The 144,179-nt window shown below is 41.4% G+C and overlaps 3 protein-coding genes and 1 pseudogene across 7 annotated transcripts; 1 reads left to right on the forward strand and 3 right to left on the reverse strand.

The window, feature by feature from the left end:
- Positions 1–6,407: 6,407 nt before the first annotated feature.
- Positions 6,408–110,446, reverse strand: CFAP57 (cilia and flagella associated protein 57). Of its 5 annotated transcripts, XM_004484439.3 has the most exons (23): positions 110,359–110,446; positions 109,901–110,079; positions 99,889–100,205; positions 98,243–98,529; positions 96,219–96,426; positions 90,842–90,994; positions 80,861–81,000; positions 79,939–80,104; positions 78,959–79,072; positions 67,208–67,420; positions 65,182–65,355; positions 62,682–62,843; positions 57,987–58,142; positions 56,655–56,748; positions 55,051–55,241; positions 49,476–49,649; positions 48,182–48,340; positions 46,517–46,660; positions 39,919–40,035; positions 38,485–38,619; positions 38,255–38,398; positions 26,543–26,675; positions 6,408–7,529 (listed from the first exon to the last, which is right to left on the reverse strand). In XM_004484439.3, exons 2-23 carry the CDS (start codon positions 110,055–110,057, stop codon positions 7,315–7,317), a joined length of 3,753 nt encoding a protein of 1,250 aa, XP_004484496.1. In that variant the 5' UTR covers positions 110,058–110,079; positions 110,359–110,446; the 3' UTR covers positions 6,408–7,314. The 5 variants fall into 5 exon arrangements, 4 of the variants coding, with proteins under 4 accessions (XP_004484496.1, XP_023442099.1, XP_071073611.1 ...); XM_023586331.2 differs by lacking the exon at positions 110,359–110,446 and having other exon boundaries at positions 109,901–110,124; XM_071217510.1 differs by lacking the exons at positions 98,243–98,529; positions 99,889–100,205.
- LOC139439581 (hepatoma-derived growth factor-related protein 3 pseudogene) lies at positions 75,057–75,818 on the reverse strand (annotated as a pseudogene).
- Positions 110,447–110,636: 190 nt separating the features above from the next.
- Positions 110,637–119,420, forward strand: EBNA1BP2 (EBNA1 binding protein 2). Its single transcript, XM_004484438.5, has 9 exons — positions 110,637–110,755; positions 110,845–110,928; positions 111,177–111,346; positions 112,961–113,084; positions 113,826–113,915; positions 116,414–116,489; positions 116,722–116,815; positions 118,891–119,053; positions 119,196–119,420. The coding sequence occupies exons 1-9, from the start codon at positions 110,690–110,692 to the stop codon at positions 119,244–119,246; spliced, it is 918 nt and encodes a 305-aa protein (XP_004484495.1). The 5' UTR covers positions 110,637–110,689; the 3' UTR covers positions 119,247–119,420.
- A 6,758-nt stretch (positions 119,421–126,178) lies between these two features.
- On the reverse strand, positions 126,179–136,048 carry CFAP144 (cilia and flagella associated protein 144). Its single transcript, XM_004484437.4, has 4 exons — positions 135,783–136,048; positions 133,250–133,309; positions 131,215–131,318; positions 126,179–127,194 (listed from the first exon to the last, which is right to left on the reverse strand). Exons 1-4 carry the CDS (start codon positions 135,913–135,915, stop codon positions 127,084–127,086), a joined length of 408 nt encoding a protein of 135 aa, XP_004484494.2. The 5' UTR covers positions 135,916–136,048; the 3' UTR covers positions 126,179–127,083.
- Between the last annotated feature and the right edge of the window lie 8,131 nt (positions 136,049–144,179).

Genomic DNA, 144,179 nt, shown 5'->3' on the forward strand with positions numbered 1-144,179 from the left:
TCTTCCTGTACATAGATGACTTCATTAGGTAATTACATTTTTTCCCCTAAGTGTTTATGTTTCTTTACTGTGACATCTTCAGATTAGAGATTTTAAAGGTTTTTAAGTGGTATAAGGTGCCACCTGGGAGAGTTACTACATAGCACTTCCATGGTATGGAATAGTATTTGGTGTAGAAGATAGAGGCTAGTTAGCTGCAGCAGAATGAATATTTTCCTTAAGAGCGGTAGTTAAAGAATAGTCAGAGCCAGAATAAATCTTCTGTTTTAGTATGTTTGGGTGTGTGTTCTCTTCCCTACCTGTCCCCACCCCAAACTCTCATAGTCTTAGTCTTAGTAGCTTGTCTCAGTTCTAAGTCACCTGTAAGACAAAAGAATGATAATTACAATTTCCTTAGCTATAATTGGATCAGATTATCTTTTCTGATTTGGGAATGGCTATTGTTAAATAGATATATACAGAAAGAAATGGGAAGGGACTCAAATGGTACAATACAAAAAACTTAAATAAATATCAGAGTAGGCATTAAGAGCAGAATTGAGGTACAAAATAGGTATAAGACTTACAAAGAGATAATATGACACCCAGGCCCAGAGCCTCAACAGACTTCAGCTCCTACACTTTGATTTATTGGACTTACCCCACTCAGCTAACATCGAGTTGAAGAAGGTCAACCACCACACCATGGAGCCTAGAGTGTCTACAACTGAAAGCAGGAGGAGTGCATCCAGTATCCATGTGGAATCTAAGCCCCCACTTGACATAGATGTGCAATGGACACAACCAATTCAATGTCCACAGAGAAAATGTGGAATGGGTGTGGGAAGGGTAGCCATGGTGGCTGCTGGGTTTGGGGAATGGGAGGAAGAGATGAGATGTGGAGGCGTTTTCAGGACGAGGAGATGTCCTGGGTGGTGCTTCACGGACAATTACGGGACATTGTAGATCCCCCCAGGGCCCACTGGATGGAACGTGGGAGAGTGTGGGCTATGATGTGGACCATTGACTATGGGGTGCAGTGATGCTCAGAGATGTACTTACCAGGTGCAATGGATGTGTCATGATGATGGGAGAGAGCGTTGCTGTGGGGGGAGTGGGGGGTGGGGGCGGTGGGGTTGAATGGGACCTCATATTTTTTGAATGTAATTTTTAAAAATAAATAAATAATTTAAAAAAAAAAAGACTTACAAAGAGGGAATGGTTGTGGCTCAACCAATTGGGCTCCTGTCTACCATATAGGAGGTCCAGGGTTCAATGCCCAGGGCCTCCTGGTGAGGGTGAGCTGGCCCATTCAGAGTGGGGGCCCATGCGGGAATGTGGCCCTGTGCTGGAGAGCCAACCTTCATGGGAATGCTGCCCCGCGTGGGAAAGCCTCTCTGTGCAGGAGTGCTGGCTGATGCAGAGAGCTGGTGCAGCAAGATGATGCAACAAGAGACACAGAGGAGAGAAAATAAGAAGACATAGCAGAACAGAGTAGCTGAGGTGGTGCAAGAGAGTAATCACCTCTCTCCCACTGCAGAAGGTCCCAGGATTGGTTCCCGGAGCTGCCTAATGAGAATACAAGCAGATACAGAAGAACACACAATGAATAGACACAGAGAGGAGACAACGGGGGGATGAGGGTGGGTGGGGAGAAATAAATAAAATAAATCTTAAAAAAAAAAGACTTATAAAGACCAAATACTAAAATGGCAGAAGAAAGTCCTGCAGTAATTGCAGTAGTTATTTGAATGTAAATGATTAAGTTCTTCAGCCAAAAGGCAGAGATTGGCAGAATGGATAAAAAGTATGACCCAACTATGTGCTGATTAGAAGAGTCTCACCTTAAATTCAAAGTAATGATAAATCTATGGTTTTGGAAATACAAGACTTTGTGGGTTGAAAGTAAAAGAATGGAAAAAATATGCCATGAAAATAGCAAACAAAAGAGAGCTGGAGTAGCCATGCTAATATCTTATAAAAAAGACCTTAGGTCAAAAACTGTTACAAGGGACAAGGAAGGTCACTATATATAGATAATTAAACACGAAGATATAACAATTATAAATATATATGCACCCAATGGCAGAGCCCCAAAATATTTAAAGCAAATATTGACATTTTGAAGGGAGAAATAGATGGCTTTATATTAATATTAGGAGACTTCAATATGCCACTTTCAATAATGGGTAGAAAATCTAGACAGAAGATCAATAAAGAAACAGAAGACTTGAGTGATACTACAAACCAATGAGACCTAACAGACATATATAGAACATCTGACCCATCAGCACCAGAATACATATTCTTCTCTAGTGCACATGGATCATTTTCCAGGAAAGATCATATGTTAGGTCACAAAACAAGTCTCAATAAATTGAAAATGAAGTCATACACTGTATCTTCTTCAACCATAATGGTATGAAGGTAAAAATCAATAACAGAGGGAAAAGTGGAAAACTCACTGTAGCAGTTTAATATTATTGATGAATTCAAAAAATAAATGTTGGATTATGTTTGTAAACTGATCTTTTCCTCTGGGCATATTAGATTATATTTGATTCATAGGTTTACTAGATTAAGTAATTATGTAAACCTCTTGTGTCAAACCTCTTGTGCCAAATGGTGGGGACTCACAAGTAAAAGACATGGCAAAGGACAGAATTGGAGGGATTTTGATGTTGGAGTTTCGATGTTGGAGTTTGATGCTGAAGCCTTAAGCTGGAGCCCTGGGAAGAGAAGAACCCTAAGCCTGGAGAGTAGCAAGATCCTGGAAGGGAGGAACCCAGGAATCCTGAACCCTTGCAGATGTCAGCAGCCATTTTGCTCCAACATGTGGAAATAGACTTTGGTAAGGGAAGTAACTTATGCTTTATGGCCCAGGATCTGTAAGCTCCTACCCCAAATAAAGTCCCTTATAAAAACTAAGCAATTTCTGGTATTTTGCAGCAGCACCCCTTTGGCTAACTAAACACTCACAAATAAGTATTAAATAATGCACTCTTTTTAAAATTAAAAACAATGCACTCTTAAACAATCAATAAATCAAAGAAGACACAGGAAATTTAGGAAACATCTTGAGTCAAATGAAAATGAAAATACAATATACCAAAATTATGAGATGCAGGAAATTCAGTGCTGAGAGGGATATTTATATAGCTATAAATGCTTACCTTAAAAATGAAGAAAGAGCTCAAATCAGAGACCTAACCTTACAAGTGGATGATTTATAAAAAGAAGAGCAAACTAAACCCAAAGTGAGGAAAGGGAGGAAATAATGAAGATTAGAGTGGACATAAATGAAGTAGAACAAGAAACAACAGAAAGAACCAAAAAAAGCAAAAGTTGGTTCTTTGTAAAGATCAATAAAATTGACAAACCTTTAGCTAGACTGACAAAGAGAAAAAGAGAGAGGACTCAAATAACTAAACTCAGAAATGAATGGGGGATATTGCTACCAACCACTCAGAGATATAAACGATTATAAGAGGATACTATGAAGAACTATACACCAACAAATTAGATAACCTTATGAAATGGAAAAATTCCTAAAAATACACAGACTACACTGACTGAAGAAAAAATACAAGGTCTCAACAGATCAACAAGAAAAGAGAATGAATTAGTAAACAAAAACTTCCCAGCAAAGAAAAGCCCAGGAACAGATGGTTACACTGGAGAATTTTACCAAACAATCCAAGAATTAGTGTGAATGCTGCTCAAACTCTTCCAAAAAAAAATTGAAGAGGAGGGAACACTTCCTAACTCATTCTAGGAGGCCAATATCACCCTCATATGACAGCTAGATAAATATACCACAGGAAAACTACAGACCAATATTGTTTATGAATATAGATGCAAAAATCCTCAACAAAATACTAGCAAATTGATTCCAACATTTCATTAAAAGAATTATACACCATGATCAAGTGGGATTTATCTCAGGTATGCAAGGATTGCTTAACAAAAGAAACTTAGCTAATATAATACACCACTTAGAATGAAGCAAAAAAAAACACAAAGATGGGGGCATTTTTGGGACTTGGAGTTGTCCTAAATGATACTGCAGGGACAGATGCTGGACATTATACCTCCTGCCATAACCCACTGAATGGACTGGGGGAGAGTGTAAACTACAATGTAAACTTATCCATGTGGTGCCGCAGTGCTCCAAAATGTATTCACTGAATGTAATGAATGTGCCTCAATGATGAAAGAGGTTGTTGATGTGGGAGGTGTGGGATATGTATGGGTGTGGGGTATATGGGAACCTCTTACATTTTTTAATGTAACATTTTTTGTGATCTATGTATCTTCAAAAAATACAATTAAAGAAAAGGTGGGGGTGGGGAGTGGGGTATATGGGAACCTCTTACGTTTTTTAACGTAACGTTTTGTATGATCTATTAACTTTAAAAGAAGATAATTTAAAAATTAAATTAAAAAAACCCCACAAATAACAACAACAAAAAAACAAAACTACATGATCATCCCAATTGATACAGAAAAGACATTTGATAATATCCAGCATTTCTGGTTAAAAACACTTAGGAAACTAGGAATAGAAGAGAACTTCCTCAATATGATAAAGAACGTATATGAAAAATCAACAGGGAAGTGGATGTGGCTCAAGTGATTGAGCTCCTGCCTACCACATGGAAGGTCCTGGGTTTGGTTCCCAGTGCCTCCTGGAGAGGACGAGAAAGACAGTGAGCTGGAGCGATGGGCTGGTGTGGCAAGCTGATGCAACAAGGAGACACAAAGAGGAAACTCAATGAGAGACACAACAATCAGGGAGCGGAGGTGGCTCAAGTGATTGAGCGCCACTTTCCCACATGGGAGATCCCAGGTTCGGTTCCCAGTGCCTCCTAAAGAGAAGATGAGCAGACACAGAGAGTGCACAATGAATGAAAACAGAGAGCAGACAGCAAGCACAAAACAAAGGGGGGTGGGGAATAAATAAATAAATTAAAAAATCAACAGTTAACATCATACTCAATGGTGAAAGACTAAGAACTTTCCCTCTAGGTTAAGGAAGAAGAAAAACAGTTACTAAACAGTGTACTGATGTTCTAGTGAGAGTAATAAGGCAAGAAAAAAATTAAAAGGTATCTAAATTGGAAGGGAAAAAGTTTTTTTCCTATTTGCAGATCATATGGTCCTATATATAGAAAACCTGGAAAAATCCATAACAAAGCCACTAGAGCTAATAAACTAATTCAGCATGATGGAGAACACAAGATCCACACCCAAAAATCAGTAATGTTTTGATACACTAACAATGAACAATCTGAAGAAGAAATCAAGAAAAGAATTCCATTTACAATAGCAACTAAAAGAATCAAATATCTAGGAACAAATCTAACCAAGAATGTAAAGGACTTATACACAGAAATTACAAAACATTACTAAAAGAAATCAGAGAAGACCTAAATAAGTGGAAGGATATTCCATATTCAAGGATTAGAAAACTAAATACTGTTAAGATGTCAATTCTACCCAAAGCGATTTCAGATTCAAGACAAACCCAGTAAAAATTCCAATAGCATTAACAAAAAATTCCAACAGCCTTTTTTGAAGAAATGGGGAAGCCAATTATCAAATATTTTGGAAGGTTAAGTGGTTCCAAATAGCCAAAACCATTTTGAAAAAGAAGAACAAAGTTGGAGGACTCTCACTTTTCAATTTTAAACCTTATTACAAATGTACAGTAATCAAAATAGTATGGTACTGACACATGGACAGCTATGTAGACTAATGGAACTGAAATGAGATTTCAGAAATAAACTCTCACATGTATGGTCACTTGATTTTTGACAAGGGTGCCAAGTGCACTCAATTAGGAAAGAATCGTCACTTCAACAAGTGGTGCTGGGAGAACTGGATATCCATATGCAAAAAGAATGAAGAGTGACCCCAACCTCACATCATTACAAAGCTTATCTCAAGATGGATCAAAGGGGAAGTGGATGTGGCTCAAGCAGCTGGGTGCCTGCCTGCCACATGGAAGGTCCTGGCTTCAGTTCCCAGTGCCTCCTAAAGAAGATGAGCAAAACAGAGAGCTGATGCAGCAGCTGGCGTGGTGATCTGATGCAACAAGATGACACAATATGATGCAGCGATATAATGCAACAAAGAGATACAGCAAGGAAACATTTTACAATGAGAGACACAACGACAAAAAACAGGGAGCAGAGGTGGCTCAAGTGATTGGGTGCCTCCTTCCCACATGAGAGGTCCCAGGTTTGGTTCCTAGTGCCTCCTGAAAAAAAAAAGAAGACTAACAGAAAGCAGACAGTGAGTGTAAACACTGGTGTGTGTCGGGGAGGGTAAATAAAATACAATCTTTTAAAAAAAAGATGGATCAAAGTCCTGAATATAAGAACCAAGACTGAAATTTCTAGAAGAAAACAGAGAAGCATCTTCAGGACTTTATCTTAGCAATGTTTACTTAGACGTTAAAGTAGAAACATGAGCAACAAAAGAAAAAATAGATAAATGGAACTTCATCAAAATTAAAAAGTTTAGTGTATCAAAGAACTTCATCATGAATGTAAAAAGACAACCTATAAAATGGGAGAAAATATTTGGAAACTACATATCTGTTAAGAGTTTAACATTCAGAATATATAAAGAAATACTACAACTCCCAACAAAAAGACAACATAATTAAGAAATGGGCTAAAGATGTGAATAGGCATTTCTCTAGAGAAGACATACAAATGTCCCAGAAACATATGAAAAGAAGTTCAATATCATTAGCCATTAGGGAAATGCAAATCAAAACCACAATGAAATACAATTTCATGCCCACTAGAATGGCTACTATTAAAAAATGAAAAATAACAAGTGTTGGAGAGAATGTGGAGAAATAGGAACTTTTTCATTGTTAGTAATGAAATGAAATATAAATGTAAATGTAAAATGGTGCAGCTGCTGTGGAAAAAATTTGGTGGTTCCTCAGAAAGTTAAGTATAAAATTATATGACCCAGCAATCCCCTTTCCTTGAAGCCAGCCCCAAGGTCTGGTGTGAGCTCTGCAGTGACAAGCAGCCCAGACAGGGACCTGCAGCAGTGGCTCTTGTATGAGTAGGAGACCCCAGTCCTCAAGCACCTTGCTTTTCCTTCCCCAACCCCAGCTCCCTGTCTAAGCAGAGAGTTGGACACAGTTGCAGGCAAACACCTTTATTCTGATGAGTCCCCAGTTCCTCAGGGCAGGGAGAAAGAAGTCGGATGGGGTCAGTGCTGCAGGGATTGCAGGAATTCCAGCCTGGAGTCTGGCAGGGAGAAAGATGCTTCCTCTGGCTGTGGATGGAGATGGACTACCAGAGGTGGTCACTTGGTCTCTACCTCAAAACTTATCTCTGAATCCAGAAGGGAGGGAAGTCGTACTCCGGCTGGGGGATGAAACCCTGGGATCTGCTCTTGCTCTTGGATCTGGTCTCTGAGGCGCTGGATTTCTAGGCGCTGCATTTCGATAATTCTTCCAGTTTCTTCTTCCTCATTTAGTCTCACAGTGGGAGCGATGCCAGACATGTCCCTGCTGGGCCCTGTGAAGAAAAGAGCAGGACTAATGGGGACCTGTTCACCGGATTGCTGCAAAGCTTCTCTGAAGCCAACCTATCCTTCATCCCTCCCTGGCCCCCTTAAGCATTTATTCCACATCTACGATGGAACTGACAATAGGGATACAGAGATGAGATGTTTCACTGTCTAGCAGAGAGATGGAGAAATGAATACCTACTTCAGTGGGATAAGGTTAATGCTGAGCCTGGCCACAGCCCAGCGCCTCTCCTGAGCCTGTCAGTCCAACTGCTTGCTCTCAGGCCCTCTGCAGTAGAGTGTGCTAATTCTCCCATTCCCCATATCCCCAGGCAGACCGGCACTCTTGTGATAACCAGGGTTGGTTTCCAAGCCCCCAGTCCTCTTCCTCTGCATGTAAAACTCTTGGTCCTGGAGACCTCTCTATCCCTCCTTGTGTGGCTACTCTGTCGTGTTCCTTGAAGATTCCACCCAGATCCTCTGTCGTCCTCCCTGTCTCAATGTCGATGGCTCATCTGATTCCCTGGACTCACAATGCAGAACTCTCAGCATTAATGGCTGTGGTGGTTTGAAGCTATATGTAGCCCCCTCCCCCCAAACGTATTTTTATTTTTTTAAAAAGATTTATTTATTTATTTAATTCCCCCTCTCCCCCGGTTGTCTGTTCTCTGTGTCTGTTTGCTGCGTCTTGTTTCTTTGTCCGCTTCTGTTGTCATCAGCGTCAGCGGTATGGGAAGTGTGGGCGGTGCATTCCTGGGCAGGCTGCACTTTCTTTCGCGCTGGGCGGTTCTCCTTACAGGGCGCACTCCTTGCGCGTGGGGCTCCCCTACGCGGGGGACACCCCTGCGTGGCAGGGCACTCCTTGCGCGCATCAGCACTGCGCGTGGGCCAGCTCCACACGGGTCAAGGAGGCCCAGGGTTTGAACCACGGACCTCCCATGTGGTAGACGGAGTCCCTAACCACTGGGCCAAGTTTGTTTCCCCGAAACGTATTTTTAAATCTAATCTATTCCTGTGGCTGTAAATCCATTGTAAATAGGACCTTTTGATGAGGCTACTTCAGTTAAGGTATAACCTACCTCATTCAGGATGAATCTTAAACCTATTACAGAGTCCTTTATAAACGGAATGAGGTGGGGGGGGTAGGGGAGAGAGAGACAGATGGGGAGGGAGGGAGGGGGAGAGGGAGGGAGAGGGAGAGAGAGAGAGAGAGAGAGAGAGAGAGAGAGAGAGAGAGAGAGAGAGAGAGAGAGAGAGAGAGAGAGAGAGAGAGAGAGAGAGAACCGCAGTAGCGAGAAGCTGAAAGCAACCCAGAAGAGAAGGAAGAGACCAACAGATGCTTCCATGTGGTAGAGGAGCCAAGGATTGCCAGCAGCCAGTCTTTGGGAAAAGAAACCATTGCCTAGATTCACTCCTTCTCTATCCAGATAGACCCACAGTGAGTTTCTTCCACCATTTTCTTATAGCACCCACAGATTTCTAGTTCCCTTGTCTTTCTGTCCCATGTACCCTACCCAGCTCAAAGCTGAGATAATCCAACCATTCCACATCTACATTTCCACATCTGGGCTGCTGTGCACTAGTGAAAAAAGTAACTTATGGGATTCAAATTCACGGTCTTCAACCCAAGCTGAACATTATGTCCATAGTCAGCAAACTATCTCATTCCCCACAGTGGTTCTGAACTTTAACTTCTATACTACTTCCTCTCCCCCATTCTTACAGATGACTTTGCCACTGGCCTTCACACATAGCTACTCACCTAGTCACCATCTGGCTTCCCAGGGGGACCCAACCTGTATTTGTTTTTTTTAAGGTGGTACCAGGTATTGAACCCAGCACCTTTACGTGGGAAGCAGGTGCTCAACCACTTGAGCTACATTCGCTCCCCTGCACCTGTATTTTTTTTTTAATCCCCCTCCCTTTGCAGCTTGCTTACTGTCTGCTATCTGTGTCCATTTGCTGTACGTTGTGTGTCTGTACTTACTTTTTATTTACCGTCCCACCCCCCCGCGGCTTGTTTGTCTGCTCTCTGTGTCCATTCACTGTGTACTCTTCTGTGTTTTTTTACTTGTCTCCCTTTTTTGTTGAGTCACCTTACTGAGTTGGCTCTCTGCAGCGCTTGTGTGGTGCTTGTGGGCTGGGGGCTCTCTGTGGCATGTGGGCGAGCCTGCCTTTACAAGTGGGCCCTGGGATATGAACCCAGGGCCTCCCATATGGTAAGTGGGAGCCAAACTGATTGAGTCACAGCTGCTTCCCTGGACCTGTACTTTTAAGGTTACAGTCCTGGAGGTACCCAGTGGCATAAGCCTGGCAATTTTCCAGCACTTGGAATTCTTCCTCTCTATCCAGTTCAATGTGGATGGAGGACCTCTGTGCTGCCACCAGCAGGACTGGCCACACCCTTGTCTCTTAGCCCCAGTGCTTCTCCAGGTGTTATATATAGATCTTGATGTAGATTTGTAGCTTTAAGGCCCTTTAGGCTGCCCAATTACAGAGTGATCAAATGACCTCAGAGGCTGAGCAGTGGGCTGTACTGCCCAGTAAGGCTCTTTACCCACAGGCAAGAGAGGAGGAGATCAGAGATTGCAGAGCTGTAGGGCAGCACAGAGGTGGCAAAGAGCCACTGGCTGGCGAGGGGGCCTCCGGGAGCAGTTGTCTCCTGGAACATGCCTGGCCTGGGGGACACTGCCCTATCAATGTTCCCAGGGGTGCTCCTCTAACCCAATCTATCTCCTGGTAACCTATATTCTAGATTCTAACTCTATGAGCTTGCTTACTTATAATTAGTTCATAACAGTGGGCTTATACAATATTTGTCCTTTTGTGTCTGGCTGATTTCAATCAACATTAAGTCCTCAAGGTTCATCCATGTTGTTGCAGCATCGGGACTTCATTCCTTCTTACAACTGAATAATATTCCATCATATGTATATATCACATTTTGTTTATCTATTCATCAGTTGATGGACACTTGTGTTGCTTCCATCTTTTGGCAATTTCTGAATAATGCTGCTATGAATATTGGTGTACAAATGCCTGTTTGTGTCCCTACTTTCAGTTCTTTTGTGTATATAAGTGGCTGCACCATTTTACATTCCCACCAGCAGTGAATGAGTGATCCTATTTCTCCACATCCTCTCAAACACTTGTAGTTTTCTGTTTTTTAAAATAGTAGGTTGTGAAATGATATATTGTGGTTTTGATTTGCATTGCTCTGATAGCCAGTGCTGTTGAGCATCCTTTCTTGTTTTTCAGGCATTTGTATGCCATCTTTGGAGAAATGTTTATGCAAGTCTTTTCTCTATTTTTAAATTGGGTTGTTAGTCTCTTTATTGCTGAGTTATAGGATTTCTTTATATATTCTGGATTTTAAAACTCTATTGCATATGTGGTTTCCAAATATTTTCTCCCATTGAGAAGGCTGCCTTTTCATTTTCTTGACAAAGTCCTTTGATGCACAAAAGTTTATTTTTTAAAGGAAGTTTCAGGGATTGAATCCAGGACTTCATGCATGGGAAGTAGACACTCAACCACTGAGCTACATTCACTCCCCAATGAGAGTTGGGTTTTATTTTTTCTGTTTGTTTTTAGGAAGTACTGGGGATTGAACCTAGGAACTCATACATGGGAAGCAGGCTCTCAACCACTTAAGCTACATCCACTCCCCCACAAAAGTTTTTAATTTTGAGGAGGTCCCATTTATCTATTTTTCTTTCATTGCTTGTGCTTTGATGTAAAGTGTAAGAAATCACTGCCTACTACAAGACATTAAAGATACTTTCCTACATTTTCTTCTAGGAATTTTATAGTTCTGGCTCTTATATTTAGGTTTTTGACCTACTTTGAGTTAATTTTTGTACAGGGTATGAAATAGGGGTCCTCTTTCATTCTTTTGGATATGGATATCCAGTTCTCCCAGCACCATTTGTTGAAGAGAATATTCTGCTTAGTTTAGTGTATTGGCAGCCTTGTTGAATATCAATTGGCCATAGGTGTGCAGGTACATTTCTGAACTCTCAGTTTGATTTCATTGTTCGATATATCTATCTTTATGCCAGTTCCATGCTGTTTTGACCACTGTAGCATTGTAATATGCTTTAAAGTCAGGGAGTGTGAGTCCTCCAACTTTGTTCTTCATTTTCAAGATGTTTTTGGCTATTTGGGGTTCCTTACCTTTCCAAATAAATTTGATAATTGGTGTTTCCATTTCTGCAAGGAAGGCTGGGCGGCGGACTTGGCCCAGTGGTTAGGGCATCCGTCTACCACATGGGAGGTCCGCGGTTCAAACCCTGGGCCTCCTTGACCAATATGCAGCTGGCCCATGTGCAGTGCTGATGCACCCAAGGAGTGCTGTGCCACACAGGAGTGTCCCGGGGTAGGGGAGCCCCATGTGCAAGGAGTGTGCCCCGTAAGGAGAGCCGCCCAGTGCGAAAGAAAGTGCAGCCTGCCCAGGAATGGCGCCACACACAGGGAGAGCTGACGCAACAAAAAGAAACACAGATTCCTGGGCTGCTGACAACAACAGAAGCAGACAAAGAAGATGCAGCAAATAGACACAGAGAACAGACAACCAGGGTGGGGGGAAAGGGGAAAGAAATAATTAAAATAAATAAATCTTTAAAAAAAAAAAAGGAAGGCTGTCAGAATTTTCATTGGGATTGTGTTGAATTTGTAAATCAATTTGTGTAAAGATGACATCTTTAATGATATTTAGTCTTCCAATCCATGAGCACTAGAATGCCCTTCCATTCATTTAGGTCATTGTTGATTCTTTTTTTTTTTTTTTTAATATATTTTTTATTTAGTTTTAAAAGATAGATAGATCACACATCTTTGATTCTTACAGCAATGTTTTGTAGTTTTTTGTGTTTAAGTCCTTTACATCCTTGGTTAAATTTATTTCTAGATCTTTGATCCTTTTAGTTGCTATTGTAAATGGAATTCTTATCTTGATTTCTTCTGCAGATTGTTCATTATTATATATTGTATAGAAATATATTATATATATTGTATAGAAACACTACTGATTTCTGGGTATGGATCTTGTATCTTGCCACGCTGCTGAACTCATTTATTAGCTCTAGTAGCTTTGTGGTAGAATTTTTGGGATGTTCTCTATATAAAACAATGTGGCCTGTAAAGAGAAAAAATACTTTTTCCTTTCCAATTTAGATGCCTCTTATTTCCTTTTCTTGCCTTACTACTCTGGTTAGAACTTCCATCACATTCCTGAGTAGCAGTGGTGACAGTGAGCATCCTTGACTTGTTCCAGATCTTAGAGGGAAAACATTGAGTCTTTCACCGTTGAGTATGATGTTAGCTGTCGGGTTTTCATATATGCCCTTTATCATGTTGAGAAAATTTCTTTCTATTCCTATCTTTCAAAGTGTTTTTGTCAAGAAAGAATGCTGGATTTCATCAAATGCCTTTTCTGCATCAATTGAGATGATCATGTAGTTTTTCCCCTTTCATTTGTTAATGTGGTGTATTACATTAATCTTTTTCTTGTGTTGAACCACCTTTGCATATCTGGTATAAAACCCACTTGATCACGGTCTGTAATTTTTTAATGTGCTGTTGGATTCAATTGACAAGTATTTTGTTGAGGATTTTTAAATCCTTAAAGAAATTGGTCTGTAATTTTCTTTTCTTGTAGTATCTTTATCTGGCTTTGGTATTAGGGTGATGTGGCGTCATAACATGAGTTAGGTAGTGTTTCATCCTCTTCAATTGTTTTGAAGACTGAGCAGGCTTAGTATTAATTCTTCTTGGAATGACTGGTAGACTTCATCTGTGAAGCCATCTGGTCCTGGGCTTTTCTTTCTTGGGAGGTTTTTGATGAGTGATTCAATCTCTTTACTTGAAATTGGTCTGTTGAAGTCTTCTATTTCTTCTTGAGTCAGTGTAGGTTGCTCTGCTTTTCTACGAATTTGTCCATTTCATCTAAGTTACCTTATTTGCTGGTATACAGTTGTTCATAGTTACCTCTTATGATCCTTTTTACTTCTGTGGAGTCAGTAGTAATGACTGCCCTCTCATTTCTGATTTTATTTGCATTTTCTCTCTTTTTCCTTTGTCAGTCTAGCTAAAGGTTTCTCAATCTCATTGATTTTCTAAAAAAAAACCAACTTTTGGTTTTATTAATTCTCTTTTTTTTTTTTTATTCTCAATTTCAGCTCTAATCTTAGTTATTTCCTTCTTCTTGCTTTGGGATTAATTTGCTGTTCTTTTTTCTAGTTCCTCTAGGTGTGCAGTTAAGTCTTTGATTTTAGCTCTTTTACTTTTTCAAATGTAAACTTATTGGGCTATAAATTTCAGCACCGACTTTGCTGCATCGCCTAAGTTTTGATACATTGTGTTCTCATTTTCATTTTCCTCAAGATATTTACTGATTTCTCTTGCAATTTTTTTTCTTTGACTCACTGATTGTTTAAGAGTATGTTGTTTATCCTCAATGTATTTGTGAATTTTGCAGTTCTCAACCTGTTACTTATTTCCAGCCTCATTCCAATATGGTCAGAGAAAGTGATTTATATAATAACAACCTTTTAAAATTTATTGAGACTAGTTTTGTGACCCAACATGTGGTCTATGCTGGAGAAAGATCCATGTGTACTTGAGAAGAATGTATGTCCTGCTGTTTTGAGGTGCAGTATTCTGTATATGTCTGTTACATCTAGATCATTTATTGTATTATTGAAGTTCCCTATTTCCTATTGACCCTCTCTCTAGGTGTTTGTATTAGTCAGCCAAAGGGGTATTGAATTTTATGAAAGGTATTTATTTGGGGCAGAAGCTTACAGTTACCAGGTCAAAAAGCGTAAGTTATTTCCCTCATCAAAGTCTACAGCCACATGTTGGGGCAGGATGGCTGCCAATGTCTGCCAAGAGTTCAGGCTCCTTGGATTCTTTTCTTCCTGGGGCTTCATTTCTCTCTGAGCTCAGCAGCTGTGCTTGCTCCACAAGGCCAGCTGTGGACTATCAGGCAAATGGCTCAGTCTCTCTCCAGTGGGCTTCTGCTGTGTGTAAGGAGCCATCTCTATTCCTCTGTATTCTCCTGTGTGTTCACTTCCTGGGCTCCAGCCCAAAACTCCAACCTCCCTTCTCTGTGGTGCAGTTTTTCTGTGAGTCCCCACCTCCTTGGTCCTACTGACATGGCCCAATCAAAGCCTTAATCATTATTTAATCAAGTAAAAGTAAAACCTCTGAATCCAATACAGTCTAATATGCCCAGAGGAAAAGACTAGTTTACAAACATAATCCAATATTTCTTTTTGGAATTCATCAATAATATCAAACTGCTACAATGTTCTCTCTATTGATGAGAGTGGTGTATTGAAGTCTCCAATTATTACTGTAGAGTGTTTATTTCTCCTTTCAGTTTTGCCAGTGTTTGCCTCATGCATTTTGGGGCACAGATTGTTTAATGGTGTGTTGTTTAATCTCCATATATTTATGAATTTTCCCTTATTCTGCCTATTTTTTTAAAAATATTTATTTATTATTATTTTTAATTACATTAAAAAATATATATGAGGTCCCATTCAACCCCACCGCCCCCGCCCCCCACTCCCCCCACAGCAACACTCTCTCCCATCATCGTGATACATCCATTGCACCTGGTAAGTTCATCTCTGAGCATCACTGCACCCCATAGTCAATGGTCCACATCATAGCCCAGACTCTCTCACGTTCCATCCAGTGGGCCCTGGGGGGATCTACAGTGTCCCGTAATTGTCCGTGAAGCACTATCCAGGACAACTCCACGTCCCGAAAACGCCTCCACATCTCATCTCTTCCTCCCGTTCCCCACACCCAGCAGCCCCCATGGCTACCATTCCCACACCCATTCCACATTTTCTCTGTGGACATTGGATTGGTTGTGTCCATTGCACACCTATGTCAAGTGAGGGCTTAGATTCCACATGGGTACTGGATGCACTCTTCCCGCTTCTAGTTGTAGACACTCTAGGCTCCATGTTGTGGTGGTTGACCTTCTTCAACTCCATGTTAGCTGAGTGGAGTAAGTCCAATAAGTCAAAGTGTAGGAGCTGAAGTCTGTTGAGGCTCTGGGCCTGGGTGTCATATTATCAGTCCAGAGATTCAAATCCCCTACATATATCTTAAACCCAGCACCAACTACAATTCCAATAAAGTAGCATGCAAGTCTTGTGAAAAGAGATCCCCTCTGAGTCCATTTCCATCACGCAGAAACACCAGCTCCAAAGAAGGGCCATCTTTGAACCCCTTCTGCCATGACCATAGAACCCGTGGGTCTCTTTATCCCTCAAAAGAACCAATACCTGGGGTTGTATCTACCTTATCTGTCTCTTAGACTCTGTTCAGTTGTACATAGGGGTATTCCTTCTGACAACCTCCAGACTCTTTTTTAGAGACTCACAGCCTTATAATCTCATTTCTCCTTTCCTTTTCCCCCTTACATTAGGTCAAACCGCTTCCCGAAGTCATGTTATTATATGTAGACAGGTATATTCTGCTGTTCCGCATTGAATCTTTAATTCAAGGTCATTTTCTAGTTGCTTCTTCAGCTGGTATGTGGTAGTGATCCCTCGGTGCCAGGGAGGCTCATCCCCGGGTGTCGTGTCCCACGCTGGGGGGAATGCATCACATCTACACGCTGAGTTTGGCTGTGAGAGTGGCCACATTTGAGTAACATGAAGGCTGTCAGGAGGAAACCCCCAGGCACAATGCTGCTCTAGGCCTTGTTCTTATTGCAGGTGCATAGGCTCAAAAGTGTAGCCATTAGTATCAAGAGCCCACTGTTGGGCCCTCCTTCCTTCCTGGTTCTTGCTGTTGCACCTGGAGGATTGCCGCTGCTCTCCCAGGGCCCACAACAGTGACCCCCCGGCCAGGAGCCCAGTAACCCCCCAGCTGTTGTTTTTAATTGTTTCCACTATGAGTATATATAGACATTACCATATACCCTGGGCATATGCCCTGTAAAACTCCCTGTCAACCATATATATCCTGTCAATAACACCCCATATCAGTATTCCTCCGCTGTCATTGTTGAACCACTCTGTGATCCAAAACTTCCCGTAAAGTGAATCCCAACATAATGTCAGCTTCAGAAGAGTCTTAGATCACCAAAATTCATATATACAATATACAGTATTTCCCCAGATCCACCATAAAACCTTTTCCCTTCCACAGCAATAATCTTTTAACTTATTCATATCATATTTCCTGAAACTGATGTACAGATTCCGAAACTATAGTTTTCAAACAAGGTAACATTTGTGCTTACTATGTGGTCCATACTTTAGGTTGTACAGTTTTCTAAATTTTTTAGTTATCCTATGTTTTGTCTTATGGTTTTCATTATTAGTCTGTCGTCCCCTATATGTTTTTGGTGTAATATTAGCTGTTTTATATTCATCCTCGTGTACTCTCACATATATTCTGCCTATTTTTTATTTCCAGCTTTATTCCATTATGAACAGAGAAATTGCTTTGTGTAATTTTGATCTTTTAAAATTTATTGAGATCTGCTTAGTGACCCAACATATGGTCTATACTGGAGAAAGATCCATGAGCTCTTGGGAATACTGTATATCTTGTTTTTTTGGGGTGCAATGTTCTGTATAGGTCTATTAGGTTTAGTTCATTACATTATTCAATTTCTCTGTTTCTTTATTGATCTGCTGCCCAGATGATCTATTCAATGATAACAATGGTATATTGAAGTCTCCAACTATTACTATAGAGATGTCTATTTCTCCCTTCAGTTTTGCCACGTTTTGCCTCCTATAATTTGGGCATCCTGGTTAGGTGCATATACATTTATGATTGTTATTTCCTCCTGTTGAATTGCCCTTTTTATTAGTATATAATAACCTTCCTTGTCTCTAATAACAGCTTTGCTTTTAAAGTCTATTTCATCCGCTATAAATAAAGCTACTTCAGCTTTTTTTTTGGGTTAATACATGCATGGTGCATGGAATATCTTTTTCTAGCCTTTCAGTTTCAAGCTATTTGTATCCTCGGGTCTAAGGTGAGTCTCTTGTAAACAGCATGAAGATGGCTTATATTTCCTTATCCATTCTACTAGTCTGTGTCTTTTGATTGGTGAGTTTATCCATTAATGTTCAATGTTATTACAGTAAAGGCAGTTCTTACTTCACCCGTTTTGATCTTTGGGTTTTATCTGTCATACCTTCTTTTTTTTATTTTTTAATTTTTTAGAAACTTTATCTCCCCCCCCCCCCTTGTTTGCACCTGTTGTCTGTTCTCTGTGCGTCTTCTTTTTTTTAGGAAGCACTGGGAACCAAACCCAGGACCTCCCATGTGGGAGGGAGGCACCCAATCACTTGAGCCACCTCTGCTCCCTGTCATGAATTCTTTTCATCACATTTTAAAAACATTTTTGGTAACTTTTAGTGATATAATCTTCATTTCTAGACTCTCTTCCAAGCCTCTCTCTTCTGCCTTTCCTTTTTAGGCTGTATCACTCTCTTTCATATTTCCTACAAAGCCAGTTTCTTCATTACAAACTCTCCCACTTTCTGTTTATCTGTGAATATTCTAAACTCACCCTCATTTTTGAAAGACAGTCTTGCCAGATATTTGGCTGGCAGTTGCCAGTTGCCCTCTTTCAGTATCTTGAATATATCATACCACTGCCTTCTTGCCTCCATGATTTCTGATAAGAAAATGGCATGTGTACTTATTGCGGATCCCTTGTAACTGATGAATTGCTTTTCTCCTGCTGTTTTCAGAATTCTCTATCATTGGCATGATGCTCTGATTAGTATGTATCTCTGAGGAGGTTTAATAGGATTTATTGTATTTGGAGTAGGCTGCACTTCTTGGATATGTATGTCTTCCAAAAGAGTCAGGAAATTTTTGGCCATTATTTCCTAAAATTTCCTTTCTGCCCCCTTACCCTTCCCTTCTTCTTCTGGGAAACCCATGATGCATAATTGTGGGCTTCATGCTGTAATTTAAATCCCTGAGACACTGTCCAATTTTTTTTCATTCTTTTCTCTATCTGTTCTTCTGTCTGTAAGATTTCAATTGTCCTGTTTTCTAGTCCATTGATTCTTTTTTCTGCCTGCTCAAATCTGCAGTTGTATGACTTCAGTGTATTTTTAATCTCTCTTTTTAAAAAAGATTTATTTTTTATTTATTTCTCCCCCTGCCCATTGTCTGCTCTTTGTGTCCATTCACTCTGTGTTCTGTGTCTGCTTGTATTCTTGTCAGTGGCACCGGGAATCTGTGTCTCTTTTTGTTGCATCATCTTGCTGCATCAGCTCTCCATGTGTGCGATGCCACTCCTGGGCAGGCTGCACTTTTTTTGCATGGGGCGGCTCTCCTTATGCGGCACACTCCTTGCATGGGGGCACCCCTGCATGGCATGGCACTCCTTGTGCTCATCAGCACTGTGCGTGGGACAGCTCACCACACGGGTCAGGAGACCCTAGGTTTGAACCCTGGACCTCCCATGTGGTAGGCGGATGCTCTATCAGTTGAGCCAAATCTGCTTCCCTTTTAATCTCTTCTATTGTGCCTTTCATCCCCATAATTTTCATATTTTTCCTTTTTTAACTTTATTTTGTACATTTAATAATTGAAAATTAAACAAAAAATAAAAAGAAAACAGTTGAATAAAAACATACATTTCTCAGTTAAATGTCCTGGATACATATAAAAAATTTTTTTGAATCATAATAGATGTTACACAATATATTTCGTTCATAGTAATACAATCATAATCATAGTATTTGCCCTTTTGTGTCTGGCTGCTTTGCTCAACATAATGTTCTCCAGGTTCATCCATGTTGTGATTTGTTTCAAGGCTTTATTTCTTCTTTTTTTTTTAAACCTCTTTTTTTAAAAAAAAGATTGATTTATTTATTTCCCTCTCCTTCCCCCGCCTTGCCCCAGTTGTCTGTTCTCTGTGTCTGTATGCTGTGTGCTCTTCTTTGCCCTCTTCTGTTGCTGTCAGAGGCATGGGAATCTGTGTCTCTTTTTGCTGTGTCATCTTGCTGTGTCAGCTCTCTGTGTGCATGGTGCCATTTCTGGGCAGGCTGCACTTTCTTTCGGGCTGGGCGGCTCTCCTTACGGGGCGCACTCCTTGCTCGTGGGGCTCCCCTACGCGGGGGACACCCCTGTGTGGCACGGCACTCCTTGTGTGTATCAGCACTGCACGTGGGCCAGCTCACATGGGTCAAGGAGACCCAGGGTTTGAACCGTGGACCTTCCATGTGGTAGACGGATGCCCTAACCACTGGGCCAAGTCTGCTTCCCCATTTCTTCTTAAAGCTGCATAATATTCCACCAGGTGAATACACCACAATTTGTTTATCCATTCATTAGTTGATGGACACCTGAGTTGTTTCCAACTTTTGGCAATTGTGAATAATGCCACTATGAACATTGGTGTGCAGATGTCAGTTCACATCACTGTTCTCAGTTCTTCTGGGTATATACCCAGTAGTGGTATTGCAGGGTCACGTAGCAAGTCTATATTCAGCTTCTTTAGGAACTGCCAAACAGTCCTCCACAGTGGCTGTACCATTCTGTATTCCCACCAACAGTGAATAAGTGTTCCTATCTCTCTACATGCTTGTAGTTCTCTGTCTTTTTAATAGTGGCCATTCTGACAGGTATGAAATGATATCTCGTAGTTTTTTTTTAAAGATTAATTTATTTGTTTCTTCCCACCCTCTCATTGTTTGCATTTGCTGTGTCTGTTTGTTGTGTTGCTGGTCTTCTTTTTTTTAGGAGGTACAAAAAAACTGAACCTGGGACCTCCCATGTGGGAGGGAGGTGCCCAATCACTTGAGCCACCTCTGCTCCCCGCTTTGTTGCATCTCTCATTGTGGTTTTTTTTTTTGGGGGGGGGGATTGTTTCCAATTTTAAAAAACACATTTTAAAATATATTTTTTCTATATATATCTATATATATATATATATTCCCCCCCCCCCAAGTCAGTATTTCCCATCCATAACAGTGCCTGGGACCCATGAAGGAAGCACACACCAGCTCCAAAGTGCTGTGGGGAGGAAATCAGAAAGGATGCCAAAACTCTCTTTGACAGCTTCCCAAGGCTGTGCTTTCCTGGCCTGTCTAGCAAATTCAGCCCTTTAGCTAACTCTCTCCTGCAGCTTTGAGGAAGTGCTGCATCTTTAAATCTCCACCACCTCTGCCCCTGTGCAGGGCAGGGTTGAAACAATGGCTGCTGCTGCCTTTGTTCAGGGTGGGCTGAAACAACAGCTGAAGGCCGGAATCCAGCAATCCAAATTCACTAATTAAAAGCCATGATCAGTAATTGGCCATTCTCCCCCCACAAATCTTCTTAGAGAAGAAGATTTTTATGTCCCTTACTATCACCAGCAAGCTAGCCAAGGACTGGACCCCACGGTGTCCCACCATGATAGTGGGGGATGGGTGCCAGCAGCTGCCATACAGAGAGGGCAACTCATTGTTCTTTACCATAGTTTATCAGTTTCTTTCTCCCATTCTTTGCTGGATGTTGTACAATTATTCTGCCCTCAAGAGCCCCAGAACAGTTGTTTCAGGCAGTTTCTGCCTGTTTAATTGCTGTTTTGTTGGAAGGAATGAGTCCTGGATCTCCCTACTCAGTCATCTTTCCCCATTATTTCTTCTTGCATTCATGCTTTCCTTTAGAATTGTTTTTCTTCTCCCTGAAATATATTCTTTAGAAATTCCTTTAATGAGCGTTTATTGGTGACAAATTCTTTGTTTTTGTCAGAATTTTTTTCTTTGGACACATTTTTAGAAGATAGTTTCATTAATTATATAACTCAAGGGGTCAATTATTACCTCTCAGTACTTTGAAGGTATTGGTTCACTATTTCTGGGTTACACTGTTGCTGTCGAGAAGTCAGAAGTTAGTTGAATTGTTATTCCTTTGTATACAACCTATCTGTTCTCTCTGGCTGCTTTTAACATCTTCTCTTTGTCTTTGGAGTCCTGCAGTTTGGATGTGGGTTTTTAAAAAAAAATTTACACTACTTAGTATCCATTGGGTTTCTTGGATCTGTTGATTGGCATCTTTCATCAACTCTGAAAAACCCTCAACTATTCTTTATTTTTTTTTCTTTTATCTTTTTTTGTTTTTGTTTTTGTCAACTATTCTAAACTGCGATGTTGCCTCTACTCATTTTCTTTCTTTCTGTAACTTCAATTAGATGTGAGTTGAATTATCCCATTATATTCTCTTTGTATTTTCCTATATATTTGACCCTTAAGGCTGCAATCTGGGTAATTTCTCCAATCTTTTATTTTATAAATTCTCCCTTCAGATATGTCTATTTATTGTTCAGACTGTTCATTTAGTTTATTCTTTCTATTATTAATGTTTTCCATTTCTAGAAGTTTTAATTGGTTCTTTTAAAAATCTGCCCGTTTAATTTTAGATGACTTATTGTATTGTCTTATTTTCAAGTCCTCCTTTTATTTCTTTATTCATATTAAATATTCTTATTTTAATAATTCTATCCATTGTCATTGTGGTTTTACTCTGTAGCTTGTTATTTTTGTTGTGCTTCACTCACAGTGTTTTATTTCCTCATGTATTTTAGTGATTTTTGATTTGTGAGGTCATTTCTTTGGAACATTATCTATAGGAATTCTTTAAAACTCAGGTTTAAAATATACTTTCCAGAGAGGATATGCATTTGCTTGTACTAGGGACCTGGGACACTACTGGCTTGGGGAAATTTTAAACTAAAGGTTCAGCTAGGATTGTTTTGAGCCACAAATTTAGTGTGAATTATCGACTTAAACCTGTCTGAATATGGGTTTTGGGTAGGAATTCTCAGGGAGAAATCTTATCTCTTGTGTTTCCTTTCCTTCATCTAGAGCCAAGGCTAACACATACTTATCCCAAACACCTTTCTCTGCAACACACATCTCCCCCACTTAGTTCACCTATAATTTCCTAGTTCATTCTGGATTGCTTTGACTTATTCATTTATTTATTTTAGATATGCTTGCAATAGCAAGCTGGAAGGCAAGCATGCTTTTCCTAATGATGTATTTTCTTAATTTAATTACTATTATTTATCAAAGTTATACATGCCCATCGTTTAAAGAGTCAGATAGCCATATCGGGCTTATAAATAACAATCATTTCCCATTCCACTCTCCCTCAATTTCCCACTCCTCTAAGGCAATAATTTCAGGTACGTGGCTGTGGCTCAATTGATTGAGCTACTGTCCACCATATGGGAGGCTCTGGGTTCGCGTCCTGGGGCCTCCTTGTGGAGGTAAGCTGGCCCACCTCCATGCCCGTGGAGAGCTGGCACAGCAAAGGACACAACAAAAGGGAGACAAGCAGACACAGAAGAACACACAGTGAATGGACGTAGAGAGCAGACAGCAAGCAAGCCATGGGGGTGGTGGGGAGGGATAAAGAAATAAATAATAAAATAAATAAATCTTTTAAAAAAAGTCAATAATTTCAATTATTTTAGCTAATTCTGTTGCATAGTCTGATTAACATATTTATATTGGTTCTTTGGTTTAAAAGTTTTAGGCATTATCTATTCAGTTTCCACTGTGAAACATGAAGATTTAGCTTTCCTTCAGCCTCCCATCCCCCATTGATGAGTACTTCCCATCCTTCCATCTCTCCATTCTTGATTGGCTCAATAGGTGGAATACATTATTATCATTTATAAAACTGCTGGTCACAGCTGAGCCATGTAGTATATAATGATTATTTTTCCTTTTCTGTACAATACTTTGTTTTCCCTGGAATTAACAGTTATTTTGTTTTTCCATTTGCCTAATTTTATATGCATTTATCATTAATCCAGTCCCAACTGTGGTAGGTGTATACATGTTCTCTCAATAGCTATTAGATATTCTATCAGTTTCATCTTCTCCAAGTGCCTTCTGACTGGTTGCTTCCTAGTCCTGTGGTAAAGCTCTTATCTGGGGGTCTCCTTTCTCAATCATCTCAGGGATTCCTTTGATTCTCTGTTGTTTGAGTGTCCTGTGTCTTCAATCCCATGCCTTCTTTCTTGGTTACTCCCTTGCTTTGGTGAAGAACATCCATTAGTAGCTTCCTGAGAAAAGGTGAATGAGAGGTACATTTGCTGAGACCCCTGCACACCTCAAAATGTCTTAATTCTTTTTTTTTAAAGATTTTTTTATTTATTTCTCTCCCCTCTGCTGTGCCCCCGCCCCATTGTCTGCTCTCTGTGTGCATTCGTTGTGTGTTCTTCTGTGTCCGCTTGCATTTTTGTCAGTGGCACAGGGAATCTGTGTCTCTTCTAGTTGCATCATCTTGCTGCATCAGCTCTCTGTGTGTGTAGTGCCACTCCTGGGCAGGCTGCACTTTTTTCACATGGGGCGACTCTCTTTGCAGGGTGCACTCCTTGTGCGTCGGGCTCCCCTACACAGGGGACACCCCTGAGTGGCATGGTTCTCCTTGAACACATCAGCACTGTGCGTGGGCCAGCTCACCACATGGGTCAGGAGGCCCTGGGTTTGAACCCTGGACCTCCTATATGGTAGGCAGATGCTCTATCAGTTGAGTCAAATCCACTTCCTAAAATGTCTTAATTCTACGCTCACACTTGATTGACTGGGTTTAGAATTCTGGTTGGAAATCTCTTTCCCTTGGAAGAATAAAGGGATTTCTCTGTTCTCTTTTAGGTTCCAACTACTGTTGAGAAATCCAATGCAATTTGGATTGTTGATCCTTCATGTGAAACCTTCGTCTACCCCAACTTTGGAAATTTAGAGGATTTTTTCTTTGTACTCTGGTATTCTGAAATTTCATTATGTTGGAACTCTGGTGTGGGTCTATTTTCAGCCATTGCACTGTATAACAGATGGATCTAACAGCTTAAACAGATTGTCCTTCCTGTTTTTAGCTCTATCATACTTCCAGAGACCTGTTAATTCCTAAGCCTTTTGAGGGTTTTATGGTATACATTAAGTTTCTTCTTGGTTCCCTACTTCTGGCTTAGGATTCAGGTTTCTTTGGTCTATGAAGTGATTTAGCACTCATTCATTCAATTTCCAGTTTCTAAAATCTTGTGGCTATGATTTCCTTTTGTGTTCTCTTTGTTCTTATGGTTTATTTATACCATTTTAGTAGGTTTTCAATTAGCCATCTTTAATCAAAAGTTCTTTGGATATGGTTTTAATAATTGAAAAAGAAGTAGATATATCTATTAGCTCTGTTAGTTAATTGCTGTCTGAATAAAAACTTAATATAAATGCTGCTAAAACTAAAATAGTGGCTTAGGGGTGACAGCCTCTCAGGTTCAGATAAAGAATTTTTAAAAACCAACTGAATCAGTCAATTTCTTAGATAACTTGGGGATGTATATTTTGAGTTAACTTGTTTTGGTGGGCCCATGCTCAAAAGCAGAGGTCAGATTTAGGTTCTACCATGACCAAGGCAGCTAATTGGTAATATCTGTCTTCAACTGTTTCAAATGAAATCTTCCTTGAGTAAAACTAGCTCACACAAATGATATGATGTTTGGTTTTCCTTAAAATAATTAGAGTAGGGGTAGGGATAAGTAGGTGGGGTGGGTACTGATGAAGCAATAATGACAGAAGTTGATAACTGTTGGAACTGAGGAATGGATTCATGGACACTCATACTTTTCTATTTTTACATATGTTTGGAAATTTCTGTAAGAGTAACAGGAAGAACCTGGCTAAACCAAACAGCATCCTGAGAAGGTCTTGACTGAATATTTGCTAGGGAGTTTAAGCAGATTTGAAAGTTATTTTTTAGAGATGTTTTGCAATTGTTCACAGATACATCTGTGTTGCACCTCCAAGAGAAGATGGCTTCATCTCCAAGACAGGTATTTCAATCTTCATAACATGTCATACTCTCACATTAGTTTTTAAAACCTACTATTGTCACTTCAGGTACTACTCCAAGGGTTTACTCTTGTCTCAACTTCTTCTCAACTCTAACCAAAAAGACATATGAGACAACAAATATATACATACATATACACATACCTAAAACTGATAATATCTTCTATAACCATAGTATAAGAGAAAATTTATAATTGAAAGACCCAATCCACAGCCATGGATTGTTTCAGTTCATCAAGTTCTCTATAAACTTTATTCTTGAATGTAAACCACCAGAAAACAATATATTTGAATTTTCCATAGAAGTGCTATATACTCATGATTTTTATTGACTGCGCAGATAAGAAATGGACACCTGAAGAGTAATTTGCTATTGTCTGAAAGCTAGCAACTAAAGACTGTCCATTATGTTATTCAATATTCCTTTTGTAAAAATTCATGTGATAAGTTTCTCATAGAATTTAGTGCCAGGAAAAGGTTTGTTTCTCCAGAATAAACTTCCTTTTATCATACAACGAGAACTGTGTAACCTATCATATTTCTTTATTTCCCTCTTTGTCTTGGTTGTCAGAAATTATTAGAGGAATTTTAGGATATAATTGTAGTAACTAACTTATTTAATATTTCTTACGTAGTTTCCTCTTCCCCTTTAAGTAGTTTCTTATTTTTCTTTTTATCTTTCTTTTAATTTTACAGGCCTATAATCCCTTATACACAACTCTAAAATGCAAAAAAGTTCTAAAAATGGAAAGCTTTTTAAACTACAAAGCTTAGTGTGAACAGTCATATGTTCCACTACAGAAACACGTGTTTGACTTCATGGCATTGCCTAAGGGGATGTTATGTAATATACTGTGTGTGTGTGTGTGTGTGTGTGTAGTATACCTTTTCTAAAATCTGAGAAATTCTACATTCTGAATTATTGCTAACCTCAAGGGTTTTGGATAAGGAATTGTGGACCTGTGAGAGTTTGACTACAGTAATGTTCTTCCAGATCTTTGGAGTGAAGGCATGTGGCATGGAGAGGTTTTCAGAAGGCCATGGGGTAGATGTGACCTGAGGAGGAAGCCTTAGAAAAGGCAGCCTTGGAAGCCAGAGGGAAACATTGCTCCTGACTGCCATATAACTCCTAATCCCAATGCCCAATCGCCCCTGGAGTCTTGTGACATTACCCATCTCTGGAATATCTTGTGGACGAGTTTTCTTGGACAGCTTCAGGGCTGCATCAAGGTCATAAACTTGGGAGCGGGTAAATTTAAGCTCCCTACGGAGCTCATTAATCTCCTTGATCAGGGAGACATTTTCCTGCAGAAAAGAAGGAAGACATAGTGAGTTTGGACTAGTGAACTATGGGTATAGGTCCTGCCTTGGGGCTATGGGTGTGGGGAATGGGTGGAGTTGGGCTTGGACCCATATTATCTCCCTTGTTCCTCTGTTCTGGCATGAGTCTTTTTAAAATTCTTTTTTTGGGGCATGAGTCTTTATCTCAGCTCAGGACTCAGCCTCTTAAGGGATAAGCTAACTCACCTTCAGGTGGACTCTGGTAAATTAAGATATAGACAGCATGCATGCACCAGTCCCATTCATCCATGCTCTTTCTATCATAAATGGCCATAATAGCAACAATATCAATTTTCCAAGTGCCTTATATGAATTGAATGCATTTATGTATCATACTAATCCTATGGATAGGCGAATATTACAATCCCGATTTTACAGAGGAAACTGAGGCACAGAGAGGTTATGCAATTTGCACAAGGTCTCACAGATAGCAAGTGCTAGAGCTGGGACTCCATGGCTAAAAGTCTGAATGCAGAGCTCTGAGGTCTTAAGAACTGTGCTATACTGTTTTAAAATTAATTGGTTGAACCTACAGTTATAGCATACCTACTAAGTCCTTGGGATGCAGGCGTAAGTAAGACATGGTTCCTAGTCTCAGTGGCATGCAGTTTGGTGAGGAACAGAAAAGCTGATGAAATTTATATCTGAGAAGCTCACTTATCTTTTTGTGTTTGACAAATATTCATTCATCTATCCAATATATATTTCTTGAGTACCTCTTATGTGCCAGGTACTGTGCTGACCCTGGGGTACTGAGCAAGTAAGACCTGGCCCCTGAATTTGAGGAGCTTATGTTTTTGGGGACTTTCTGGGCATAGTTAGCATGATGGCCATCTCGTTATGATGGAGGAGTAAGGTGCAGAGGAAAGGTGCTTAGTCCTGCCTGAATGGCCAGGATGGATTTCTAGGAACTCACCCTTGGGCTGAGGCTTGAAGGAGTTATCAAACAGAAATTAAAGGGCATTCTAGTCAACACAAACAGTAGAAGCAAAGGCACAGAAGTATGACACAACTAACGGGGCGTGGTGGGAATGAGGACTTGAGCAGTTCTCTATCACTGGAACACAAACAGAAGAGGAGATAGAGGGGATGAGGATGAAGAGCTTGCTGGAGGTCAGTGGTGGGCACTTTGTACTCTGGGACCAAGCAGTCTCTTCTCTCTTCTTTCCCCGCATCTCAAGCCACTGCCTTCCATTTCATACTTAACACAAGGGCACCAGGGTGGTAAATGGAGAGGTTCCTGTCACCATGGGCCCAGAGAGACTGGCCGCTTTGCTTGCAGAACCCACAACCTTAGTAGGGCCTCTCATATGACCATCCATCCATCTGTGCAAACAAATCCCTGAGGATCTTGTTAAGTGCAGCTTCTGATTCAGTAGGTTGGGGGCTGAGATTCTGCATTTCTAACAAGCGGTAAAGCAGCTGCTCGTTCTCCAGCCAGACCATACTTAGAGTAGCAAGGCCCTTGAAGGAGCAAACACAGGCCAAATCTATATAAAACTAGCCTGTGACAGCAACAGACCACAAGACTTCCAGGTGAGAGGCTACCTTAGGAGTGGTGAATGTGGAGTCAGAGCTCAGGGAATAGGACCCCAGGCACTCTTCTCACTAAGACTTGGAGGCAGTTCTCTGCTATGGGGATATGCCTATGCTCCGGCTGGGGCTGGAGCTGAGACAACAGACAGCTTCTTTCCCTCCAGACCCTCTATTTAAGCATTGATCTACACCTTCGGATTTTAAGTATGTCACTTAATTTTAGTATTCTTCATTAAAAAAAAATTCTCCCAGGAAACGGATGTAGCTCAAGCAATTGGGCTTCCGCCTACCACATGGAAGGTCCTGGGTTTGGTTTCTGGTGTCTCCTAAAGAGAAGACGAGCAGACAGAGACAGCACACAGTGAATGGACAGTGACAAGACAGTGACCAGACAGTGACCACAAACAAGGGGGGGCGGGGTATAAAGAAATAAAATTAATCTTAAAAAAAATTTCTCTCTATTTTGGACAAAATGCCCAGGCTAGGGTTTATGCTTGTTTTTCTAGAAGTCAGTAGGTTTTCTCCATCTGGTTTTACTCTTTTAACCAATGTGGGGTTGGATGGGATCAATTTCCCACATTTCCTTTCCAAATGCTATGCATATTTGTCCTTTCTCCAGTAAAACTCCCAAGTTTCCTCCTCTGGCATTTCTCCATGCTGACTTTATATCATGGCATGACCAATTCAATACATAGTTTTAGGCTCTAAGACCTTGGCCACTACCCTACATGTAAGAGGTGCTCAGTAAATATTTGTGAAACAGAAAGGCAAATGAATAACTAATACAGTCAATACCAAGTTGAATAGGGCAAGATTCTTATCAATAAGGAAGTTACAAACAAGCGCTGGGTAAAGATGGGATAAGGGAAGACAGAACAGAAGGGAAGGTTGTAGGAGAGCCACAAGGAACCCCTGGTGCAAACTGGTTCCCGTGGGGTCTCTCTCCTCTCCTCCTCTTCATCAATTTCACTTCTCTTGACTCATTCAATGAAGCAATAAGAATCACAATAAAGACTAGAAACTGAAAGCACCATTTTCCCAGGCCTCTCAGTTTATATCTTTAATTACTTCCTCTTCTTGGTCATGTCCATCAGTCATGTTTACCAGTGACTTTGCCACTGAATCCTATTGATTTTGTGTCTGAACTGAATTGCGTGTTCACCTTCCTGCTGTGATTTGTAGCCAGTACTTATGTAATAACCTGAGGCTCTCAACATCTCTTCCCTCTACTATTGCAATTGCCCCAAGTGGAGCCCCTGCCCTGGTTTCTCCCCAGCCCCTCCACCCTCTACCTCTACAGCTCTGTTGACCATAACTGGGATTTCTAGCGCTGGCACCTTTTAATGTGCATACCTGTTTCTTACCCCCACTGTCTGCCTTTAACACCTCTGTGTTGCCTCATGACCTAACTGACCTCCACGGTATAATGTACTCCTTCTGACAGTGCACTTGAGACTCAAGATTTAACCCAATCTGTATTTCTTCCGTTTATTCATTAAAAAAAAAATCACTTAAGAACCAGTTCCCGAAAGCCTACATACACTGGGACATTGCACTGGACACGGAGGTCCAGCTTGGATCCAAGGTGGAGGGATGCCATGAGATGCGTGAGATACGGTGAGAGGAAGTATTGTGCCTGCAGAGTCCGGAGCAGCAGCACCCAGCCTAGTATGAGGAAGACCCTGGAGGGAGGTGGAGGAGCCAGAAGACGGCTCCAGGCACTAAAAGCTTGATGATAATCATAATAGTACTCATAACTCTAAGGATTGACTGGATCCCTGCAATGTACCAAACATTTTGCATGTTACCTCATTTAATCTTTTCAACCTTCTAGGGGAGGTATTATTAGACTTTTTTAGAGGCTGGGGATTGAGCCTAGCACCTCGGATGTGGGATGCTGGTGGTCAGTCATTGAGCCATATTGCCTCCCTGAGCTGGTTTTTTCGTTTTTTTGTTTTGTATTTTTAGGAGGCACAGGGAACCGAACCTCGGAGCCCCCCATGTGGGAAGCAGGCACTCAACCGCTTGAGCTACATCCACTCCTGACTTATTTTCATATGAGGAAACCAAGGCAGTGCATCAGTGGTAGACCTTGGATTTGAATCCAGTTTTATCTGTCCCCAGAGTGCCTTGTTTCTGTATGACTACTGCCTCCCAGACTCCATTCTCACCTTCTGTTTGCATCACCTCCATTCCAACACCTTACTTAGTGTGGCAGCCAAGGAAGGCCCAATAAATACAAACTAGGCTTCCCAAAGAGTGTTTTCCAGTACGGCCTGTGTTCTGAGGAGGTGACAGGAGATACCCAGGTCATTTGAATGTGCTTCTGGTAGCTTTGCGGATTAAAAATGTGAATGAAACCAGCTTGCTGAGCTGTCTATCCTCTGGTCAGAATGGCCTATAAAAGCTCCTCTAATCCTTCTAACTCCCACCGAGCTACTTTGCTGCAAGGAAAATCTGACCTGGGGTATATCAAATGCCAAGTCTTGGCGCATGTAAGAGACACTGGCTGGGGGATGCTAAGCTCTGTTCACATAAAAAAGCTTTCTAAACACAGCTATCTACTCCAAGCTGTCCAGGACAGACTGTGGCGGAACGCGATGCTGGCGGACCCAGACAGAAGCTGACCAAGGCCCTGGCACATCATTCAAAGACGTTCACATAGGACAGAAAAAGGCTAGGAATGCCCAGAGCACCCTCTACTGGCCCGCCCCGAGTTGACGCCTTTAAGAATACGGCAGCGCCAGACAGTGCAGGAAAATGAGGCAACAGCTTCATTCCATGCACTTGGAAGCCTTGTATCAGTGGCGTCTTTCTGGAACCCACAGTTAATGGTATCACCATCTGCCTAACTGTACAAACAAGCGATCCCGGGAGCACTTCTTTGCTCCTTATTCACCTTCCTTTCATGTCTAACCTGACAGTTCTATTCACTTTTTCTACCCTAAATGTCTTTTGACAGCATAACTACCCCCGCCCCCAGCCTTTCTCATCTCCCCTTAACCTGGCAGTTATCTCCTAATAGTTTTCCTGCCATCTGCTTTTCCAGCCCCACCCCAACAGCCTCTCCACCCTGCCACCTAAGTTCACCTTTTCAAAACAAAGACAGCGGGCCTGCCTACTTTAAAATGCCTGAGGTGGAGACTGTGCAGGAAACACTTAAGTCTCTAGAAAGCCCTTTTTGACATCCTCCTAAGCTACCGGTGTTTCAGCGGGTTCTTCCTTCCTGCCCCGCATGCTCTGCCAGCTGACACCACCCTCAGGTCTCCAGATACCCCACAGGCCTCTATGCCTTTGTTGTTCCCTCTGCCTGGAAGGCTCTTTCCCCAGCTGCTCCCTGAGCACCTCTCCTCACCCGTCAAGGGCCAGCTCAAGTGCTAAGGCATACCAGAGCCTGGCTTCCACGATAAGGCCACGACACTGGATAATTGAGCAGGGATTATCTGCACCGGCATGCTTTGCTTTATTGCATTTTTTACCACCTGAAGGTTTGTGGCAACCCTGTGTCAAGCAAGTCCATCGGCACCAACAGCACGCGTTTGCTGTGTATCTTTGGGTCACGCTTTGGTAATTCTTGCAATATTCCAAACTTTTTCATTATTATTATATCTGTTATGGTGGTCTGTGATCAGTGATCTTTGATGCTACTATTGTAATTGTTTTGGGGTGCCATGAACCATGCTCATGAAAGACAGAAAATTTATTAATAATCTATAAATGTTGTGTGTGTTCTGACGACGCCATTCCCATCTCTTTCCCTCTTTGGGTCTCCCTATGCCCTAAGACACAACAATACTAAGCCAGTTAATAACCCTTCAATGGCCTCTAAGTGTTCAAGTGAAAGGAAGAGCTGCACATTCTTGCTTTAAATAAAAACCTAGAAATGATAAAGCTGAGTAACGAAGGCAGGTTGAAAGCCATAACAGGCCAGAAGCCAGGCCTCTTGTGCCAAACAGCTAGCCAAGCTGTGAATGCAAAGGAAAAGTTCTTGAAGGAAATGTGAAGTGCTACTCCAGTGAACACACAAATGACAAGAAAATGAAGCAGGCTTCTTGCTGATATAGAGGAAGTTTTAGTGGTCTGGACAGAAGATCAAACCAGCCACAACATTCCATTAAACCAAAGCTTAATCCAGAGCAAGGCCCTAACTCTCTTCAATTCCATGAAGGCTGAGAGAGGCGAGCAAGCCATAGAAGAAAAATTTGAAGCAAGCAGAGATTGGTTCATGAGCTTGAAGGAAGGAAGCTCTTTCCATAACATAAAAGTGCAAGGTGAAGCGGCAAGTACTGACGTAGAAACTGCAGCAAGTTATTCAGAAGATCTAGCTAAGATCATTGATGAAGGTGGCTGCATTAAATAACACATTTGCAGTGTAGATGAAACAGCCTTCTCTTGGAAGAATATGCTACCTAGGACTTTTCTGTCCAGAGAGGAAAGTCAGTGCCTGGCTTCAAAGCTTCAAGTATTAGGTTGACTCTTCCGTTAGATACTAATGTAGCTAGTGACTTTAAGTTGAAGCCAATGCTTATTTACTATTCTGAAAATCACAGGGCCCTTAAGAATGATGCTAATCCTAGTCAGCCTGTGCTCTATAAATGGAACAACAAAGCATGGATGACAGCACATCTGTTTACAGCATGGTTGATTGAAAATTTTTAGCCCAACTGCTGAGGCTTACTGCTCAAAAGATTCCTTTCAAAATATTATTGCTCATTGACAATGCACCCAAGAGCTCTGATGGAGATGCACAATGAGATAATGTATTTTTTTTTATCCCCCTCCTTGTGGCTTTTTGTGTGCTGTCTGCTCTTTGTGTCCATTTGTTGTATGTTCTTCTGTGTCTGTATTTATTCATTATTTTATTTCCCCTCTCCCCCTTGAGGCTTGCTTGCTGTCTGCTCTCTGTGTCCATTTGCTCATCTGTGTTTTTGCTTGTCTCTCTTTGTTGTTGCATCACCTTGCTGAGTCGGCTCTCCACGGCACTTGCGGGCTGAGCGGCACTCTGTGGCGTCTGTGGGCCAGGCAGCACTCTGTGGTGTCTGTGGGCTGGGTGGTGCACCGCAGCATGCGGGCGAGCCTGCCTTCACAAGGAGGCCCCGGGACGCAAACCCAGGACCTCCCATATGGTAGACGGGAGCTCAACTGATTGAGCCACAGCTGCTTCCCTTAATGTACTTTTCATGTCTGCTAACATAGCATCCATTCTGCAGCTGATGGATCAAGGAGTTATTTCAACTTTCAAATTTTATTATTTAAGAAATATATTTTGTGAGGCAATAGCTGCCATAAATAGTGATTCTTTTGATAGATCTGGGAAAAGTAAATTGAAAACCTGGAAAGGATTCATCATTCATAGTGCCATTAAGAACATTCGTGATTCATGGGAGGAGTTTGGAAGAAACTGATTCCAATCTTGCTATTTCCACTGCATCTGCAGTTATTTCCGCCACTGAAGAATTGAACCCCTCAATGTCATTCATGAGGGAAATGGATGTGGCTCAAGCAGTTGGGCTCCTATTTACCATATAGGAGGTCCAGGGTTTGATGCCCAGGGCCTCCTGGTGAAGGTGAGCTGGCCCAAGTGGAGTACCGGCTGACATGGAGAGCTGGTGCAGCAAGATAATGCAACAAGAGACACAGAGGAGAGACAATAAGAGATATAATAGAAAAGGGAGCTGAAGTGGCACAAGAGAATGATCACCTCTCTCCCACTCTGGAAGGTCCCAGACCAGTTCTGGGAGCCGCCTAATGAGAAAACAAGCAGACATTGAAGAATACACAGCGAATGGATACAGAGCAAACAACAGGGGGGTGGGAGGGGAAGAGAAATAAATAAATAAATCTTAAAAAAAAAAAGTGGACTCTGAAGATATGACTGAATTGCTGCAATCTCATGATAAAACTTGAATGTATAAGGAGTTAGTTCTTATGGATGAGTAAAGAAAGTGTTTCTTGAGATGGTGAAGGTACTGTAAACATTGTTGAATGACAACAGAGGATTTAGAATATCACATATACTCAGTTGATAAAGCAGTGGCAGCATCTGAAAGGATTGATTCCACTTTTGAAAGAAGTTCTGTTGTGGGTAAAATGCTATCAAACAGCACTACATGCTACAGAGGAATCTTTTGTGAAAAGAAGAGTCAATCAACAAAGCAAATATCAATGTTGTCTTATTTTTAAGAAATTGCCACAGCCTCCCCAACCTTCAGCAACTACTGAATCAATGTTGAGGCAAAACCCTCCATCAGCAGAAAGGTTATGACTTGCTGAAGGCTCAGATGATGGTTAGCATTTTTAGGAATAAAGTATTTAAAAATTGAGGTATGTACATTTTTTTTTCTTTATCCAAATTTAAACTTTTGCCACAATGATGAATGAGGTTGTTGATGTGGGGGGATGGGAGGTCGGGTATATGGGAACTGTCTATATTTTTTAATGTAACAATTTTTGTGATCTATGTATCTAAAAAAAAGACAATTAAGTAAAAATTGAAGGAAAAAAAGAAACTAACGTCATCTTTTGGTATGAAAGTATATATTGTATGGTTTCAAATACATCTTTGTGATAAGAATTGATTAAGGCAAGTGGAATCTTTGCATTTTTTAGGTTATTGCTGTGTATGTGTTTTATCTTAAACTTAATAAAATTTGGGTCAGCAGGCAAAATGGCTGGAGTTCTTGGGTTGTTCCCTTGAGAGTTAAGATTACCAATACTCCTATGAAGCAGAGGATTTCAGCCATACAACAAAGATTTATAACTATGGCCACCAGAAAGATTTACAAGTATTTATTGTGTATTCGGTATGTTGATTAAAGGTGAAAATCTGTACATTGTTTTTTGAGACATAATGCTATTGCATGCTTAATAGAATACAGTATAGTATAAACATAACTTCTGTATTGCACTGGGAAACCAAAAAATCACTGTGACTCACTCTATTGCTGTATTGCAGTGGTCTGGAATCTGAACCTGCAATATCTCCAAAGTACGTTTCAAGTTCACTATTGTGAGCTCCCTGAGGGTAGGAATACAAACCATATTCACCCTGGAATCTTCCATGGCTGATACAGTGCTTGGCTTGTGAGAGGGCCTCAAAAAATGTGTATCCTGCATGTCTATATTCCATACCAACTCTATTTTCATATCTCCAAGTGTGCTGGACAATGAACAAGTCTGAACATGCAAACGACAGTGACCCCATTTTGCCAGTTACTTTCTAATAAGTTTCTCTTGGATGTCATTGCCTGCCCTGACCTTTGTCAGCCTTTTTGAAGCTCCTGGGGCCTGCCAGCTCCTGGCAAATGCCAATGGAGGCATCAGCAGCCCTGGGCAACTTGTGGGGGTGAGGGGCTGGAATCAGTTGCGCTGTCTCCTTCCCACACCCACATCTGACAGGAACCCCTGGTCCTCACTGCGAACGGAAACAGCACTTTTGAGCATCTACCCTGTACCAGGCCAGTGCTTACTGCTTTACAACATTAGTTTTATCTCATTCATTAGGTTAGGTTGGCCCTCATCTGCTGAGGTTGGTGTTTGTGTCACCATTTTACAGATAGGGTGGTGCCTGGGGAAGTTAAGGAATTTACTCAAGGTCTCCTGGCAAGGAGCAGCCACAGCAGGTAAACCCCGTCTGCAGGCCTGTGCTTTTCCCATGGCCTGGATGAGAACAGGGTGGGTTTGCCCTGATACTTTGCCTGGCCCTGGACCCTCTCCTTACTTTAAGATAAAAGAAAGAAACAATTTTTATCATCCAGAATAGTGATTTTGAAAGTTTTGAAAAATCTTCTATACTTTCCACAAACAGAATCTTACACAGAGCCCCACTGTAATAAGCAAGGAGGCTCTCTGTTTGAAGGGGTGGGGAAGCAGGGCCCTGCCTCCAGGGTCCCCGCTCTTGCTCCCTGCATTTGTCTGGGGGAACATCTATGGACCCACAGGGCACATGGGTTTAAAATGCTGCTGGAGAAAACCCTCTTCTGGGTATCTCCCTTGTTGATAGCTCCTGCTGCCAGCCAGCAATAAGAGGCAGGCCTGACAGGCACCCCACTTGGGTCTCCTCTGCTCTGTCCCCACTCTGCCCCAGCAGGAGTGGGTATGCGGTCTCTAGGGTGGAGGGTGGGGGCATAAAAGAGGACATTATGCCTGCCCTGAAAAGCCTTGCACTAACATTTGCACCCTCTGGCCAGCCTGTGGCCATCCACTGTCTTTTCTTCTCCTAGGAATGATATTTGCTCTGGATGTCTGCTTGTCAAGGAGAGAGGGATCCAGCACCGCTGAGGACCCTTCAGGCCTGTGCTCTGGTGTTGCGTCACTGGCTGACAACTAACTGCTCCTATAGTTGGCCCTGGTCCTGGCTTGCTGTGTGCCAAGTCCCAGGTGGGCCAATCCATGCTCAGGGGTGGGAATGGGTGGGCACTTGAGGCCCTCAGCTACGGCTCTGTGTGCCAAGGGCTGCTGCCTAAGGGTCCCACCAATTGGATCCACTCCTACCTCTGGACTTGTCTGCGTTCAGCGACAGAAGTAGGGCAATGGCTTGATGGCTTGGGCTGCTTTTAGGCAGGGGCAGGACTGAGGATGGCATGAGACCAGCCGTGCCGGTACCTGGCCTGAATTGCAGTGTGCTCTGCCCAGCTATGTATAGACTGGCCAAGTTAAGAGCTTGTTTGTTTCAATCCAACTGCCACCCATCCCCATTCCAGTATTTTTTTTTCTTTTTAGGAGGTACAGGGGATTGAACCCGGGACCTCATACATGTGAGGCAGGCACTCAACCACTGAGCTACATCCACGCCACCATTCCAGTACTTTGATTGTAGTATTAAAGACATGCAGGGAAACGGACTTGGCCCAGTGGTTAGGGCGTCCGTCTACCACATGGGAGGTCCGCGGTTCAAACCCGGGGCCTCCTTGACCCATGTGGAGCTGGCCCATGTGCAGCGCTGACGCGCGCAAGGAGTGCCCTGCCATGCAGGGGTGTCCCCCGCGTAGGGGAGCCCCACGCGCAAGGAGTGCGCCACGTAAGGAGAGCCGCCCAGCGCCAAAGTGCAGCCTGCCCAGGAATGGTGCTGCTCACACTTCCTGTGCCGCTGACGACAACAGAAGCGGACAAAGAAACAAGATGCAGCAAATAGACACAGAGAACAGACAACCGGGGGAAGGGGGGAATTAAATAAATAAATAAATCTTTAAAAAAAAAAAATAAAGACATGCAAACATAAAAAGTACATGCCTTATAAATGCGATCTGAGGTTCTCTTTTGATATTAATTCACGTTAATTGCCTCAGATGACACCGATACCCAGACTGCAATCTGGGAAAAGAATCCAGACTGGCAGGCCTGACAGTGCATTTAAGAAGAGGGGTCAGTAGTGGGGTCAGGCTCTCTGAACAGCCCTTTGAAGGCTCCTGGGAGGTGGGTGTGGAGAGCTCGTTAAAACAAGAGTGACTCCCACTCTTGGGGTGGGTGTGGTTACCACTGGACCCGAGAGATAAGAGTAGGGACCTGAGGTACGAGAAAAGTCAGAGGAGGCACAGAGAAGGGTGTGGTCAGAGCCCACAAGGTGGCCAGCCAGGAGGGATCACCCTACGTGAATAGCGGGAAAAAAAAGCAGCAAAACAAAGTAAGATAAAATGAGTCAGAAAAAGAGGACAAGAAAAGGGAGAGAGTGACTCAGGAAAGCTAAAATGAGGTGCACCAAGGTCCAGAGAGATCAGGGGCCAGCGAGAGGAGTGAGGCAGGACCCAGGAGGGCTTTGGAGAAAGATGGAGCGGAAACAAGAAACAGTGGTGGCTGTGAAGCTAGAGGAAAGACAGATGGACAGGCACTGGTGGGACAGGGAGAGGGCATGGAAAGACATAGAAAACTTCACTGATGGGCAGGCTCTGAGGGGTGAGAGGAGGAAAGGAGCCAAAGAGAACATTTTAGAAAGCTAGTGGGTCCCTTGGGCATTTGGGGGCTCTGAGGATGAGGGTCTGGGAGATGGCTGAGGGCAGTCGTACAGGTACCTGCATGATGCGGACGTAGTCGGTGCGGTGCAGCTCACTTTCTTTGACCACCTTCTTCTTAAGGGTGGCCAGGTTCCTCTCCAGATGCTCCCGCTGACGGGAATACTCTTGCTGCAGGTCTGTGTTCATCCCTGCAATCTCCACCTGGGGTGTGGGGAGGGGCAGAGGGGATGCTCAGCTCAGGAGGGAGACAGAGGGGAGGGAAGAGAGGAAGGGGAGGCTGAGCTTACCATGTCTGCCCGCTGCACATACTTCTCAAAGAGACCACGGACCTTCTCCTTCAGCAACCGGGGTTCCTGGATATATGTGACGCAGTTGTGAAGGTCTGTCTTAAACCGTTTGACCAGCGATTCTAAATCCCGCTCCTGCAATCAGAGGCATTTACTTCTCAGTACTGTAGGGCTCTAGGTTTCAGAGCAGGGACTGCAGGCAGAGGCCTATGGCAGTAGAATGGGACGAGACAGCTCCTCTGGGACTTACAGCTGACCGCGAGGGGTCACACTGGGCATAGAGGCAGAGAGGGGCACATGGCTGAGAGGTGGAGGCACCGAATCTCTTGTGCACCTGCCCGTGGTGGGCACCTGGCCTGGACAACTCACATGGTGCTTCGTAAGTGAGAGGTCACATGGGCTGACTCCTTTATTGGCTCCTGATTCCTTACAGGACCAGAGGCCCTAAAAGCTGAAAGGAAGCTCGAGTGGTGACCCACATTCCTCTTAGTGCCAAGAAAGATGGTATCAGTTCTCCTGCAGGGAGATGAACTCTTACTAGTTCATCCAGTGTTCATCCTTCCTAACAGTCAAGGGGGCTGCTGTGAGTGGGAGGAAAGAATCACAAAACTGGGCAGATAGGCTCATCTGTAAACCTGGCTAGCTCTGCCCCCTGCCATCACTCTTTCTTGGTACCCATCTTCTCCCACTTCTGACCTAGAGGAAATCTCCCCTTTCCCTTGCTCCCCGAGGTCTTTAGAATACTCCATACTTTTCTATGTTGCATTATAATTATTATGCACATGCCACTCAAGTTTATGGAGGGCAGAATCTGTGTCTATTCATGTTTGCAGCCCTCGGCTTCTACCAATACCTAGCACAGAGTTGATGCTTAACGTGGAGGGTGGAAATATTTCATGTGACCCAACAAACATCATGGAGTATGCTGTGCTAGGAGGGGAGGGTGCTGATTGAGTCCGGGCCCAGGACTGGAGACCGAGTTTCCAGTCCTATATAAGCATGTACTAACCGGCATGGGTGCTGGGTGGAGTTTCTTAACCTCCTAATCTCTCTGGCCTTACCTTTCTCATTTACAACATAAAAAGACTGGAACAGGTGATCTCTGAGGTCCTTCTAGCTTCAGTAGTTCTTTGGTAGTCAAAGTCTTTACAGACTACAAATTATCACTATAAGTGTGTCTTTTCCTTAGGACAAACAATCTGAGGCTATGAACGGCTTCCCACCACTTGCTACCCAAAGGCATTATATAGTCTCAGGTGGATTCAGCCAGGTAAATTTGCATGGGCCTGAAATGAGGCAGGACTGTGAATGGGTAAAGAATGAGACTAAAATGGGAACAGTATCTCAGCCAGGGGCTGGCTCTGCCAGCTGTCCACGACACATAGGCACCTGGTCCTGAATTCAGGAGCTGCCAGACTCTGAAAAGCTGCAAACCTTCTGCCTCTCTCTGCGCATCTCCTTATCAGTGGCTTTCAATTTCTGCCACAGTTCTGTGATGTTCAGCTCCAATTGTGTGTTCCGTTTATGGAAACGCTCCAGTTCAGCTTCCATCTATAGAGAACAAGGGAAAAGAGCCAAGAAGAGAAAATAAAAGAATGAAAACTGTACCTGAGAAATGAAGTCTTTTGGTTGGAATGGTTCCTTATGTCCTCTGAAATTAAACCTTCCTTCTTACTCCTTGTGATCTTAAAAGCATAATCCTCTCCCCTTCCCAACCCCTGCAAACTGCCAATATGTTAACCCATGATCATATGTTTCTATGGCCAGGCTATAAGCAGCTTAGATCTTTCCCTCTTAGTCATTTCCCCTGTTCCTTCAACCATGCTTAACTACTTTGCTTTCTTGAATTCGTTGTAAATTGGTAATTCTCACGTACTGCTACCTTGACTTTAACACGAGGTAGGGTTCTGCAGAGAAGCACTTCCCTCACCTGTATCATGAAGTTAGGTGAGTAAATCTTGACTCTGTTGGGCCACAACCCATCAGAGTCAATTCTAAAGCAGAAAGTTTTGAGTAAGTGGCATGTAACATCTCTAATGTAAGATAAACTAGGGAAGAGGAAGCCAAGAAGACATTTCAATCTCATCATTATGCTGAAAAGGTCTTGAATACTGCAACTGAGGAGAGTGTCATCAAAGGAAAAATAAGAAACCACCAGTAAGCTTCTGAAAGATTTTCTCTTCATCACTGCATTTGTATTAACCAAAGACACGTGAATGACAACGAAGACAACTGGAGCTTTCCGATTACAATGAAACTAGTTGTATGTGAGCTCTCAGTTGATCTAAATCCTTCCAGAAGCAGAGAGGTGACATTTGATTTACACACTAAATCTACACACTAGGATTCCTGATAATAGAGAGCTTCACTATTTGGGGTGTGTATGTATGGGGGTGGGACAGCTTACTGGGTCTTTTCAAGGCTTGAAGGAACAGTCCCTCTGGTCTATCCTAGGCCCTTTGGTCAGATTTCAAGGCTCCTGGTAGAAGGTCCCAAATGAGCCACATCCATGTTCTGGACACTGGAATGGGTGGCTTTTGGAAGAACATTGCCTTCATTACTGGAAGCATTTCGTATAGACAGAATAGCCTTTTGACACAATGCCTGACATAAAGGAGGTACTCAATAAATATCTGTTAAATAAATGAATGGCAAGTATAGTGGGCAAAGGAAAGCAACAGTGAGGGAAATGAGGACAGCCTGAGAAAACCTGCCTTCTGGAAGAGGAATGATAAAATGAACATGCAGTGCTGGCAGAGATATGGAGAGCCACCAGGTAGAGAACACATAGCAAGTAAGAATAAGACTATTTGCATAACTAAAGAAAGAAATGTATCTATTAGGAAGGGTTGGCCAGCTGTCATAAGCATAGGGATACAAAACTGATTAAGAGGTAGTTTCTGTTTTCAAGTAGCCTCAGGTCTAGGAGGATAAAAAGAAAAGTAAATGGAAGTTAAGATGGAATGGGATAAAGGGATAAACTCTGTGTGTGCACAGAGTTGGTGAGAAGGCAGTACCCAAATCAGGCTTGGGGGCCATGGGAATATGCCTCAGAGGAGGGATGCTTCTGTTGGGTTTTGTAGGAGAAATAGTTATTAGTGGACAAAGTAGAGAAAGGGAATTCTAGACAGCGAGAACAACTACCGCTCAGAGAGGAGCTGAGGCATGGGCAGCTGGTGCATCTCTGTAGGCTACAGAGTATCTGCAAGAGAGGTGAGCATAAGGAGTGAGGAAGTTAGGGGGCTGGAGAGGTCTCCTGAGCAGAGTCATGATGGACCCAAGGACAGAGACCCTGATGTCAGAAGTTTGTCCTTTATCCTGAAAGCTTGGGGGAAAGACACTGAAGGGTTTTCCCAGGGAGTGGCAGGATCTGATTTGCACCTTAGAAGGCTGACACAGAGGTTCTCCTGGAGACTGAAAGACAGGAGCCAGGGAGACCAGTCAGGAGGTTACTGCTGTGGCCCAGCCAAGAGATGATGGTGTCATATACCAAGGATATGGCAGCAGGAAGAAGAAAAGGCGATTTTTAAAATTTGCAGGGATCTGCATGTGGGCAGTTGACTGTACCTCTTTCTCTACAATCTGAAAGTCAGCAATGACAGATTAGGTTACTTTTATAAAGAAAGTGATACAGGAGTATATTCTTTACCTCTTTTTCAGGCAAAGCCTCAAACCACTCTAACAATAAAAATAATCTACTCCATAGAAAAATTGTCAAATATGTCAAATTTGAGTAGCTGGCTGAACATCCAGGAGACTAGCCTAATATATAGGAGCAAGCATCCTTTTCTCTGTGTGGAAATTTCACCTACTTTTCTTTTTTCTTTTTTTTTTTCTGGGTTCCTACCAAATCTTTTTTTTTTTTTTTGGTCTTTATTTATTTTTAATGTTACATTCAAAAATACTCATATACCCCCACCCCCCTCACCCTACTCCTCCCACACCAACCTCCTACATCACCATGGAACATTCACTGCACTTGGTGAATACATCTCTGAGCACTGCTGAACCACATGGTCAATGGTCCACATTATAGTTTACACTCTTCCCCAGTCCACCCAGTGGGCCATGGGAGGACGTACAATGTCCAGTAACTGTCCCTGCACTACCACCCAGGACAACTCCAAGTTCTGAAAATGCCCCCACATCACATCTCTTCTTCCCATTCCCTACCCTCAGCAGCTACGGTGGCCACTTTCTCCACATCAATGCTACAATTACTTCCATTACTAATCACAATAGTTCCAGAATAGAATATCAGTAAATCCACTCTAATCTATACTCTATTCCTCTATTCTGTGGACCCTGGGATGGTTATGTCCACTCCACCTCTATATCAAGAGTGGGCTTAGATTCTACATGGATGATGGATGCAATTCTCCTGCTTGCAGTTGTAGGCACTCTTGGCTCCCTGGTGTGGTGGTTGACCATTTTCACCTCGTTGTTAGCTGGCAGAGTAAGTCCAATAAACCACAGGGTAGGAGTTGCAAATCTGCTGGGGCTCAGGGCCTGACTGTCACGTGGACAGTCCAGAGATTCAGGTCTTTTGAGTAGACACCAACCCCAGTGCCAACCACAGTGTAACCTACTTTCCTAGCTTCTCCCTAGGGTCAATGATGCTGCAGCTTGCTGACTGTGTGAAGAATATACCAAGTGGAGCAATGATCACCAGAGTACTGTGAGTAGAACTTAACCACAATTGGCATTATGGCCTGCTCCCATGGAGAGATAACACGCAAGGTATTGCAAACCTGGAACTTGAATCTATTAATTGCAGCTCAAAGAAAAACTTATGCATTGGGTAGTACATTAATTAGTAGTAAGTACTGTACCTATATCCTACTCTAGATATATATCTGATGATTATGGTGATATCTTTTCTATTCTAAACCATAAGCAGAGAAATAATGAACATGTTAGAAGTCCTGGTAAATTTCATTTTCTAAGTAGTTAATGAATGTGCTTAGCCCAGGTCTCCCTCATAGCCCGTATTCCAAAATCTGTGCCACTCATATCCTGGGGAGGACTGATAAACCCACATGCCATCCTACCAGGGCTAAGTGTTTTCCCACCAGAAGGGAAACAGCAGACAAGGTGGCTAGGACCCACTTCAGTTAGCCCCTTTGAGATGGTTGATAAACAATATTTCCTCACCCAGGACCTGCAAACCAGGTTCTGATCAAAAGTTGGCAAGAAAACAAGCCTCATTCTCAATTAGAGCCAAAATGTAAGGAACTTTAATCTGTAGTTCTGATCACTCCCATAGCTATTAAAGTGAAAGGAATTTCCAGCTTGGTGCATGAATCCCGAGTAAAGCCAGCTGCCCAAGAAAGTGTGAGCTCACCAGAAGCACCTGACGGGATGGATGAATGCCAGTCATTGGATGACCTGAAATATCTCTTCAGGAGAAAAAGCTTTGACATCCGTCTATGTCAAAGTCAGCTGTTCCCTCTAACTCTAGCCCAAATGCCTATTTCTAGGGAGAGGGCAAACTAGACATCCCTTAAAATACCTTGCTGTTTTCATCTCCTTTAACTTAACTAAAAAGACAATGCTTCTTCCCATTCAACTGGAAGAATACTGATTCCCATCAACTTTGGGAAAATGCAGCCTTTTCAGGTACCTGGCCTTTTCTACTTTTGTGGTTCAGTATCCTCTTAGTGGGACCATATATTCTCAAGATTCTAATCAAATTTATTTCTTCCAGAAATCAACATCTTGTTATTGATATGGGGACTTCATCCAGCTTCACCCAAGATGCCAGATCCATCTTCCTCCAACTGAGATAGAATAGCAGGGGGGTTTTACACCTTGTCAGGTAGGGCCTACTGCCCCTAACCAGCAGGAAGACGCTACAGAAGAAAGACCATCTCCCTTCAGCACCCCTTTAAGAAAAAGGTGTAAATTCTCTGAAGGGGGAATGAAGCTGGCTAGTAAGATAGGGAATCAATGTATAGATCTGGAACCTGGCAAGGAGTCCACGTAGACATCAGAAACCCCCACAAGATTCTGCCATTCAGGACAGGATTTCCTCCAGAAGCCAGGAGAAGCCCTGGATATTCCCCAAGGACTTTATCATTGGACCCTCATGGGAGATTGATGGGGGGAGGGTAATCAATCAAAACAGCAAATAGCTAGAACTCCTCCCCTGCCATTAGCAAAGGGGTGGAATGATTAATGGTTCAAAAAGCAGGTGCCAGGCCTGAACTTGCTTTCTCTTGCCTTTGGACTCCTGTTCCTGCCCTCTGCACCCCACTCTCACTGTTTTTCCTCTGCCATGATGGCCATGCGAGTAAAATCTAGGACTTTATAATCTGTAATGGGAATTGTAGTCTGTAAATCAGCCCTCTTTATCACTTTTCAGCCCCTTCCTCTCTACCTGGGACCCATTATCTGTTATTTTCTTCCATTTCTTGTCCTTCCCTACCTGAATAAATTACTGGCCTGACTCGCCTGACATGCTCTTGAAATTCATTTCTGCAGCATAGTCAAGAACCTAGACAAAATCCAGTAACGCAAGGACATACCCTCCCTGGACTGATTCCACCACCTGGCTTTACTGGGCTTCCTAGAGAAAAGGGTTCACTGCACAGACCAGCACCACCTTAGCTCTTGGGGGTCCAATTTTTATGGGGCTATCAAATCTCTTTGGCACCCTTTTCCTTGATATCTGTGCTCAGCACACAATTAGAGAAAATGGAGGGGGGGTGGAGTGGGAGAAGGCAGCAGCCCAGTTTGGATAGAGTGATCAGGGAAGGCCTCTTGAAAAGGCAATATTTGAGCTGAGACCTGAAAGATGCCAAGAAGCCATCATTTGAAGATGTGCAGGAAGAGCATTCCCGGCAAAGGGGAGGGTCCTGCATGAGTCCTGAGATTGGACAAGGGTAGATTGTTCTAGGAAACCTGTGAGAGCTGGAGGGTGGGTCTGGAGCAGAGAAAGGAACCTCAAGATGATTCTGGAGAGGTGGGGAGAGGCTGGGTCATGCAGGGCCTCATGGGCCTCAGAAGAAAGTCTGTATTTCATTCTAGGTGGAATGGGGCACCCCTGGAGGTTTCCCTGTGGAGACCAGACTGGAAGCTGGAGCAAAGACCACAAGAGAGAAGACAGAGGCTCAGAGTAGGGTGATGGCAATAGAGTGGGGAGGAGTGTTCAGAGTGAGCTATCTTTTGGAAATCGAGTAGCTAGGGCATGGTGATAATTTGCATAATAGGGGACTGAGGGGAAGAAGAATTGAGATGGACTTCTACATTTCTACCATGAGCAACTGGGTGGATCATGGTATCATTTACTGAGAAATAGAAGACTAGAGCAAAGGGAAAGGATATATGTTTTGGGGGAAAACCAACAATTCTGTTCAGATCAACCATGGACACTACCCTCAGGGGCTTTCTGCCCAGTGAAGGGAGTGACAGATAAAGATGCTATAAGGAAATACAATGTGTATTAGGCACAAGAGGTGGGAGGAGGTGGGCAGGTGGCCCTATGCCTCATTTGCTTCTCAGGAGCCCTTGCCCAACAGTTCTTGCTTCTAATCTCTCTCCTCTCTACCTCCATCCTGTTTGCTTCACATAATTATGCTACTTTCCTGCTCAAGAGTCTCTGATGACTTCCGGCTCCTTATCAGAGGAAGTCTAAATACTTTGGCCTTGCAGAGGGCCCCAACCAACATTTCCAGTTACAGAAATAATGCTGAACCAGGAGTGGGATTGCTGGTGAGAGAGCTCACTGACTGAGTACACATCACCCTCTAGTGGTAGAAGGCCCAAGAGCTGTGTTTCCCCTTTTAAGGGCTCAGAGCACAGCACCCCGCAGTAGGATAAATCCCAAAGCACTTTGTTCTGCACCACCGAACCCCTGGTTGGGCCATGACCTTGCCTGCACCAGCTCCTGTCAAGTGGGAACTGAGCACACCTTGAGAGTGTAGTAGGGCTGAAAGGAGGACTTTCTTTTACTCCCCACAGGTGAGTCAGGAATAGGTGGGGAGGAGACAGAAGGGTCGAAGAGGGCAGGGCGTTTCAGATGGCTTCTTACCTCCTGGATCTGTTCCTTCATCACCTTGATCTCATTCTCCCGAGGTTCTATTTGCTTCTTCAGTTCCTTTATTTTGTAGTCAAGCACAAACTTGAATTTTTCGAGTTCCTGATTTTTCTTTTTCAAATCATAAATTCGCTTCTCCTGGGAGTGTGATGAAAGATAAGTGAGAGACAGCCCCCAAACCCTGATGTCTGGAATTCCTTTAGGGCAAAGGACATAAATCCAGAGACCATCCTGACTGAGGAGATTTCTCTCCAGGTTGGGAACTCAAAGGCTGACTCTCTCCCCACTTGGCTCCCTGTGCTTCTTGGGGGAAGTGAGAAATGAGACTGGGAAGGCAAAGGTCTTGCCTGTTGGGTTAGAGTTCAGCATGTATCCCGTAGGCCAGGGGTTGGTAAATTATAGCCCACAGGCCCGATCTGGACTGCTGGGCCTATTTTTGTAAAGTCTAACCGGAAAACAGCCATGTATATTCATTTATGCACTGTGGATGGCTGATATCAAGCTGTAACAGCTGAGTTGGTTAGTTCCACAGAGATTACATGGCTGCAAAGACTAAAATATTTACTATCTAGCCCTTTACAGAAAAAGTTTGCTTACCCCCTGCTGCGGGCAATGGGGAGCCAATAAAGTACTTTTACTTTTTCATGCTCTGCTGAGTGTGGAGGATGGGTTGGTGAACTAGTGGGGTGCAGAGGTGGGGGTGGGGGTGGGTGGGAGGCAGGAAGAACCATTAGGAGGCTGTAGCAATTTACTAGGTTAGGAGTCCTTAACCTTTTTCTGGTCACTGCCCCTCTGCCTCCCGCACTCCCTTGAGAATCTGAAGAGAGCTTGGAATCTTCTTAGAAAAATGCACACATATGCATATGCAGAAATTGCAGTGAGGCACTATCCCATTTAATCCTTGTAAGACTCCCTTGAGTTAGAAACAAAGGCTTAGAGAACTTGCCCAAGGTCTGATAAGGTCTGATGGCCAGTAAATGGAAGAGCCTGCACTAGAACCTAGTTACCTGACAGTGAAGCCCATGTTCCCAACCACTGGAGAATTCTGCCTAACTAAGGCAGTAGGGGTAGAGTCTGGATTTGTTCAGGGATGATACTAGATACTGTTTATGTGGATGGTATTCCCCCTAAATGTGATGCATTCAGTGTATTTTGTGAGAAAAGCATCCTAAAAAGCGAGTCTGCTGATACTAGCTCACTGAGGTACCTAGCAGTTACAGGGCCAACCACAGGGAGCCACTCTGACCAGGGGGACCAGGCGGGCAAGGGGGCAGGTGCGCTGCCCCAGTCCATGGGACATGTCACTTTAGGAAGACTCAGAAGACTCAGGTTCTCATCTCAAGTCTGTGAGCTATGAACTGTGTGACCTTGGACAAGACACTGAACCTCTGGGAACTCAGTTCCCGAAGCTATAAAACCAGGATATTTATGTTCCATTTAGGCTGTTGAGAGAATTATATGTGATGTGTTTACAGCAATTAGCCCAATGCCTAACACCTTAGTAAATGTGAGCTCCCTTTCCCTCACTGACCACACACGCCTCTATCAAATTAAATATATGTTCAGAGAAGCCAGAGACCCTCCCTGTCCTGAGGTTAGTCCTCATAGCTGGGTCCACTCCAAGCTGTCGGTGAGGTAGGACAGAGGCTGAGCCTTCACCTTATCCTGAATTGTCTCGTCTCTTTCCTGGATCTCCCGCTTGAGGCCCTGGATATCCTTCTCCATGGACTTGATGACTCCTTGCAGCTTCAACTGCTCTCCCTTGAGGGTCTCGATGTCATTGATTCGCTCTTCAATCTCTTTCTGTAGGCTACTGAACTAAGCAGACAATGGCAACAACAAAGATCACTAGTGACTGTCTTTGAATTCATCCCCATTCCTCCCAACTGTCCGTGAATTTGAAGAGCTCCTAACATTGATCTCCTATGAACTGAAAATGCCTCTAGCACTCAACATTTCTGGGCTTTAAGAGTAGATTTTTAGAGAATGTAGGATACTGCAGGAATTTCCAAGGCCAAGTGGATGATGTAATATTGTCTAATATCTAGCCCCATTCTACTCGCATGAAAATGGACTGTCTGCATCAAGAGGCTTCAGAGACAAGCTCCTTGAGTGGACCCAGAGGTGCAGCAATGCCTTCCATGACCACAGCAGATGTTAAAAGGCCGGGGATCAGTGCCCATCAAGGTCAAAGAGACTGGGCCCTGACTGATGAGCCATCTTAGCCACATCTAAGAGGAGAAGACATGGTTATCCCTGGATTTACCCAGTAGATGTTTCTAAAAAGAAGGTATGTGGGCTTGCTATATGAAAGTGGCCTCTCTAAGGCTAAATGCTTTGGGGAAACTGTGGCAATTCTACAAGGATCTGTGGACTGAATCCTCCCTCACCCCAACTGTCAATGAGTTAAATCATCTGCCCCAATTTGTAACCTAAGCATCCTATATCCCCACTCCTTCTCCCACCCACAGAGTCTGAAAAAGAGCCATCCATGAGGCCCTGTACCAAGAGGCTGAAGTTGTCTCCAGGCTAAGACTTAGAATCTTATTTCCAGAAGACTTTATTTCTATCTCTATCAGAGGTTTACCTCTGAAAACTGTCAAAATCCTTCTTGCCAATAAGTGAGAGCTTAGAGAGCTTCTAACAAAGTCACAGTGAACCTGAATGTCCCTGAGAAAAGGAAAGAAGGTGGCATTGGGGAAGAGCCCAGACGCTTGCCCTTTCAGAGGATGCCTTAAGTGTCTGTGTGACTAAAGGTGCAGGGAGAACCCTCACCCCAGCCGGCGCTCCTTTCCTAACCCACTTGCTGGAGATGAGAACTTCCAGGTGGGCAGGCCAGCCAGGGCAAAGCTCCTCTCAGCAGGCCCTGCTGTCTCTGTCCACCCCACCCCACCCCACCTTTCTCTGCAATACTGCCCTTGTCTACCCCAGGTCTCAGAGAACATTCCAGTACCTTTTTCCTCATAATTCCTGTTTCTCCTTTGAGCCGCAGGTTTGATTCCTTTTCATCCCGAAGCTTTTTTTCATACTTAGTTTTGATATCTTGGATTTCTCGGTCTTCATCTTCTTCGATCTGTTTCTTGGTCTCCTCAAACTCCCGCAGCTGCTGTCTGACATCTTCCTGTGCCTGGCTCAGTGAGAGAGAGAGTCAGGGAAGGGACTTGTGGCACCCTTTGTGCTAAGGAGGCCGGGAATGAGACGAGCATGTGGAGGCCTATCATGAGGAACGGGAGAGCAAGTGTTACTACAGAAATGGAAACCGGAAACCATGAGTCCCTCGATCCTTCCAGTTTCTTCTAGTCTGTCCTTCTGTCTTCCTGTCTTCCCTTCTTTCCTTACCCAGATTAGGCCCCAGGCTCCATCCTTTCAATTACTCTGTTACCAACACCTCCACACCCTGTTCTGTCTCTGGTCTTCACGCTGACACCCAACTTCCACTGTCTTTCCTTCATAGAACTTATGGCAGTTATAATTTTATGTTCATTTGTGAAATTGTTTGATTGTCTCTCCCACTAGATACAAGTTCCTCAAGGTTAGAAATCCTGTGTATCAAGCTCACCACTGAACTCCCAGCACACAATACGCATTGGTATACAGTAGGTATTCAATAAATATTTGAACGAATGAGTGACTCTTCAATTCTGCCCTCCCTCTCCCTAACCTAATCAACCTTGCCCTTTCCATCTCCCAAATAGTCCTCAAATCCACCCACTTCTCTTTATGCTCTGTCACTGCCCAGGCCACCATTACCTCTTGGCTGGCTGTCTCAGTCTCCTAATGGGTCTCCCTGACTTAGGTCATGATTCCCTCCAATCTGTTCCTACTTTCCAGCCAGAGTGAGCTTCCTAAGTCACTCATCCCCTGACTTGCTAGTCTTCTGTGGTTAACCCTTGCCCTCAGGATAAAGCTCAGAATCCTGACAAGGTCTATGAGGCTCTGTATGAGTACCACTCTGGTTCTTGCCTCAGCCATCATTCCCATCCCAAGCTCTTGCCAGAGAAACCTAATTCAGTTCCCCAAATGTGCATGTCCTGCTGGGCCTGGGCACATGCTGTCCTCTCTGTTTTCAGCCCTCTTCACGTCTTGTGGGAAACCAGCATGTTCCCCATTACTACATGCTATATTGTAATTGCTTGTTTGAGCGATTCCTCCACTAGAATGTATGTTCTCTGATGGCAAGGATCACATCTCCCTGTTCACCACTGTGAATGCTCAGCAGAGTGTCTGATATATAATTAGTGTTGAAGGAGTAAAAGTCTAGAGCTCAGAGTCTGGAAAGACAAACTGTACCTGTGGAGATGGAAAGTGACTAGGGCATAACTCCCTTTTGTTTATTAGACCAAGGGGCTAATATTTAAGATTATGTCAGATGGACAATGCCCATCCCAAGGAACAGAAAGTGTATGCAACTGCAAGCAAGATAGTTCCATCTATCTGCCCCATAGGGTCTAAGCTCCCCCTCACCTGGAAGCAGAGCAGGCATCACCATCCCCAAATCCTCAAGAATGGGGAATGAACAATGGACTAAAGTAGACTTATTATCATTCTACTATAGACTTATTATTACCATGGAAGAACTCTTATCATTGATATAAAGGCAGTGGTCACCAGAGGTTCTGAGGGATGGGAGAGGGAAGAATAGGTATAAAATATGGGGGAATTTTTGGGACATTGGAGTTGTCCTGCATGACACTGCAGTGAGGATACAGGCCATTGTATATTTTGTCATAACCTACAAAATTGTGTGGGACAGAGTGTAAACTATAATATAACTTGTACTCCTTGGTTAGTAGCAATGCTTCAATCCGGGTTCATCAATTGTAACAAATGTACCACACTAATGAAGGATGTTGTTAATGTGTGAGAGTGTGGGAGGGAGAGGGAGTGGGGCATATGGGAATCCCTTATAATTTTTATGTAACTTTTATGTAATCTAAAGCTCTTATTAAAAAATTAATTAAAAAAAGATGATGTCAGATTTAATCCCTTTCCTCACATATTTACCCTGGGATTCTCCCAGGCTGCATATGTCACCCATGCCCTGAGTGTTTCGGGGGTTAAAAGAAACAAAATGGTCTTAGAACTGGGCTCAACAGCCCTCTGAGAAAGGAAAGGCTCCCCTCTTTTCCTATCACATGTCACCAGATCCTTGCCAGACAGGAGCCTGGCATGGTCAGCTCTAGCTGCAGCTCAGAGGGGCCAGTAAACCCATGCTTTTGGTTTTGTAGATATTGCTAAGAAGTTAAAAAAGCCCAGCCAGGTTAGCAAGATGGCAAGTCACATGGAATCTCCCTAGGAGAATTTAAACCTTATTACAAATTACTTATTGACTCAAAAAAAAGGAAGGAATTATAATCACTGTGGGATTACACGGAGACCTAGGAAGATCCTATGAAGACCAGTCTCTGTCCTTTCTAGATAGATTCATTATCCCAGAAAGCAGACAGCCCTGTTGGGGAAGATTAGAAATAAACACATGACATCAATGTATAAGCAATGTGGGAGAGGGGGATGTGGAGGCCCTGAGAGCACAAGGGAAGGATGCTTTGCCCTGTGGGGAGGGGAGATGGATTATGGATGGATTCCTCCAGGAGCTAGCCTTTGCCCTGAGTTCTTAAGGATGAGTACAAGTGGCCTGGTGAAGAAGGAGAAGGAGTCCTGCGAAGAGAGATTACCATGAACAGAGGCACAGAGTTATGTGGGAAACTACTGCCAGCTCCAAATCGCTGAATATATGGGTGCGGGATTTGGATTACAGAAAATGGGGCCAAGTCAGGGAGGCTTGGATATGCTGTGCTAAGAAAGAATATTCCTCATGCCATGAAACTGGGAGGACTTCATGCGGGATTGGAATTCTCTTAGCTTTCCACTGCCACTGTGTCAGAATGCAACCTTCTCTGAGGCTTGTGTCATCTGCAAGACCTCCACCCACTGCTTCACACTATGCTTAATCGCCCTGACTGCCTGGTCACCTTCCCAGCTTATCTCAAGATTTAGGGGTCCTGACTCACAGTCTTCCTTACCATAATCTGCGTGATTACAGAGGATCCTAATATGTCTCCTAGTGCTTTGACCTTTATTTTTTTTTCTTTTTAAAAAATATTTCATGTATTTTCATCTTCACGTTATTTATCTTTTCTGAGGTACTGGGACAGGGGATTGAACCCCAGGCTTTGTATGTAGGAAGCTGGAGCAAAACCGCTGAGCTACAATGACTCCCCTGAGTTGTTTTTGTGTGTGTGTGCTTGCTATATGTTTTTGTTTGTTTGTTTTTAGGAGGCACTGGGGATCGAGCCTAGAACCTCCCAGGTGGAAAGAAGATACTCAACTGCTTGAACCACATCTGCTCCCTGACCTTTATCTTGACTTTACTTCAGCCATCCACTCTCAGGGCCATGCCCAGGAATAGCAACACCTCTGAAATCTTAAAATTCAGACACCTGTTCTCTGAGCACAGGCTATCTCTGTTGGACCCATCTGCTATGCACTGGATTGTATCCTATCCCCCAAAAAGATATGTTCAAGTCCTACACTCCAGACCTGTGAATGTGAGACTATTTGGAAATAGGACCTTTGAAAATATTATCAGTTAGGATGAGGTCAAACTGGATTAGGGTCCTTATTAGAAGGGAAAAATTGGACACAGAGCAGGAGAGGAGAATACCATGAGACAGCTGATGTTGAGAATGCCATGGATTGCCAGCAAGCCTCTGCCAGAAGCCTGGAGGGAAACATGAAACAGTTTCTTCCCTAGAGACGTCAGAGGAAGTCTGGTCCTGCTGATATCTTGACTTCAGACTTTTAGCCTCCAGAACAGAGATAATACATATCTGTTGTCTTATGCCACCCAGTTTACGTTACTTTGTCATGGCAGCCCTGGGAAACCAAGACGCCATCCCAGCTTTCAACTTTACTGCATGCCTGGCCCCTTGATTTCCACAGTGTCTTCCATGTTCTTGGCTCATTACTGACCTCTCTCTGCCTGAACTCCTGGCTGGTCACCAGCCCACCATTATCCATGTGTGGCACCTGCTCTGCAAAACCCCAGCTATGCAATGGAAGAAATTATATCAGTGATGTGGAAGCAGGGCCACTGGAGGTTCTGAGGGCAGGGAGAGGGAAAAACAGGTGTAATACAGGGGCATTTTCAGGAGTTGGGAGTTGTCCTGAATGACACTGCAATGCCATAACCTACAGAATTGAGTGGGAGAGAGTGGAAACTACAACGTAAACTTTAATCCATGTTTAGTGGCAATGCTCTAAAATGTGTTCATCAATTACAATGAATATACCTTACTAATGAAGGGTGTTGTTAATGTGGTAAAATGTGGGAGGTGTGGGGAGTGGGGCATATGGGAATCCCCTATAGTTTTTATGCGACATTTGTATAATCTAAGTATCTTTAAAAAAATAAAAATAAAATAAATAAAATTTTTTAAAAATCATAAAATGGAAAACAAAAAAACAAAAAAAAGACCCAGCTATGATTGAAGTCTGCATTTTCCTTCCCCACTCACAGATCTAGTGCTCAACACTGCTATAGAAAAGCACATGGCCTGCAGCCTACAGCTCACACCTCAGGCGGGCAGCCACATCTGCCAGTCCCCTTCCGCTTTAGGTCACTCTTCTTCCTCAGTCACTTCGAAATGACTCCACACCTTCATAACTCTCCTGCCCTCTTGTTCTCAGTACTCTATCCTGCCACAATTTCATGCAGAAAAAGAGGCCACAAGGCCTCTCTCAGTATTACCCTCACCATGGGAGACTGGATGTTCTGGCAACCCCTAACCGTGTGAACATGCTAGGTTATGCCCTTGTGACTTTTCTCTGCCTGGAATCACCATTCCTCCCTCCCTTCTTTGTCTCTTGGTTAATTCCAACTCATACGCGTCTTTGATCTCATTGCTTCCTGCAAAGCCTTCCCTGACCTCCCAGGCCTGTCTAGACCCTTTGTCTGCATCCTCCTACTATCTTGTGCCCTCTTTTATGATTACTGATCTATGTGACCACCTCCCTCACCTGACTGAGAGCAGGTTCTGTGCTTTATCTCTCTTTTACCACCCAGCTCTCAGACTGGTAAACCAATGGGACACTCTGTGTTTGTTAAATCAGTGAATGAATGATTTCATCTTGTAAGAAATAGGAAGCTACTAAAGGGTTTCAGGCAACTGCCTTCCTCATTGCTCATGGCCCTTGTTCCTCAAACTTCTCCTTCTAGAAAAGTCTTCCTAGTTCTTAAGGCCTGAAGGTACATTAGGATAGAAAAATAGGTATGAACTGGGTTTATCCAAAGAATTTTATTCTAAAAAAAGGAGCAAATCACAGCTCAGTGAGTCCTCTGGTCTATAGGAAAAAAACAAAACAAAACTGAGTATAAAATAAGGCTGAAAGAAACACATGCTGAAAGGAGGGCGTGGGTGGACAGGGATAGCAAGGGATGCTTCCCACAAACTCTTTGGGAGGCTTGCAGACTGGGCCTGGCAGGATGGGGCCATGAAAGGGAGACCAGCGTGGCTTCCTGAGAGTACCTCTTCTAGAAGAGTGGTTTTCTCCTGAAGTTTAGCCTCATAAAATTCAGTTAGCTCCTCCAGGGCTTGACTCTTGGTTTCATCATTATCCCTTAGCTGTTTTTCATATTCCTCCTGCATCCTCTGGGACTTGAGCTGCAACTCCTGGTACTTCTCATATTCCAGAAGCAGCTTTTGGTTGTTGCAATATTCTAGGAAGAAGCAGGGAAGGTACTGAAGGTGGGAGAGTAGCACCAACTCCAGGGACATCCAGAGGCCTCAGGTGATTTTCCATCTCCTTCCAGCACTAGCTGGAGCAGCAGCCTCCAACGCCAAGATTCAAATGCCCGTCCATCTTTCTCACCTATCCTCTACTCCAGCATCGCATCGGGCAACCAAATTCCCTCCCTTCCCCCTCTGGCAAAAAGGTTTCTAGGAAAATGTAGTGGGGAGTTTGGGAGGTCAGGGCCAAAAGGAATGTATTAAGTGTGTAATACTTTTTTACAGAGGAGTAAACTGAGTCTCGGTGAGATTAGGTGACTGCCTAGAGCACCCAGCAAGTAAGTGGTGAGCTGGGACCCAAGGCAGCCTACTGGCTTCCAAACCTGTACTGTTCTGTATCTCTTTTCCCCCTGAATTGTGTTCTTGGGAACAAGTCTCTAAACTGTAATCAGGATACTCTTGCCTTCTGTCTCCTACACATTGAGCTCACAGTCTTTTCCTCTACTTCATTTCCTGTGATTATCTTCCACAAATCTTAGTAACACTGAGGCTCTGAACAGGTGCCCTGTCTCACTCCACTGAGCTCCACACCCCCAGGTGAGCCCTGTCCTCCATCTTGTCACAACAAAGCTCTCACTGGGATGACCTGCTGCTTCTCAGACCATAATCAGTCACTCTTACCTGTTGCTTCTTTCCTTCTCTGACTCGCTCAGAATCGGTCCCCCTTTTTTTCCCCAGAAGTACCAAGGGTAGAACCTGGAACCTCATACATGGGAAGGAGGCGCTCAACCACTTGAGCTACAACCACTCCCTAGAATTGACTTCTTTTTTTGCTGAGACTTTTTACTCTCTGAAGTCCCCCTGCGGATGACCCTTCTGATTCTGCTGGATGCCCCCCTCCTAAGGTCCACAGCCACTCACTTTAGCATCTTCTCTCTGGCACACTGGTTTCTTCTCACCCTACATAAGTTTCATATTTCTGACAAGCTATATCTCTACTCCCTGTGTCTCTGTTTATCCTGGTATATACTGCAGTACCTACCGTTTACTGTGCTATTAGTCAGACTGTATAATAATTATTCATTATTTCTCCACCCATTCAAGTGTGAGCATCTAGGACAGGGACACTGTCTCTTCATTTTTGTACCAGTAGCACCTGGTAAGGAGCCATGCCTGGTAAGCAGTAGGTACTTAATAAGTGTTTAACAAATGAGTAAATGCATAGGAGTAAAAACCATTGTAGGTTTCAGGTGGTTTAACCAACATAGCCTGTTCATAGGCAAAGCCACATCACCTGGGATTTCTGCTGTGTCTGTGGAACTCACAGACTTTGGCTTCTAAACCACCTCTTCCAGCACTAACCAGTCACCATCTGCCCCCATGGGTCCTCCTTGCAGACTTACCCAGGTCTTGCAGTTCTCGGCTTTGCTTGTCAAGGAGGTCATCTAGGTGTTCCTGATGCATTATATCCTGCTTTTCTTTTTCTGTTCTTAAAACCTAAAACAGAGTCAGATGTTCTCATTTCTACACATCTATTGAAAGCACTCCTAGGGCAAAACTGCATTTTACAAATAACACCCTTCTTTACTCACAAACGTTTCTCATTTTGCACCAAGCACTGTTCTATGAAGAAACAGTGCAACCTATTGCTTTTTATTTACATTGGATTCTGCTCTGAAAGTTCTGCATTCTTCCTATTTTATATCCTTTCTACTAAATGGATTTTGTCAATGATGAGTTCAATGTTTTGGACATGTAGCAAAAGGATTTTTTTGGGGAAAAAAAGGATTTTTGGATGAAAGAGTAGAGATTTGTTTGAGTCCTCTGTTGCCTGCACATAGCTGTGAATCAAATCCTTGGGTATGCTGATATGTAAGCTTCTAAGAAAGTGTTTTTTCCTTTTTTAAAAGGAACAAGACAGCTCCTTGAAAGTAGGGATGGTACCATCTACATTAAATTAAAAACCAGGTGTTTTCAACCAAACTCTCTGATTCATGTAGATAATATGAAGAAACAAATATCCTTTGAACAAAAAATTGAGGTTTTAGATGAGATGCCAAACAGATCTGTGTAGAACAAAGAAAAAGACTCTGGGAGGTCCCGGACAAAATCTAACTATATGGAGAATGTTTAGACTAATTTTATTTAGTCTCCTGAGAGTCCAGAAATCAATTTTCTGGTAGCTTTTCACTTTAAATATTTTGTTTTTTTCCTCATCTTTTTCATTTTGTTTCTAAATAAGTTTTTCCTGATCATAAAAGTAATATATTCTCATTGTAGAGAAGTTACAGAAAAGCATAAAGAATAAAATTTAAATTACCCCATAATCCCAACTCTCAAAGACAATTTCACTGTTAGCTATTTTCTTAAAAATTGTTGCATGTATATTTGTTTTACCTAATTAATACTATACACTATACAGAGTTTTATGTTCTTCTTTTTTTCTTAGTACTTTGTTGTAACCTTTTTTTTTTCAGGAGGTACTGGGGAATGAACCTGGGACCTTGTTCATGCAAAGCAGGTGGTCAACCACTGAGCTACACCCACTGTGCAAGGATTTCTGATGCCACTGACTATGCTTTAAAATCATATCATATTTTAAACCATCGTAAATCATACATTATCACATATCTTATTGTTGAATTATAGCTTAGGTAGTGTGTGGTACTCCTATCTTGATCTAAAGTGGGAATTTCTTGTTATTGGTGGTTATTGGTTCAGTCTCTCAAACGGACCTGGTTTTTTGTTTTCAAGGACTCCATTTCCTGAATAAACTTGTCGGTTAGCTCCTTAATCTTCTCAGAATAGTTCATATCCTTCAGTCGAAGCTGATACTCGTTCTCCATTTTTAATTCTTCCACCCGAGTCCTCAGCTCCAACATAACCTGAGCCTTTGGGGGAAGGACACAGAATCAAGAACATTCACAGTGGTGGTGAATGGATCTACTTAAGCCTATGGCCTTGATCTGGGACCTGCAGCTCTGCAGAGCTGCGAACTCAACGTGTCTCAACTAGAACTTTTCATGTTTTCCCCCTCTAAGTCACACAGGCTAAAAACTAGAAGCATTCGAGCTTCTTCCTCTCCTCTCACAATGAACATTCAGTGAGCTCTCTTGTGTGCCAGGCATTGTGCTAACAGCAACCTCATCTCCTTCAAATCTGCTCAAGTCACCTTTTGAATGAGGTCTCCTCTAATTTTGCTGCCTTCCCTGCCCATCCCCAGCACCCCTTACTTACTCTGCTCTACTTTTTATTATTTCCTTAGATCTTAGATCCTCACATACTATATAATTTACTTATTATCTTGTTGATTGCCTTTTGTCTTCTTTCCCCATTAGAACCTAAGCTCCAAGAAGGGCTCTTTGTTGGCTTTGTACAGTGCCCAGTACATAATGAGCACTCTAAAATATTTGTTGAATCATTATTCCTGCCCCATCGAACTTACAATCTACTGGAGCAGACGAATAAACATAAAATTACAAATTGTGCCCAGCTGCCAAAGCTGGGCAGTCCTCAGTTCTGTCAGTTTGTCCCACTTGATGATGTTCATGTCTGTCCTGTCCCCACCCTTTTTCACTAAATTTAGGTCCTAACTCTTCCTGACTTGCTGATTTTTATTTTCATCATCTTTTCCCCTCCTCCAGACCATTCTACTCCCTGATGCCAGTGTTTTCTAAAAATACTGTAATAAACACACTCTTCATTTCCTAAAAAAGTAATGTTGGTGACAGTGGGTGAAAACACAAGGTATTTTCTTCTGGCTCACCTATGATTACACCCTATGCAGCCTGATCACATCTTTTCTGCTCTCTCCCCCCTACTGCACTGTAAATAAGGGAACAAGGGACGAATTATGATAGTTTCTGTATTGCTGGCAGTCAGCAGAGACCCTGCACATTGGAAGTACTGAGATGAGGGATGAATGCAAATTGCATGTGCAAAGTCAGAGGCTGAGGGCATGGCCTACCACAGGCACCGGATGTGATCTGGTACTTGTGGGAGGCTGAGGGGGAGGAAACTGAGGCAGGGTCAGACCATCAAAGTCCTAGTAGGTCATGACAGGAAATCTGGATTGATTCTAGATGGCCTCTGAAGGTCCTCATCTAACGTGATTAAGTGGACCTTGGCAATGGCAGTGTGCAGCACAAACTGGCCTGCAGGCAGGGTGATTAGTTTGGGGGCTATTGTGTAGTCTAGATGAAGCGATGGTCAGGGCTTGAACGGGGACGGAGGTAGGGAGCAGAGAAGAATGGCAAATTTGAGAGAGAGATTTTAGAGGTGGGATCAACAGAACATGGTATCCTATTGGGTATGGGCTGAAGGTTTGAGAATCATGGATGAGGACAGTCTCCCTGACTAGAACATCCTTTCCCTGGAGTTTGGACTTTGCCTGTCTTGCTTACTGCTTTATCCTCAGAGCCTAGCCTAGCCCAGAACAGGAAGATGGTCAGCACTAAATAAATATTTATGATGTCTGCCTTAGACTAGTGAAATACATTTTTTTTGAGGGAATGATCCAGTTTTTAACATGCTGCATTTTGAGGCCCTTGCTCCTTAGACCCTCCGCAATCCATTTTCCATGTTACTGCAGAGTAATCTCTCCAAGACGCAAATCAGATCAAGTCATTCCCTCACTTAAAGCTATTAATAGGTCTTTATGAATAGTGTCCAAAGTCTAAAACATGGCATAAAAGGCCCTCATGATCTCTTCTTGTCTCTCTCTCCAGCTCCTAACACTTCTCTCCTGCACCTCTTCTCCTTTCCAGCCACACCTAACGAGAAGCCTCTTCCCGCAGTGCTGCCGTCTCATCCCTCTGCACACATTGGTTGGAAGGCCCTTTTGTACTCATTCCAGAAGGCTCCATTCAATGCTCACTTCCTCTGGCCTGGATCAGGGCCCTTTCCCAGTATCGTTCTTTCATAACACCCATAACACACTTAATTCCTATTTTTATATTACCTATTCCCCCTCCCAGGCTACAAGTTAAAAGAATCCTCTGTGAGGTTTTCTTGTTGTTGTTGTTATTGTTGTCAACAGACTTTATATTTTTTTGGAACAGTTTTAGGTTTACAGAAATACCTTGCAGAAAATACAGAGTTCCTAAATAGCTCCCCTTCCTGTTCTACCCCACAGTTTCGCCTATAACTAGCATTTTGCATTAGTGTGGTACTGTCTTTGTTTTCTGTCTCTCTAATTCCAGACCTTCGTATAATGCCTGGCGCATAGCTGACCCTCTGTAAATACTAGTTGGATGAATGAATGAACAGGTAAATCATCAGCTGAGAGACAGTTACATAGAATATGACAGATTATAAAGAACAAAAGAGAGCTTGGCATTCTGGGGAACATGACACTTAAGGGACAGGTGGAGGAAGACAAGCCAGGAAGAGAACTGGAGAAGGAAAGTTGGAAAAGTTTCTAGGGAAAAAGAAGACTGTGGTCTCGTGGTCACAGAGAGGAGAGAGTTTCAAGAAGTATTCCACACACTGGTCCTTTCCAGCATGGCAGCACTACTGTCAGGTCCAGCTGGGGCATAGGGTCGGGAGTCAGCCCAGGCACCTCGGGTCTTTAGTTCAGGCTGTGTCTCCTATTTGGTCCCTTCCCTTAACATCTAGGAAGAGAGAAGAAAAAAGAGTGGTGGAGGGATAGGGGACATGTTTGCCTGCCTGGAGTAGGTCAGACCCCTCCTCCCTCATCCTTTCCTACCCCTTTGCCTTTCTGCAGATACTTCCAGGGATTTCTAGAAGGGGTATCCAGGAAATGCCAGGGACCTATCAGCCTGCTTGGTGGCAGTTTTTGCACTGTGGTTCTCATGGTTTTATTTGTCTCTATCTCCCAGCCATGAACTTCTTGATTACAGTGCCTGTCTGTTCACACATGTAACCCCAATGCCTAGCAGGTGTTCAGTGAGTGCTGGTAAGATTCTGGAGGAACAACAACAAGCCTCTTGAGTTTACCATCCATTCAGCTTCACCCTTATGGAGCATAGCACAGAGCTCTGCATTCAGATCTCCACAAAATACATTCTTATTGAATGTTTACTGCATTAATAGGAGGGAAGACTCTTAGGTATAGCAATTAAGACAGCGGCTCTAAATTAAATCTGGATTAGTCTCTGGCCCTACTATTTAATAGAAATTTTGGTCAAATCATTCAACTTCTCTGAATCCCAGCTTCTTGAAACTTGGGGAGAATAATAGTATAGTCTTTGTAGGGATGTTATGAGATTTAAATGTGAAAACACTTATAATTACGACAGCATCTGATTCATGGCAAACCTAAAAGAGTTATGACTTTTAGTACTCTTTTATTATTATTATAATTATTAAGGGGAGTGGGTAGGGGCTTTCAGGAGTGTTTTTTTGTTGTTGCTGTTTGTTTTTTCTTTTTAAGGTACTGGGGCCAGGGATTGAACTTGGGACCTCCTATGTGGGAAGCCAGCACTCACCCACTGAACTACATCAGCTCCAGGAATGTTTTTTATTTTATTTATTTTTAATTAAAAATTTTTTTTAATTTTCTTATTTATTTTCTTTTAAATGTTACATTCAAAAAATACAAGGTCCCCATATACCCCCCACATCAACAAACTCTTCCATCATTGTGGCACATCCACTGCACCCGGCTAATACATTCTGGAGAACTGCTGCAGCGAATGGACAATGGTCCACATTGTAGTCCACACTCTCCCCCAGTCCACCCAGTGGGCCACGACAGGACACACAACATCCAGTATCCATCCCTGCAGCACCACCTAGGACAACTCCAATCCTGAAAATGCCCCCACACCATATCTCTTCTTCCCTCTCCCGACCATCAGCAGCCACCGTGGCCACCCTCTCCACATCTCTACTACAATTTCTTCCCTTACTAATCACAATAGTTCCCCAGCAGAACACAGTAAGTCCACTCTAATCCATACTCTATCCTCCATCTTGTGGACCTGGGATGGCTGTGTCGGGGTTTAGAACCAGGAATGTTTTTTAAATACCTCTTTTTTTTCTTTAAAGAAGCCTCCATATATGTCACAGTTGTTAAATTTCACAGATACGATGGGGATATTCAGTTTGTCAGTTCAGTTTTGTAACTAATTATCAAGTGTCTTCCATGTGCCTAGCATGCACTAGAAACTGTTGGTCATACAAGAAAATTGAAGATCATGGCTCTTGTCCTTGAAGAGTAGGAAGTGGAAAGCTGGGCATACAATACAACTAGAGTACCGTATGTAAATCTGATCATGTGGTAGAGTGAGAGGCAAGAAGCGAGGGGGGTGGCATCGTGGTGTGGATAGAGAATGAGCAGGGGTGCTGTGGGAGTTTACTCTGAGCACTGGGTGCCACCAGGCTGTAGAAAGCCTCAAATGCTGGTCTGAGCAGTCTGGGTGCCATCCGGTAAGGGATTTACATATTCCTCTCAGTAGATCTCTTACCTTCTCTTCCATGTCTGTTTTAGTAACAAGCACCTCTTCGGCAAAGCCCACTTCCCTCTCTCGCTTGATCCCCCGACCATCCTTATCAAAGACCTTCCAGGTGAAGAGACAGCCATCGTCAGCAGCAGTCAGCAGGTATTGGTCATCAAAGGTGAGCAACATCTGAGGAGAAACAGATCAGGGAGAAGCAGCTTTCTAGGGCCACAGATGACCAGGGCTGAACGGGTTATTGTGCAAACTTCCCTCCCCAGTACCTAGGGCACAGCCTCACTGGGAGGAAGTGTTCCTGATCCTGGTTAAGAGACAGGAGCCCAAGTAGGCTTCTGATGATGAATAAAGGAAATAAGGCTATGTCTACATTCTCGTGAAATTGGAATATATAAGGAACTCTCAAAATGCAACAGTATAAAAACCCTCAACAATCCTATCAGAAAGTGGGCAAAAGATAAAAAAGTCATTTCACCAAAGAGGATGCAAATAAGCACATGAAAAGATGTTCAGTGACACTCGCCATTAGGGAAATGCAAATTAAGCCAGGATGAGATATCGTTACACACCTATTAGAACAGCTAAAATGAAAAATAATGACAATACCAGATGCTGGCCAAGATTCAGAGAAACTGGAGCTCTCATACCTTGCTGGTGGGAATGGTACAACCACTCTGGAAAATCGCTTGGTGGTTTCATAAAAAACTAAACATACACTTACCATATGATCTAGCAATCACACTCTTGGACATTTATCCCAAAGAAATAAAAACTATGTCTATCCCAAATCCTGTACTTGATCATAGCAGCTTTAATTGCAGCTATTGTAATAGCCAAAGACTGTAAACAAAATATCCTACAACAGGTGAATGACTAAACAAACTGTGGTATAGCCATAACACACTACTCAGCAAAAAGAATGAACTACTGATACACAAAACAACTTGGATAGATCTTCAATGGTAAGTGAAAAAAGCCAATCTCAAAAGATCACATACTGTATGATTCCAATTATATAAAATTCTCAAAATGACAGAATTATTGAGATGGCGAATAAATGAGTGGTTGCCAAGGGTTATAGATGATGTGGGTGAGGGGAGGTGGTTGGGACTATACAGGGATAGCCCAAGGGAGATCTATCTAGTAATGGAGTAGTTCTGTATCTTGACTGCTGTGGTGGTTACATGAATCTACACGTATGATAAAATGACACAGAATTATACACACATGGTGCCTAGGTCAATTTCCTGGTTTTGATATTGTACTACAGTTAGACCACAGTTTGTTTAACGATTCACCTATAGTAGGACATTTTGTTTTCAGTCTTTGGCTATTACAAATAAAAGTTCTATGAACAATCAAGTACAGATTTTAGAGTAGACCTAAGATAAAATCACTGGGGGAAACTGGGTGGAGGGTACACAGGTCCTCTGTGCTATCTTTGCAATTTCCTGTGCGTCTATAATTATTTCAAAATAAAAAGTTAAAACAAAATAATCAACTATGAAAACTGTCTTCTCTAATCAGGAATATGCTTCAAGGACCTTAAAAATGGCAATACTCTTTCACTCAGAAATTCTCTCTCTGGGATTTTAGCTTTAGGAAATAATAGATATATACATTACATTTGTAGTCTAGGATACTCACTATCATTCACAAGATAATCTAAAGGTCTAGCTTAAACAGAGGAGTAAAATAAATTATCATCTATCATAAGAGAGGATATTTATGCAACTACTAAAATCATGCTTTTGAGGAATACGGAAAAATGCTCGAAATAGTGTTAAGTTAAAAAAACAGGTCACAACAGACATCTACCATATGATCTCAATTTTATTTAAAACACACATAATATATAAGAGAGTAGAAGATAATGCACTAAAATATTATTAGTTATGCCACTGAGTGCTTTTCCATTTCTAAAATTGCTTTTATAATGAATAGAGTTTGGGACACAATTAAAATCCTGAGGTGTTGGTGTCATTCAGAGGGGAGGAGGAGAGAGGAGATATACATTTTCCAGTGTCTGTTATTTAGGAATCCCATGTAAACAGAGAAACTACTTTTTTAGAAGGACTGGAAGGACAATTTACAAATGTGTGCTCATGTTATTATACCCAGGAGTGGCCTTTTGTACCGGCAAGGAGGGCAGGGGCTAATTTCCTGGACTGTAACTCCCTTTAGCCCAGGGCCATTTGCAGCCCTCACAGCAGCTGGCGTGATCTGGGTGGGGCACCTACAACATCTAATTAGATGGCCTGTCATTATGCACGGTGTTATGATGAACCATCTTGTACATAAATATTTAAGTGCATCTCTGATTATTTCCTTGAATAGATTCCTAGAGGTGGCTTAAACAAAGGGTATTAATAACCAATAAATATTTATAAGGAGACAGAAGGAATAGGGAGAGAGAAGAGATGTTGGAAGGTTGAAGGAATGAAGAATGTATGTGGAGGGCAAGATCAGATGGGTCTATCTAAGCTAGTTCTGGGAAAAGTTCCCCTCTCACCTTAGTGATAGGACCACCATGGGCCTGGTACTCATTGAATTCTTTCTGTACAGGCAGAGGGTACTTCATCGCACGAATGGTTCCCACTGAGGTGCCTGCAAACATCATCCGTCCTGAGTGCGAGATGGCAATGGCTGTGTAGATAACGTCGAATGCCGACATCTCTCGAAGGACCTGGAACACAGACAGCTCTCGTCAATGTCTGCATCTGGATCAAGTCCCAGTGTCCCCTTGTCATTCTCTTCCTCTAATAGTAACCTATGGCAAGGTCTGTATTTTTAAAATATTTGTTTTTACCCCAGTCTCTTTTTTTTTTTAAAAAAGATTTATTTATTTCTCTCCCATTCCTGCCCTCCCCCCCCGTTGTGTGCTCTCTGTGTCCATTCGCTGTGTGTTTTTCTGTGTCTGCTTGCATTCTTGTTAGCAGCACCAGGAATGTGTCTCTTTTTTGTTGTGTCATCTTGATGCTGTCAGCTCTCCATGTGTGCAGCGCCACTCCTGGGCAGGCTGTGCTTTTTTGCGTGGGGTGGCTCACCTTATGGGGCGCACTCCTTGTGTGTGGGGCTTCCCTACATGGGATACCCCTGCATGGCACGGCACTCCTTGCGCACATCAGCACTGCGCATGGGCCAGCTCACCACACGGGTCAGGAGGCCCTGGGTTTGAACCCTGGACCTCTCATATGGTAGGCAGATGCTCTATCTGTAGAGCCAAATCCGCTTCCCTTCCCCCAGTTTCTTATAACATCTGGCATAGTGCCTAGAAGGCACATAAAAGGCACAAACTCAATATTTCTTGGTTTCCTGATTGATGAACAACCAGTTCTAGAATTAGGACTAATACTACTACTAATAACAAATCTTTATATAGTGTTAATATGTGCCTGTTGTATGCATTTTACATGTTACATAGTGTTAATAAAGCACTGCTGCTTGCCTTTTACATTTGTAACTCATTCAATCTTCATAAAAAACTCTTTGTGGTAGTAACTGTTATCACCATTTTAAAGTGACAAAATACAATCACAGAGATGTTAGGTGCCTGAACTCACAGTTAGTAAAGGGTAGCGTGGGTCCAGAGTCTGTGCTCTTGACTGCTATGCTAAAGTACATCTTGAATTAAGAATGTAGTGTTGATCATAAATTTATTCAGTATTTACTAATGTCCTATTATATAAACAAGATATACTAGTAGGGAACATCCATCCATCCACTCATCTACCCCTGTACTAAACATTTATTGAATGTTTACTCTGGGCCATGCAGTGTAGTAGCTACTAAGGATACCAAGAGGTATAAAACACTGCCCTGTCCTAAAGGAGCTTTATTCTGGTGCGGTGTTTTAAAAGCTACCACAGCATGAGGACCAGGGGCCTTGGCAGCAGAGAGGAGAGACACCTTCCTCTATGCAGTGTTCCACTCACAGTGGAACTGCCTCGGGTCAGTTCACTGCCATGGTAGCTCTGTACTTTCCCAGGCACTAGTATCATGTAAGTGACAAACACTCAGGAAAAGCCAGAAAAGCCAATGAAGGTCAGCTATATTGGACTCCTGGAGAAGGACACAAGCCACATTTGTATGAAGTGCTCTTGCTGAACTTTTCTCTTCTCCTTCACCTACCTGGAGCCACATGTGGTAATTCCAGAGTTTCAGAGTGTGGGGATTTCAAAAGAATGCAGTGCCTAGGTGATAGCAGCTGACTATAATTCTGCTGCTATCAGGGGTGAAGAATACAGTTTAGAGATGCTGTTAACCTCCCTGCCTGGAGAGTGGAAGAGAAGCTGCAGGTACCAAGCAACACAGAAATGAAAAAGGCCTCGAAATTTAACCCAGGCAGGTAGGGCACTGGTCAGGAAATTCAGGAACTGACAATAACCGAGCTGAACCAAAAGGAAAGAGGACCAGGTGTTATCCCATGAAGAAGGGGCCCTGTTCTCCCTGGCCGCCTTCCATGCACATCTGTTGTAAGCATGGGAGGCTGTGTTCTGCAGATCAGTGCAACTGCATGGAGGCAGGGGCAGACTTACTGAAGAATCTGCAATCTCCTTGAGGGTCTGGTCTGATCCAACAGCAAAGATAACTTTTCCATCAGGGGAGATGGTAACGCAGTTGTAGCTGCAGGACTTGAGCACACATTCTGTCTCTCTCTTTCCTGAGGACAGATTCCATTCATATACAGCACCATCTGTGCCACAAGAAATCAACTTGCTGTCATCTGCATTCCACACAATTGAACGAATCTGCAGGGGATGAAGACATTCAGTTATAGAATACACACACACACACCAAGATGGAAAGGGGGGTCAACTCCTTAGGTGCTCAACTAGAGTGATACAGTGTCCTTTCCTGATATATGCTCTTCTGTAAGCACAAAACATAGCCTCCTGAGAATGTTTACATCCTGTTTTCAAAGAGGCTTGTAAAATACCAAAGATGAAACTCCCACTTCTTGTTCACATTATGTTCACAAATATGCAGAAATTAACCAATACATTTATAAACAATCAATAGATCAAAGAAGAAATCACAAGGGAAGTTTAAAAATACTTGGAGATTGATAGAAAAAAACCCCACACAAGATACCAAGACTTTGGGGTATGCAGCTGAAGCCATGCACAGACGGAAATTTATAGCTGCAAATGTCTGTGTATTTTAAAAGAAGAAAGATCTGAATTCAACAACTGAAACTTCCACCTTAATAAATTAGAAAAAGCAAACTAAACTCAAAGCAAGCAGAAGAAAGCAAATAATAAAGATTAGAGTGGAAAGAAAATAGAGAATAGAAAAACAAAAGTTGATTCTCCACCAGCAAAATTTGTACTCTGTAGCTAAAGTGACAGAAAAAAAGAGAAGAGTCAAATTACCAAAATCAAGAATGAAAGGAAGAACATTATTTCAGACCTTACAGAAAGAAAAGGGATTATAAGGGAAAATTATTAACAACTGTATGCTAGAAAATTAGATAACTGAGATGAAATGGACAAATTCCTAGAAAGACACATATTACCAAAACTGACTCAAAAAGAAAAAGAAAGCTGAATAGAACTATAATATGTAAAGAGACTGACTAGTAATGTAGAACCTTCCCACAAAGAAAAGCCCAGGCTCAGATGACTTCACCGGTGAATTCTACCAGATTAAAATAAGAATTAATACCAATTGTTTACCAACCCTTCCCAAAAATTAATTGAGGAAGGAACACTTCCCAACTAATTCTATGAGTCCAGTACTACCCTCATAACAAAAGCAGATGAAGACATCGAAAGAAAAATATAGACCACTGTTCTTCTTTGAATTAGAAATAAAAATCTTCAATGAAATACTAGCAAATAGAATTGAGCAAAATATAAAAATATGAAATATGGAATAATTAGAATGAAAAAACTCAAAGTTAGACTCTAGAATGTAGGTATAGGGATAGGGAGATAAAGCTTAAAATGTATAGCATTCCTACTTGGAGCAATGGAAATGTTTTGGTAACGGATGGTGGTGATGGTAGCACAATATTGTGAATTAATTAACAGCACTGAAATATATATCTGAAAGTGGATAAAAGAGGAAATGTTAGGTTATATATGGTAATAGAATAAAATTTTTAAAAAATCCATGAAACTGCACTACATAGTGAACCCTAAGTTAAACCATGGACTATAGTAATAGGACAACTATAAAAATGTGCTTTCATAAATTGTAACAAATGTACCACATGAATGCAAGGTGTTAATAATAGGGAGGTATATGGGAATCCTATATTTTATGCATGTTTGTTTGGTAAAAACACAACTTCTCTATTAAAAAAAAAAAAAACGAAGTATTACATACCATGGCCAAGTGAGAATTATATCATGAACACAAGGTTGATTTAACTTCTAAAAAATCAATTAATGTAATATACTATGTTAATAGATAAAGGTCAAAAACCATATGATCATATTGATAGATGCAGAAAAAGCATTAGAGAAATTCCGATACACTTTCATGTAAAAACATTCAATGAATTAGGAATAGAAGAGAACTTCTTCAACCTGATAAAGGGCATCAATGAAAAACTCAAAGCTAACAAACATCACACTTAATGGTGAAAGACTGTTTTCCCCCCAAGATTGGGAAAAACAAGGATGCCTGTTCTTTCCACTTCTATATTAAATTGTACTGGAGATTCTAGACAGGAAAATTAGGCAAAGAAAAGAAATCAGTGGAATTCATGACACGATCATGTATTTAGCAAATCCTAAGAAATAAACTAAAAATGATTAGAACTAATATATGAGTTCACCAAGGTTGCAAGCTACAAGATCCACATATAAAAAGAAAGTGCATTTCTAAACACTAGCAATGAACAATACAAAATGAAATAAAGATGTGTGAGGTCAACAAGATGGTAGAAGGAGAAACTCCAGAGTTCTGTCCTCCCACAACAACTTTGGAAAACCAGCAGAAACTTGCAGAAATCAGCTTTCTCAGAGCTCTGGAATACAGTTAAATGGTTGTAGTAACTGGATGAGCACTGAATCAAGAAAAAGGCAACCTGAAAAAATTAGGAAAACCTCATAATACCTTTACAGGTCCTATTTCCATCTCCTCCCATGAGTCACCAACCCATGCTCCTGGGTTCCAGAGGCAGGAGAGAAACCCTTCTGCGCATGGGGGGGTTGGGGGGGGGGGGTGGGGAGCACAGATATGACTGTATCAGTCAGCTGGGTGGCAGCCTGAGGGACTGATACAGGATGCTGGTCTCTGCCTTGCTGGTCCTGGAACTGGTTCTGTATGTCGAAGCAACTGGCAGGACTACTAAAACACCCTAAGAAAACAAACCACAGGTGCCTGGGGCAAAGGATTACCAGGTGAAACATAAAATGAAGCCTGCATTGGGAGGAAAGGCTGCAAAGAGTGGAGTTGGGCATTCTGCATTCAGAGTATCCCTGTAGAGAGGTGCTTGATGAGGTCATGTGTGCATGTCTAGGATAAGACACATGATCAGAAGAGACCTGAGATGACTCTATGCTTTCGCTTCAGGCTGTTCTTTAGGCTCACTGGAGGGCTGGCTAGTGATGAAAGAGAACACCAGCACAGGGCCAATCTGCAAAGGCTGAGAAACATGTTTTGTTCCTCCCTCCCTTCCTTCCTCTCATTCCTTCCTTTCTGTTATCTCTGGTATTTAAGGAAATCTGTCAATAACACCAGCTGACTACAAACTTAAGTAACAGAGACCTCAGGTAATTATAGTTAAGAAATACAGACTTTGCATAAATTAGTTTAGAAAAATCACTAACTGAATAGACGGCTAGGGCCTTCAACAATAAGAAAAACAAACAAAAACAAAACAAAACAAAACAAAAAACTAGCAAACCTACAGGAAGGAGATGTTTGGGATTGAGCCAGGGACTCCACAAAAGACATGTTCAAATCTTATCTGGCATTCCTATGAGTGTGAACCCTTTTGTAAATAGGAACTTCCTTTGAAGGTGTTGATGTTAGTTAAGGTGGAGACTCATTTAAAAATACAATCTTCAACAAAGATTCTATTTGGATGAGACCAAATTGAATCAGGGTGGGTCTTAATCCATATGACTGAAGTTCTTATAAAGAGAGGAAATCTAGACAGAGACATAGATGATGGAGCAGGAGAAACAGAGGCCAGAAACAGAAGCCATGTGGTAGAGGCAGAGATGCCAACCACAGAACCCCAAGGACTGCCGTATGCCAGCACCAGAATGGTACAGACTATGGGAGAAAGTACAGCTTGCCAAGACCTTGAGTTTGGACTTCTAAGAAGCCTCCAAATCTGTGAGGCTATAAATTCCCATTGTTTAAGCCAAATCATGTCATGATATTTGCTTAAGTAGCCTCGGAAACTAAAACATGCATCTAACAACAGAATGCCAAAATACGTGAAGCAAAAATTGACAGAACTGAAGAGAGAGGTAGATCTATCTACAATAACAGAGATGTCAATATACTACTTTTAATAATGGATAGAACATCTAGTCAGAAGTTCAATAAAGAAATAGAGAACTTGAACAACACATTAAAAAAAAAAATTATCCCTAACAGACATTTATATGACACTCTACTAACAGCTGCAGAATACTCATTCTTCTCAAATGCACATGGATCATTCTCCCGGATAGACCATATGTAAGACCAAAAATCAAATCTTACTAAATTTAAATAGATTGAAATCATGCAAGTTTCTTCTCAAATCACAATGGGATGAAATTAATACAGAAGGAAAACTGGAAAACTCACAGATATGTAAGATTAAACAATGGTTTTTTTTTTTTAGAATTTAGATTTTTGCAAATTCAGATTTATGCTGACAGGCTGTACTTCTAAATAAATTATAATTTGTTTGAAAAGGCTGTCTGCATGCACATGGACCATTTTATAAAGAGCAACCATAACCATACTCCCTTTCCCATTTGGCAAGAACCTTATCTTACAAATTTTAAAGTATTTAATTTTCAAAAAAGCCAAATATATGGATAAATACACAAACAACAACAAAAAAACACAGTGAGAGGGCTTTGAGCTATTGCTCCAAGGATTACGTGAAAGACTGATAAATGAAACTGCAGTCCTCAGTGCTTCTTTGTAAATAGTTTGTTATGCTAAACATAGTTTAGCTTTTCAAACTCTTTATTTTCATTTTTATTGAAACACAATTTGGGAGCCTAAGCTGAGACCTATATAGGATCACCAAAATGCAAATAGGAAACTAAGATTTTATTTAGGTTATTCTGTTAAATTGAACCGCTAATGTTTGGTATTGAGCACTGGATGGGTTAAAAAACACAGTTGGCATGATAAAGCCACACTAAAGAAGGTATACTTTATTTGAACGGTTATATTAAGAATGGCCCTAAATTCAATAAAAGATTGAAGATTATGGATTGTTTGAAACCATTCTGGCTACAGGTGAGACTAGTTCTGTGGTCACATGAACCCGTGTTCATGTGAATGAACCTTTCAGAACTGAATGAACCTTTCAGAACTCCCTTTGTGCATCCATTTGAGCACAAATCTCATGCTTACCCATTTTTGTTTTATGCAACAGGCTCAGTTTTCCCACATAGGTGCCTCTCTTCATGCTAGAACTGCTTATGTCTACAAAGGCCCTGAAGAAGCGAAAATCCTTTTTTTTTTTTTTTGCATTAAACATAGGATATGGAATTCTATCTCAGTTTTTTGCCTATCATTGTACCTACAAACCAGACTTCATCATAAAAATAAAGGCAGATGAAAAAGATGAATAAAATTCTTACTTCATGTTCTTTCTCTCCAGATTACTGACTTCTCTTATCCTGGTACTGATAATCTGAGCCATTGCACTCCCTTCCTGTAACTATATATTTTAAGTTAGACTACATGAATTGGAGCAGGTGTAGCTTACTGGTTGAGTGGTGGCATCGCACATCTGAGGGTCCTTGGTTTAATCCCTGGTATCTCCGTTTAAAAAAAACCACAAAATATAAATTACTCTACACTCTCTGTGTGAGTTATAATATGGCATTGTGTAGGGAGATTTCTTTTTCTTTTTTTGAAGAAAAATTGAAGTTGTTGAGAAAAGTTTGCTTAAAGAAATATATTCTGAATTATTTGTGAATAAACCTAAACATCTGTCTCAATTTTGTTGTACATATTAAATAATTGTAAGTGCAAAAATTTACAGTTTAGTTCCTACAATAGTGAGCACAGAAATGAAACCATTCAAAAGTGAATATGGTCTATGCATGTTAAAAATTCAAAATAGCAAATGCAGATAGGAGAAATAATTTTTGCATGATTACGATGCTTATGATTCAGTACCAATTTCAACATAAAAGGCAGATCCCGAGAATATTTTTAAGTGCAGTTTAAAAAAAGTTTTCCCAAGTAAAGTATATTATTTTCAGCTGTTTTAAAACTGTTCTTGCTAAAAAAATTTTGTGATTCTAAACAGCTGAAGGACTAATAATTTTATCATCACCCTAATGAACACTTGTTTTATTGGTGACAGGAAATATTTCTATTGTATTTCTGTGTATATTTTTAATAAAATTGCTTTGACCTTTCATGAAGACAAAATCTTGTTAAATTTGAAACATATTGTATATTTTCTTCATGACAAGTTTTGTAGTCTCTAGATTTTTATTCTAAAAATCTGCCAGTTTTTTAGAATATTCAAAATGTCATCTACATTCTATTTTAGTACGAGCAATGAAGAGGTCTTTTGGTGAATTTTAATAAATATTCAAAATTGAGAAGTGCTTTGTAAGGAAAAAAGAATGGGATTGGCATCTCTACTATCTTTTTAAAAAATATATTTTTATTACAGAAGTTGTGAACTTAGAAAACAATCATGCACTTGTATCTACCATCTTTTTATGAACCTTTCATATTCAGAATTGTATGTGAGCATAATAGAGAAAATCCAATATTTGCTGAACAATGGAAACAAACTAAAAATACAGCTACTTCCTCAGTGTACCCTCCAGTGCTAAGGGACTGGTGCTTTCATACTCTTGGCTGCCTTCATCACCATCATCACCATTACCGCCACTATCATTAATGGTCCTAGACTAACTTCTCTTCATGTTATTTATTAGCTCTTGGCAAAGGTAAAAAAAACAAAAGAAAATGGGGTACAGTCAATGTGTGGATAATGTCAAGTGCGTAAATTTAGTGTCCATGGAGCTGGTAAATGTTAGTATCTTAAACGTGCAAGCAAATCACACAGCTATTTGCCCCCGTGTTTTCAAATAACCTAAAACCAAGAGCCTTTAAAAAAGAAAAAGAAAACTCTCACCTGCACTTGATTTTATTGTCAACTTGTTAGCAATTTTTGCTTTAATATATGAATTACATTAACACCTCACATATATGAAGCCAAATTACACTTAGTTGCTTACAACCTTAAATCTTACTCCCAGAGCACATTTCAATAAATATATTCTGTAAAAACAATATTTTTTTTTAAACTTTTCAACTACAAATGTCGAATATGTGAAAGATATTCCAAGGACAAGCACAACAGGACTGATAAAATCCAAACTGACTAAAGGTGTTCTCATAATAGTAGCTGGCATAAAAATAAATAAAATCTCTGTTATCACAAAAGCAACAATAATGTATACATAATGTTTTGTGGGATGAATATTAACTATTATAATTTTAGTTCTAAAAGAAAGGCTGTTTGTTTTTAAAGTCTATATTTAAATGTCAATGCTTTGGCTGGTTTCCCATAGGGCTGCTGCTGTTCCCAGCTTTAAAATGTAAAACATCCACCTTGAGAGGTTAGCTCAAATTGTATTGGCGTTGGGAAAAAAATAAATCATTGCCCTTATTTTGGAGTAACATAGAAACACTTCACATATAGAAACTGAGTTTGGGTACATATGATGAGAAGTATAAACTCTCAACTAGCTATCTGTAATACATAAGTGACATTTTATAACATAGTTAAACTTTACTCATGGCTTCAGAATGGAAGGACAATTTTAATTTCATCTTCAATAAACCAACATTACGTATCTAGGAATTAATTTCTGGGTTCTTTCACAGAGATGACATCCCATCCTTAAGCATTATGTTGAGTGATCATTCAAAAATGTTAATTTATATTTAACTGAGTGTTTGGAGATGGTCGGATAAAGGCAGGGGAATAATGAGCATATGTGCCTTGATAAAAGGATCCTAGACATACATAAAACTGCAAAAATCTTCATAATCCTTAGTGGTTAAGGGTAACTTCATGCAACCAAATAACATGAAATTAAATCTATAACCTTAAAAAAGGCTAAATGTGTTGTTGTTATTGTTTTTTTTCAAACACAACAGAAGAATATGAATAATGTATGACGCAAACTGGGGTTCTGTCAATGACAACAATAACTGTGTTGTTTGTATCAAATCCAAGAATATTAGACAATTAAATGTTTAACCTTCCCGTGGTTTTTCTTAATAAGCAGATTCATTATGATAGTTAGGTCCCTTCATTAGTTTTCTGCAAGTCTGAAGTTTCGTTTCTTGAATCACTGCCAGCATCTCCACCCTCAGAGCTGCTTTTGTTTACTTCTTTTCATCTTTGTCATCTTCATCTCCTGGAGATTTCTGGAACTATTTAGAGTATTTATTGGAAGTGTACTATTTTTTCCATTTTGAGCCTGCTTTGTCATTCTTTTGTCTTTTCCATCTTCTTCTACTCTATCACCTTCTTCCTCATGGCTTGCATCTACAGTATTTCCACCTTCTCCTGTAGTTTCTGAAAAGTTCTGCTGCTGAATTGCCTGTTATCCAGTAAACTTTATTCCCTGGTCATTTTCTATTTCCCACAATCCGTCATTAAATCCTTTACGTTTGACTTTCCAAATTTGTCTTCGTATTCCTGATATGGGAAACGGTCTTTGGGACCTAGAAATGCAGTTTCATGGGAGCCTAAAAAGAAGATAGGATACTTATTTGCTGGAGGCTTCATGACTCCTGAGAGTTCATCAATCCAGTGGGCCAGTGATGGTAACCTTTCATCTTGGCGAAGAGCGGGGCACCAGCCCTTGTATTCGTGGCCCACACATGTGGCCCATCCCCTTCCTGGTTATCCTCAGTCACCACCCAAGATGCCCAGAGGCTGCCGAGCCTGGGGCAGAGGGACTGCGCCATGCTGAGGTGAGGGGGTGGGTGGGGGGCCAGCAGGCCCGGCAAATCACAGCGGGCAGTGGGCAGCAGGGAATGGGAGCCCTGGCAGCTTAGCCAACAACATACTTTTTTTCCTTTGCTCTTTAATTCTAAATTTTAAAAAATCAAATAGATTTTATTGACATATATTAATAAAGCATACAATCTATTCAAAGTGTACAATCAATGATATTTCATATAATCACATAGTTGTGCATTCATCATTTCAACCATTATTAGAGCCCAGCCAACAATATACTTTTTAAATTTCATTTTATTTAGTTTTGCACCTCACAGGAATTACATTCCTTGAATAAAATATTGGAAGATGTAGATGAAAGAAGAGATCAAGAATTACAAATTCCATCATAATTGTTTTCTTTGACAATAATTTTCTATATACACAAGATATCTATGGACTAGTTTTACTGTTTTACTTTTAATATTTCTTTTTAACTTGGAAGTCAATTTTTATTCAATTGAAGAAGATTGCCCTGAAACAGTAATCATATGATGTTTTTCATTTCTGAATCTGAAGTTCATGTGAAATGACACTGAAATAAAAATGATTCATTCATATCCTCTTGTTATAGCAGTGGTAATTGGTAGTTTGGTGGGTAGAAAAATTTTTTTATTAGAGAAGTTGTAAGTTTACAGAAAAAATCATGCATAACATACAAAGCTCCATGCACGACCCTATTATTAACATCTTGCATTAATGTGATACATTTGTTAACAATTCATTAAAAGGACATTATTATAATTGTACTATTAACTAGTCTATGGTTCAAACTAAGGTTTATTGTGTTATAAAGTCCTTTGGTTTTTAAAAAACCCTATTCTAATGACATATACACAACCTAAAACTGCCCCTTTCAACCACATTCAAATATATAATTCAGTGCTGTTAATTACATTCACAATGTTGTGAATGTAACACACCAAAACTCTTCTAGCAACCCAAAGAGAATCTCTGTACAATTTAAGCTTTAACTCACCATTCCTTACACTCACCCTGGACCCTGGTAACCTATATTCCAGTTTCTGACTCTATGAATTTGCTTATTCCAATTATTCCACATCAGTGAGATCATACTACATTTGTCCTTTTGTGTCTAGCTTATTTTACTCAACATGATGTCTTCAAGGTTCATCCATGTTGTTGCATGAATCATAACTTCATTCTTTTTTTTATGGGTGAATAATATTCTACTATATGTATATACCACTTTTTGTTTATCCATTCATGGTTGATGGACACATTTATGGCCAGTTGATTTTCAACAAAGGCATCAAGTCTCTTCAAGTGGCAAAAATAGTCTCTTCAACAAATTGTGCTGTGAAAAGTGGATATTCACATGCAATAGATTGAAATTGGACCCCTAGTTCTCACCACATACAAAAATTAACTCAAAATGGATCAACAACCTAAATATAAGAGCTAATAGCTTAAGGACCTGGTAAAGAACTAAAGAAAATATAGATAAATTGGACTTTATCAAAATTAAAAACTTTTGTGCAAAGGATATTTGTGCAAAGGATATGAAAAGACATCTGTATTAGTCAGCCAAAGGGGTGTTGATGTAAAATACCAGAAATCTGTTGACTTTTATAAGGGCATTTATTTGAGGTAGAAGCTTACAGTTACCAGCCCATAAAGCATAAGTTGCCTCCCTTACCACATGTTGGGGCAAGATGGCTGCCGACGTCTGTCAACAGTTCAGGCTTCTTGGGTTCCTCTCTTGCAGGGGCTCTGTTTCTCTCTGGGCTCAGCTGCTGTGCTCCCTTCTCAAGGTCAGCTATAGACTAACAGGCAAATGGCTCTCTTTCCTTAGGGCTTCTGCCATGTCTAAGGAGCTCTCTCTATTCCTCTGTGCTCTTCTCCTATGTGCTCATTTCCTGGGCTTCAGCTCAAAACTCCAAACCCCCTGCTCTGCTGTGTGGTTTTCTCTGGGAGTCCCTGCCCCCTTGTCCTACTGATGTGGCCCAATCAAAGCCCTTGTTATAATTTAATCATGCCCAGAGGAACAGACCAGAGTACAAAAATAAACTAATATCTATTTTTGGTATTCATAAACAATATCAAGCTGTTACAATATCCTACAGAAAGGGAGAAAATATTTTGAAATCATATAAAGGTTTAATATCCAGAATATATAAAGAAATCCTACAATTCAACAAGAAGACAAACAACCGAATTTTTTAAATGGGCAAAGAATTTGAAGAGACATTTCTCCAGAGAAGATATACAAATGGCCATTAAGCATAGAAAAGATGTTCAACATCACTGGTCATTTGAGAAATGCAAATCAAAACTATAATGAAGGAAGGAGACATGGCTCAACTGATAGAGCATCTGCCTACCATATGGGTTCGATCCCCAGGGCCTCCTCACCCGTGTGGTGAGCTGGCCCACGCACAGTGCTGCAGTGTGCAAGGAGTGTCGTGCCACACAGGGGCGCCCCTGCATAGGGGTGCCCCACGTGCAAGGAGTGCACCCCGCTAGGAGAGTCGCCCCATGTGAAAAAAGTGCAGCCCACCCAGGACTGGTACCACACACATGGAAGGCTGAGCTGATGCAGCAAGATGATGCAACAAAAAAGAGATGCAGTTTCCTGGTGCCACCTGATAATGCAAGCGGACGCAAAACAACACACAGCAAATGGACACAGAGAGTAGACAATGCAGGGCAAGAGGAGAGAAAGAAATAAAATCTTAAAAAGAAACACCAAACTATAATGAGATACCTCTTCATACTCTCTTACATGAAATCAATAGAAAATGCAAAGTTAGAGACAGAAAATAAAGGTTACCAGGGGTGGGGGTGGGGTAGGGTGAGGGAATGGATAGTTGGAAAAGTTCTGGTAATGGATTTCCAGTTGTCTTGGCACCATTTGTTGAAGAGACTTGGCACCCTTGTAGAAAATCGACTGGCCACAGGTGTGTGGGTTTATTTCTCAATTCTATTCCTTTGGTGTATGTGCTTTGGTGTATAAACTAGTACCACACTGTTTTAACTATTAAATTAGGAAGGATAAGGACTCCCTTGTTCCCCCATATCTCTCTGCCTAGCACAGTGCTGGGCACAGTGTCCTGGTTTCCCTGGATGCTGTTCACACACTTACCTTCCCTGTGTGTCCTTTCAGGTTTGAGATGTTCTCTAGGCTTGTGGTAGTAAAAATGTGAATCACATTTCCATTGACTGCTGCAAACAGGTGACCTCCATTGCTAAAGCAACACTACAGAGAAATATAGCAGGAGAACAGGAATGAAAAAAAGAAATGAGCAATTGAATGGGAGGTACAGGTATGAGCAGCCTTTCCTGAAGAGTTCATGCTGAAACTATGTGCAGGAGTGGGAGTAGGGAGAAGGTATAAGTAGGACTAACATTTTCATTATTCCTGCAGCTCATTCTGGACAAAATGCTGACAATGCCATGTGTACTAATCATTGAGCTGCTTGGATCACCACAGAATACAGCATTAATTTTATCTGTAAAAGCACCATTTCCGGCCTAACTTGGGGCCCCAAGTGCATGCCTCATCCTGTGGCACACCTGCAATCCATGTTTTGGGATGTGTACTTATCTCTTTTCTTGTTTCTTTATAACATCTTTACTCTGTTGTCTACCTCCCTTCCATATCCCCCCACCAGAAAAAAGTGCACCGCTTCAGAGTGTGGGAAATAATTCCTGAAATCATTATTTTTTTTGGTAAGTCATCTCCAGATGAAATCTGAAGGGCTGCTCACTGCCTCATTGTTGATGCTTGTTTTTCCAACCTTGCCTTCCCAGCTGTGACTCTGATTGTGGCATTACTTCTTTTTCAATACTTCTCCTTCTTAATACTACACAGCCATAGAGGGGACACATCACAGGTGGGATCTCACAAGGCTTAGGGCTAAATAAATTATTTTGGCAGGCGTAAGAAAAAGGAGATAGAACCATATACTCAATGAGTTTGGTGGGAGAAGAACTGGATTTTTTTCTAAAGACAGTGAAGTTCTATAAGACACTTTGGCCCCAACCTCCCCAGGGCTTGTTAGTTCTTGATATTTCGGTCCTGGGTTTCCAAGGAACTGAACCTTCATCTCCACCTGCTTTTACCTCTTTGCATCCTCTGACAGAGTATTCTTTGAAAGAACGTATATCATCAATGAGTAGATTCATAAGGCGTAGTTTGTCAGCAAACCCTACCACAACAAAGTGTCCAGATGGGTGAAGGCTGATTGTATATGCTTCTTCTTGGTACTCCTTATATAGTTCTAGGGTACTGCAAAAAGATCAATTATTGAATTATAAGACTAGCATGCTAAATCCCTTAAGTCCTCTATTGTATCTGGTGTATATTATTTGAGGCATTTTACTGCTTGCAATTTTTGGTTTACCATTTCTCCTTTCTAGATTTTGGTTACTTAAGGATAGTGTATCGCAAATAGGGGAACCGGTCAAGAGGTTGTCTGGTGATGCTAAAGACAATAGCTCTGTTTAGATTCCCAAAATCACAAGGATCATAGAATTTTTTTCAGGAGGCCCCAGTGGCTGAGTATAAGAAAACTGTGTGGGGCCAATCTACGATGGGAAATTTGCAGGGAGGCTGAAAGCACCAGGGGGATAAAAACACTAGGGAATTGAGGATGGTTGGGGTCACAATGAGGAGAAAGTAGAGGGATTGAAGATCTAGAGAGTTCCATGAGGCAAAAAACAGATCCAGTGGGAGAAAGGGAATAGGAGAGCTGGAAGGGCATAGGAAGTTATGTAAGAGTATAAGAAGGTGAGCTATCAAGGTGTCTCTTGTATGTCCCTAGTGTCTAGCCTAGTATCTGGCATTTAGTAAGCATGTGATAAACAACAAAGTATTTTTGAGCAACCAAATGAGTGAGAAACTGGTAGGTGGAATGAATTAGTTTTCTCCAACTGAAGACTTCTGATTAAAAATGAAAAACCTTCTAATTAAAATAATTCATATTAACAAAATTTAACAACCAAAACCCTTCATACCACAGTTGCAAAGCCTTTCATTCCTTACTTTGATTCATAATTCCAGATGCGAATGGATCGATCTAGAGAACAGGTGGCAATGAGAGGTTTGCGGATACAGGTAGCTAGACCAGTGATGGCTGCTGAATGTAATGGATACATCAAATACTCAAAGTGAGCAGGTTCCCCCTGGAGAAATCAAACAGAATGAGATCCAGCAGAGTAAGCAAAAGGCAGGCTATGCACTTCAGGTCTAATTAATACCTATGAACATTAATTATTCTAGGTGCACAGAAATCCAACTGTGGGAAAATTGTCTTAATATTATGTATATTTCCCTATGCCACTATTATTTTAAGAAGTTATTTTAATGGCAACAAAAATATTTTAGACTATGGATATCCAAAGATTTAATTTAACCATTCCTCTACTGTAGGAATATTTAAGTGGTCTCTGATTTTTGTTATTTAGGAATAACACTAACCTGAATATTCTTGCATACAAATCTTTGTGTATCTCCCTGATAACTTCCTTACATTTCTACAATGGGAATACTAGGTAAAATAGTATGAACAATTTTAATAAGTACTTCCAATTTTCTCTCCAGAGATAATGTACTAATTACCTTATCACCAGCAGCAAGTGGGAATGGGGTGAATGGTTTTAAATTGAAATGCAACCTATTGCACTGGTCGTGTAGATTCCAGATGTCCACTGTCATCAGCGGCATCATCAGTGGGTCACTTGAATGAGGAGCCGTGGCTCGGAAATGCAGTGAGATGGTCTGTTCACAGCCAAGACAAAGGCTGAGATGGGAATTCCTTCAAACTCCTGTCCTCCCACCTGTAGACTCTGTCCTTTCCTTCTGTTTCAGAGGAAGAAGTGACTATTGTGCTTAGGTGGGGCATGGGCAGGCACATATCACCCCCAGTCTTCTCTAACTCTAGCTCCTTCTTTCTCCAATATCTTCAACCTCTCTGTCTCTACTAGCACATTCCTACTAGCTTTTAAATACACCCAAACTTCTCTTATCTTAAAAGCAATTCTTTCTTTCCCATCCCATTTCTACACCTCTGAGTAGTCATGTAATGATAATAACCAGACAGGCGGGCCTACTAGTTTCATTTAAAATTCATGACAACAAGCCTGCAATGGACATTTAACACTGCCTAGTAATTCTATCATATTTTTCAGTAAGTTCACTTTCATACTCCAAGACAACTATTTCTTATCTTTTATTCTCTTTTTTCAAACTTCCAAACACTATTCTTCCTTCTCTCATTTACAACTCTCACCAAAGGGCCCTGCTCCATATTTCTTTGACTTTGCATCTTTGTTTTCTTGATTTTCATATTTCAGGAGCAGAGAGTTACAGACTATCAATTAGGTCGTGCAAGGCCAATTTTATTTTACATTTATTTCTTTCCTTTATTTCTCAGTTCTCACTCCTGTTCCTACCTTATTATAGGCACCAACTAGTGGATTTCACTTATGCCCTTGAATATATACACATGTATTTCTATAAATGGCATTGTGCTTCAGATCTCATTCTGTATTTTTTCTCTCACAACACTATATTTTTCAGGAACCATTTATGTTGCAATATGTATAACTTGTTTCTGACTTCTGACTGGTTTTCTGTAATATGCATACAACTATTTTACTTTTAACTCCCCATTGCTACAAAAGCTAAGGTGAACATATCTGTACATAATCTCTAATGGAATTGTGTGATGGAATTCCTGGTTTGTATCCAGTGGTGACTAACTGGATAATAAGGAACATGCATTCCCTATTTGACCAAGAACTAACTGATGGCTATCTAGAATGGCTGCACCAGTTTACATCCCCACATTACCACATTAGGATTTCTATTACCCCAAGTCCCCAGCAATCTTTGGTGCTATTTGACTTTCTAATTTTTGCTAATCCAATGCATATAAAGAAGCATCTCAGAGTGGTTTTAATTTGCATTTTCTGCTCACTAGTGAAGTTCAGCATCTCCACATATACTTGGGTAGCCATTTGGATCTCCACGTCTGTGGCACCCCAATTTACAGATTTTTTCTCAAATTTCTCTTGGAATTTTTGTGTTTTACTAGATGTTTTGTTTATTTTCACTTTCAATCCTTTGCAAATTTTAAACACTGAAAAATCTTTTGGTGCTACCTACGGGTTAATAGTATCTATGATATCTTTCACTGAACAGAAATCCTTAATTTTAATGTAGTAAACTCCAGCAATTTCTCTCTGATGATTGCGTTTTTGGGATCTAGTTTAAGAAATCTTTTTCCATTTCTAAGTCACAAAGATAGACTCTCACAATTTTTTCTATTAGCAAAAATTATTTAGATTTTATTGTTCACTCTCAGATTTTTAATTTGTCTGAAGGTCAACTTGTATATGATGTGAGACAGGGACCCAGATTTGTTTTTCTCTCTCTTGTCAGTGTGTATTGCTAGCATTATTGACCACCCAATTCATCTTTTCTTTAATTATTTGTAATATCAACTATGTCATATATGTCTCACAAATGTACAAAATGTCTGTTTGGGAGCTCTCTATTCTGTCTTATTTCTGTCCCTGATTTTATCATCATAGTTTTGCAGCATGTTTTAATATTTGGGAGGTTAAGTCCCCTGTCTATGCCCTTCTTTGTCAGAATTGTCTTAGTTATTTATGGTCCTTTAGTCTTCCACACAAATTTTAGAATAAGTTGGAGGAATTCTTTTAAAAAACTCAGCTTAAATGTCTCAGACTCTGTACATCACTTTAAGTAAATATGATATGAATAGGGCGTAAGAGTATCACTATGGAAGAGAAAAGGTTTTCTGGTGGATGTGTGGGAGTGCTGTATATTATATATATACATTGCTGTGGTCTAGGACTCCTGTGAAGAAAAGCTGAATAATTAGGGGGGGGGGGGGGGAAAAAAAATAGGATGTGGAATTTTTTCAAGTCAACATTCTTTATCTAAGTTCTTTATCTAACTTTATCCAAGTTCTTTATCTATCCTTTAAACTCATCGCTATATGCCATTCCCTAGTAAGGGACCATGACATTATATTGGGCTTCAAATTTCGGGGAGTTCTGGATCACAGAGTGTTTCAACAATGGCAATGGAGGGATACTGGTATGGGATACCAATGACAGGTGATATATGACTGACAGGGAGCTGTACAGAACATATGTCCAGGGTGCATGGTAATGTTTGGATATACTCATAGTGGCAACAATTAAAAACCACAGTAGGGGGGGTACTGGGTTCCTGGCCAGTGGTGCTCTGTCGTGGTCCCTAGGGGAGCAGCGACAGTCTCCCAGATACAGTGGTGGGGACCGGGAGGGAGTGAGGGTTCAACAGTGAGCCCCTGATACTAATGACTATGCTTGTGAGCTGATAAACCCAAAATAATAACAAGGCCTGGAGCAACTTTGTGCCTGGGAATTTCCTTCTGTCAGCCTTCATGTTACTCAAATGTGGCCAGTCTCGAAGCCAAACTCAGCATGTAAATGCAATGCCTTCCCCCCAGCGTGGGACATGACACCCGGGGATGAGCCTCCCTGGCAACGAGGGACCACTATCAACTACCAACTGATGATGCAACTGGAAAATGACCTTATACGGAAGGTTCAATGCGGATCAGCAGAATATCCATGTCTACATAAAATACCATGACTTTAAAATGCTGTTTGACCTAAAGTAAGGGGGAAATGGAAAGGAGAAATGAGTTTATATGGCTACGAGTTTCTAAAAAAGAGTCTGGAGGCTGGCAGAAGGTTTGCCCTCATGCACAACTGAGCAGAGTCAGAGAGACAGATAAAGCAGATACAACCCCCAGATATTGGTTCCTTTGAGGGCTAAAGAGACCCATGGGAGTTATGGTCATGGCCGATGGGGTTAACTACCAGGGCAGATGGCCCCTCTTTGGAAATGGTGTTTATGTGTGATGAATCTGGACTCAGATGGGATCTCCCTTCATAAGACTTTCATGCTAATGTGCTGGAGGTGCAGTTAATGTTGGGGTTTAAGATATATTTAGGGGATTTGAATCTCTGGACTGACAATGTGATAGCCAGGTCCTGAGCCTCAACAGACTCCAGCACCTACAATCTGATTTATTGGACTTACCACACTCAGCTAAGATGGAGGTGAAGAAGGACAACCACCACACCATGGAGCCTAGAGTGATTACAACTGAAAATGGGAGGATTGCATCCAGCATCCAGGTGGAATCTGAGCCTCCTCTTGACATAAAGGTGCAATGGACACAACCAATCCAGTGTCCACATAGAAGAGGTGGCATTGGATTGGGAAAAGTGGACATAATGGACAAAGGGTATGGGGAAAGGCAGGAAGAGATGAGAGGTGGAGGCGTCTTCGGGACATGGAGCTGCCCTGGATGGTGCTTCAGAGGTAATCACCGGACATTGTAAATCCTCACAGGGCCTACATGATGGAATAGAGGAGAGTATGGGCCATGATGTGAACCAATGTATATGAGGTGCAGAGGTGCCCAAAGATGTACTTACCAAATCCAATGGATGTGTCATGATGATGGGAACGAGTGTTGTTGGGGGGGGGGGAGAGGGGGGGTGGGGGGGTGGGGTTGAATGGGACCTCACATATATATTTTTAATGTAATATTATTACAAAGTCAATAAAAAATAAAAAAATTAAAAAAAAAAAAAAAGAATAAAAAAACAAGAGAGTATCAACAACAAAAAAAAAACTCAGCTTAAATTTTATTAGAATTGAATTTATAGATTAATTTACACAGAAGTGACATCTTTATAATATAAACTTATTCCATTCATCAATGTGTACATCCTCCCATTTATTCAGTTCCTCTTTAATGTTAATAGTTTATTAATTTAAAAAAATTTTTTAGGAGTAAAAGGATTTAACTCAGGACCTTGTACATGGGAAACAGGCATGGGAAGCAGGCACTCAAACCAGTGAAGTACACCCACTCCTCCTTTAATAGAGTTTTACATTTTCTCCATAAAAATCTGTGTATTCTCTGTTAGAGTCCTTAAATACTTGAACATTTTGATGCTACTTTTAGTGGTATATTCTTATTGTATTTTCTATTTGGTTATTGCTGATGTAGGTGAACTTAAAAATTTTCAGTTGATGTTGCATCTGACAACCTTGCTAAACTCTCTTAAAAGTATTAATCATTTACTGATTCGCTTGATTTTTCTATGTAAATTATATCATTTTCATGGTATGATGACTAGTTTGTCTCTCTCCTTTTGATCCTTAATAACTCTTATTCTTAATATTATTTCTTTTTCTTATATTACTGCATTGGTCAGGGCCTCCAGTATTAAGCTGAATTGACAGTGAGCATATCTGTCTTGATCCCAAACTTAAGGAAATGAGTCTTGAGTTTCTCGGTTAAATAATATTTTTATTGTAGGTTTGGGGCATACGACTTACGTCAAATTAAGAATGTTTCATTCTATTCCTGCATTTCTAACAGCTGAACTTCATAAAATGCTCTTTCTGCATCTATAAAATATATGTAAATGGCTTCCTTGAAGCTGTGCAACCAGGTGGTCCTGACTATAACAATCATGCTTTATTCCTCCTTAGTAGCTTTGATGGTGAATTGAATTATATTAATACATTTTCTTTTACAACCTAAGTATCTTTTTGAAAAGAGTGGAGGTTGTGGTAAAAGGCAATGGGGACGAGACTGATAGAGTCCATGGAGATATAGGCTAAATTGTAGACCTGATAGTTTGCTGGAGAGAAATAGGGAAACAGTTGTCATGGGATAAGGACAAATTCAAACACTGACCTTGGGAACTATCCCTTCAAAGAAGCCTAGATTTGATTGGATCAAACTGTGAATAGGGCTTTGTTGAAAACAACAGAAAAATTGGTTAGCAATTAGAAGCTGGATGTAGTAGAGAAAGACAGTGAAAGAGAGCCCTGACAAAACTAATGTTATACCAGGGTAACTTGGGTATACCCAAGGCTGTGTACTCTGAGGAGCAATATCAGCAACTTCACACTGCATGGGGTGGGGGTGGGGGACTGATTTCATTAAAATAATTCTATCTAGTCAGTAAACAAGGAAACAAGCAAATAATAATAGAGGGCCAGTACCCAAAGTTGTTAAATACATTATTTAAAATGCCCAATTTTCAACAAAAAAATTACAAAACATGCAAAAGTCAGGAAAGTTGACCCATACACCAGAAAAAATCAGGCAACAAAAATTGCCTGTAAGAGACCAGATGTTGGATTTAACATAAAAAGGCTTCAAGTAGTCATTATAAATATGATCAAGGAACTAAAAGAAATCATGATTAAAGCAGTAATGGGAGGTATGCTGACAATGTGGCATTAATATAGAGAGTAACAATAAGGAGTCAGAAATCAAAAAACAGAGCCAGATGGAAATTCTGAAGTTGAAAATACAATAAAAAATAAAAAATTCAGTAGATTTGAACTGGTAGAGAAAAATTAGTAAGCTTGAAGGTAAACTGATAAAGATTATTTTCTGAAGGACAGAAAAAAGGCTGAAAAAAATGAACATAGCCTCAGAGAAAACGGGACACTATTAAGTATACCAACATATGCATAATGGGATTGCCAGAAAAAGAGTGAGACAAAGGAGCAGAAAAATATTTGAATAAATTATGGCTGAAAATGTCCTAAATTTATTGAAAAATATTCATATACATATACAGAAACTTAATGAACTCCAATAGGATAAATGCAGACACATCACAGTGAAAATGCTGAAAGCCAAAGACAAGGAAAAAAATCTTGAAAGTAGCAAGAGAAAATGACTACTGAGAAAATGATTCATCACACAGATGCGCCAATAAGCTTATCAGGTGATTTCTCAGCAGAAACAATGAAGGCCAGGAAGCAGTAGGATAATATAGGCAAAGTGCTCCAAAAAAACTAACAACCAAGGATCATATCTTTAAAAAATGAAGACAATATAAAAACATTCCAAAATAAATAAATATTGAAAGATTTTCTTGTTAGTAGACCACCTTACAAGAAATACTAAAGAAAGTTTGTAGGGCTAAAAGCAAGTGAGCCCACACAGTAATTCAAATCTACACTAAAAGCCAAAGAGCACTGGTAAAGGTAATTGTGTAATTATAAAAGACAGTATAAATTGCACAAAACTATATATATATATAATGTACTGTCAGGCCTATGACATATAGAAATGTAATATAATTGTCAGTAGCAGCACAAAGGTGGAAATTAAAAACACTTTTTTTAAAAGAAAAACATATTATTTGCAATATAAACAAAATCCCATGGCTGGTTCAGGAAATATATATATATTCATATGTGTGTGTGTATATATACATATATATGTAGGGTCACAAATTTTCCTTCATAATATCATAAAGCAAAACTGGCTACCCTCTTTGCACACCCTCATTTACACAAATTTGATGCAGCATTCTGGATTTTTATTTTTATTTTTAAAAATAAAAAAGAGAGAGAAAGAGAGTCATGAATGGTATGGAAGTTTTAATCTGCTGCCCGACAGAATCCCTGAAGACAGCCCCTGGAGAAAAGATGCAGTAGGAGCAGTTTCCGTGGCCTTGCTCACATGCTGAGTCCTGGGTCCCTCCTAACATCTGGTAGAACTGAAGTTGGAGAAGGAACAAAACTGGAGGAGGAAAATAGAATTTGTGGCTTTGTTTGGTTCCGTGGCTACCAAGGGTGGGGTTGGGTAGGTTGAACCTCACACCCATCCACTTGTCCAAGATACCTCCCTGCACTAGCCTCTCCCACTCCAGCACTGGGGCTGAAGTGGGTCTTCTGGTAGAGGAGGCACGGGCGAGATGAGAGCAGTGTGGGCTTCCAAAGCGGAAAAGGTCAGGAGTGGTTGTTGGAGCAAAGCAGCAGCCAGGGGGAGGAAAAGAAACTTGGGAGGCAAGGCTGCAACCCCATCCACTAAGCTTTCCCCCAGCCCTGGGCCTCCATTCCCAGCTGCAGAGAGAGAGAGAGGAAGGGAGAGAGGAAGGGAAGGAGGGGCGGAGGGAGGGAGGGAGAGAGAATATAAAAGGGCCCAGGACCCAGGCCCTCCTAGGGGCTGAGCCCAGAGGGCTAATGCTATGCTTGGCAGCCTCCTGTGCTCCACCTCCAGCAGGACAACAGCAGGGGCCCCCACTGTGTGCCTCTGGAGGTTTGCAGGACTACCTGGGGCAGTGCGGAGGGCAGAGAATGCAAAAGCCACCTGGTCAGCCCAACCATCACAACTTGCAGCAGTCACTGCAGGCAAGCAGTGTCAAGGAGGGCTGGGCCAAGTGAGGGAGATGTGGGCATCCCAGCTCCAAGGGAGCAGCGAGCTGCCCCTTCAAGAAGGGCCTGCTCCAGAAACAAAGGCTTCACACATGTACAAAATGCATTTGATCAAGATCAACACAGGGTTTGTCTTTTCCATGAGAAAAACAAACAAACAAAAATGCCAGTAATTGCTTTTTGAAATAGAAAGAAAAATAAAACTGAAAACTCATCTCTCTCTCTTGCAGGATCAAGGCAGGGATAGAATACTGGTTTATACAATCCACTGTTGCATGGAGCCTGAAAATAACACTTTTCATTAAAAAAAAAAAAAAAAAAGAAAATTGAGAAGAGCTTGAACATTCTTTGGACTCCATGGAGCTTGGATTTACCTACTGAAAATAAAAAGTAAACTCAAGTCCATGGATATGTCTTTAAAAAATAGCCAAATTGGCCAGGCCATCAGCAGATAATGATGAGGCCCCCCTGAATGCCTAAAACCATGTGTCTGTGAGTTGAGGCCCTCCCCAGCAAGTCCTGCAGAGGGAGATCATGCCTGGGGGCTGGAAAAGAAGGTCACGGACCAGCCCGGGGCTGGGCCCTGGCAACATCTGTGGCTTCCTCAGGCCCCAGGCAGAAGGCGTGGGTCCTCCCACCTGGTACCTGCGCATCTGGCCTCACATGGACTTGAGAGTGTTGAGTTGGAACAACACACTTCTAAATAATAAAGGGTCAAAGAGAAATCAAGATAGAAATATCCATACACTGGAATGTTATTCAGCCATAAAAAGGAATGATCCATGCTGCAACATGGATGAACCTTGAACACATTATGCTAAGTGAAAGAAGCTAGTCACAAAAGACCACATATCATGTGATTCCATTTACATGAAATGTCCAGAATAAGAAAAACTATAGAGACAAATAGATGAGTGGTTGCCTCAGGCTGGGGGTGAGGGGTGGGAGGATGGACCTGATACTTAAAGAGTATGGAGTTTCTTTTTGAGGTGATGAAAATGTCCTAAAGTTTGAGGTAATTCTTGTACATATTTGCGAACATACTAAAAACCAATGAATTAGACACTTTAAACAGGTAAATTGTATGATACGTGAATATAATGCAATAAAGCTGTTATTAAATAAAAACAATTACCAAAAGAGATGTGTTTAAAATCTCCCACTATGATTGTAGATAGTCTATTTCTCCTTGTTGTTCTGCCAAATTTTGCTTTCAATATTTTGAACTTATATTATTAGGTATATACAAATTTAAAATGGAAATATCTTATTGATGAAATGATTTTTATCAGTACAAAGTGATATTCTTTATCTTTAATAGTGCTTTTTGTTTTAATATCTGCAACATCTTTACACTGGCTTTCTTTGTTATCCAAAACCAAACAAAAAAACAGCAATGATTATTTTTATATATACATCATTGAGTACATGAGCAAGTACAACGGGAGATACATTCCTTGAAGTGCAACTGTGGAGTAAAAGGATAAATCTAGTTAAACTTGATAGACAATGTCATTGTATCTTCCAAAGAGGCTGCAACAATCACAGCCCTATCAAGAGTGTATCCAAGTGCTTCTACATGAACATCTTAAAATTAGTATCTTTTGGTCTGTTATGAGGTGGTTTACTGAGCCCATTCTCAGTTTATCTGGATTAAAATTTGCTCACATGGTGACCTGTCCCTCCACCAGGCACACAGTCCCTGAACTGGAAGGAAGTGTTGCTGGGAAGACTCACCTTGCTGATCTCTGTCAGGGACATGGTGATGCTGTAGAGTTGGTGCTTACTAGTGCTGGCAATCAGAGTTTCCTCTGAGGGGCTGAAGCACATGCACAGGATGTCCTGTTTGTCAGACTGACTTGGGTCACTGCTCTGCAGGTCCATGGGAATCTGTCCAAGATGCAAAGCAGAGCTCAGTAAATTCCACACGCTGTCAATATGTCCTTGGGCTTCCAGAGTTCTTTCAGATACTCCTAGCTTACAAACTCCCAGACCAGGATGCTACTTGGGGTCCACCTTAGATAGGAAGAAGAGTTTGAGTCACTTCTTTTGGTATTTACTTTTAAGTGATTTACTTTTAAGTGATTGGTGGCTGAATAATAAACCCTTAAGATAATTGATACTCCTCATGGATACATTTACTTTTAAGTGATTAGTGGCTGAATAATAAATCCTTAAGGTAATTGATACTCTGTATGGATGGAGCTGGTCTAGTTGTTTTAAGCAAAGCAGGATGAAAAGCTTTTCCATGCCATATCCCCTTTGGAAACTTTTTTTTCTAAGGATTTCCATTGGAATAAAAACTCAAGAGGTGACTTCATGGAATCAGTGGCTTATGTAAAAATTATCAATCAATGCATCTCATGTTGAGATACCCCCTAAAGCAACTTGGTGTAAATCCCATTCTTGCCCATCTGTGAGAAGTCCAGTGTGTGTGCTTACCTGACACCAATTACACTGGTGTGCATCTTAGGGCTGTAGGGAGTAAGGTAGCAGCCCTTCTACCACAAGGGGTAGATGTCAGGGCAGAGAAGAGAGGGGCACTGTGGCGGTTTGAAGCTGTATGTATTCCTCCGAACGAGTTCGTAAATCTAATCTATTCCTGTGGGTGTAAACTCATTGTAAGTAGGAATTTTTGATGAGGCTACATCAGTTAAGGTGAGATCCACCTCATTCAGAATGAGACTTAGTCCTCTTACTGCCCTTTATAAACAGAGTGAATAGAGAGAGAGAGAGAGAGGGAGAAAGCTACAAAAACAAGAAGCTGAAATCAAGGAAAGCTGGAAGAGAAGGAAGAGACCAGCAGATGCCACCATTTGCCTTGCCATGTGGCAGAGGAGCCAAGGGTCCCTGGCAGCTAGTCTTTAGGTAGAAAGCATCACCCTGATGATGCCTTAATTTGGACATTTTCATGGCCTCAAACTGTTAGCTAATAAATTCTCATTGTTTAAGCCAATCCGTTTCATGGTATATGCTTTAAGCAGCCCAGGAAATTAAAACAGGATGTATAGCTCCTGCCAGTAGTCTCTAAGAGGCTCTACAGTCCCCAAGTAGACATTTGAAAATTAGATTTCCTTCTCCCTGCTATTATCTTCTTCCATTAAAAAAACCAAATTTAGGGACGCAGACTTGGCCCAGTGGTTAGGGGATCCATCTACCACATGGGAGGTCCGCAGTTCAAACCCCGGGCCTCCTTGACCCCTGTGGAGCTGGCCCATGCGCAGTGCTGATGCATGCAAGGAGTGCCGTACCACGCAGGGGTGTCCCCCGTGTAGGGGATCCCCACGTGCAAGGAGTGCGCCCTGTAAGGAGAGCCGCCCAGCATGAAAGAAAGTGCAGCCTGCCTGGGAATGGCGCTGCACACACGGAGAGCTGACACAACAAGATGACGCAACAAAAGGAAACACAGATTCCTGTGCTGCTGACAACAACCAACAGAAGCAGACAAAGAAGATGATGCAGCAAATAGACACAGAGAACAGACAACTGGGGCAGGGGGGCGGGGAGGGGAGAGAAGTAAATAAATAAATAAATAAATAAATAAATAAATAAAAAACCAAATTTATTGTAAGGCTGGTGCGGCAGTTTGAAATTATTTTATGAATTCCAAAAAGAGAAAGATTTTGTTTTTAAAATAATCTATTTCTGTGGGTATGATTAAATGCAGTTGAGGGTCCTTTGATTAGGTTACTTGAAAAGATCGATTTGGGATTTTTCATTGGACTACATCAGTGAGGCATGACTCAGGTTGAGAACCCATCCCATTGCTGGGTCTGATGTAAACCCAGAGACACAGAGAGAGACTCAGTCAGACTGACAAGGAAAAGGAAGCCACCATATTTGATCCTGCCATCTGAGAGAAGACTGGAGGATCGCTTAAGCACAAAGCCCTCAAGAGGCTGGGCCCATGGAGCAGCTCAAGAGGAAATGGTGAGCCCACAGGGGAAGGCTGAGACCGCGAAAGAGACTGATGGCCATCTTGCTTTGCCACATGCCTGGATAGGATCAACAATAGCTGACTTTGTTGAGAAAGTGTTAAGAGTATGGTACCTCAATTTGGACTTTTCCCAGTCTTAGAACTGAAAGCTTTTACCCCAAATAAATCTCCTATACAAAGGTCAACCCATTTCTGGTGCTTTGCATCAGCAGCCCTTTGGCAAACTAAAACAGCTGGTCTGCACACACCATTTCTGCTTCCTTTCTTAATTTCTTTTTTTTTTCCCCAAAGATTTATTTATTTATTTATTTTTCTCCCCTCCCCTCCCCACTCCAGTTGTCTGTTCTCTGTGTCTATTTGCTGCATCTTCGTTGTCCGCTTCTGTTGTGGTCAGCGCCATGGGAATCTGTGTTTCTCTTGGTTGCGTCATCTTGCTGTGTCAGCTCTCCGTGTGGGCGGTGCCATTCCTGGGCAGGTTGCACTTTCTTTCACGCTGGGCGGCTCTCCTTACGGGGCGCACTCCTTGCGCGTGGGGCTCCCCTACGCGGGGACACCCCTGAGTGGCAGGGCACTCCTTGCGCGCATCAGCACTGCACATGGCCAGCTCCACATGGGTCAAGGAGTCCCAGGGTTTGAACCGCAGACCTCCCATGTGGTAGACGGATGCCCTAACCACTGGGCCAAATCCGCTTCCTCTTAATTTCTTAAATTCAGCTTCCACTGTATCATTTACTGAGATTGTCCTCATAAAGATCAGAAAGTTCCTTATCATCAAAGCCAGAAGCCCCTGCTCAGTCCTTATCTTCCTTATTTTTCTAGAGCTCGTAGCAGTGATGGCAGCACCCACTTTCCTGAGCCCAGGGCACTGTGCTCTTCTGCACCCCTTCCTCTGCCTGGAGTAATTTCTTCCTAGCTAGCCCCTAATCCGTCTGAACACAGCCAACTCCCATGCTCCAGCAGGACAGCACAGCCTCTGGGAAGCCTTCCCTGATTCCCCTGGGCTGATATTCTCTAAATGCACCTATTGCACCCAGGAGTTCTTTCTGTTGTCACATTTATCACACTGTGTAAAGTAGAATGGGAGCCCTCAGGCAGAGGACCTTGTCTATTTTGTCCACAGCTATATTCAGGGCTTAGTACAGTGCCTGGCATGTAATAGGCACTCAATGAATGAATGAAGATTGACCTGTCCTCCTCCAGAGACACTGAATTCCTTGAGGGAAGACCTCTCGTCTGATTGATCTATCTCAGGCACCAAGCACGGAGACTGTCCCAGGGTAGATCCATAATAGACATTTAATGAATGAATGAATGAATGACCACTACCTCTAGTGTCCTCTGGGAGATGTATCGGCCTCTAAATTAGAAAATGCAGCATTTTGTCTTCAGTACTCTTCTATTCTTTCTCTATATTTTATCTCTCAGTGATTTTATCTACTGTGAAGATTTCAGTGAAAATGTAATAGTAGTAAAAATAATTATAATGATAAATACTTAAAACAGTAGAAACAAAGAAGCAATATGAGCCTGACACAATGCTAAGCACTGCATATAAAAGCTCATTAATTTTTCCTATGAGGAAAATTTCTTCTTTAAAAGATGAGAAAGAGGGGACCCAGGAAAGCTAAGGAAGGTGCTCAAGCCCACACAGCTGGAAGTGGGAGAACGTTAACTGCTCTATCATAGGGTTTCTCTATTTGCCTCCAGGCAAATGACTTCCAAACCCACCTCTGGCCTTGACCTCACTCCCAAAGTCCAACTCCACATTTCCAACTGCTTAATTTTATTCTGGTCTTTATTCAAATGTCTACGTCTTTAGGGAGGCCTCTCTAGACTGCTCTCTCCAGAACAAACCCCTCTCGCCCTCTGGCTATATTTTCTCCTCAGCACTGATCCCTATCTGACAGTCTGTCACAGATTTGTTTGCTTGTTGACTGAGTTCTAAGGTCCACAGGGGCAGGTTGAAGGCTTCATACTATATGGTTCCAAATACATGTCATTCTGGAAAACGTGACAGTGTAGAGACAGTAAAAAAAAATATCAGTGGTTGCCAGGGGCTCAGGGTGAAGGAAGAAAAAGGGGAGCACAGGGCATTTTTAGGGCAGCGAAATTCGTCAGTATGATAATGTAATGGTGGATACATGACATTACACATTTGTTAAAACCCATAAAACTATACAAAGGAGAAACCTTAATGTAAACTACTGACTTTAGTTACTAGAAATCTATCAATACTGGTTCATCAGTTGTAACAAATGTACCACACTCATGCAAGATATTAAGAATAGGGGATTTGGATGGATTGTATGTTTTATTAATCAATTTGCTTTAAAAAAAATAGGAGCAACTGTGTATGCATGTGTGTGTGTGTGTGTGTGTGTGTGTGTGTGTATGGGGGAATATGGGAATGCTGTACTTTTTGTGTAATTTTTCTGTACCTGAAACTGTCCCAAAATAAAGTTTGTTAGTTTGTTAGTTTATTTTATTTATTTAAAATTGTTACAAGTTGCCTGCTGAATTACATATATACCCTTCAGGCTGGCGTTTGGCATCTTTACCAGCTTTAGTTTTTTTTAAAGTGACATCAGTCCCTGTCCACTGGGGAACAAAGGCATTTCCCAAACACACCATCCTCTCCCCTCAGTGGTGCCTCTGCTTATGCTGTTTTCTCCATCTGGAATCCCTAATGTTTCTTTTTGTCAAATCGTCTCCAATTTCTAAGATCCTTCTCATAGATCCACTGCCAAATACCTTGAAGACTTCCTCATTCTTCTCCAACAAGATACGATCTTTCTCCACAATGGTTTGTATAATTCATTCCACAGACAATTCCTGAAAGCTTACTGTATGCAAGGTGCTATGCTTGGCATTCTATATCAATATATAGCATAATAACATAATTTATTTTATATATATTACCAATGGGAACACTAAAAGTTCAAAGAGAAAATAGAATTTGCCAAAGTTCTCTCCCAGGATTCGAACCCAAGTCGTCCTAATTCCATACCCCAATTCTTTCCACCTCATTCTAAAACCTCTCTAAGAACAGACAGTGCAAGTCAGCATTTCTGTTCTGTGCTAGAATCCCTCTCCTCCCATCAAACACCTTGTCAGAGCACTGGTGGCTGTAGAACAAATGCCAGTGGAAACCCAGCTTTGTTTCCTCCCCCTTCTTACCCAAATTTCCCTGCTCTCACGGTAGAAATCCTTGTCCTCCATCTTCTCAAACAGCAGCACTCTCCCTGGCCCAGCAGAACAGGCAAATCCCTTGGAATAGACTGCAATGGCAAACACCTGGGGCAGGGACAGATGGCCATGGCTACTGGTCTTCACAATCTGTTCAAACGAGGGGACTGGGGAACTGATCGGTGGAAATTCAATCAGGCTGGAAAAGAATAATAGCATATAAAATCTACAGAGACATGATACATTTCTGCTAGGGATGGGAAAGAAGGGCTGTCCTTGGGTGCAGGAGGAACCACCCAGTGCGGCTTTTCTCCCGTCACCAAAATATTATCTTTGTGGCCTGGGAATGCTACACAAACTCCAAAGAGAGAGTTTTGGAGGGTTATACATTTGATAGTCCTAGAACCTTGCTTGGTCATTATTATTATTATTCCCATGTTGTTGAGAAAAAAGTGGCTCAGAGGGGTTGGGTTTTCTAAGCTCACACTTAGGCAGAGCTGAGATTTGAATACTGGTTTATTTATTTTTTTCTTGTTCATGCATTTGTTTAACAAATTCATTCATTTAAAAATTAAATATTGATTGGCATAATATCCTGTTACCAGCTCTGTGGAACAATGAATGGTAAATAAGATGAACACAGTTCCTGCTTTCTGAGGCTTATAGTCCAGGGAAAGGATGATGACAGAAGCCTGTGGTAAGGACAGTTAGGGGGCAACAGCGTACGATGGGAGCAGCCAGTCACCAGGTGACAAGGATCAGAAAATCCTGAGGAAATTTACAGAGGAAGTACACCTATCCCAGGTGAGCAGAGTCTGAGAGCTCCCAGGGGAGACCTGAAGGACAAACAGGAGCGTGTGGATGGAGTGGTGGGTGGGATGGGCAGGTGTCAGGTGGAGATGGGGGCAGAGAGAGAACTGCACACAAGCAAGCCCAGACGCAAAGCACGCACGGCAGCCGGGAACAAAAACAGAGTGTGTTATTTGGAGAAGGGCTGGTACTGAAGCCTCAAGGAGCGTGAGAGCAGAAGGGCTTGTGGGCCAAGCAATGGAGGTGGGATTTCCTCGTGGAGCCCTGGACTCACTGAAGGATTCTGAGCAGAGCACGGTGGAGAAGGGAAGGGCAGAGACACGCATTACATAATCATATGAAGGTCTTACATAATCATGACCAAAAAAAAGGAGATAATAGTAGCACGGTGGATTGGGGGATGGTGATAAGAACTGGGTGTGCTGAAAATTATTGAGGAAGAAGACCACGATTTGCTGTTGTGGGTGAGGGTGAGGACTTGAGTTCTGGAGTAAGGCAGATGTCGATTAGAATCCCGATCCTGCCACTTATTTGTACTGTGATCTTGAGTGAGTCACAACCTCTTTGAACCTAAGTTTCCTCCTTTATAAATGGGCACGATAATAATATACTACATTGGGTTGTTGTAAGATCCAAATAAAAATACGTGTAAAGTGCTTAGTGCACAGTCTGCATATACAAAGTTACATTCCAATATGTGAGAGATTGGAGGTAAAATTGACCACTCCTTCCTGTGCTCCCACTTTGTCCCATATGGCTCCATTAGATTTACCTATAATATTTCCTGCAAATCTTTTTTGGTCTGTTACCTTCTCCTGAATTGTCAGATCCTTGAGGGCCTGTATCCCCAGCACCCAACAAGATGCCTGGCATACTACAGGGGTTCAATGGGCATTTATTTAATTGATTCAATAAATTGGGCAGTGACTAAGAATATATTTTTGAAAAACTGTAATTTTGAAGATTGGTTTCACTAAAATGCTTATGATATGAGGTTCAATATAAAAATAAAAAATATATCTAGGCTATGGTCATAACGATAAAATTTGGGCTGGAATATAGATGGACACTAAAGGAAGAGGGGAAAATGAAAATAGTTGACTTTACCTTATGAGCGATTTTTAAAGAATGCTATTTCCTGCATAATGCTATTAGCGCAGGGAGTATATATTTACAAGTGAGCCAAACCAGAGGGACACCATTACCTCTCTGATTCCTGGATCACCTCCAGGTTCTTCAACTCATTGGTGGGTTCCTTGACCATTATATTTGTCTCCCAGCGTTGATCTCCAGATTCAAAGAGGAAGAGTTTGCCTGTATCAGTGCCCACAATAATCTTGTCATCAGACACCCAGGCATGGGATAGATAGTTTTGCGGTTCTCCCCTCTGAAAATTGGTTTGCTTCAGGGTTCCCTCACCAAAACGGAGAAGCTTAAAAATCCCATTTCCAGTGACACAAACCTGAGTGTTATCCTGTGGATTGAAGCTCACCTGTAAAATGTGAAAGAATAAACGAAAAACATTTCTAAAACTAATCTCGATGCATTTATTTCCCATTTTACTAATTAACATTCATGTCATGTAGCTCAGGGTATCATTCAACCACCACAAAACTATGTAATTATGATTGCACATTCATGAACTATATTTGCAGGGTACTTGAGTCTTAAACTAGGAAACCTATAAAAGTCATCTTACAAAGGACAAAAAAGCAGAAAGAGCAGGTCTTGACAACAGCCAAACTCCGTACCAATAAATTGGAAGGAAGGCTCAGCTGGAAACAGAAAAATGAGGGTCTGGCAGGTTTTGGTAGCCTGCCAGAAAGGAGTCACAGTGTCAGGGGATGCTTTGTATTCCCCTAAGATAGGAGCACTTGTACAAGTGTAGAGTAATGGGCAGCCGTCCTGTCCCTCTCACCAGACAGTAAGCAACTTGGTGGCAAGGTCTGCAACTTCTTCATCTCTGTATTCCCAGTGCTAGGTGCATAGTGGCATCTAATAAATGTTTGCTGGCTCTACTTGAGAGGTGATATTCTCTGTTCGGCATAATAGGAATGCTTTATCAGGGCTCACCATGGCCCAAAAGAAATAACCTTCAGGATTTACCTGCCTTTGGTCTGATTCTGTGATCACTAAGTAATCTTCTGATTACTAATTTCATGTCCCCAAGCTCTCTGTTAGTAGAAAGGGAATACACTGGATAAATGATGTGAGTGTTCTGGCTGGGATATGCTGGTTTATACATTGGCCTCTTGTGAGTTGAATAATTCTATCTATACCTGAGAGACTGATTAGCTAGTATTTCTTAACATGAACTGAGTTCTCGAACTTGTAAAACTGAGTTATGGATCCTAGATTGGGGTGACTGCACCAAGAACCTCCTGCTTAAGCAGTCAGCCTGCCTTGTAATGAGACTTCCTCATTTTGCCATCAAATTAGAAAAGAAAATTTTGTTCTTGACGTGACTACAACTTCTTTGATAACTTCCTAAAGATTTACAACTTCATATTATATTCTTGAAATCTTCCCACTGCCCAGCAATGTAGCTGGGAAGAGGCCAGGACCAGCGAGAGAGGACATATTCTACCAATCCAGCTCTGGCCTTGCTCCACTCCTGGTTCTGCTCCTCACTACTGTTATCCTGTGTAAGTTATTAACTTCTCAAAGCCTCAGTTTCCTCACCTTTAAAGTGGGTATAATAATAGTACTTACATTATATGGTTGTTGTGAGAACAAATTTAGAAATGAATGTAAGAAATGAGCACAGTTCCTGGTACATAGAAATCATTCAGTAAAAGGCTCTGATTATTGTTTATATAAGTTGCATGATACTTGTCATGCCAGGAGATACCTGGTAGATGGCGTTGTTCTGTGTGTCAGTTCTAACAATGGCCATTACTTTCTGTTTTTCCCACAGCCAATATACAAGGTTTGACTCTGGAGGTGATGCCTGAGCCAAGAGGTATTTGGAGTCTGGAGAAAAAGCCATGCTAATAAATTTCTGAACTGGGAAGTCAAAATTACTAAGGATTTTGCGCTTCCGGCAAGGGATGGATGACAGTTCATAAATGGTGATGACAGCTTTTTCTTGCACAGTCTCGGAGATAGCAAGGTATCGCCGATTGGGACTGATGGACAAAGCCAACATGCCTTGACTCTTTTCTGAGCCTGAAAACAGAAATAAAAGGGGATAGTGAGGGTAGATTGTACTTCCAGCAAGAATCAACATGAACCAGGTGCAGGAGTGAGCAATGACAAAAGGATACAAGAAGAAAAGTGCACAGACAGGTATCAACCACTGGCAGCCCCTTGGCACAACCACGTATTGCGTATTAGGAAAATGACTAGGAGGGATACCTCGCTGAGACTGAGGTGAGAGCAGAGGTCAGGGAACAATTCTTGAAAAAGGACAAGGAGACAAGGAGGAGATAACCAGGTGGGGGTGGGGAGAAGTGGGCAGGTGGCAAGAAGAGCTGGAGACAAAAGCATGGGTGTGAGAAATAGCCTGGCATGGTGGGAGAACTGAAAACAGAGGACAGTGGGATATTGCCAGAACATAGCATGTGAAATGGGTCTAAAGAGGAGATCAGGGTCAGATCATAGAGGCCTTTATGCCCTGAATGACCGGCACTCAGCACTTTTCTTCTTCTCTAGAGATTGGGATTCTATTAGATTCTTCAGCCTCCCTTGCAAGTAGGTGGTATATGAGATGGATGCAAATGACTTCTGAGGCAGCCTTATGGTAAAGCTTGTGCTTTCTTGAAAACCAGGGTCAGAAGCATTCTACCCCTTTTCCTGGCATATAGAGGTGATGCCTGGAGATGCAGCAGTCATTTTGCAACATGATAGACAAGAGAATGATCCCCACAGTCTTCTAGAAAGCAGTGCCTGAGGCAAAGATTAAAGTACGAAGTTTATTTGGGAAATGCAAACAGGTCTGCCTTACGATTTTCATGGGCCCCTTTCTCCACAGAAAAACTAAAAATGTGTATTTTATGACTACATTGATATAAAGAGATACATAATCCAGGCTGGGTTCATTATTATATATTCATTATCATTACACTCATTTTTTTATGATTTCAAAATAAATTAAAATTAAAAAATTTTCTTGAGCCCTTAAAAACATTATGAGCCTAAGCACTGTACTTACTGTGCCTAGTAGGAAAGTCAGTCCTGGATGCAAGGCAAGTAGGCAAGGGAAGATGCCACAGGAAATGATGTGATGGGACCCCATGTGATAGGACCCCATGCAGCTGCTTCATAAGCTACAAGTTTCAGCTGGCAATTACAGCCAGAACATGGGGCTCTTCTGTAAGGGGGCAGGGAGTAATTGTGCCTCAGAGAAGAATGCAGGTTCTGGATCACTGAGAGCTGTGTGCAAGAGTTTGGACTTCAAGGGGTAGGGAAATGAGAAGCCACTGAAAAATTTTAGTATGGTTCAAATGTATGTTTTAGAAAGATCCTGCTAGCAGTGATGTGGCAGGAAATTCTGAAGGTAGTAAGGAAACCAATCAACAGGTTATTTCAAAGAGTGAGACATGATGGCAGGTAAGCAACAGGCAGAGGCAACAGGAATGAAGAGAGGGAAAGACTAGAGAAATGCTAAGAGGTAAAATCTGTACGCTTTAGTGATCACCTGGGTGAATGACATTAAGGTTTCTGATCTTCGTGATTGGGAGCAGTGGTGATAACTGAGACAGAATACAGGCTGAAGAAGTTAGGGGTGATAGTGAAAACTCCTTCCACTGTTTTTAGTTTAAAATAGCTGATCCAAAGTTTTGATATTTATTTGTGTTTATGTGCTTCTGGTTTGATTTCTTTATATACTTAAGTCTTATCCATTTTGGGTACATTATGATAAAAAATATGAAGTGGGGATATAAATTGATTTCCATTTCCCCAAAATCTAACTAGTTGTCCAAGCAGTGATTTTTTTTAATTTTTATTTTTTCTGTCTTCATTTTTTTAATATTACATTAAAAAAAAATGAGGTCCCCATATACCCCCCACTCCCCTCACCCTACTCCTCCCCCCATAACAACAATCTCCTCCATCATCATGAGACATTCACTGCATTTGGTGAATACATCTCTGAGCACCTCTGCACCTCATGGTCAATGGTTCACAATGATTCACACTCTCCCCCATTCCACCCAGTGGGCCATGGGAGGACATAAAATGTCTGGTAATTGTCACTGCAGCACCACCCAGGACAACTCCAAGTCCCGAAAACGCCTCCACATCTCGTCTCTTCCTCCCATTCCCCACACCCAGCAGCCACCTTCTTCACACCAATGTCACATTTTCTTTGATTACTAATCACAGTAGTTCATGAATAGAATATCAGTAAGTTCACTCTAATCCATACTCTATTCTTCCATCCTGTGGACCTTGGAATGGTTGTGTCCACTCCACATCTATATCAAGAGGGGTCTTAGATTCCACATGGATGCTGGATGCAATCCTCCTGTCAAGCAGTGATTTTTAATGTCACTTTGATGATAGTAAATTCTTACGTTTACACACATATATTATTGGGTTTCTGGGATATCTATACCAGGACCACATTGTTTTTGTAATCCTATCTTTATCATGTGTTTGAATATTAGGCAAGGTAGGGTCTTGAAGAAAGAGGAAGGAAATAGGAAATGGTAAATTTAATTTTGGCTGTATATTGTGTGAGATACAATTGTGGAACATTCAGATAAAGTAGTCTAGCTGACAGACTGATATGATTCTAAAGCTAGGGGTACAGGTTGGAACTGAAATTACAGATTTGAGATAAAAGGCATAGAGAGAAGTTAAAATTAAGCATAGATGAGATTGCCTAGAGGAAAACTGCTCACTTCCTCCTTTATGCCAGCAAAGTACTTGGCATAGCAATTATCCTACTCATTTGCATAGTCCTACTCATTTGAATACAGGCCTGTTTCTACTACAATACAAGAGCTCCTGCAAGGCAGGGGCCATGGTTTGAATGCTTACTTATTTATTTGTTGGTTGGTTGTTTGGTTGGATCATTCATTCATTTATTCTTTCAATCAGTCAATCATCAGGCCCTGGCACTTATGGGTGCTTAATATAGGCTGATTGACTCTAGAGTTTATAAAATGCTTTCACATTGTTTAAACCCAGTTGATGACTCTCTTCTCTGTGAAACATTTTCACCTATTGCACAGATTTCCTATCTTTTGGCCATTCCTTCAAAGCCTCTTTTAATGGTTCTACCTCATTTCCCCGGCATTAAATGTAAGACTGCCTTTGTGGCTCACTCTTTAGGCTTCTTCTATTTATAAATACATTCACTTCTTAGGGGATATCATCCATTCTTATAGCTTTAAATTTCATCTATATGTTGATGACTCAAATTTCTATCCTCAGCCTGTATCTCTCTCCCTTGAATCCAGACACTAAATCAAACTGTTTACTTAACACCTCCGTCTGGACATCTAGTAGGCATGTCTGTCTGAACATGTCCAAAATTAAGCTGTTGATATTCCCTACACAACCTGCTCTTTCTGCAGCCTTTTCTATATCAATGAAAAACAACTCTATCCTTCTAGTTCTTCAGGCCAGCACTTGGTTCTTCTCTTTCTCTACCACCCCACTGCCTGTCTATGAGGAAATGTCACTTCCACCTTCAAAATATATCCAGGATTTGATGTCTTCTCACCATCCCTATTGCCTATCACTTCTTTACATGAAGCCATGCTTTTCTGTTGCCTGGATTATTGCAATAGTCCCCGATTATTGCAATAGTCTCCCAGTTTCCTTCCTTGCCGATCCATTCTCTAAACAGAAGCCAGAATGGGCCTGTTAAAACACAAGTCAGATCATGTTACTCTGCTCAGAATCCTCCCATGGCTTTTGTCTCATTTAGAGTAAGAGCCTATGACCTATAAGGCCTTATGTAAGGTTGCTCCTCATTCTTCCTTGTCTCATCTCTTTTTTTTTCCCTCTCTATTTGTAAAAAAAAAGTTACATGTAAAAAATATGAGATCCCCATATACCCCTCAACTCCCTCACCCCACTCCTCCCACATTAGCAACCTCTTTCATCATCGTGGCACATTCATTGCATTTGGTGAATACATTTTGGAGCACTGCTGTACCATATGGATAATGGTTTACATTATAGTTTACACTTTCCCCCAGTCCACCCAGTGGGCCATGGCAGGACATACAATGTCTAGCATCTGTCCCTGCAGTACTACCCAGGACAACCCCAAGTCCTGAAAATGCCCCCACATCACATCTCTTCTTCCCTCTCCCTACCATCAGCAACTACCTTTCTCCACATCAATGCTACAATTTCTTCCATTACTAATCACAATAGTTCCATAGTAGAATATCAGTAAGTCCATTCTAATCCACACTCTATTCCTCCAGCCTGTGGACCCTGGGATGGTTATGTCCACTCCCCCTCTATATCAAGAGTGGGCTTAGATTCCACATGGATGATGGATGCAATTCTCCTGCTTGCAGTTGTAGGCACTCTTGGCTCCCTGGTGTGGTGGTTGACTTTCTTCACCTCCCTGTTAGCTAGCCAGGGTAGTTGCAAATCTGCTGAGGCTCAGGGCCTGGTTGTCACATGGACAGTCCAGAGATTCAGGTCTCCTAAGTATACACCAACCCCAGCTCCAACCACAGGTCCGGTAAAAGTAACAGAAGAGGCATGTGTAGAAAGGTCACATCTGAGTCCAACTCCATCACACTCAGGAACACAAACTCCAAAATAGGGCCAACTGACATAGCACTGAAGTCCAGAGCCATCTGTCATGATGATAGAACCTGTGGGTCTCTGTAGCCCACAGGAGAATCAGTACCTGGGGTTGTATCTACTTTGGCTGTCTCTGGGACCCTGCTGAGGCGTGCATAAGCATTACCCCTCTGATGACCTCCCGACTCTTTTTTGGAGACTCATAGACATATAAACTCATTTCTCCTTCCCATTTCCCCCTTTTATCCCAAGTCATAAAGCAGTTTTTAACTCCTGATATTACATGTAGGCTGAGATATTCTGCTGGTCTGAGTTGACCCTTTTATTCAAGGTCTTTTTTTTAAATACATCATCAGCTGGTGCTTGGTAGTAATCGCTTGGCACCAGGGAGGCTTATCCCCGGGAGTCATGTCCCATGCTGGGGGGAGGTAATGCACTTACATGCTGAGTTTCTTGCCTCACCTCTTATTCCCCACTCCTCCATTCAATCTATTCTAGCCACTCTGCCTCCTTGCTAGTCCCTTAACACACCAAATTCAGACCTTTTGTTATTTTTTCTGCTACTGTCCCTACGTCCACCCATATCAGCACAGCAAGCCTTCTGCAATATCACTTACTCAAGGAGTCCTCCCCAGCCACCCTAAGAGTTCACTCCCCAACGTTGTCTCCTTCCATGCTTCATTTTCCCTCATGAACATTTAACACTATCTAACATACTATATATTGTACTTATTTTTATCTTATTTATTGTCACTCTCACCCACTAGAATGGAAGCACCAGGAGGGCAGGATTTAGTGTGTCTATTTTAATTGGCACACAGTAGGTGCTTAATACATTTTTTGTTGAATGATCAAATGGATAAGTTTGAAACTTATAATGATTCAGTGAGGTTATAAAATTCATGGCCAGATTCAAATCCAGATATTCTGATTTCATGGCTTTCATGCCGCCCATCTCAACCAATAATATCTTTGGACTTGGCCAGCAATGTTCCTTGCCTGGAACCCACATTTTAGAGTATCTTACTGTGGTTCTCTAGCTGTATCCATTACCATGAGATAGAATCATTGGGGCCATCCAGAATTTGCCTTGCCTCTTCTAGATCATGTTCCAGATACCTGGGACTGAGGAATGGCCCTGAGTCTGCTGATAAGGCCTATATTGGCTTCTTCCCTAGGCCTGTCTTCTATTCTTGGCTTAGGCCTGAGGGATAGTCAAAATGGGGGTTGTTTATGGGAGGTATAGCTGGAGCTGGAACATGTGGACATGGGGGATCCACACACACGTGTATAAAGTCTCTGGTGTATAGGATGGTGTTGGGGCAGAAAAGAACGGGTGTAGGCCACAAGAAGAGTATGACTATGAGCTTGAAATGAAAATATAATGATTGAAATAAAAAACTCAATGGATATTAAACAGTAGGTTAAATACAACTGAAAAGAAAATTGATGAACTAAAAAAGGAATCTAAATAAATGATCTGGAATGCAGCACAGAAACTGAGAAATGGAAAATACAAATCAAGCTTAAGAGACATGGAGGACAGAGTTGAGATGGTCAGGAGTTCCAGGAGGAGAAAATAGAAAGAATGAAAAAGATATTATATTCAAAGTGACAATTGCTAAAACTTCTCTAGAAATTATTGAAAGATACCCATCCTCAGATCCAGGAATTCCAAAGAATCCCTAGCATGATAAAAAGAAGAGACAGAGAAGATCCTAAAAGCACCCAGAAAAAAAGTCCAATCATCTACAAAAAAAAGATATTGATGGCAATATTTTTATTATCTTTGTTGCTTAACCACAGCAACAAAATAGAAGCAAAAAGCACAAAACAAAACAAAAAACACCTCCCAAACAATCTTTCAAGAATAAAGATAAAATGAAGGTATTTTCAGACAAACCAAAACTGAGTTTGCCACCAATAGATTACCACTAATAAAATGATAAAGGCTGCGTTTCAGACAGAAGGAAAATTATTCTAGATGGAATATGTTATTTGTAGAAAGAAATAGTAGGCAACGGGATTGGTAAACATAGAGCAAATATAACCAAATGCTGTCTGTATAAAAGAATGAGCCATTTAATATTAGAAAATCATTTGAACTTACACAAAATACAGAAAATACATGGAATGAAATTCAGTATCTGCTCATGAAAAAAAATGCTAACAAACTGGAAAAAGAAAGGAGTTTTCTTAATCTGATAAAGGACAGTGATGAATGCCTACAGCAAACATCCTTCTTAATAAGGAAATGTTCAAAGAATTCCCTTTAAGATAAAAAATGGATTTGTTCACATCCATTTTCATTGCCCTTATTCTACACTGTTCTGGAGGTGCTTACAAGTGCAATAACATAATAAAAAGAAATAAAACCATCATTTGCAGATAATATGATAGTGTATGTAGAGAACCCAAAAGAATCTACAGATAAATCACTAGAACTCATAGTAGTTAGCAAATATGCTGGTTATAAAAACCAATCAATAAAAGTCCACTTTATTTTTAAATAAAGCAACAGTTAGATGAAACAATAAAAATAAAATAATACCATCAAGTACTCAGGAATAAATCCAACAAAAGATGACGCAGACCATTATGGAAAAACTATAAATCTTGACTGAATGAAATTAAAGAAAAAAATTTATAAGTGGAAAGATATGCCATATTTTATACTAGGAAGACTCAACAGTGTTAAGATAGCAATGATCAACATAACTGCAAAACTTTTCCAACAGAATTTTACATGGTATTGACAAGCAAATTCTAAAATCTATTTAGAAAAGCAAAGGACAAAAACAACAACAACAACAACAACAAAAAGCCTAGATTTTTATGAAGAAACAAATGGGGGACTTGTCCTACTAGATCTCGAGACTTACTCTGAAGCTATGGTAATTAAGATAGTGTGGTATTAATGCTGGAACAGACATTCAGACCAATGGAGCAGAAGAGAAAACCTAGAAGCAGATACACATGTATACAGAAAAGTGTTTTAAGATTGAACAGGCATTGCAGAGCAGTGGGAAAGGATGAAGTATTTTTAAAAAATGGTACTGGACAATTCATAATCTGTGTAGAAAAAAGTGAAATTATATTCCTATCTCACATCATACACAAAAATCAATTCTAGGTAGATTAAAGCTTGAAAAGTGAAAGGCAAAAGCATAAAACATAAGAGATAATGCAGGAGAATGTATGGTTGATAAATATGACTAAGAATTTCTGTTCATCAAGTGGCCATGGTGGCTGCTGGGGGTAGGGAGTTGGAGGAAGAGATGAGATGTGGGGGCGTTTTCGGTACTTGGAGTTGTCCTGGGTGGTGCTGCAGTGACACTTACCGGACATTGTATGTCCTCCCATGGCCCACTGGGTGGAATGTGGGAGAGTGTGGGCTATGATGTGGACCACTGACCATGAGGTGCAGTGGTGCTCAGAGATGTATTCACCAAATGCAATGAATGTCTCATGACGATGGAGGAGATTGTTGTTATGGGGGGAGGAGTGGGGTGACGGGGGTGGGGAGTATATGGGGACCTCATATTTTTTTAATGTAATATTAAAAAATAAAGACAAAAAAATTCTGAAAAAAAAAAATTCTGTTCGTCAAAATATACCAAAAGGAGGGAGGAAAATGCAAGCCCCAAACTGGGAGAAATTGTTCGTAACACAGAAAACTGACAAAGGATTAGTATACCGACTACATAAAGCACACCTAAAAATCAAAAAGAAAATTACACACACACACACAAATCCAAAACAGAGAAGAATGGGTGAAAGAGGTGAACAAGGTATTTCACATTAGACTAAATAGGAATAGTCCATACATACGTGAAAATACATACATTCTGATTAATAAGAGAGAAATACAAACTAAAACCACAATGAAACACCATTTCTCAACCATCAGATTAGCTAAAAATTAACAAGTTGGATGGCAGGAAGGGCTGGCAAGCTTGTGCACAGGAACTCTCATGCACTCTTGGTCGGAGTGTAAATTGGTACCACTTTTTGGCATTAGTCTAGACCCAGTAATTTTAGTTCTAGCTGTGCGCCCCGAAGACTCTCTGCATTATTACATGAATGCAAGAGTATTTATAGTGGCAAAGTTTGTAATAACAAAAAACTGTTATTTCCCAAATTCCCACCCACACTTGAATAGATAAATAAATCTCAGACATTATATTCATATAATGCTACACTATATAGCAATAAAAATGAACCCAGTTATACACATCAAGATGCAAGAATCTTAAAAGCATCATGCTGAACCAAAGAAGCAAGTCACAGAATACATTTACTATGATCCTGTTTATATAAAGTTGGAATAGCAAAACAAAACTGTATCTTATGTAGGGTTACACAGCTATGTGATAAAACTACATAGAGAAAAAATGGAATAGTACAAAATTCAGGATGGAATGTTATGTGTGGTGGTGGGGGGATGCCATCAGGGAGAGGCACTGGAACCAGTACTTCTATTCTAACTGCTCTCACGGATGGTGGGTATGCAGATCTTCATTTTATTATAATTATTAAAACATTACATATATGTAGTGTTCACTCTTTCTTATGCATACATCAAAATAAAATTTTAAAAAATTCAACAGAGTGAAAATAGATTAAGGGATTAAGTTGCGGAAATCAGGAAGGTCACCAACGGACCAATGTGAACAAAACAAATGGAATGTTATACAAATGGTTATTTGTGACTCGGGTTAACATTTCTAATGTTTTCATTATACATGAAAAAAAAAGATGCTATATCTCAAACAATGAGGAGAAATGAAAGCAGTGTATTCGAGAAAACGGCATTAGACAACTCAAAAAGTGGCTCTGCTGATGACAATCACAAAGATATTGAAGATGAATTAAAAGAGATTCTTTAAAATAATTTTTCATGGAATCACACTGAAAAATTGCTTTTAAATTAACATTATTTGATGTGATTTAACTATACGTGATTGCTTAATCTATACATTAAATAATGCAGATAGACATTTATTCCCTCCACAAACATAAAACTATATATATATTCAAGCTGCCCCAAAAAACTTTCTTTCCAACCTTCATGTTGAGATCATGGAGTTATATTCCACACATACGGTTAATATACATATCAAGATGGAAATGGATTTTACCTGGAATGAATTTTTGCCATTTCTGATCCACATTGTACTTCACACAATAATTTCCTGAAGGAAATATAATGATCTGTTCGTCGAAGAAGAAGATATTGTTGGCCACGTGGGCTCGAAGACCAAAAACATGCAGCGATTGAGCAACCACGGTAGACATGCTCCCGGGCCAAAGATTCTTGCTACAGACGAAGCGTAGCCGGTGAGAGTAGAGACGCTGGTCCCGCCCCAGGACCTGCCTTTGCCCCGCCTTCAGGACGCGCCATTATGGCCCCGCCCCGTCCCTCCCCCGGGATCCTTTTTTGCCCCGCCCCCAACCTCCTTTCGCCTCCTCCCCACCGTCCCCCCCCCCCCCCCGCTCCACCCGCGTGGTTCCTTCCCTCCTTTCCTCCCTTTGCTCCCTCGGGGCTTCCAGTTCGTAGGTTCCAGTTCCTAGGTACCACCTAGGTACCCTCTCCCACCTTTCGCTTCCTCTCTCCGGGTCACCAGAACACGCGTGTATCCAAGGGTACTACCCCTACGGAACAGGACTCTCCCGGACGCCAAAGCGGTTCCTATAGCAACACCAAACCGGAAGTGTGGACCTGCGGCCGGAAGCGGAAGTCCTGATCAAAAAGTTTAGCTGCAACTGTGAGCTGTTCGCCCGGCTACTGGTTGTGTCCACGTGGAGTCGCAGCGTGGGGGTGGAGGGCTTAAGTCAGACTGCAGCGGCGAGAGCCACCCTTTTGCAGCTGCGCGGAACTCGGGCTACTCCGCTTCTTCCCGTAGGTGTTTGTGCGGGAGTGCTGCGAGATGGATACTCCCCCGGTCTCGGGTTCGGACTCGGATTCTGATGATTCTCTTGTCACAGACAGGGAGGTAGGTGTCAGCCGAGATCGCGGGGCTGGGCTGTGCTCGGGATAAGGGCCCTTACTCCACTGGTTCTGACCGCCTATTGTGTCTTGTAGTTGCAGGATGCGTTTTCCCGAGGGCTCCTGAAGCCAGGCCTCAATGTCGTGCTAGAGGGGCCGAAGAGAGCAGTGAACAACGTGGTGAGCTGGGGCGCCGTGTCGGGAGGTACTCGGAGATGGGAAATGGGTGCGCACTAGGCAGTGCTGTGCTTGGGAACCTGAGTTCTTGCCTCAGGGAAAGACGCAACTTGTGCGTTGCCACGGAGGTAAATTGCCTGTCTTGGTACTGAGAGGCTATCGCCTTGCCCATTGGCCTAGCTAATGGGTGTGGGCTTGGGAGAGACAAACTCAAGATTTCTTTCCTATGAATCCGTGTCTGGATTTCCTAGACTGGCCTGAAACAGTGTTTGGCGGAATTCAAGAGGGATCTGGAATGGGTTGAAAGACTTGATGTAACCCTGGGTCCAGTGCCAGAAATCACTGGACCTCACTCAGCGCCGCAGAACGAGGATCAGAAAGCTGTTGACCCAGAAGATGACTTCCAGCGGGAGATGAGCTTGTATGTTTGTTATCAAATGTGGGAGAAGTTGCGGTCCCTGTGCTAGAGAGTGGGGAAGAAGAAGAAAGTAGTGAGCCTCTACTCAGGGGCACTGTGGAGTCATCATAAGCCTGGGAGTGGGAAGGAAGGCTTCTTTTGACTAAGTGTTAGGAAAGTTCTCCTGGGTGGAGAAAAGATTCCCTTGGTCCACCAGTAACCATGCAAAGTCCAATTTATGGGCTATTTTGAAATACTTAGTTTTAAGGTTTCTTTGTGCATTCAAATTATTAGAACAAAAATTTGATGATGGAAGGTTTTTTTTTTATTAGAGAAGTTATGACTTTACAGAAAATCATGCATAGCATACAGGATCCCCATATATCACCATCCACCAACACCCTGCATTATTGTGGAACATTTGTTACAAATGATGAAAGAACATCATCAAAATATTACTACTAACTATAGTCCATAGCTTACATTTGGTGTGTTCTCCCCATAAACCACCCTATTGTTAATACCATGTATTAGTATTGCATATTTGTTGTAGTTCATGAGAGAACATTCTCATATTTGTACTGTTAACCACAGTCCATCATCCACCATGGATTTAACTGTGTTATATGGTCCTGTGCCTTGTATAATCTATCCAAAGTGTATACTCAATGGCTTAGTTTCGTTAGAGAGTTGTGCTGTCATCACCTCAGTCAATTTTAGAACGTTTTCGTTACTCCAAAAGGAAAAATCCCATACATCCTTATATCCCCCTATTGTTGACCCTTGGCATTGATGTAGTATGTTCTTTGCCATTGATAAAAAATATTACAATATAACTGCTAATTTTAGTCCATAAATTACATTAGTTGTATTTTTCCTGTGTATCACTGTATTCTTAACACCTTGTAATAGTGACATATATTTGTTCCAGTTCATAGAACATTATAGTATTTGTACTTTTAACAACAATCCTCATCCACCACTGAGTTTACTATGTTATATATTTCCTAAATATTCTCTAGTTTCTGTTCAATTGAGATTTATGTCCACAGACTATCCCTTTCAGCCACAATCACATTTATAAACCATCAATGTTAGTTATACTCACTGTAATGTATTACCATCAACTCTATCCATTTCCACATATTTACAATCAACTTGTTAAAAATTCTCCTTATATTAAGCATCAGCTCCCCTTTCTCAACCATCGTTCTATCTCCTAGTAGCCTATATTCTAAAGTTTAATTCCATGAGTTTACTCATCATATTTGGTTCATATCACTGTGACCATATAGTATTTGTGTCTTTTGTGTCTGGATTATTTCACTCAAAATAAAGTCCTCAATATGGAAGGTTCTTTAAGGGAATAGGAATTCATAATTGAAATTCATTTTTAGAGTAATGGGCACTGTTAATTTTAAACTACTAACTTCTTTTAAGTCATTCCTCCTTTAAAAAATGGTGTATAGCTATTTCTCCTAGATTCCCAATTAGTGAGGTTTTATTACAGTGTTTCTTTGTCTTGGTGGATGTCAGATGTTGAGAGTCTTTCTGACCTTAGATAATAAGAGGCAGTGAGTGGCAGTGAGATGGGCCTCTCTCCTTTAGCTCCTTTCACACTTTGTCCTACATTCTCAGCTACCGCCAGGCCCAGGCCACAGTGCTTGCAGTGTTACCCCGCCTCCATCAGCTCAAAGTCCCTACCAAGCGACCCACTGATTATTTTGCAGAGATGGCCAAGTCTGATCAGCAGATGCAGAAGGTAAGAAACAGGGACGTTTTTCTCTGTAAAACCAGGGGTTCTGAACTTTGTTTACCCAACTGGCTTATTTCTTATAATGTTTTAAAAATATGTAAGTCCAATAATGGGAAATTGGTTGTGAGAGGACAATTACTATCTCTTCTAGAGATTGTCCACTTCAGACTCCTACCAGTCACCACCAATTATCCAAATATAGGGATGATGTTGTCGCAATTAAGGGGCAGAGGTGGGAGTGGGGAAGTGCTATAAGACATGTAGTCCCTAAGGTACAGATAGCTTTTTGCTTTCCCAGCTGGCATGGTCATGGCATGGTGTGTAGGAGAAATAGTTCTTGCCATGCTATTTGGAGTGAGCAGTGCTTTAACTTGTAGACAATTTATTTCTCTCTGGGCTTCAGTTTCCTTTTCTGTAAAATGAGAGATTAATCTCTAAAAGTCCATATGGCTCAGATATAATATAATTTAAAGTGGAGTAAAACTTGGTCCCTTTTGAACTTTGGGAGGAAGAGAATTGCCAACATCTAATCCAAGAAATATTTAAATAGGTCCCTTGGGTCTCAAGCTGAATTTCAGGGGGCTCACGTATCGTCATTTCTCAGAGAAACCGATGTAGAGATGAGCCCAGGCACATCTCTGTACACTCACTGACAGGTTCTCCTTCCTTGACCACGTGCGTGTGGGATAGTGAGGTTGCATGCTTGTTTAACCTCAGACTGCAAGTTGACAACACTTTGTGTTTTAGATTCGGCAGAAGCTGCAGACTAAACAGGCTGCCATGGAGAAATCTGAAAAAGCAAAGCAACTGCGAGCACTTAGGAAATATGGAAAGAAGGTGAGAAGGAAAATGTAGGGGAACAGGATGAGGCTGAGTGTGTTTGTCAGATCAGATTGCCGTGGTCTGATTTGGTTCTATGCCCTGTGTGTGTTTGTGCTTTTATTATCTAGTGAAGTATGTATGCTAATATCCACCAGCACACTCTTACCTTGACCCCAGTGTGTTATTAGGAATAGTGTGGCAACTGCAGGTATGTCAGTCACCTCTCTGGACTTTAGTGTTCACATGTATATGGTGAAGAGTTGGGTTTATATCAGCAGTTTTTAGACATAACTGCAGCGAAATCACTTGGGCAAGTTTTTCAAAATGGATCCCTGGGCTTCAAAATTGCTAGGAATCTGTGTGTGTCCATCCCTTACATTCCCCAACTTTGGGAGAAAGAGAATTGCCAACATCTAATCCAAGATACATTAACTACCCTCCATCCTCCCTTAAATAGCTCCCCAGGTGATTCTGATATGCATCCTGGCTGTGGAATCACTGGCCTAGATGATAGTCATGTCCTTCTAAGGAATTGTTTTGTTGGATTGTCATTCACTGACAAAAAAAAATGGCACCTATGTGGTTTGCACTATGATGGTCTATGTTTTATTGTAAAACCAGATCAGCCATGCCATACACCTTTTTTTTTTTTTAAAGATTTTATTTATTTATTTAATTCCCCCCCCCCCTTGTCTGTTCTCTGTGTCTATTTGCTGCGTCTTGTTTCTTTGTCCTCTTCTGTTGTTGTCAGCGGCATGGGAAGTGTGGGCAGCGCCATTCCTGGGCAGGCTGCACTTACTTTCGCGCTGGGTGGCTCTTCTTACAGGTGCACTCCTTGTGCGTGGGGCTCCCCTACGCGGGGGACACCCCTGCGTGGTGCGGCACTTCTTGTGTGCATCAGCACTGCATCAGCACTGCACATGGGCCAGCTCCACAGGGGTCAAGGAGGCCCGGGGTTTGAACTGCGGACCTCCCATGTGGTAGACGGACGCCCTAACCACTGGGCCAAGTCCGTTTCCCAGCCTTTTTTTTTGTTTTACTATTTCATGACCATCTTAAAAAAGAAGATGACAGGAATTAGGTTGTGGGAAGAAATGAAAGTGAGGAGGATCAGTGCGGGTGTTAAGACTTTGTCACAATTGGGAAATAAACATTTATAATCTGGGGTATGAAGCTTTTGTCCGCATCTGGAATCATTTCACTGATTTGATTCATCCCCAGTGAAGCAGATTAGTGTCCTTTCCCCTGCAAAAGTTCAGCTGGGGATTTATGGTTTCTCTGTTCTGGTATGGGTCATACAGGGTAGCTGAGATCACCTCAAAGGCATAGGCAGTTGGTTTAACATTTAACCACATTTAGCAAAAGCAAAAAAAAAAAAATCCAGTCTGACCTACTACTTCACGTTTTCTAATTTGAGGAAACTGTAGATCAATGGTTCTCAACTGGGGGTGAATCCCCCCCCCCAAGGGGACATTTGGAAACATCTAGAGACCTTTTTGGTTGTCACACCTTGGGGATGTTAGTAGAAGCATCTAGTGGGTAAAGGCCAGGGATGATGCTAAACATCCTACAGTGCACAGGACAGTCCCCACCACAACGAATTATGCTGTTGAATATGTCAGTAATGCTGAGATTAGGAAACCTGCCTTAGAATATAAGTCTCTTTTTTTGTCTTTAAAGTTTTTCGTTTTTTGGAGAGATTGTTTTTTTCCGCTATCATCTGGTACTTTCATAGCTAGCAACAATAAGGTGGATATTTAATATGCTTCAATATAATTAATGGGGAAAACTGGATGTATACCTAGACATGATTTGCTACAATTTGGTAGTCAGGATCATAAAATGGGGGCAGAGTGCAGGTTTTGGAGTCAGATTGCCTAGGTGTGAATCTCAGCTCTGCAGTCACTTTGTGACTTTGTGTAATGGAGTGAATTGTGTCACCCACAAAGACCCCTTCAAGTCCTAATCCTTGGTCCTGTGGATGTGAACTCATTTGTAGATAGGGTCATTGAAGATGTTAGTAGTTAAGATGAGGCCACATGGAATCAGGGTGGGCCTTAATCCAATATGCTTGGAGTCCTTACAAGCAGAGGAAATTTGGGCATAATAATGGGAGCTAGATGCAGTGAGAGATGGTCATATGATGGAGGCAGAGATTGAGTTAAGGATTGCCAGGAAACCACTACCAGAAAGTATGATTCTGCTGACTCCGAAACAGTGAGACAAATTACTGTTAAGCCAGCCAGTCTGTGCTACTTTGTTACAGCAGCCCTAGCAAACTAAGATACTTGGTAAGCTATTTAACCTCTCTATGCTTTAGCTGAGGGGATAATAAGTATTTACACACCACTGGGTTGTTGTGAAGATGAACTTAGAGCTCTGAGCATAGTTTTTGGTACACAGTAAATGTTAATTGGTGGTAGTATGAATCGTGGTGCTACTATTGAGAGACTGTAGGTCTTTGGAGTGATGGTTTGGAAAAGGATTTAATGGGTCTTGTGTCTACATCACAGGTGCAAACAGAGGTTCTTCAGAAAAGGCAGCAAGAGAAAGCACATATGATGAATTCCATTAAGAAATACCAGAAAGGTGAGTACAACTCTCTCTAAAGGTATAGGGGAACAGAGGTACCTTAGAATTAATTCTAACACATTGTGCTTTGAAACCTTCTTGATTGATTTGGAACTGTTGAACCTAAGACTTGGGAATGGTGTGGGAAGCAAGGTGTGTCTCTCAAAATTAGTTTTTGAAAGTAGCAACCTTATTTTGAGGTTTAAACTTTTCTTAAAATGTATTAATCAAAGTACTTCTTCACTCACAGGCTTCTCTGATAAACTGGACTTCCTTGAGGGAGATCAGAAACCTGTTGCACAGGGCAAGAAGGAAGGTGCCAAGGGCCAGCAGTTAAAGAAGGGGTAAGGAGTATTTTTTTGTTTTGTTTTGTGGTATGTAATGGGCTGGTGTTCACAAATATGGCAGGATAACTCTACCAAGAGTGGCCTCAGATTGAGAGAGTACCGCTTCTGCCTGCAGCCAAGACTTAGAGTGCTGCATGATTGGTCCTTTTAACCATAGCAGTCTTTGAAGATTAAAATAAGGTAACTTATGCATATGGCACATTTTAAGCCAATGCTCAGTAAAATTTTATTTCCTATCATAAAGCGTGATGGGGGAAACGGACTTGGCCCAGTGGTTAGGGCATCCGTCTACCACATGGGAGGTCCGCGGTTCAAACCCCGGGCCTCCTTCACCCGTGTGGAGCTGGCTCATGCGCAGTGCTGATGTGCGCAAGGAGTGCCGTGCCACGCAGAGGTGTCCCCCGCGTAGGGGAGCCCCACATGCAAGGAGTGCGCCCCGTAAGGAGAGCCACCCAGCGCGAAAGAAAGTGCAGCCTGCCCAGGAAGGGCACCGCCCACACTTCCCGTGCGCTGACAACAACAGAAGAGGTCAAAGAAACAAGACGCAGCAAATAGACAAAATAGACACAGAGAACAGACAACTGGCGGGGGGGGGGGTGTGTGGGATTAAATAAATAAATAAATCTTTAAAAAAAAAAATAAAGCGTGATGGCACAGACCTAGAGTCCAAGAACTTAGATTCAAATCCTGACTATCACTCATTAGGGGTGTAGTTTTGAGCAAGTTACTTTACCCTACCAAATGTTAATTTCCTCATGTATTAAAATGAAAAAATAGTATGTTCTTCATAGTATTATGAAGATTAAAAGGGATAATGTTTGGTATTATTGTTACTCTTTTTAGTCCAGTTTTATATACACTGGGATGCCAGGCCTGGGGGAAATGATAGTTTCCATATAATTTGGTAAGTGCTATGATAGAGGTAGTTAGAGGGTAGTGTATATAAGCACAAAAAAGAAACACCTGGTCCAATTTGTAGACCAGGGTTTGGGGATGGCTTCCTGGAGGAGGGGTCCCACCTGAGCTGAATCTGAAAGATGAGTTATCCAGAAAATAAAAGGGAAGCAAATTGCAGGAAGAACATGAATGAGAAAGCACAAAGATGTGAACAGCATACGTTTGTGTGTGAGGAATAGCACACATTCGGTATTACTGGGATAAAATGTGAGGAAAGGAGCGGTGAGAGAGGAGGACCTGAACCTAGTCACAGACATTTGTCGTGTTGAAGAACTTGGGCTTTAGCTTAGTAGAAGTACTACTTCCCATTGGAAGTAGAAGACTACTTCCCATTGGATTTACTCAAAATAATGAGCCGGTCATATTGATGTTTTAAAAAGATGAAACTAGTTCTCATGTAAGTGATGGATTTGAGGACGACAGAAATTGAATAGGGGACTATTAAAAAAGTCTGATGAGCAAAGGTAATGACCTGGAAAGTGATAATGGGGATAGAGAAGAGAAAATGGATTGAAGGAATATTTAAGAGATTAAATTAGCAGGGCTTAATAATTGAATTGGATATAGACAGCCAGAGGAAGAATCGAGGCTGTCCCCTGGTTTCTAGCCTGAGTGGCCGGGTAGATGGTGGTACCTTCATTGTCAGGTTAGGGCATATGTACAGGAGGTGAACCCAGGCTAGGAAAGGAGACGACATGTGATTTTGAATATGCTGAACTTGAAATTCCTGTGGGATGACCAGTTTAAAAATTTATTACATTTGAATACTGACTCCATGTATATATCCTTCAGAGGAATAAAAACTGAGGGCGATTTAGCAAAATTCAGTTACGATAGAAAACTTTCCAAGGACAAGTGGTGAGCATGTTAATGTGTGTGGGGCCTTTCCTGTTTCTTGCTTTGTTTCCCTGCTCTGGTGGTTAAAACTGTGAATAGATGACTTGCCTGGGGAGTTTGTAAGTAAGAATGCAGGGCCAGGGATGAGACTTTGAGGAATCTCGGAGTCTTCTATAAGGGGCTTTTTAACAGAAACGAAACTGAGGGTATTGTTGGACCATGAGATTCATTAGGCTCTGCAGTGCTGTGGGTAACCTGTAGGGCCACTTTTTTTCCAGGCCCAATGCCAAACGACGCTATAAAAACCAAAAATTTGGTTTTGGTGGAAAGAAGAAAGGCTCCAAGTGGAACACTCGTGAGAGCTACGATGACGTATCCAGCTTCCGGGCCAAGACAGCTCATGGCAAGGGTGTCAAGAGGCCTGGAAAGAAAGGATCAAACGTAAGTAAGCCCAGGGCCCAGATGAGGGGCTAGGATCCTCTCCTACCCCACATTTACCCTCTTCCTTTCTCCCTATGCATTCTGAGCCTAGGGCTAAAGCCAAGCTGCTATGTGACCAGATGTGGTATTTCTTTTTCTGTAGAAGAGACCTGGGAAACGAACAAGAGAGAAAATGAAGAACAGAACACGTTAAGCAGCAGTGAACCAAGACATAAGGGGATAAAGACTTGGAATTTTATTATTCAATTGGATTCCTTCAGTTGGTTATTTTTGTAAAAAGCAAACAAACTTTAAAGAAAAATTACGAAGAAACACAAACTATTGGTTAAAAACTCAATTATGAATAAAAGGTTTGGAAGTTCTTTTATATACTAAATATTAATGATAATGCTTTTTATCATATTTTGAGTCCCAATTGACTTCTTCTTCCTCATCCTTCCAAATATTTATCACTGCTTATACATGTCAGTAACCAGTGTTTCTGTCATTTGATTGTTTAAACACCAATCTCTGTAGAGCTAAATGTACTGTGAGGAAATTTCCTTTGTGGTACATCTTTTGGTTTTCCCTTGAGTTAATGATCGCCTTATAAATTTATATACTTGCCTCATTTTCCTTTTATATCCTTCCCCCACCCCAGATGCTTCATCATTTTATCCACCTTATAATCTTCTTGCTACAACCTAAGTCTGCCATATAACTGTCACACTCCCTTTTTTCTAGACCTGGGTTGGATCTACTTTCTCCTGGTTCCCTTATTTTCCTCTCTCAGCTTATATTTCCTTTCCTGGATGGCATTTTCCAGTATCTTCCTAACAAAGGGAATATGGGAGGTAATTTTAAAAAAAAATCTTGCATTTCTGGAATTGCCTTTATTCTGTTCTCACTCTTGATTATTAATTTGGCTGGAGTAAGTTTTCCCTAAGAATGTTGAAGGCACTTCTTTGTTTTCTAGCCTCCTGTGTTGTCATTGAGAAGTCTCTGCCATTTTAGTTCTCATTCTCATTCTTTGGAAGCTTTTCTTCTTTCTGATGATCTGAAATACCTTGACAATATGCCTTAGTGTGGTCCTGTGTTCATTCTTTATTTGGGGTATTTGGAAGGATTCAAGCTCTCCAGTACTGGGAAATTTTGATAAGCTCCTAATATTTTGTTTGTTCTAATTCCAGAATTTCTATTAGTCAAATGTTAGACTTCTACCTATCCTCTAAGTTTATATTTGTAATTTAGTTCCCTTTTGAAAGATATATTTCTTTGATTCTTTTTTTCATTCATTTGATTGAATATTTATTTGAGCTTTCATTTTTTTCCCCCAAGAGTTATTTTTTAAATGCTCTTTTTTTCCACATCATTTTCTCTTATTCTATAGATGTAGCATCTTCTTATGCGTCTGAGAATATATAAGAATATCTCAGGATATGAATTACTAATTTAAGTCTCTTGCATGTACACCTATCAACTCTAGTACTAATTATAGGTTCATATAGTAAGGTCAGAAGAGCCATGTATAGGGAAACCACAACTGAGTACACCTCTGTCACACTTGGGAGCATAAATTCCAAAGTAGAGCCCACTGGCAAGGCAACAAACTCCTTAGCTATCTATCCTAACTATAGTATCTGGATGTCTCCAGAGCCCTCAGGAGTCCTGCTATTTGAGGTAGTATTTGCTTTGGCAGTCAATGAGATCTTCCTGAGATGTGCATAAGTGTAAACTCTGGAATGACCTCCCAGCTCATTTTGAAGTCTCTTAGCCATACAAACTATTTTTCTTTACCTTTTCCTCCATTTGGTCAAGATCTTTCTCCAGATGCATTGCTAGTTGGTGCTTGGTAGTAATTCCAGGGAGATTCATCCCTGGGAGTCATGTCCCACACTGGGGGGAAGGTAATGCATTTATATGCTGAGTTTGACTTAGAGAGTGGCCACATTTGAGCAACAGGGAGGCTCTCAGGAGGTAACTCTTTGGCACCTTATAATAGTAGGCCAAGTTTCAATTTCCAAAGTAAAGGTTTGTAAGTACAGTCATCAATATCAAGGGCCTGTCAATAACCATCCTCCTTCACTAGTTAATGCCCCTGTACTCAGGATTCTTGCTGTTCCATTAGAGAATGTGGCAGAGCTCCCCAGGATGGGAATTGGGTATTTTTTATGTTATTGTATGAATCTCCACCCACTGTGACAATGCCCCATCAACACTTGAACACATTTATATGCCTTATATATATGCCCCAAGTGAACCTCCTCCCAGGTATCCCCTATCACTGACACCCTGCACCAGTGATCCTCCCCATCATAGTTGTAACTCTTCTGTGATCCAAAACTTCAAAAATGAAGCCAACAAAATAACCAAATACAATTAATAAGAAAATTAAATAATGACAGTTTTAAGAATAAGAAATATAATACAAGAAATTTTAAAACATTGGAATAAAAAAAATACTAAAAATTTTTTTTTGACATTTTGTCTTTCATCACTAAGATCTGTTGTTTTGTGTGTATAGTGACTTTTTTTTTTCCATTCCCCCAGTGTCTTACTTCTTTCATTTTGTCTTCAAAGACGTTTTAGGTTATAGAAAAGTCATGTACAGAATAAAGGGGATTCCCATATATTCCTCCCCCTTTCCCCCTTTCCCCTGTTGGTAACATTTTATATGTGGATGGTATATTGGTTACAATTGATGTATAAATACTGAAACATAGCTATTAATCATCCTCAGTTGTTTACGTTATAGTTTACATTTTGGACCAGACACTTATAAATTTTGATGAAATTTAACATGGCCGGTATCTTATCATTGCAAGATCATGTAGAACATTTCCATTGCCCCCCAAGTTCTCCATGTTCTATCCTATTCCTTCCCCTCGGGGCCCGTGGCAACCACCAGGCTTCACTCCTTGCAGAACAAGATTCAGTTACTTGCAACAACATTGAGGGCTTGACATACTCATCTGTCCTCTGTTAGACACTGCCTTTGCTCTCATGAGACTTCTACCCCTCTATCTGAGAACAGAGCAGGACTCCCCAGGATGGGAGTCTAACACCTTCCTGCCTGTTATGTGGGTCTCCACCACTGATACGACACGCTATGACAAGATGAACACTCACATACTCCGTAGAAGGCTGCCCAGGTGTGCCCTGTCCTGAATGCCCCCCACATCCAACACCCTAAACCAGTAACCCTCCCCTGCCATACTGCCAAAAGAACATTCCCAATATTGTAGTTTTCAACCACATAAGTAGAAAGTTCACTGCTTGCCCCTCAGTCTACTAATCACTATGTAAATAACAGATGTGCCTCATATCAGTGACCAATTGTGCCATTTTTTTCAAAGTCAGTGAATGGTCACACATCTCTTATTCATGATGCTCAGACAGCAAAATGTGTACTTTTATTGCCTCCTATCCCAGCAAAAAACCTACATAACATTTTACACAACTAGATAAAAGGGAATTGACTGGCAAAAGTGAAAGTGCAGCAAGGAAAGGGAAAGATCATACTGGAAGTGAAATTTGAGTCAAACATAAATGAAGTTATAGAAGAAATAGTTGGTTGTGGGAATGTTGACGCTGCTGTTCTAGAAACTACATATGCAGCCAAGGAACTTAGTGAAGGTGAACTATTTATATAATTGTACCTAAATGAGGAACGTGTGATGAAAAGAATGATGTCCCAGAGAAAGTGACACTGCAAGAAAACTGATGTTAAACTCAAAATATTTTATCACATTGAAAGTGCAAATGATAAAATGTTGGAAGCAAATCCAAATTTAGGAGTAAGTTTACCAACAGATTAGGTATTTGTTCCATATCATATTATACAAGAAAAAGTTACACTTGATAAATTTTTCACGCTGAAAGCACTTTTTTTTTAAAGATTTATTTTTATTTCTCTCCCCTTCCCCCGCCCTGTCCCCATTGTCTACTATGTGTGTCTATTTGTGTGCTCGTCTGGGTCCACTTGCATTCTTGTCAGCAGCACCGAGAATCTGTGTCTCTTTGTTGCATCATCTTGCTGTGTCAGCTCTTGCTGTGTGCGGCACCACTCCTGGGCAGGCTGCGTTTTTTTTCGTGTGGGGTGGCTCCCCTTAGGGGGCACACTCCTTATGTGTCCCTACGTGAGGGACACCCCTGCATGGCATGGCACTCTTGCGCACATCAGCACTGCGTGTGGCCTAGCTCACCACACTGATCAGGAGGCCCTGGGTTTGAACCCTGGACCTCTGGTATGGTAGACGGATGCTCTATCAGTTGAGCCAAATCTGCTTCCACTAAAAGCACTCTGATTTTCAATGTTTCTAATGTTTTACTTTTCATGTCCTATACATTTATAACCAACAGAATTTTTATTGTTTTGACAAATGTTTAATGAACACAGAGCAATTATAATTTTCCCCAATGATTAAGATTACTTTGCATGTTTTCAGCTTGTACAAATTATGTGCCTATACTATGGTGCAGAGCAGGGCCTGCCTCTATGCACTTCTTTAGATGATTTGGGTACACCAAGGATCAGCTTTCTCTTTTTTAGGTGGAGTTAGGAAGGAGGTGAAAGCCAAAGAGAAAATGTTGCTTCATTTAAAGGAACAGACTTGTAGGAGCACAATGATCACTTTTGTGGCTAATGATTTTGTAATGAAAAAGAATCACTGACCTAATCTATTTTGTAGTGTACACTAAATCATAAAATTAGATTCACCTCTGTATAATACCAACTAAACCATTATTCATGCTTTCCTTCTCAAAGTATTTTGATGAGGAATTCAAGTGTAATTATAATAGGTAAATTTTCCAAATTGAAGGTTGAATACAAAACAGCTTCGTCCAGAATCTTGGTATAAGGTGTTTTCTGAGTGGACGTTGTTGGACTTCAAATGTGTACACCACGTGAACTTACTCTCCTGGCCACATCACAAAGAATGTCTGGGCATTACCCTCTCTGATACCAACCATATTACTTGTTCAATTAACCCCAGGTTAGATAAGTTCATACAGCTTTGCTGTGGATGGTGGTACTCTGATGTTGCCAGGGAGAAAGGCTATTTTTAGCCCAATGAAATGGGAAAAGAGGCCAAAAAAGCAGAATGGTAACATAAGGGATACGCATTTGCTGGTGGGCATTTGCTGGTGGAGGTAATTCCTTCCTGTCAAACATAGATACGTAGTAGGAAAATGAGCCTTTTTTTCCCTACAAGGAAAGAATGCAAAACATTTCATTTCTACTTTAGGTGACAACTAAAAGTATATGTGGCATTTACAAACATCTTGCCTTCTCAGTGCAGTGTTCATTGCTCCCTACCAAGCTACTCTGAATTTGTTTATGTGGACTTCTATTATACAGAATGGGGTAAGTCTGCTGAAGCTTGCCCTAGGAGGTTCCAGCCTTAGCCATGGCTGAGTCCATGGCCTTTACTATCAGAACAAAAAAATAAAAACAAAAAATACTGGGATTCAAAAGTCAATATATACCTAATTCTAAATATTTAAATAGTGAGCAATGTTTTCCTCTGATTAAATGTACTTTCCTTCATATGGAATAGGAATAAGATCTTTAACAGTGTCTTCTTCATAAGGCCAAGTCAAAGGAAAAGTCAAAATGATTAGTATATTTCAAAATTTAGAAGTTAACTTTCATGTATTTTATTATTTTCATATTTTCTAGTCTTTAAAAATGCTAAAATGGGAATACAAAATGTTACAACCACTTTGGAAAACAGTCTGGCAGTTTCTTACAAAGTCAAGTGTAGGCTTACCATATAATCCAGCAGTTGTGCTCCTAGGTATTAATATTTACTCAAATGAGTTGAAAACTGATGTCTACACAAAGATCTGCCCACCAGTGTTTGTAGCAGCAAACTTTTCATTTGTCTCCCCCATAATCTCGTTACTTTGTCAGTTTCCTTTCCCCTTTTATGAGCTTCAGTGTCCGGCTCAATGCCACCTTCATGATCAATTCCTAGGTTACTTTCCTTACCCGATAGCTCTTCTGTCTATGAGTTGCTCTGACTTCTTGCCTTGTTTTTCCTTTGGCATTTTCTTTGCGTTATGAGGAGTTAGTATTGTACCACTTGTACCTTCCACCCTTTCCTGGTTCCCTCAGAGTGCAGGAGACCAGATTCCTTCACACAGCTTCCCCAAGTTGTGGAGTTTGTTCCCCCTGTTGGAGGTCTGTGGCTCAGGTGACAGGTGGGGCTACTGGCTGCAGAGACTGAGCAGCAGCTGAGGTGGATCCAGGTGCCGGCTCGGTAGGCTGAAGTTCAGGACGGATGGTTGGTGGCAGATGGGGAAACTGACTACCCTGCCCTTTTCCTTAGAGGACCTGCAAATGGTACTACATGGGAGGGCTTTTCTTTTTTTTTTCATAGCATCAATGGTCTTAATAGAAACAACAACCACTATAATAAAACAACCATAAGTAACCTGATGTCCATGGACAGGAGATGCCCATCTAAGCTGCTTCCTTCTGTTGGGTCAGAGAAGCAAGGCTGGTGTCCATGGTAGTTGGAGGAGATGGAGCCCATCTTCTTGGGGGGGCACCCAGGCCAGAGTCATGCAGGGATTTTATTTTAGAGCTGTTTAACTTCTTGAGAGAGGAACCCATCAAACCTAGGGTAAAAATGCAGTACATGCACAGGCTGGCTGATGGGCTAGAAGCTCAACCTTCCTTCTGCAGATTTTCACTTGAGTCAGGATCCAGCCTCATATTTCATTCCTGCTCTGTATTGTATATAGCATCCCTGAGTCTTGTGCCCCTCCTGTTTCTCCAAGAATAAACCCCATCCTCCTGCCTGGAAGAGATGTTAGTTGCCTGGCTGCTGGTAGATGCATGGAATGGGCCTACCTACAGACTTCCTACCAATGCTGATTTCTATTCTCTGCTCCCCTCATTCTATCCTAGGATGGCGAGAGGCATGGGGTCTATGCTCAGAGGTACACTGTATTAGTTGGTCAAAGGGGTGCTGATGCAAAGTACCAGAAATCTGTTACCTTTTTTTTGGTATATATATATAATTTTTATTTAGTTTTAAAAGATACTTAGATTACATAAAATGTTATGTAAAAAAATATAAGGGATTCCCATATGCCCCACTCCCCACACCTCCCACTTATTCTCACATTAACAACTTTCATTTGTGTGGTATTTATTTGGAGTAGAAGCTTACATTCGCAGGGCCATTAAGTGTAAATTACTTCCCTCGCCATATTCTGTGGAGCAAGATGGATGCGCATCTCTGGGAGGGTTAAGCCTTCCTCTTCGTCCTAAGGCTTCATCATCCTAGCTCCTTCAGTTCTCAGCTGTAGGCTAGCATAAGGCTTGTCTCTCTCCCCAGGGCTTCTTTCCAGGCTTTCTCAGCTGCTCAGGGCTCTGGCCTCTTCAGCTGCAAACTATCAGGCAAATGGCTTGGCTTGGTCTCTGGAGCTCCAGCATCAAAACTCAAACTCTCTCCTCTGCCTTGTCATTTTCTCTGTGAGTCCCTGTCCCCTTGGTCCTACTGACATGGCCGAATCAAAGCCTTAATGGTAACTTTAATCAAGTAAAAGTGAAATCTCTGAATTTAATATAGCCAATGGTAACATGACCAAAGGAACAGACCAGTTCACAAACATAATCCAATATCTATTTTTGGAATTCATAAATAATACCAGACTGCTACATACCCCCTTTAGCTTGTATCGTGTGGTTTTCTCTCCACTCCTCTATCAGCTTTCTATTTTCTAAATACATCTTAAATTTTCTTGATTGCTAATATTTCTTGATTCTGTCTGTTGTGCATTTTTAATCCCTTTATTGTCCTTTACTGGCGTCTATGAAGCCAGAGGAGAAAATTGTTATGACTTAGTCTGCCATCTTTAACTGGAAGTCTCACACTGATTTATAAGATTAAGGATTTGAACCAATGGACATGAGCTGAAATGAGAAAAGTAAGGAACTCAGAATAGAAAGTCAGATTTGGGCTTTAAAAAAATATTTATCTGGGTAGCACACACTTTGGGCATTAAATTCAGGGACTGATACCACCACAGGAATGCTACTTGTGACGATCATCTTCTCCCAAGCTCCACATCTTAGCCTTGTATAGAGTGATGTCGTTGTAGACCCTGAAGTGGTTCAGCCTGTGGTCACTGCGTTCCGGGTTGACCTAGAAAGCCGAATGTAGGGATCAGAATGAGGACTGTGGGGAAGGGGGAAGACCTGAGTTCAGAGTCAGATGGGTATGGGCTTAAATCAGGCCCCATCCTCCTGATGAGTAGCCTCAGGCTTGTTGCTTTTCCTTGCTAAACTCTGATTTGTGATGTGGAGATGACAATATCTACACCAAAAGAGTTGTGAGAACTGGGTGAGAATAACCTATGCCAAATACCTTGTCTAGGACCTGGCACAATGTAGCTGCACTTTTCCACTGCCTAAGTTGGAGGCCATAGTGATGGATTGTTTACCCATGAAAATGTAAGCTCTATGAGGGTGGGTGCCATATCTGTTTTAGTCACTGTTATATTCCTAGCACCTAGAACAGGATCCAGGACACAATACCCAATACATACTTGTCGAATGAGAGAAAGAATGTTGTTTGAAGTAGTCACATAGAGAACTGAGTACAAATGAGCACTCTGACACACAAATCTCACAGAAGCTATGCTGTGCAATAAACTTAAAGGGCATTTTTAGCAAGTGTAGCCAGGAGACATGAGGAGGAGAGGTATTCATTGAGTGTGGCTCCTCTAATGTCCTAGGTTGGGGGTGATGTCTGTCCAGGGTGAGGTCCTGCCAGGGGGCAGGCAGTCCCAACTTGGGGCTAACCATACCTTTTCTGCCCCAGCAAAATCTCTAACTCCAGTTTAATTATCTTTTATGGCTGCACAATATCTGTGTTATGCATTGAATTGTTTCCCCCAAAAAGCTACCGTATTAGCCAAAGGGGTGCTGATGCAAAATACCAGAAATTTGTTGGCTTTTTAAAAGGGTATTTATTTGGGGTAAAAGCTTATAGTTACAAGGCCCTAAAGAGTCCAACTCAAGGTTGTTTTCCCACCAAAGTCAGTTGCCATGTGTTGAAGCAAGATGGTCATGGATCTCTGCCTAGGGTTGGGCTCCCTCTCTCAGGGCTTCCAATATCAGTCTCAGCTCTCTTGCCAATGTCAGCTGTCAGCTACCAGGCACATGGGCCATCTCTCCCTGAAGCTTTAGCTGTTTGAGCCTTCTCCTTTCTGTTACATGGCAGGCAGGATGGAAATGACATTCTCTTCCCTGGCATCTATGGGGCTCTCTCTCTCTCTTCCTGTGTCTTTTGTGTGTCTTCTTGAATGAGAGTCAGTTTATATCAGCCCACCAAGAAGGTGGGGACTCAACCCTGAGTCACACCCTACTGACATGGTTGAATCAAAGCCCTAATCCTTTATCAAGTAAACTTAAAACCTTTGAATTTAATACAATTAAAGGGTATCACACGAGAGGAACAGACCAGTTTACAAACATAATTTTTTCCTTTTTGGGGATTCATAAATAATATCAAATTGCCACAGCTATGTTGAAGTCTTAACCCACGAATGTGACCCTATTTGGAAACAGGTTCTTTGAAGATGCTGTTGGTTAAGATGAGCCAACTGGATTAGAGTGGGCCCTTATCCAATATGACTGGTGTCTTTATAAGAAGGGGAAATTCAGAGAGAGGGAAACAGGGGAAGAATGCCAGGGATTGCCAGCAAACCACCAGAAGCTAGGAAAGGCATGGAACAGATTCTTCCCTACAGACTTTGAGTGGCACATGGCCCTGCTGACACCTGGATTTTGGACTTCTGCCCTCCAGAACTATAAAGCAGTAAATTTCTGTTGTTTTCAGCCACCCAGTTTGTGGTACTTTGTTACGACAGCTCTAGCAAACTAAGACAGCCTGAATCTAACATTATGGGTATACTTTCTTACTGTGCCACCATCTGATGGCACTGTCCTCAGGCTTATCAGGAGGAGAAGGCAGGGCAAATTTGAAGACCCTTTGCAAGTTCATAGTGATGGCCGGTCTGTGGGTGCACACAGTCGGTTAACTGCAAAGCCTAGGCGGGGTCGAGCAGGGCACATCCGGCTGCGTCAGCTACACTTGTCCTTCCTGTCATGCCATGGCCAGCCTGCCATGAGATGTGCTAGGGGGTCAAAGATGCAACATTTCCACGTGTACTTTGTACATGCAAGAGTCAGGCTTTGACTCTATAGGAAAATGAAGAATGTATTAAGTTATTTGTGCTTTGTGATATTTTTCTATGTTGCTTAATTATCTGATGATTTTTATCTTCACTCTAACTTTCCTTCCTTCACAACCCTTCTTTTCCCTTCCCTTATTGTCATAGAGAATTTTCCCTCCACTAGCATCCTTCTCCTCTTTCCCTCTGAGTACTTCTTCTCCAGCTCTCTAACCCTGCCTTGCCCTCTTGGACTCAGCCCTTCAGGCATGCTGCTGTTTCTTGCTAAACAGGAGGGTTGGGACTCCTGTTGGAATCCTCCAGCAGTCTCTTCTCTCCAAGGTGATGCCCCATATCTGAAGAGGAGCTGTTGGAAATGAGCAGCTTATTTATTCTCCTCCTCACTGGTAATGCCTGGAATTCCTGAGTCATTTTTTAGGTTCCACAAAGTAGTACTGTGGCAGTCACATGACCCTGCCTAAAGCCAAATAAATGGATGTAGGAAGGTCATGTGAAATGGCAAAATAAAAGAACTACATGGTGTGGGGAGCTCTTGAGAAGTGAGCATCCTAGAAAACTACTCCATGGATGAATACAACTGGGATCTAAGCCACGGAGCCAGGAGAAGCACCTGATTGGTCCTAGTTGGGCTCTGTTCCCTCCCTTCTCTTCTTTCTCATTGACATCATAGTAGTCTACAGTTATCGTGCACTTACAATGTGCCACACACTGTCCTAGGCAGTTTATTTACATTTTCTTGTTTAATGCTCATAACAAACCTTTGAGCATACATATTATTATTATTCTCATTTTGAGATGGATAAATGGAGGTTAACAGAGGCTAAGGTCACACAGCTAGAAAGTGGTGGAGCTGAAATTTGAACTCAGGCTGTCTGGCTCATGAGCTACCAAGTTACACTGATATACTGATGATGAGTTAAATGCTGAAACAGCAAGGAGGCACAGGGTGATACAGAAGCATAAGGAAGAAGTGGCCAACTCTGCCTTTTAGGGAGTGGGGTGGGAGACATCCCATTATGGGACTTTGTGGAAGAGGTGACTACTGAGTTGGGTCTTGAAGGATGAGTAGGAGTTCCCCAATGAATATGGGTGAAGAGGCAGGCTAATGGAGAGGTAAATAAAATCACAGGGTATGTAAGATCTTGGTGCCTTTGGAGTTATTAAGGAAGTTCAGATACAGCTGAGGAGCCGTGTGTCCAACTTCACACTGTATGCAAAAATGTCAGATGGATTAAAAGCCAAATGTAAAACAACCAGGAAACCCTAGGGGAAAAATAGAGAAGTTGTTTTGTAGTTGTGTTGAAGATTTTCCTAAGCAAGCACAAACCCCAGAACGGTCATGGAAAAGATTGGCATATTTGACTACTTAAATATCAAAACCATTTGTGTGATGAAAGACATAAGCAGAATTAAAGACAAGTGTGGCAGAAACTTGAAGTTATCTATTCAAAATTCTGTATTTTCCTCCTAGTAACAGAAGCCCTGTATTATTTAGAGTGACAATGGGCTAACGCCCACATTTCCCAGTTAGCTAGTTGTACCCTTGCAATCAAATGAGATGAGTTCTGGTGCCAACACCCCATTTTACACATAAGTGAACAGAGCTTAAAGGTGTTAAGTGGCATGCCCAGGACTACCCCACTAATGGCTGGTGGCGCCAACTTGAGCATCTGTTATCTACAACCTGCATTTAATCAACACTTACGCTGCTGTAAGTGCTTTATAAGTATTAATTCTTTTTGCCCTCTTAACAGCCTTATAAAATAGGTGCTGTAATATGCCCATTTTACAATGAGGAAACTGAGTTGAAAAAAGAGCTTATTCACATACCCAAGGTCATAGCTAGTGAACAGTAGCTATCATAGAATTCAAATTCAGGTTGGTGGTTCCACACTCTGTTCTCTTAACTACCACTTACACTGCCTCTGTGCTTCTTGGTGTTTTGTAAGTAAAGGAGTCATGCTTACCAAGGGCTCTGAGTCCCATCCAATTTCTTGGCTTTCAGTCTGTGTCTCTGGGTACTTCTTCCTTGGTCCCTGGTGAGCATGGTGGATGAGATTCAGAAATCTGGCTGGGAAATGACACTTGAGTTAAGAAGGAGGCAGCTTTGGGACGCACAAGTGATCCCATACCCTTTACTCTGTCTACCTCCTTCCTTACGGGCAGAGCCTTCTGGCCTCAGAGCTTTGCCCAGGCCTTGAGACAGTGGTGTCTGGTTCCTTCATTTATTTTTCAACAAGGATTTGAAACTTCTGTTCTGGGCTCCGGGGGAAAAGCACCAAGTCAGATATGGCCCCTGCTCTCCTGGATCTCATGGTCTAGGCATGGGGACAGGGTTACAATATACAATATATAAACAAACCCGATGTTGCAGACGTGATATGCTCTGTGAAGAGAGCAGAAGGCGAACAGGCATGTGAAAGGGAGGCAGCTCCTTTGGATAGGGTGGTGAGAGGCGGCCTCTCTAGCTGCCAAGCAGGAGCCAGCCCTAGTTAGAAGCGGAGTGAGAGCACTGCAGCTGTGGCCCCTGTCGTTGCAGCAGAGAAAGCGAGGAGGAGGGTGGGAAGAAGTGAGATCAAACACCTCTGTGCTGAAACAAGGATGGCTGCTGACACCAGCTCTGTTTTGTAACTCCACAGCTTAAGAATTTCAGAAAGTGTATTTTCAATTTCTATCCTATCAAGCATTAACTTGAGAGAGGAAATCTGACAGTGAAAGGAACCTGGGCTTTGGAGCCAAACAATTCTGGTGTGACACTATTATTAGCTTGTCAGGTTGTTTAACTTCTCTCTGGACCTCACTTTGCTCAGCTATAAAAATGAAAGGAAAGTATCTCTCTTGGCAAAACGGCTGTGAGAATGGAATGAAGGAATGTGTATAAAGGACCTGGCAATGGACCAGACATATCCTTATTATAAGGCAGATAGTGTCATAAACTCCTGCCTGGCTTTCAAGACCCTTGCCAACTTATTTTCCTTATTGCCACAAGCCCCTGGCTCACATCCTTTACTCTAGCTAGGCTAGTCTTACTTCAGATAACAATCTTGCTTCTCTACTAGTCTATTTACTTGGCTGTCTCCTTCACTGTGCTATCAGCTCCTCCCTCCCCCTAGTTCCCACCCCATCCTCCTCCATAAAGCCTTTCTCCATCAAATTCTACTCTAGGAAGTCAGAGGAGGAGGACAACTTTCCAGGAAGGATTAGGCTTTCCATTAAACATCTAGCTTCCTTCATTCCCAAACATGGTTCTCTCCTCACTGATCTATTGCAGCAGGGCCAGGCAGCTTGTACTTCTCAGACCAGGCAAGCATCTCTCACTTCTGTGCCTTTTCATTTAACTTGGAGTGTCCTTCCACAGACTTATCCACCTGACATACTCAAACTCATATTGTTATCGCTTCCTCCAAGAAGTCTTCCCAGAACCCCCTGCCTTACTTAGACACCTGTCCTTCTGTGCTGCTGTCACACCAATCCTGTTCTATTAGCCTATTTACTTGGCTGTCTCCTTCACTATACTATGAGATCCTTATCTCCAGTCCCTGTCGTAGTGACTATTGCATGGTAATAATGAAAAGAATACTAATATTTATTGCATGTCATGTACCAGATATTGTTCTAAGCACTTGCGTTATTTAATCCTCACAACAACCCTAAGAGATAGCTAAATAACTTGCCCAAAATCAGAGTTAATAAGTGGCAGAACAAGGATTTGAACATGGTTTGACTCCAGAAATCATCTTTATAACAACTAAATGTTTTACGATTGAATGAATACATCATTGAGGTCACTGGGAACATTTTTGTTGGCTTGACTGTTAAGGAATTAGCATATGATTAATATGTCAATCTCTTGTGAGCTTGGTTAGTATGAGTCCAGTTTCCAGATGATAAAAGCAGAGAACTCTTATGCTCGCCCCAAAGTAACACTTCCCTGTGAGCTCTCTCCAGCCAGGTGTGCCTCTGTGCTGTGTCTCAATAGTATTCTCAAATCCCAAGACTTACCATCTGCAGGTTCCTCCAGGTTATCATGCCAAGACATGGGCTTTCTGGTGATTGTGTGAACTAGAGGAAAACATAGGTTCACGTTAAGACCCTAGCTTCCTGCCCTCTGTAACACCCACCTTAGGCCAGGCACTTTTTAGTACTTGAGTAGCTGCCAAATGTCAGTTACCATGCTGGGCACTAGGCAACAAAGTCGAATAAGGCCCTTGAGGAGTCACCATCTAGAGTGGTGCTGTTTAGTATGGTGGTCACCAGCCACATGTGGCTGTTTGAATTTAAATGATTAAAATTAAAAACCACCAGAAACTTCAGCCTCTCAGTCACACTAGCCACATTTTAAGTACTTAAATAGCCTCATGTGGCAAATAGCTACTGATTTGGGCAAAAAGATATAGAACATTTTGATAATCACAGAATGTACTATTAGGCAGCACTGGTCTAGAGGAAGGGCAGACATGCCAGAGAGTCACATGAACTCGATCAGATAGTGATATATACCCAGGAAGCCATGGCACCACAGAGGAGCAGCGTCCACATTCACTCATTCGTCCCCCAGTGCTCTAGCGGTATTGCCATGAGCAAGACAGGATGTTTCTGTACTCCCTGAACTTCCATTCTACATATAATGTCAGGCAAATATAAGTGTGATGAACAATAAAGCAGAATAAGTAGACAGAGAGTTGACAGTGGGGTGATGTCTCTCTAGTGAGATAAATTTGAAGAGTCCTGAATAAAACGAAGGAATGAGCTGTATGAGCATATGTAGGATGATAAGAGTGATCTCTCTTCTCAGATGAGCCTGAGAAACATCAAGAAGGCCCCAGTAGCTCCACTAGAGGGAGTAGGTGGGAAAATGAGGATAGAGAGGCCAGTAGAAACCAGTGGTCTCCAAACTGTTTTTAATCTCAAACCCCTACCAGTAAAATGCTTTTGAGCATGCACCCTTAATAGATGTTTATTTATATAGTCTCTATGTACTAGTACCAGTATATTAGCTAAACATAATTTATTTCTTTACAGATAAAAGTAAACACCAAAAAATTTCTATTATTTTCTCACTGCCTCCATGATGATATTAATCATGTGCCCAAGGGAAATGAGCTGGAAGATCTAGCACTTTTCCTAGAATTCCTGAATGTTGCCTGAAGGGATCTTTTAAATTACTGGATATTGGATATTAGTTAATTTGTTTTCCTGAACTTAGTGATTGGGGGCTCCAGAGGAAAATCCTTAGTTATAAACCATGTATTTAGATAAGGCAGGAGAGAAGAGTGTGTGTGGGAATAGCAGTGACTGGTGCAGAGTGGTCACTAAAATATTTATTGAAGGGACACGGGTATGGGTGGGGAAGGGAGTATTAGATAAGGCTGGGTAGGAAGCACAGCCAGATCCAGAGGAGTCTTACGTACTGACTGAGAACTTAAGCTCAGAAGCCATGGGGGCCACTTGAGGATATTACCAAGGAACTGACATGATCCGATTTACCTTTTAGGGTAACTCAGCAGTGAGGATGGGTTGGAGGGGCCCATCTGGAGGAAATGAAAGCAGTTAGGAGCGCAACAGACCAAACTAGGCAGGTAGGACCAGTCTGTGCTGAAGCTGTCCAGTGAAGATGGAGAGGGGCAGATTCAGATGTTATTCAGAGGGTGGAAGAGCTATTCAGAGGCCTCAGTAGGTGACAGATGTGGAGATGCCTCCCCGTGCATGGTGGTGTCTTTCACTGAGGTAGGAGGAGGGAAGGGTCAGGTGAGAGAGATGTTAAGGAACAAACAGAACTTTGCAAATTCTTAGATGTGTGGGCTTAAGGAGAGGTGAAAGGGGTGACCCCTAGGTTTCTAACTTGGGAGAGGGAGTGACTGTGGAGATTCTGGAGTAGCAGGGTGGGGTAAGGATGGGGGATGAGTCTAGTTGTCAAACTGGTGAGTTTGAGGTAGCTGTGGGTTATCTAGGGGAAGGTAGCTGGGAGGTGTTTGGGCCCAAGTCTGGGGCGCCATTCAGACTGGCATTTAGGAGGCTCTGATGCTACGGAATCAGATAAAACAATCCAAAATGTGTGCTAAGTGGGAAGAGTGGTAAGTGGGGCCATTTTATCAGGGGGCACTATAGGCCAGAGATCTACTACCCCTGAATTTTCCGAAGGTCTAAGACAATATTGGAAACCAGGAAAAAATTTAGCTTAACAAAACTCAAAACCAAAACCAACCAAACAAAATCCCTGCAAAATGGAAGTAATTATAAATTACAAAAAGCTTTTCACTTTTTTTAATAACGAAAGTATTATTTAATGATAATATGGGCATATTTAATATATTCAACATATTTTTTTATATGACGTGGGGTGAGTCTCCCCTAAAGGCTCCTGAAGCCTATAAAGGGCTTGAAACATCAGGAACCGAGGCGTGATCCCAGCTTGCTCTGGGGTGGGGGAGGTTTGTTCCTGCCCGCACTCCTCACCCCCCACCTAAGAAGCCTCCTCGGCTCCGCAGCGCCCTCCCTCCTCGCTCCCCTTCCTCCATTCCGCGACCTCCCTCACCCTTGCGAAGGGGATTCACGTGATACTGCGTGTAGAGTTTCTGGGTTCGCAGCTCTTTGAGGTACAATTCCCGCAAGATCTGGTTCTGGTGGACCTCATCTGGGACCACCTTCTCCCTCTGGTGGCCCGCCATGGTCCTGGTCCAGCGGCTTCACTGCTCTCCCGCCGCTCGCCTGGCTGGTGTCCGCCTCTAGTCGGTTTCAGGAAACTGCGTCCTGCTGTCTCCAGGCAACAGGCGTCCTTCCTTCCTTCCTCCCTTAGATCTCGCTCGGGCCCACCCATTACGCAGGTTTGACCTATCCTGCCTTTCCCCCGCCTCGCATAATCTTATTTCGCGCCCCGCCCCCTGTAGGCTCTCCTTCCAACTCCCCAAATTTCGGATATAACCTGGTTTCTACAACCGTCTCAGGATCTGCATAATCCCCGAAAAGGACTCGCCGTCAAGCAGCAGCCCCAGGAGGTAGCGGAGTCATGATTAGACCTCACCTTGGTGAGTCATTTCCTAAAAATTTTGGAAGGAACCAGATACCTCTCCCACTTTAAAGCGGATGACAAAATAAAATAAGAAGAAAAAAGAAAAAAGAAAAAAAGGAAAACAAAAACAACAAAAAAACAAAAATAAAGCGATTGACATTCTGGCTGAACCCAATGTGATAATATCGACAGAATAACCCTTTCCTAGTCTAAGTCACTTTTATTTAAAAGAACTAAAAAACATAGAGAAAGGAGCCACCCCTGATTTCAGTAAGCACCTGACCGCTAACTCCAAAGCTTGTGCTCTTCCCCGCTATGTACTTCATTCACTCATTCACTCAGGATACAGTGTGTTCCAGGATGTGTTTGAATTTTGGGGCCATAGTGTTGAGCATGTCAGTTGGGTGGAAATTTTTGCAGTTTTCCTGAACCCAGAGAGCTATTTCATGACTCCTTGTTTTAGCTCATGCTACTCTTTGGCCTGAAAGGATCCCAACCACCTTGTCTGTCTGGGGAATACCTATCCAATGTTTATAATGCGCTCGGCTGTAGTCTTTCAAAAAACTTTCCAAATTTGTAGCTCTCAGTCTAATTTTTCTTTATGCCCATGCTGTATCCAAAATCTAGAGTTACTAGAAGATCTGTACTTCTGGCCATGGAGGAGAACTGGGACTGGATTTGCCCTCCTGCTGCTGGACATTGGATGACAGCAGTGCTGGACAGTGATTCCTGAGAGAAGGGAAACAAATTAAGGGAGCCCCATAATTGCCCCAAATTTCTGTTTGGAGGCACTTTCTGAAGTGTTCAGTGAGGGGAAACACACAAGCTGAACAAGGCAGTATAACTACATTGATGAGACACAGATTTACATTTGGGGAGGCTGGGTCAGCTAAGATTTGTCAAGTAGCATATTGTAAAGGGGGGAGGGAGGGAGAGAGAGAGTGAGCCAGAAACCTACACGGATCCCCCTTGAATCTGTTGACTGATTCTAAGAAGGGTATGCAGAGGGTGAAATTCCATGAGACTGGACAAAGAATGATGCCTGGGAAGCTGTGAGCTGAACAATTCCCAGAACTCATGAAGAACTGAGAAAAAAGAGCTCTGACCAGACAATGGAGAGTCCTTGTTGAAGGCATTCAGTAGAGACCTCTGAAAATATATACCTTAGTCATAGGGCTAAGGTAGTCTTAGAGAAAAGACTCCTCAAGACTTATTCTCACAAAGTTTAAAATCAATCTTTGAAAGGATCTATCTGATTCACAAGTAGTTAAACTCCCTGTTAGAAAAGTTTCTGACATTCTTTAAGGACAACAAAATCCAGCACGTGAAATGTAATATTCACAATGGACAGCATCAAGTAAAATTTATTAGATGGGATTAAATTCAAGGCCTTTAAAAGAGTTCTTATTCATATGTTCAAGGAATCAAAGGAAAACACCATAAGAGGCAGATGTAAAAAAGGACTAAATGAAAATTCTGGAGGTGAAAAATATATTACATGAAAACTTCACCAGATGGGATTAATGGCTGATTAGACATTGGAGAAGAAAAGATCAGTGAACCTGAAGACATTGCAATAGAAACTATCCAGATTGAAGCATAGAAAGAAAAAGATAAGAAAAATGAATAGCATCTTAGTGACCTGTGAACAAGTGAGTGGTCTTATTGGAATCCCAGAAAGAGAGCAGTGGGAAGGACATCAAAATACTTGAAGAATTAAAGGGTGAATAATTTCCAAATTTGATGAAATTCAACATACCCTAAGCAGGATGAACACAAAGGAAACCCACAACAAATCATGTCATAATCATATTGCTGAAAAAACAACAGAGCTTCATTTAAGTATTGAAAGAAAATATATGTTAGCAGAGAATTTTATTATCAGTGAAAATGTTCTTCAAGAATGAAGGCCGAATAAAGACTTTTTTGGATACACAAAAGCAGAGAGAATTACTCACCAGCAGACCTGCCCTATAAGAAATGTCAGAAGAAATCCTTCAGGCTGAAGGAAATTAATAGCAGATATATCTACATAAAGAAATAAAAAGTGCCAGAAATGGTTACTATGTTGGTAAATATATAAAAAAAAATTTTCTTATTTAAAATTCTATTTTAAAGATAATTGTTTAGATAATAAGTGTATTGTGGAGTTTCAAATATGTAGAAGTATGATATGTGACAATAAAAGCACAAAAAAACAGGAAATGGAAGTACACAGTTCTGTATTTTTACAATATAAATAAAATGTTATAATATTACTTAAGAGTAGACTGGAATAAGCTAAAGATACACATTGTAAACCTTAGAGAAACCACTAAAAATGAAAAGAAGACAGAGGTAAAAGACAAGAAAATAAGTAATAGGGAACACAAAAGATCATAAATAGAAAACAAATAACAAGATGGCAGGTTCAAACCCAAACATATTGAAAATTCTGTTGAATATAAAATACTCCAATAAAAAGCAGAGATCATTGGACTCTGCTTTTAATTCAATTGTATTAAGCCATCCAGTTAGTGGTAGTTTGTGTTATGGTAGCCCTCGTTTAAACCAAGACACAGGGATAATGAGGAACATTTTATAACGATGGGTCATGTCACCAAGAAGACAGCAGTCCTAAAGGGTATGGGTCTAAACCAGAGCTTTAAAATACATGGAGCAAAAACTGGCAAATCAGAGAGGATAGACAAATCCACAATGATAGTTGGAGATTTCAACATTCTCTCTTAGTAACTGGTAAGCTACTAAACAGAAGATTACTAAGTATATAGTAGACTTGAAAACACAATCCACCAACTTGACTTAATTGACAATCATAGCACCTTTAACCCATCAACATCAGAATATACATTCTTTTCAAATACACAGAGAACATTCACCAATATAGACCATATGTTAGGCCAGAAAATGAGTCTCAGTAAACTTAAAAGGATTACAATTATAAAGGGTATTCTCTGATGACAACAGAATTTGAATTAGAAATAAACTACTGAAAGATAATTAGAAAATCTGAAATATTTGAAAATTAAACAACTCACTGCTAAATAATTTATGCATTGAAGAAGATAAATGAGAGAATATTTTGAACTGATGAAAATGAACACACAACTTTCAAAATTTTTAGTATGCATATAATGCAATGCTTAGAGGGAACTTTGTAGCTTCAAATGCTTGCATTAGAAGAGAACCAAAGTATAGTATGGATGAAAGAGGCTTTCACCTTAAGTTAGAAAAAGAGCAAATTTAATGTAAAATAAGTATAAGGAAAGAAATAAAGATAAGAGTGGAAATCAATGGCCTGGATAGATAAAACCAATATAATAAAAACTGATTTGTTGACTATATTAGCAAAATGGATGAACTTTTAGCTGGACTGATAAGGGAATAAATGGCATAAATTACCTATATAATGAATGAAAGTGGGGATATCACTACAGATCCTACAAACATTAAATGGACAATAAGGAAATATGAAAAACAATCTTGTGTCAATAAATTTGACAACTTAGATGAAATGGACAACATCTGTGAAGATATAAATTTTTAGAACTGACAAAAATGAAATACCAATTAACTGGAGATTAAAGGACAACTAACATGGAGGTGATGGCAGACAACTACCATACCAAGGAGCTGAGAGAGTCTACAACTGCAAGTAAGAGAGTCCCATCGATTGGCCTTATGGGATCACAGTCTCCTCTCAATTAGAGGTTGGATGGACATCACCATCCCAGAATCCTCAAGATTAGGGAATGAACTATGAATTAAAGTGGACTTACTGGTATTCTACTACAGACTTATTGTGATTCTAGCAATGAAAGAAATCATATCAGTGATGTGGAGGCAGTGGCCACTGGAGGTTCTGAGGTCAGGGGGAGGGAAAAACAGGAGTAATACAGGGGTATTTTTGGGACTTGGGAATTGTCCTGAATGACACTGCAATGACAGATACAGGCCATTATAAATCTTGTCATAACCTACAGAATTGTGTGGGAGAGAGTGTAAACTACAATGTAAACTTTGCTTAGTGACAATGCTCCAAAATGCTTAGTGACATGCTTAGTGACAATGCTCCAAAATGTGTTCATCAATTGAAATGTATGTACCACACTAATGAAGGATGTTGTTGATGTGGTAAAATGTGGTGGGTGTGGGGAGTATGGCATATGGGAATCCCCTTTATTTTTATGTGAGATTTGTATAATCTAAGTATCTTTAAAAAAAAAGAAATAGAAAATCTAAGTAGCTTTATATTATTAAAGCAATTTAATTTGTAATGGAAAAAATCCCCACAATAAAGCTCTCCAGGCCAGATGGCTTTTCTGGTTGATCTGTCAAACATAAAATTAAGAAATACTGATCCTACAGAAACTCAGAAAATAGAAAACACTTCCCAACTCATTTTATGGGGCCAGCATTATACTGATACCAAACCAGACAAAGATATTACAAGAAAAGAAAACTAAGATCAATATCCCTCAGGTATAATACTATGACAAGATGAGCTCACACACTCCCTAGAAACCTCCCCTGTGCCAGATGCCCTCCCTTAAGCACCTTAAACAGGTAATCCTTCCTTATTATATTTTCTAAAGAGTTTTCTCAACATTATAGTTTCAACCACATACCCAACAATCTCCCATGTTCAACTGTTCCCCCAATTCCTAGGGCCATCTGACCCATCCTCCCAACCCTAGCCCCCCTCCAGCCTGCAAAACCCCACCCAAAGGTATCCCTATGCCCACATTTTATTCCTTCCCTGTACAGATACTTACCTCCACTTTATCATAGATTTCACCCATGTAGTCATAACCCACTGAATGTATTGGGGGAAAGTGTAAACTACAACATAAACTATAATCCATGCAGTGCAGCAGTGCTCCAAAATGTATTCATTGTAGTAGTTTTATATAATTTGATGAATTACAAAAAGAAACATTGGATTATGCTTGTAATCTGATCTGTACCTGGGCATGACTGAGTTATGATTAGGACTTTGAGTCTCCACCCCTTGGTGGGTGGGGATTCACAGATAAAAGGCATGGCAAAGAACAGAGTTGAGGGTTTCTGATGTTGGAGTTTTGATATTGGAGTTTGATGCTGAAGACTTAAGCTGGAGCCCTGGGAAGTAAGCTCACAGAGGAAAGAGAAGCCAGCTCCAGGAAGAAAGGAGCCCTGAACCCAGAGAAAAGCAAGAACCAGGAATGTAGGAACCCAGGAAACCCGAACCCTTGCAGACATTGGCAGCCATCTTGCTCCAAATGGACTTTGGTGAGGGAAGTAATTTAGGCTTTATGGCCTGGTATCTGTAAGCTCCTACCCCAAATAAATACCCTTTATAGAAACCAACCAATTTCTGGTATTTTGCATCAGCACCCCTTTGGTTGACTAATACATTCACCAAATGCAATGAATGTGCCACACTGATGAAAGAGGTTGTTGATGTGGGAGGGGTGGAGTGGGGTGGGGTGTGGGGTATGTGGTAATCTCTTATAAATATATATATATTTTTCCTCTTATTTTTTTAATGTAACATTTTTTGTGATCTATGTATCTTTAAAAAAAAGAGAGACAATTTAATAAAAATAAAATAAAATAAAAATGTCCCCCAGGAACACAGGTGCAAAAATTTTAAACTATGAGCAAATAAAAGCCAACAATATATAAAAAAATATATCATGGCCAAATGGGATTTATCACAGGGATACAAATTTGGTTTAATATTTTAAAATATCAATTTACCATATTAACCGAATAAAAGATAAATTCCATATGATTGTCTCTCTACACTTGGTAGACCAGGAGGGATGAAGGAGAGAGCTGATGTGTACTTTGTGGGAGATCCTCACACCCTCCTCCTGGCATCACAACTAGTTAGAAATCAGTTCCAAGTTAGGGCTTATTGTTAGGCATTCATATTTAAAAAACAAAGCAACCCTTTTTATTGTGAAACGTTACACATACACAGAAAAGTGCCTTCCTCCAAAATGTACAGCTCTCACTCTTTTACAAAGTACACATTTGTAATCATCTCACAAGTAAAGAAAAAGAATGAAGAATGTTGACAGAACCCCAGAAGCCCCTCTCCTGCCCCTTCCTGAACACTGTCTTCTTTCTCCTCAAAGCCCACCACTACCAGACTTCTCACAGCACAGGTTACTTTAGCTGGGCTTTCAATTTTTATAAATTGAATCATACAGTATGTATGCTTTTGTGTTTGACTTCTTTTGCTCAATATTATGTTTGTGAGAGTCATCTATGTCGTTGCATATAGCTGTGGTTTCATTCATTTGTGTTATTGTATAGCATTCCATTTTGTGACTATATGACAATTTGTTTATTCATTTTACTGCTGATGGAGGTGTATTGTTTTAGTACGTGTGTATTATAAATAATGCTGTCATGATCAAGAACATTTTTGTAGATGTCTCTTGGTGCACATGTGCAAACATTTTGTTGGATATATACTTTAAGTGTGGACTTGGTGGATCACAGGGAATGCCTATGTTCAGTTTTAGTAGATGATACAAAACTCTTTTTCAAAATAGTGGAACCAATTTCCCCTACCACTAAGATTCTTATAGCTCCACATCTTTGTCTATCCTTAGTATTGGTGGTTTTTTTATTTTTTAATTTAATTTAATTTTGTGTGTGTGCTGGTCTCTCTCTCTCTTTTTAAAATACTTATTTTTATTTATTTCTCTCCCCTTTCCCTCCCTCATTGTCTGCTCTCTGTGTCCATTCACTGTGTATGTTTCTGCGTCAGCTTGTATTATCAGGTGGCACTGGGAAACTGTCTCTTTTTTGTCGTGTCATCTTGCTGTGTCAGCTCTCTGTGTGTGCGGTGCCACTCCCGGGTGGGCTGTGTTTTTTTCACATGGGTTGGCTCTCCTTGTGGGGTGCACTCCTTGTGCGTGGGGCTCCCCTATGCAAGGGTGCCTTTTTTGGCACAGCACTCCTTGTGTGCAACAGCACTGCATGTGGGCCAGCTCACCACATGGGTCAGGAGGCCCTGGGTATAGAACCCTGGACCCTCCATATGTAGGTGGATGCTCTATCAGTTGAGCCACGTCCTGTGCTGATCTCTTTAATTAGTCATTTTGGTGGGTGTGTAGTGGCAACTCATTATGGTTTTAATTTGCATTTCCCTGTTGAACTAGTGAGGTCAAATACTTTTGCATATTTTTTGTCATTTGGATATACTCTTTTGTGCAGTACCAGTTCTAAAACTTTTCTCAAACATTTTTCTACTGGAATATTTGCCTTTTCCTTATTTATTTGTTGAAGTTTTAAAATACATTTTTTTTTAGGAGGTACTGGGAATTGAACCTGGGACCTCGTACATGTGAAGCAGACACTCGACCACTGAACTGCACCCACTCCCCTAAAATACATGTTTTATATAAGCCCTCTGAGAGTTGTATGTGTTGCAAATCTATTTTCCCACTGTGTGGCTTGCCTTTTATTGTTTGAATGGTGTCTTTCTGATAACTCATTAGATACTTAATAATGTCTTTTAAAATTTAAATGTAGTAAAATATATCAGTCTATCTCTTTATGGTTAGTACTCTTTAAGTGCTATTTAAAATGACTTTTCTCTACTTTGATGTTATAAAGATATTCTCCTGTATTATCTTCTATATTAGTGCTGTCTGATAAAAATATGAAGTGAGCAACATATGCCATTTAAAATTTTCTAGTAGCTACACCAAAAGAGCAGAAAGGAACAGGTAAAATTTAATGTGGTTATTCTAACCCAACATATCCAAACTATCATTTCAATATAAAATTATTGATATATTTTACATTTTTAATGCTGTCTTTAAAATTCAGTGTGAATTTTACACAATAGTTGCACATGAGGCAGAGCAATTCTAAAAGATTTATTGTTTTTGCCCCTTTACATTTAGATCTATGCTCCAT

This window comes from Dasypus novemcinctus, chromosome 9, assembly GCF_030445035.2.
Source record: "Dasypus novemcinctus isolate mDasNov1 chromosome 9, mDasNov1.1.hap2, whole genome shotgun sequence".
Classification (NCBI taxonomy): domain Eukaryota; kingdom Metazoa; phylum Chordata; class Mammalia; order Cingulata; family Dasypodidae; genus Dasypus; species Dasypus novemcinctus.

Excerpts from the sequence above, each read along its gene's own strand:
- CFAP57 (XM_004484439.3), bottom strand. The coding sequence starts at position 110,057 with ATGTCTACCGTGGTTGCTCAATCGCTGCATGTTTTTGGTCTTCGAGCC. Across the intron at positions 98,530-99,888 it reads AGAACAACGCCATCTACCAG|GTGAGCTTCAATCCACAGGA; the intron begins GTATCTCCTGGC and ends CACATTTTACAG. Across the intron at positions 38,399-38,484 it reads ATGTGCAGCGGGCAGACATG|GTGGAGATTGCAGGGATGAA; the intron begins GTAAGCTCAGCC and ends CCCACACCCCAG.
- EBNA1BP2 (XM_004484438.5), top strand. The coding sequence starts at position 110,690 with ATGGATACTCCCCCGGTCTCGGGTTCGGACTCGGATTCTGATGATTCT. Across the intron at positions 113,916-116,413 it reads TTAGGAAATATGGAAAGAAG|GTGCAAACAGAGGTTCTTCA; the intron begins GTGAGAAGGAAA and ends TCTACATCACAG. Across the intron at positions 119,054-119,195 it reads CTGGAAAGAAAGGATCAAAC|AAGAGACCTGGGAAACGAAC; the intron begins GTAAGTAAGCCC and ends CTTTTTCTGTAG.
- CFAP144 (XM_004484437.4), bottom strand. The coding sequence starts at position 135,915 with ATGGCGGGCCACCAGAGGGAGAAGGTGGTCCCAGATGAGGTCCACCAG. Across the intron at positions 131,319-133,249 it reads CCTGGAGGAACCTGCAGATG|CCAGATTTCTGAATCTCATC; the intron begins GTAAGTCTTGGG and ends GTCATTTCCCAG. Across the intron at positions 127,195-131,214 it reads GATGGGACTCAGAGCCCTTG|GTCAACCCGGAACGCAGTGA; the intron begins GTAAGCATGACT and ends TCGGCTTTCTAG.